General features: G+C 41.3%; 5 protein-coding genes and 1 non-coding gene across 9 annotated transcripts in view; 4 read left to right on the top strand and 2 right to left on the bottom strand.

The window, feature by feature from the left end:
• cbln18 (cerebellin 18) overlaps nt 1-5,363 on the top strand; it is a 9,952-nt gene extending 4,589 nt beyond the window's left edge. For both annotated transcript variants that reach the window (XM_067451538.1, XM_067451540.1), the window contains exons 2-5: nt 214-350; nt 433-612; nt 706-837; nt 4,788-5,363. In XM_067451538.1, the coding sequence (XP_067307639.1) occupies nt 254-350; nt 433-612; nt 706-837; nt 4,788-5,086 (708 nt within the window). In that variant the 5' untranslated portion in view covers nt 214-253 and the 3' untranslated portion in view covers nt 5,087-5,363. The remainder of the gene's footprint in view (nt 1-213; nt 351-432; nt 613-705; nt 838-4,787) is intronic.
• Nucleotides 5,364-30,400: 25,037 nt separating this feature from the next.
• On the top strand, nt 30,401-40,237 carry tagln (transgelin). 2 transcript variants are annotated; one of them, XM_067449947.1, is made up of 5 exons: nt 30,401-30,558; nt 32,511-32,702; nt 36,912-37,080; nt 39,779-39,881; nt 39,992-40,237. In XM_067449947.1, the coding sequence occupies exons 2-5, from the start codon at nt 32,523-32,525 to the stop codon at nt 40,137-40,139; spliced, it is 600 nt and encodes a 199-aa protein (XP_067306048.1). In that variant the 5' UTR covers nt 30,401-30,558; nt 32,511-32,522; the 3' UTR covers nt 40,140-40,237. The 2 variants fall into 2 exon arrangements, with proteins under 2 accessions (XP_067306048.1, XP_067306049.1); XM_067449948.1 differs by having other exon boundaries at nt 32,508-32,702.
• Nucleotides 40,238-45,312: 5,075 nt separating this feature from the next.
• Nucleotides 45,313-87,803, bottom strand: pcsk7 (proprotein convertase subtilisin/kexin type 7). The gene is made up of 16 exons (XM_067449946.1): nt 87,664-87,803; nt 82,569-83,034; nt 82,342-82,476; nt 80,905-81,070; nt 78,604-78,694; nt 74,005-74,059; nt 73,614-73,752; nt 73,320-73,420; nt 68,761-68,928; nt 62,490-62,594; nt 62,307-62,409; nt 56,899-57,055; nt 54,513-54,607; nt 48,461-48,554; nt 47,278-47,395; nt 45,313-46,082 (listed from the first exon to the last, which is right to left on the bottom strand). The coding sequence occupies exons 2-16, from the start codon at nt 82,986-82,988 to the stop codon at nt 45,855-45,857; spliced, it is 2,175 nt and encodes a 724-aa protein (XP_067306047.1). The 5' UTR covers nt 82,989-83,034; nt 87,664-87,803; the 3' UTR covers nt 45,313-45,854.
• Nucleotides 87,804-90,269: 2,466 nt separating this feature from the next.
• ftr86 (finTRIM family, member 86) lies at nt 90,270-117,915 on the bottom strand. The gene is made up of 10 exons (XM_067451926.1): nt 117,761-117,915; nt 112,322-112,866; nt 108,477-108,572; nt 108,167-108,400; nt 103,014-103,173; nt 98,198-98,290; nt 97,999-98,121; nt 94,067-94,132; nt 93,772-93,974; nt 90,270-90,808 (listed from the first exon to the last, which is right to left on the bottom strand). The coding sequence occupies exons 2-10, from the start codon at nt 112,823-112,825 to the stop codon at nt 90,473-90,475; spliced, it is 1,815 nt and encodes a 604-aa protein (XP_067308027.1). The 5' UTR covers nt 112,826-112,866; nt 117,761-117,915; the 3' UTR covers nt 90,270-90,472.
• Nucleotides 94,437-94,511, top strand: trnaa-agc (transfer RNA alanine (anticodon AGC)). The gene has a single exon. It is a non-coding gene; the product is annotated as a tRNA-Ala (tRNA).
• Nucleotides 117,916-119,013: 1,098 nt separating the features above from the next.
• nudt8 (nudix hydrolase 8) lies at nt 119,014-137,422 on the top strand. Of its 2 annotated transcripts, none has more exons than XM_067449944.1 (5): nt 119,014-119,124; nt 123,499-124,296; nt 131,747-131,879; nt 136,618-136,695; nt 136,808-137,422. In XM_067449944.1, the coding sequence occupies exons 2-5, from the start codon at nt 123,500-123,502 to the stop codon at nt 137,036-137,038; spliced, it is 1,239 nt and encodes a 412-aa protein (XP_067306045.1). In that variant the 5' UTR covers nt 119,014-119,124; nt 123,499; the 3' UTR covers nt 137,039-137,422. The 2 variants fall into 2 exon arrangements, with proteins under 2 accessions (XP_067306045.1, XP_067306046.1); XM_067449945.1 differs by having other exon boundaries at nt 136,618-136,690; nt 136,808-136,971.
• The last annotated feature ends 6,757 nt before the right edge of the window (nt 137,423-144,179 follow it).

Raw genomic sequence — 144,179 nt, 5'->3', positions numbered from 1 at the left:
ATAGCTTTGCAGGTCGGTTTCTTTATGGATTTTAGATTTTTAGATGTTGCTGCAGTTCTTCTGAATTTAATCTGTATTTAATTTAATTCATTTTTTCCTGATATAAATAAATGGTTTATATATATATATATATATATATATATATATATATATATATATATATATATATATATATATATATATATATATACATTTTTGTTATATGTGAAACAGTTCTACGTTAAAGGACAGCTGGATTCTGTGGACTCTGAGGATGAAGACACTAGCTGGTCCATGTATTTTGATGGTTCTTGGTCTCTGCTCAACTGCAGAGGCTGCCACTGCCTTTGACCTCCTGCGTGAAACTGCTGGTGAGTAATTTGAGCATGAATCTTTTTTTTCAGGTTCAAATAAATACAGGATTTGCAGGTCTTTGTTTTTTCTTATATTCAGTGAGTTGGACAGGGGCCCTGCCCTGTGGTGGATGGGACTGTGAATGTGCATTTGGGAAACAGCAGGGCTGTTGTTGTGTTGCGAAGCCACTGTTTGAGCTGGAGGAGGCCACCTTCACACGCTTGGTTGGCTTATGGGAGGGACTGACTCGCCTGAACAGCCAAATAGAGGAAGTCACAGGTAGTCATCAAAATAGTTCCATAATATTTACTTATCTAAGATAAAACAGTATGCAAATTTTGCAGAAATGTTTTTTCTTTTTATTTCCTCAAGCTGGATGCAAGATAGCGTTCACTGCATCAATGCTACCAATGAGTGGATGTCTTGGGCCTTTCACCAGCAACATGTCTATCTCTTACCAGTCTGTCTCACTCAATCAAGGAAATGGGTACAATGCTGCATTGGGTAAGCAGGCCAAAATACTGTTGATTGTTTCAAAGCAGCTTTACTATGATAACAGGAAAATAATCCAACTATGTTTATTTTGGCTGTACGGAAGCTCTAGAACAGTGTCATTGTCCATCTTAAGTCATTTTAATGTTGACTAATTTCCGTTTAAACGTTATATCATTATCCATCTCCAGTTATCATACAATGGTTTCAATGCAGGCAGATAGTGTGAATCATGGGAACAATGAAATGCTACAGATATGGGATAACTGGGCAGAGAGCCAAGACAGGCAACTTCTTTTTTAAATAATTCAACATATAATACATCTAAAATAGTGAAATATTAAATCCACTCTTTTTTTTCACATTACTCGTTTCAAATCATCATGTAGTAATGTCTGTGGAGTGGTGAGGTCTAGATCTTCTATTGGTCACAAGTCTTTGCATGATAAAAAATTCTTAAAAAAAGAATTATAGATAAAAAAAGTCTTTTTTTTAGGAACTTTGGCATTTTGAACTGGCGCATTTGCGCGTGTTTGAATGTGACTGCCCAATCAAACACCCAGTGCAATTCGGTACCAGATGCGACGCAAGTGTTTTTTACTAGTTTTAGCCTGATGCAGTTATGATTTTCAGCGCCACGTTATTCAAATAGCAAATGCACTCGCGCCAGCTGTTCGCCCATGGGTGTGCTGGTCTGAAAACCAGGTGTGTTCAGGCGGGTTGTTGGAGCGTTTATATTGTGAGGAACTGAAAATGACTGACCATTGACCAACACAAACCTGCTCTAAAGTCTCTAAAGTCTTTAGACTTTCTAAAGTCAATAGTGCAGTATTTTCTGTGTTATTTAAAGGGCGTGTTAATAATATATAGGCGTATATAGGCGGTGCACAACGTGCGTACACATGCCCAGTCAGCTCTCGAGGGGGCTGGCTGTGAGCATTGTGAGAAGCTCCCTATGAAAACGCTTCAATCCCGCCGAGCACTCTTCGAGGAGGTTTCGGCTTGCGCTTCTGCTTCGGCTTGCGGTCCTCAAGGCTCGGGTCCCGCTGTTGCCGAGGCACAGCGAAAGCTCACGTCCTAGGGATCGCAAATGGATCTAGCGGCGGGGCTAGAGACGGGTGATCCCCTATCTCTGCCCTTACCTGCTGGATCTCACGTTTCAGTTCATGAGTTAGAAGCACGCTCTGCGGTTTCTTCTGCTCGTGCTGAGACGCAGGCTCATCAGCACTCCAGTTCCGAGGAGTTCACATTTCGCCTGTACACACACACACACACACACTCAAGAGGAGCTTTTGGAGGTTGTGACTCGCACTGTAGCCAGATTAAGTCTTGACTGGCCAGCCGAGAAACAGGAAGCCCGTCAGTTCAGTAAATTAGACGAGCGCTTTCTACCATCTAGATCACAGCCTCCAAAGTAGGGCTTACCATTTTTCCCGGACCTCCACACCGAGGTCCTGGGCAAAACCGGCATCATTTAGAGTCTTCAACCCTGCCATCTGTGAATATTCAAATATTATGGGTTTGAAGAGCCACGGTTATGCAGCGATGCCTCGGGTGGAAGAGACGTTCAGCTGAAACAGATCGTGTGTCAGATCAGGTCCGAGGACTGGTGTGTCACAATAGACCTAAAAGATGCATACTTCCACATCTCCATCCTTCCCAGCTTTTGGTTTGGTTTCGGGGGGCGAAGCTTACCAGTATCGGGTGCTGCCATTCGGCCTAGCTTTAGCGCCCCGCACTTGCACGAAGTGCGTGGATGCAGCTCTGGCTCTTTTGCGACTCCAGGGCATTCGCGTACTCAATTACATAGACGATTGGCTCATATTGGCGCAGTCGGAACAACTGGCAATTCAGCATCGAGATGCTGTCCTCGCCCATATGAAAGTGTTGGGGCTAAGGTTAAATGCGAAGAAAAGTGTTATGGCACCTCAGCAGAGCACTACTTTTCTGGGGGTATTCTGGGGCACAAGACGAATGTCGGCTCAGCTATCTCCTCCCAGGATAAAAGCAATCCTGGATACCGTAAACCGAATAAAGCTAGGTCAGTCACTCACTGTGAAACAATTTCAAAGAATTTTGGGGCTAATGGCAGCAGCATCCAACGTGATACCTTTTGGCCTGCTGTACATGAGACCTTTACAGTGGTGGCTCAGGACCAAGGGCTTCTCCCCGGGGGAAATCCGTTTCGCTTGATCAAGGTCACGCGGTGATGCCTACGTGCCTTGGTGAAGTGGAAGGATCCTTGGTTCCTATCCCAAGGTCCAGTTCTGGGGGTTCCTTGTCGTCGCTTAGCGCTAACGGCGGATGCCTCCCTAACTGGCTGGGGGGCGGTCATGAGTGGCGGCTCAGCTCAGGGTCTGTGGAGCGCTGGAGCGGATGGCTGTGTACCTGTCACTCAGGCACTTTCTTTCCAGACCTCAGGGGCCACCATGTTTTAGTACGTTCGGACAACACATCGGTGGTCTCCTATATAAATCGGCGGAGTTATGGAAACTGTGGGCTTGGCCTCTGAGGGGGCCCAGCTCATAGAATCATGTCTATCTTCTGAGGAACACTGAGGCTGAGGCCTGCGGCACACACAAGGGTGCCTACCTGGGACTTGGCCATAGTACTAGAAGGCCTAATGTTAGCCCCATTTGAACCCATCGAGGAGGTACCAGAAAAGTTCCTCACGGTAAAAACTGTGTTTCTTCTGGCTATCTTGTCCCTGAAGAGAATAGGGGACTTGCAGGCTCTTTCTGTAGCTCCCTCTTGCCTTGAATTTGCACCTGGAATTGTGAAAGCATTCTTATTCCCGATGGAAGGTTATTCTCTCAGGCATTCTCTCCGCCTCCGTTCCTTGACCAAGACCAGGAGAGGTTAAATCTGCTTTGCCCGGTAAGAGCTTTGGATGTCTATGTCCACAGAGCTGCCCTGTGGCGAAAATCAGATCAATTGTTTGTGTGTTTTGGCTCCCCGATTAAGGGAAAACCAGCATCTAAGCAGACGTTGAGCAAATGCATAGTTGAGGCTATCTCGCTAGCATATGAGTCGGCTGGACAGCCTTCACCTTTGAAAGTTCGAGCCCACTCAACCAGGAGTATGGTGGCCTCTATGGCTCTAGTATCAGGAGTTTCTCTTCAAGAGGTGTGTGATGCGGCAGGGTGGTCCTCTCCGCACACTTTCGTGAGGTTTTACAACCTAGATGTAGCCTCTACCCCAGGATCCCGGGTGTTTGTGGGTTGATCACTTCACATAGACAGACACTTCGGACTATGGCGACGTGGGCATTTAGTTCCCGTAGCATTTCGACGCAACTCGAGTTCCCTCAGAAAGGGAACGTCTCAGGTTACATATGTAACCATGGTTCCCTGAGAGGGAACAAGACGCTGCATCGCTATGCCATACTCCCGGCATGCCTGTGACCGACTTGTTTGACATTTTCAGAAGCTGACGCTGTTTGGTCCGGGTTTGCTTTATAGCTTCCTGGTCGATGACGTCACCTGCCTATTACGTATCTCCACGCTATTGGACAGATTTCACTAGTGCTTCATGACGCAATCACGCAGAGGCATTCCCGTAGCATTTCAACGCAGCGTCTCGTTCCCTCTCAGGGAACCATGGTTACATACGTAACCTGAGACGTTCTGCAGATTTTAGCTTTAACTCTAATTAAACACACCTGATCCAGCGAATCAAGTCCTTCAGGATTACTTGAAAACTACATGTAGGTGTAATGGAGCAGGGTTAGGGTTCAAGTTAAGACTTAAATGCTGCAGCATTGTGTTCTCAGTATAATTAAGTGTGCAAATGACACTACACTACACCTCATTTAAATTATGCTTAGTATAGGTCAAACTAAGCTCATGTGATCATATGCAGTGTATCTTTTTCAATTCATCCTTGTAGAAACTGATTATCACAATAAGTCTGATTAAGCCAACAATACAAAGACATCAACCTCAAACTGATTTTTTTCACAGGTACATTTACGGCCCCCCATGCTGGTCTCTACTTCTTTTCATTCACGGCTTATTCCAAAGTTGGCGATGCAGAGCGTCTCTACCAAAAGGTGCAGTTGATGAAGAATGGTCAGCTGATTGCCTCATCCTGGGAAGATAACCGTGAGGATTCAGAGGATAGTAGTACTCAGACTGTTCTTCTCCAGCTTAGACGTGGCTGTCAAGTCTATGTTGAGTTGCTCTCAGGCAGACAGCTTTGTGGAGACACCCAGGGCTCTAACACTTTTAGTGGATACTTGATCTATCCATTCTCTGAGTAATGAGAAAAAACCTGTAAACAAATACATACACAACAACCTTCTTTGTAATGCTTTCCATCAGAGATTAAAACAATTTTAAAAATATGTTATTCTGATGAATCTGGATTTGGAATTCTTTACGTAAAATTGTCAAAGAAATTACAAAATCAACATGTACCGTTCCTTTTCAAGGGATTGTACTGCTTAATGAATAAAGGTTACTTTAATAGTTTTCTGTGGAACTCATAACTTACAGTTTGTCTACATTTTCTACATTTAAAAATCTATCTTTTTATATCGATTTACCTGAATGTATATACAGTTGCAAGAAAAGTACGGTATGTGAAGCGCTTGTAGAATCTGTGAAAATGGCTTGAGAAGAGCCAATTGACATTAAATAAATGAGTATTTTTATGAGTATTTATTTAGTATTTCATCTAATACAGAAGACCTGGGTGTTATATTTCGATAGCAACATGTCTTTCGAAAATCAAATTCTAAATGTTACAAAAACAGCCTTCTTCCACCTCAGAAATCATATTAGATCGGAATATTCAAAATTTCAGGATATCACAGAAGAGACGGGTTTATTTAGGATGGTGTGTCGATTAAACAAGAGTATGAATACATGAAGGATCGGAATTTTGCGCCTGAGACAGGTTTTTGAGTATGACGTGCCAGTGAGGCAAATTCAAAGGAGACACCAATTGACATGGCTCAGCAGACACTCCAGGATGCGTTGGTCATGTCCAGGCGCAGGTCCACCATCCGATCTGGACATGGCCCGGATCCGGGATAAACCTCGGGAAAAATAGAGAGACTAACATTTGCGTAGATGCCACTCTTTTTATGATGTAACGAGTACATCAGGTGTTATGGGAAGTGTTCCCGGTTCCGGCTGACCTAGTTAATGCAGCCTAACAATCAGTCAATTGAATTGAACAATAAAAGTTGAAAATGTTCTGTGTGTATGCCATAGTAAAGAAATGTGTTTTTAGTCTAGATTTAAACTGACAGAGTGTGTCTGCTTCCCGAAAAATGCTAGGAAGACTATTCCAGAGTTTAGGTGCTAAATAGGAAAAGGATCGACCGCCTGCAGTTGATTTAGATATTCTAGGTATTATCAACTGGCCAGAGTTTTGAGACCGCAATAGACGTGATGGAGTATAACGTGTTAAGAGCTCGCTTAAGTACTGGGGAGCTAAACCATTTAGTGCTTTGTAAGTAATAAGCAAGATTTAAAAATGTATGCGATGTTTAATAGGGAGCCAGTGCAATGTTGACAGAACTAAACTAATATGATCATACTTCCTGATTCTTGTAAGAACTCGAGCTGCTGCGTTTTGTACCAGCTGGAGTTTGTTTATTAAGCAAGCAGGGCAACCACCCAGTAGAGCGTTACAATAATCTAGCCTTGAGCTCATGAACGCATGTACTAACTGTTCAGCATTTTGCATTGAAAGCATGTGCCGTAATTTAGATATATTTTTAAGATGGTAGAATGCGGTTTTACAGATGCTAGAAACGTGGCTTTCAAATGAAAGATTGGTATCAAAGAGCACACCCAGGTTCCTCACTGACGACGAGGGCTTGACAGAGCAGTCATCAAGTGTTAGACAGTATTCTCGGTTAGTACTTGTGGAGCTTTTCTGTCCAATAATTAAAAATTCAGTTTTATCTGAATTAAGTTGCAGGAAATTACTATTCATCCAATTTTTTATATCAGCTATGCATTCCGTTAATCTTGTGAATTGGTAGGTTTCGTCAGGGCGTGAGGAAATATAGAGCTGAGTATCGTCAGCATAACAATGAAAACTAACGCCATGCTTCCTAATGATATCTCCCAGTGGGAGCATATACAGGGTGAAGAGCAACGGTCCTAACACTGTGTAACAAAGTTCGATATAATGAGGAAGGAAGAGGACACGGGGGTCGGCTGGACGGTTGATGCTTGTCTCTTTATTTTCTCTATAACTCATAAACACACACTCAGGTGTGGATTCACATAAACACGATCACACGATCACTTCCGGGTCGGCACTTCCGGCTTCCGGTTACTCAGTCTCTGTGGGGGTTTGGCATCAACCGTCCGATCTCTCTCTCTCCTCGATCTCCGGTTCCACCGATGTTTTATACCCTCTCCGCGCTCATTACTAGAACGAGAGACAGGTGTTATTAATCTGCTTCCAGCCCACTCACGTACCGCTTGTCCCGCGGCTCTCTCTCCCGCTGCAGACCTCGCTGAACCACGCCCCCCTTGCCACATACCCCCACCGCCCGACTCAGGCCGGGGAGCCGTCCGGCCTGCAGCCCCCCCCCCCCCCCCCCCCCCATTTCTGGAGAGGAAGTCGGCCACAGCCATCTGAACACCCGGCCTCCTGGAACTTAAAAGGCTGAAGAGCTAGATACCAACGGGTGATCCGTGCGTTGGTATCCTTCATGCGGTGGAGCCATTGGAGAGGAGCGTGGTCCGAACAGAGGGTGAACTCCCGCCCCAGAAGGTAGTAGCGGAGGGTGAGAACGGCCCACCTGATGGCAAGGCACTCCTTTTCGATGGTGCTGTACTTAGCCTCTCTCTTCGAGAGCTTACGGCTAATGTACAGCACCGGCCGCTCTCCCCCCTCCACCTCCTGGGCCAGGACTGCGCCCAGCCCCCTGTCCGACGCGTCAGTCTGCAACAGAAAAGGGAGAGAAAAGTCAGGGGAGTGTAAAAGCGGCCCGCCACATAGAGCAGCCTTAACTCGGGTGAAGGCCTGCTGGCACGGCTCCGTCCATTGGACCGTATCTGGTAGCCCCTTTTTAGTAAGGTCAGTCAGAGGGCTGGTGAGGTCCGAATAATTTGGTATAAACCGTCTATAATATCCCGCCAGCCCCAAGAACTGCCTTACCTCCTTTTTGGTCTTGGGTCTCGGACAGGTTGCAATTGCGGCGGTCTTATCAATTTGGGGACGCACCTGCCCATGACCCAAGTGGAAGCCCAGATACCTTACCTCCACCCGCCCAATTGCACACTTCTTCGGATTGGCCGTGAGCCCCGCTCCCCTCAACGACCTCAAGACCGCCCGGACATGCTGCATATGCCGCTGCCAATCGTGACTGTAAATCACGATATCGTCCAGGTAGGCAGCAGCATATGCGGCATGGGGACGCAAAATCCTGTCCATGAGGCGCTGAAAGGTAGCGGGTGCCCCGAACAAGCCGAAGGGAAGCGTGACGAATTGGTGCAATCCGAACGGCGTGGTGAAGGCTGTCTTTTCTTTGGACAATGGAGATAAGGGGATCTGCCAATAGCCCTTCGTTAAGTCCAATGTCGAATAAAATCGAGCCGTGCCCAGCCGATCAAGCAACTCGTCAACCCGCGGCATTGGATACGCGTCGAATTTCGACACTGCGTTCACCTTGCGGTAGTCCACACAGAACCTGACCGAGCCGTCGGTTTTAGGAACCAAAACGATCGGGCTCGCCCAGTCACTGTTGGACTCCTCTATTACTCCCATATCGAGCATTGCCCCTAATTCTTCCTGAACTACTTTTTTCTTGTGTTCAGGTAAGCGATACGGCCGGCTGCGAACTACCACGCCCGGCTCGGTCTCGATATGGTGCTGAATTAAGTTGGTACGTCCCGGTAGGGGCGAAAACACGTCGGCGAATTCCGCCTGTAGTTTAGAGAGATCAGTGAGTTGGGACGGTGAGAGGTGATCTCCCCCAGGGGCCAGCGCGACCGATTGTGCTTTGATGCTCGCCTCTGGCCCGAGATCATCCTCTCCCCCGATCACCGTCGCCAACAACACTGATTCCACCTCATTCCATTTCTTCAGGAGATTGAGGTGGTATATTTGACGTGCCCCGTTCCTATCGGACCGTATCACTTCATAATCGAGGTCTCCAACCTGTCGTGCGACCTCAAACGGCCCCTGCCACTTCGACATTCATTTAGAGCTCGATGTAGGGAGTAATACGAGCACTTTCTCTCCCGGTGTAAATTTGCATAGTCTCGTACCCCTGTTATACGACCGGCTTTGGCGGTCCTGGGCTTGCAACAAATTCTCCCTAGATAGCCGCCCCAAGGTGTGGAGTTTTGTTCGCAAGTCCAGCACATATTGAATTTCGTTCTTGGCCAAAGAAGGCCCCTCCTCCCAAGTTTCTCGTAGGACGTCCAGCACCCCCCGGGGCTGCCGTCCGTAGAGAAGCTCGAAGGGGGAAAACCCCGTGGAGGCTTGCGGGACCTCTCGCACAGCGAATAAGAGGGGTTCTAACCACCCATCCCAATTTTTGGCGTCTTCCTGTACGAATTTACGGATCATGGATTTAAGAGTGCGATTAAATCGTTCGACCAAGCCGTCTGTTTGTGGGTGATAGACGCTTGTCCGAATAGATTTGATGCCCAATAATCCGTATAATTCGCTTAACGTGCGTGACATAAACGCCGTGCCTTGATCAGTGAGGATTTCTTTCGGAATCCCCACTCGGGAGATTAAACGAAACAGTGCGTCCGCAACACTCTTCGCCGAGATGTTGCGGAGAGCCACTGCTTCCGGATATCGTGTTGCGTAGTCCACGATAACTAGCGCAAAACGATGTCCGCGTGCGGATCGCTCTAATGGCCCGATGAGGTCCATCGCAATTCTCTCGAAGGGGACCTGCATTAATGGAAGGGGGCGCAATGGCGCTTTTGGGGCGGCCAGTGGATTCACCAACTGACATTCAGGACAAGACGCGCACCACCTGCGCACATTGTCGTGAAAGCCTGGCCAATAAAATCGGGTCATTAAACGATTCAGCGTGGCCGCCTGTCCCAGGTGGCCCGCCATTGGGTTAGAGTGAGCCGCCTGGAAAAGCATTTCCCGGCGGCTCTTTGGTACTAACAACTGGGTTGTATCCACTTTTGTCTGAGCGTCTTGGGTCACTCGATACAACCTGTCCTTAACTATGGCAAAATAAGGATACGTGACGGGCAATGCGGGTTGAAGGGACTGACCGTCGATAGTGCGGACCTGCTGGAAAGCATGTTTTAGGGTCTCGTCTTGAGACTGCTCCAGAGGGAAGTCATCGCGGTCCGAGAGAATCAGTCTCTCGACCCCGCTCGGTTCCTCTGAAGCAGTTCCCGAGGGCCCCGTATCAGTCTCGCCAACCTGCACACGCACCGCCCCGTTCCTAGCCTTGTTCTCCCAAGCGGCATCCGCGCATAACGACCCCAATAACGCCGGAAAGGCGGGCCAATTCGTCCCCAGAATTAGCGGATGCCGGAGGTGGGGACTAACCGCCACCTCAACACTATGATTTTCTCCCCTAAACTGTATCGTGACTGGGACAACCGGATATTCCACCACATCCCCGTGCACACACCGCACCTTAACCATGCGGCTTGTATCCAATGCCCCAGGCTGCATCAGGCTTTGATGGATCGAGGTTTGGTTACATCCTGAATCCACCAAGGCCTGATATGTACCCCCCTTGATACTCACAGGAATTTGGTACTCTCCTGCTTGATCAGGGGTGGTCCGCTGGAAGTCCGGGACCCGGATCATTGTCCCGATGTCCATCATCGGACATCGGTCCACAAAATGGTCCGGGTCGCCGCACCGCCAGCAGGCCAGCCCAGGCCTGCCCGCCGCCCCTGCGGCGGGGAGTGGGTTGGAATATGAGCGCGGAGGGGGGGTGGAACCGGAACCGTTATCCCCGCCCGACCCCAGCAGCCCCGCCCCCCTGGGCGGGGCCCTCGAACTCCCGTACTGCCCTGGGCCCATTCCACCCCGGCCTCTGGGGGGAATGCGAGGGGGCCCTGGAGGGCGGGACCTAGGGAGAGGGACAGGGCGAGAAGGAGAGACAGAGGGGGGAGAGAGAGAGGGAGAGGTTAGTAGGGGCTCGCCGACCCCCGGGCACGCCACCAGATGGTCCTCCGCCAGGTTGATGGCCGTCGTCAGCGACGTGGGCCGGTGGCACTGGACCCACTCGGCGGTCTTCTTGGGTAGCCGAGCGATAAACTGCTCCAGTACCACCAGATCGACGATGTGGTCCACGTCGCTTCCACCGGCCAATAGCCATTTGCGGCACGCGTCCCGGAGCTGTTGGGCCATCGCGAAGGGTCGGCCGGCCTCACCCCACTCCAGCGAGCGGAACCGCTGACGATGCTGCTCGGGGGTCCGACCGACCCGCTGGATGATGGCCCTCTTCAGATCTTCATAATCCAGGAGGTTCGCCACCGGCAGTTGTTGGGCGGCCGCCTGGGCTTCTCCAGTGAGCAGTGGTATGAGGCGCACCGGCCACTGTGCCCGGGGCCACCCGCAGGCCTCCGCTGCTTTCTGGAAAAGATCGATGAAGGCCTCGGGATCGTCCTGTGGCCCCATCTTGTGTAGGGGCACGTGGACCGGTGCGCTGGCGAGCCTGGCGGCTTCGGTGCGAACCTCCCGGTCTATCCAGCTCCGGAACCTCTCGCGGTCCTCTTGCTGGCCGCGGACGATGGCCTCGAATCGGCGCTCCTGGTCCGCCCGCAGGTCCAGCATGGACTGGTGTTGTTCCTGGTGGAGGGCCGCGAGAGAGGTGATGATGTCCGCAAACGGCGAGGCGGAGGGCGTTGGTGTAGTCATGGCGGCGGCGCGGTCCTACTTCCTTCCCGGGTTTCGGCACCACTGTAACAAAGTTCGATATAATGAGGAAGGAAGAGGACACGGGGGTCGGCTGGACGGTTGATGCTTGTCTCTTTATTTTCTCTATAACTCATAAACACAAACTCAGGTGTGGATTCACATAAACACGATCACACGATCACTTCCGGGTCGGCACTTCCGGCTTCCGGTTACTCAGTCTCTGTGGGGGTTTGGCATCAACCGTCCGATCTCTCTCTCTCCTCGATCTCCGGTTCCACCGATGTTTTATACCCTCTCCGCGCTCATTACTAGAACGAGAGACAGGTGTCATTAATGTGCTTCCAACCCACTCACTTACCGCTTGTCCCGCGGCTCTCTCTCCCGCTGCAGACCTCTCTGAACCACGCCCCCCTTGCCACACACTGAGCCTTGAGGTACCCCATACTGAACTTGTGATCGGTGTGACATCTCTTCATTTACTGCTACAAACTGATAACGGTCAGATAAGTACGATTTAAACCATGCCAAAGCAGTTCCACTAATGCCAACATAATTTTCGATTCTATTCAGAAGAATATTGTGATCGATAGTATCAAATGCAGCGCTAAGATCGAGTAACACTAAAAAAAGAGATACAACCACGATCAGATGATAAGAGTAAATCATTTGTAACTCTAATTAGAGCAATCTCAGTACTATGATACGGTCTAAATCCTGACTGGAAATCCTCCCAAATACCATTTCTTTCTAAAAAGGAACATAATTGTGAAGACACAGCCTTTTCTAGTATTTTTGATAGAAACGGTAGATTCGAGATGTAATTGACTAATTCTTTAGGATCAAGTTGCGTTTTTTTAATAAGTGGTTTAATTATAGCCAACTTAAAAGTTTTCGGTACATATCCTAATGTCAAGGAGGAATTAATAATAATAAGCAGAGGATCGATGACCTCTGGAAGCATCTCTTTTAGTAGCCTAGTCGGTATAGGGTCAAGCATACATGTTGTTGATTTTGATGATTTAACAAGTTTAGCCAATTCTTCTCCTCCTATAGTAGTGAATGAGTGTAATTTTTCCTCAGTGACACTACAATGCTCTGTCTGAAGTGATACTGTAGTAGATGGCTGCATGGTTATAATTTTATTCCTAATATTATCAATCTTACTAGTAAAGAAGTTCATAAAGTCATTGCTGTGTTGTTTACAAACATCAGAAGCTGAAGCTTTATTTTTTGATAATTTAGCCACCGTATCGAATAAATACCTAGGGTTGTGTTTGTTTTCTTCTAAAAGAGTTCAGAAATAAGCAGATCTAGCAGTTTTTATGGCCTTTCTGTATGCAATAATGCTCTCTTTCCACAAATTGCGAAAAACCTCCAGTTTTGTTTTCTTCCAGCTGCGCTCCATTTTTCGGGCTGCTGTTTTAAGGGCCCGAGTGTGCTCGTTGTACCACGGCGTTGGATTATTTGCTTTAATCTTCTTTAAGCTTCGGGGAGCAACTATGTCTAAAGTGCTAGTAAAGAGAGAGTCAATAGTTTCTGTTGCAACATCAAGTTCCTCTTGGCTATCTGTAATGCTAAGGAGATGGAACTGTTGAGGAAAATTACAAAGCAATCTTTAGTCGCAGCAGTTATCGTCCTGCCATATTTGAAGCGAGGGGATTAGGTAAATTAAGTATACATTATATTAGGTAATGATCTGAGATGTCATCGCTCTGCTGCAGAATTTTAACAGTATCAACATTTATTCCATGTGACATTATTAGATCTAAAGTATGATTAAGGCGATGAGTGGGTCCCGATACGTGTTGTCTAACTCCAATAGAGTTTAGAATGTCTCAAAATGCCAATCCCAATGCGTCTTTTTCATTGTCTACATGGATATTAAAATCGCCTACTTAATACTGAAAATATTATAAATTACAGCAACACCTCCCCCTTTACCTTTCAGACGTGGCTCATGTTTATAACAATAATCTCAAGGGGTGCACTCATTTAAAGTAATGTAATCGTCAGGTTTTAGCCAGGTTTCTGTCAAACACAGCACATTTAAGTTATGATCTATAATCATATCATTAACAATAAGCGTTTTTGGAGAAAGGGATCGAATATTCAGCAACCCAAGCTTTATCAATTGTTCATCTGTATTATATCTGTTGTTTATTTGTTGGACATCAATTACATTTTTACTGTTGAATGATTTTGATGGTTTTTTGTATTTACTAATTCGGGGAACAGACACAGTCTCTATGTGATAATATCTAGGTGAAAGAGTCTCTATGTGCTGGGATTTAGCTGACTTTGGTGACGTGAGACAGCTAGCAGACGGTTGGTTAAGCCAGTTTGGGGATCAGGGATCAGGTGGTGAACCTGCAAGCACTGCCTTCGGGGGAGGCAGACCCAGCCCTAGCTTTTCTCTGTCCTGTCCGTGCCCTACAGACTTACGTGGACAGAACTCAAAGCTTTAGGACCTCAGAGCAGCTCTTCGTCTGTTACGGAGGACAGCAGAAGGGAAAGGCTGTCTCCAAGCAGAGGATGGCCCACTGGATAGTGGATGCCATTGTCTTGGCGTATGATTCCCAAGAAGTGCCCTGCCCGCTTGGGAATAGAGCCCACTCCACCAGGGGTGAGGCATCTTCATGGGCATTGGCTCATAGCGCCTCGCTGACAGATATTGTAGAGCTGCGGGCTAGGTGACACCTAACACGTTCACTAGATTCTATAGCCTACATGTAGAGCCGGTAAATTCCTGTGTGCTCGCTTCCCATAGCCAGTAACACCGAAGTGCCCGTTCTAATTGTCGGCTTGATGCGCCACTCCCTTCCCCATGGAACGGATACGTGCGCTTATATGCTCCCATCAAGTTCTCCTAGAGAAGGCAAACCCTGTCTAGTCCTCCGCAACTCGTGGCAGTCAGACATGGCGGAGTGTCCGACGCCAGGTCTAACACTCGTATGCATTGGTGGAACTTGTGTTAGACTAGGTTCCATATGCTGTGACCCCCAAGGCGGTCCCATATGTGTATTCTTCCACAGTACAGCTCCCTACGGCGAGCCTGTGTCTTTCCTTTGGAAGAGCCCGCTCTGCCGTCTGATGTTGCTCCCCTGCCTACAATGGCCGGGGCCACCCCCGGGACTTACGTAGTTATTACTGCCCATGGCCAGTCCATACGTTAATTCTCCACATGGTAACTCCCTCTAGGCATGATGTCGCTGCCGCAGTGGCTTCCGCAGTGGCCCCCCAGGGCACGCTTTCCCAGCGTTATCCAATAGTCTGCTGAGTGGGTCTTGCGGAACAGCAGTGCGACTCTCCCTGCGTGAGTTTTCGGGGTCTGAGGGGCTCTTCACTGGGCACTGGAAGTTGTAGTAACTGTGACGTTTTCCAAGGGATCCCAATTTGTCGGTGACGTCCGACGTACAATGAAAAACAATAGTGCGTGGCGATCGCTTCCGCTTTATGCCTGCGCCCCGGGGCGGAGTGCGATATGCAAAGCACGCACGCCAATATTCATTGGCCCGTTCTCTATATCTTGAAGCTGATAGGGGCTCCCAGAAGTTATCCCAATTTGTCGGTGACGTCCAACGTACTTCTCCGTTCCCTCCTTCAGGGAACGAGGGTTACATACATAACCGAGATGTTTTCCAGCATCTTTTGCTTACTTTAACCCTCTCCAGCAGTGACTGTATGATTTTGAGATCCATCTTTTCACACTGAGGACAATTGAGGGACTCAAACACAACTATTAAAAAGGGTTCAAACATTCACTGATGCTCCAGAAGGACATATGACACATCAAGAGCAGGGGGTGAAAACTTGTCGAATTTGATGATCAAGGTAAATTGTATTTAATTCGTTTTCTGGAAAACATATAAGTATCTTCTGTTGCTTCTGAAGGTACTAAATGAAAAAAAAAGGTTTTGAAAAGCCGGACTGTTGCGTGTTAAAGAGGGCTCAGCGGGGTATTTGCCTCTGGACGTGCTGTAGTCATCTCGCTGGACTAAAACTTTGAACGTAGTGTTGGTTAATGTCTCTTTCCTCACAGGTTGGAGGCTCAGAACGTTGTCGTATCTGTCACTGCCTCACCAGCTGTAGATTCAGATCCTCGGATCTTATCTCTCTGGTTAAACCCAAGGCTCAGAACTTGGTTGCTCTGTCACAGTCTAATCCTCGGCGGACAGACTCAGAACTTGGTGAACTGTTTGTCTCTCGGATGAGGAGACTCAGAACCTGGTTGCTCTGTCACAGTCTAATCCTCAGCGGACAGATTCAGAACCTGGTTGCTCTGTCTCAGTCTAATCCTCAGCGGACAGACTCAGAACATGGAGTGTCTATTGAAAGGGTACCTTTATCCTTTTCCGAATAGGAGGAGATTGCAATTTGGCGCTTCTCCATTGCAGTGTTGCTATTGGCTGCTGGCATCAGAGGGGGCACACAGAGTGGCCCACCCTTCTTTCCCCTGTAGAACTCATTTGCATACTGTACACAGTTAGAAGTCTTTAAAGTGTCTTTAAAATTCATCAATGCATTTCTCACTTTCCAAACCACCATCAGAATACCCTTGGCAATATACTAAACAAATAGACACCAAACATGATGGAAAAAGATTGAACTGTCATGTGTTCATTCATTTGTTCATTAACAGCTGAATTTGTGGAAGATGTTGCATTACAAATAGCTGTCACTGAGAATACTTATTTCTCTGAATAAGCATGAGATGGTTGAATGTAGTTTACATCAGTCTTAAGGTTTCCAAACATAGTTGTGAATGGATTTGGATGGATCATTTTGGTCTTTCTTTGTTTCACCCACTACTGCTGAGGTCCCGAGGAATGTTTATGGCCGTCACAAATCAGGACATTAGGGATCCGTCTCTAGACGGGTGAAGGGCAGAAACTGCATGTGGACCAATGAGAAGTCCTGTCCTTCCTGGGCTTGGTACTAGAGGTCTTCTTCTTGCCCTCAAAGAGGTGTCTGGCTGTTGTCCAAGCATCTTTTTCTGATGGCGTTGGACATTTTGTTTGTGCTAGTCCAACAGGATCCAATCAAGATGTAGCAAACCTTTGTCTACTGTTATGGGCAAAGAGGGGCCCGGCCATAAACTGGGCCCTGGAATGTGCTGTCCACTACACAAACAATAACATAATATATGATAACAGTAATTAGAAACAAACAAGACTACAAGACAAGAGACACCAGTTCTCGCGTGTGTTTCAGATGAAACGCAAATGAGAACGTTATGAAAACTTGAACCGTCTTATGCACACACTGGTAACAGCTGATCGGATACGAAAAGATTACTAAAATATGAGAACATTTCTTGGTGTACTGCTTTTTCTTTTAATAAATAATACTATAAAATTTCAAAAGATATGTGATTCCTCTTAAGATCCATCAATGGAAATAACCAAAAAGAAGTAGAGGAACAAGAAAAAAAAGAAATAGAAAGGGAAGAAAAGTGATCTCTCTGTCAGGATGTTACCTTTTGAAATTAAAAGTTTATTTTTTAAAAAAAAAAGAAGTGTCATAAATCTAGATGGTGATATCAGATGGTGTATGTGTTTTTATTGTACTTACCCTGTAACTAGATGAAACAAGAGGTGAACAAGAGCCACTTTAATTTGCAGCCACAGATTCACACTTACCTGTAACTACATGAAACAAGAGGGGAACAAACACCACTTTATTTTACAGCCTCAGATTCACACTTACCCTGTAACTACATAAAACAAGAAAGAAACTGATTCTAAATAAAAGATTTGTAAAAACCTTGAAGCTTCATGAGGCAGTGTTTGGAAACTGCCATCACCAGGAAGTGGATCTGCTTGTCCAATGACGCCTGCTTGCTCGTTATCACTGCAAATAAGTCATTCTGATACATTCAATGACTATCCATTATGACATGTAGGCATTTTTTCATCATAATTATGTACACAATAACAATTCTTTAATTTTTATTTAACCCTCTATGGCATGACTTGATGCTGAAAACATGCAGTGCTGGCATATTTCACCCCATTTTATGGGAGCTTGGGGGTCCCTGATAATATATCCATCATAAAAAGTGCTCCAAGGAAGGAACAGTGGTGAACCGGCGACAGGGTTATGGGCTGCCAAGGCTCATTGAGACCCGTCAGGTTGCCCATGCTGACCCCTGTCAACTGCCGAACGCACCAACAGTGGCACGTGAGCATCATAACTGGACCACGGAGCAATGGAAGAAGGTGGCCTGGTCTGAGGAATCACGTGTATTTTTACATCACGTGGATGGGTGGGTGTGTGTGTGTGTGGCTTACCTGGGGAACACATGGCCCCAGGATGCACTATGGGAAGAAGGCGAGCCGGCGGAGGCAGTGTGATGCTTTGGGCAATGTTCTGCTGGGAAACTGTATTTTGATTAATGTTATTTATTGTTGTTTGTTGTCATTGTCTGTAGTATGCACATGAAATTGAAATATTGTATTTCTTATTATTTCAGGTATTATTTCACGTCAAGCTAAGTCTGCCACCACTATTTAAGCATTGACCAGTGAAGGAGCACCAAGAGAAGAGGAATAGGCCGAATAGACCCCTCTGTGGAATAGCGCCTTGGCCAGTGCAAGAAAAGGAAAATGGATTTGGCAGAGTTAGTGGTCCGAAAAGGAAAGGAAAGTGCTCAACAGCACATAGCTCCTTCAGCAAGAGAGCCAAAAAGCTGTCCCTCACTGTTGACCTCCTTGAAAAAAGGGTGCTTATTGATGAGATCAGAATACTTGGTGTGGACTTTGGAAGGGTGCACAACACTGGTCTTGAATATATTGATGCTTTAGGATAAGTGGATAGCGAGGAAGAAAAAGCTGGAATAGAAGCGGCTAATGTGGAGGAAAAAATGGCGAAGTGCCTTGCCACCTATACAGAAATGCTCCGGCTCGCTAAAGAGACGTTATGGTCCAAATTTGCCTATGTTGACCTTAAATTGTACGCCGATGGGGCAGAGGAGAAATGTGCTGAAGTGGAGAACGCTGATGTGAAGGAGTTGCTGGAGGAAGACTTTCAAGTCCTGAGAGAGGGCCTTTTGGAGAGAATCAAAATGTTTCAGCAGAAAGTGCTTGAATAGGAAGGTCTTGTCACTGAAGCCAAAACAGCAGTATACAAGCAGCAATTATACAAGCTGGTCAACAGACTGCATGACTGGGTGCGGAACTGGCAAAAGTTGAAGCGGACCAAAGAGGTTGAGGTTGAGGAAGCGAGTGCTGATGAAGATAGTGATTCCAGCGAGGGACCCACTAGAGCTGACACGCAGCCCCAAATCCTCAGTAAAACACCTATACCCAGTACTGGTACATCTGTGTTTTTATATGCACCCCCACAAAACATTTCTGGCTTGCATCCTGGGGCGTACGGCTTCAGACCACAGATCAGTCTTGAAAGAACACGCCTGCCCACGTTCTCGGGAGACATGACCGACTACTATCGATGGAAGGCTGAGTGGGGAGAGCTGGAACAGCTGGGAAACCCGCAGAGGACAGCTGGTGTTACAAGGTTCCATCTACTGGCAAGTCTCGGTGATAGGGTAAAGAAAGACTTGGTTCTATCCAGCTGTGCTTCGGCAGATGAAATGTTCAGACGTCTCGACAACCTCTTCGGGAACAAAGCAAAAATCGTCCTGAAGATATCGGAGGAGGTTCAGGGCCTATCCCCCGTAAAGGGAGACAACCCTAGAAAAGCAATTGAGCTGATCCAAGCAGTAGAGCGAGCCCTTAGTAACCTTGTGATCCTGGGAGAAGAGGAGGTTATAAAGAACCGTTGGGTAGCACAGTCCCTTGAAAGCAAGCTACCAAGCTCTCTGAAGGAAAAATGGATTGCACACAAGACTGAGCCTGTGAATGGTTTCGCTCCAAATAACCCATTTGACTGCTTACTGCGCTTCCTGAAAAAGCAGGAGGTAATCCTGGAGGAGCTGGATCAGCTGGAGACAAGCACTAGAGAGGGAAGCTCCACAGTGAAAGGCCCGACAGACACGCCTGAAAGAGGAGTCAAGAAAGCATTCTCCAAAGCGACCTCAGGTCAAAGGGAGTCTCAGTCGACCCTTCGCTTGGGCCTGTGCACTGCCTGTGCTGATGAGACACACGCTGGCAGGCTGTTTGCCTGCAAAGCCTTCAGGAAGATGGATCTCCAGAGGAGAAAGGTCCATTTAAAGACCCATGGGATATGCAATCGGTGCCTGTTCCACTTAAAGAATGGCCGTTGCAACCCGAAGTTCCTCTGCAGTAAAATGGACTGCCGCAAAGAAGAGCCTCACCACTATTTGCTCTGCCCCAAGTCCATCGCTCAAGAGAAAGATGCTGGAAGCGAGGTGCAAGGTACCAAAAGAGTGGAGAGGAAAGGCCTTGGGCTGACTGGCAAGCAAGAAGAGCTCCTGGCGAAAGTCACTCCGGAACTAAGAGCAGAATTCAGGAAGGCATTCTCCAACAAAGCCTCAGCCACGTTCTGCACAGTTGGAGGTGGACTGAAAGAGTACCCAGTTATAATGATGTTACTGGAAGTGACAACTAACTCAGGCCAGCTGATAGGCACTCTTATTGCCCATACGGAAATGTAATATATGTCTATATATGAAATATCAATATATGCGATATATGTGATATATAAAGTAAAAACATATATGAAACATATTAGAAATTGGAACAATTCCATATATTGACATATATATGTATCCCATATATTATATATGTTATTGTATGTATAAAACATATTTTGACATATAGGTCTTATATATGAAATATCCTAATATGCTCATATAGAGTACAAACATAAATGCACATATATGCACAGCATCAGAAATTCCATATATTGACATATATCTTTAGTCCACATATTATATATGTTTAAATTATATATGTGACAAATCATTATCACTGTCAAATGCTGTAGAGTCTTAAAATCTATACAATGTATAAAACAAATGACATTTAAAATATAAAATATTTATAATGTTACTTATTGTCAGGTGAGGCAAGAGATGAAGGACTCAAGGGTGCAGAGGTTAATGGGCTTTTTATTAGACTTCAAAAATAAACAGTCGAAACACAAACAAACCCCTTCATGCTTGTAACTGGCTCGTCTTAGTTTTTTATACAATAAGAAATACTCAAAAAAACGGGAATTCACTTTTGCCAATAGTTTGTGTTCAAACTAACTGTAAGATTCTCAATGAGGGAGTGAAAATAAATTGTATCTATTTAACCACTGAATGAGATAACATAGTAACAATTAGCACATGGACAGAAATCCAAGACAGCATTGTGAATATCAAAGCTCAACACTATAAGTAAACAAATAAACAGTAAATCAATTCTAAACCCAAAATACTAGTGATACACAAACAAAAAACAGTACCAAACAATTCAAAATGCCCTAGAGGGAAAAGGATATACAGTCTGCAATGCAAGTCTCTTGAGTGTTGTAGAAGTCCTAGCAGGCAATGAAGATATACAATCCTAAATCCTAGATTAGGCACTGGCACAATCCAACACAGGTCAGAAGTAGGTATCAGTGCATTTAAGCCCCATAACAGAGTCCTCTGCAAGCTTCTCTGCAAACTTCCAAACACTATGAATTAACATTTTTATGGGTACATAAAAATGTGTATTTGAACAAGATTGTAAAGCATTAGAATGTACAATTCACTTAACTCTCAAACACAATGTGATTCCAGGCATTTTCACCCATGCTCCACTGCCATGCCTCTCCTCTATGCTACTCGTAACCTTAAAACCACTTCCTCCCTCTGTTGCCCTCTAGAGGACAGGATGAAAAATGTCACCCATGTACCAGAGTAACCGTTACATGCTACACAGAACAAAACATGAAAGTACACGCAATGGCTATGATGAGCACAAGCCGCATGCTAAGCAAACAACCCTAAACACATGGACAAAAGAGTGTATAATGCCCAAGCAAAACTAGATGCTCACACGAGACCAAGCGAATGCTCAAACTGTACACTTACAACGGGGAGGAAAACATACATGGAGCTTTTAATGTCCGAAGCCTGAACCAAAACCAAATTATGAAATGCCAGGATTCAAACACCACTATATAAATCCATATAAAATCCAACACAAGCATACTGAATGTTTGCATATATTATGTTTAAATAAACTTACATATATAAATTCGACATATATTGTTTACATATATGGCATTAACATACAGTACCATATAAAAAATCATCATATAAATAATTTTAATATATGTATATATAATAATTATTCTATGGGTATTTCATACATGGTATAAACCTATATCTTCATATATCATGAGAATGTATATATGCGCTAATAATGTATTGCCTTATATGAAACATATATGACATCACTACTCGGATATAGGGACATATATGTACATATATTACATTTCCGTATGGGTGATCTTGCCTCTGACACCAACTATATAACAAACAATGCTGCCCAGCGCCTTGGATTGATTGGTGAGAGCATTAAGTTAATTATCCATGGGATCGGAGGGATGACAACAACAGTCACAACCAAGAGGTACTCCCTGCGATTTAAGAGTGAAGACCACCTAGGGGACGGTAGTGGAACACAAAACGGCTCTGCTACGGCCTAGAGAGTATCGCTGAGATAAATCAGCCTGTCACTCCACGGACAACTGCTAAAGATCTTTCCCGATGTTGCTGCAGAAGAGCTGGTTCGCCCTGAGAAAATTGATCTTTTGATCAGCCACAGGGAAGGTCGTCTAGTTCCACAGCTGTTCAAGTCGGAGGGAGATCTAGTCCTATGGGATGGCCCATTGGGCAAAACCGTTGGTGGTACTCACCCTGATCTCTTTGAGGTGGTCGACCTAATGCTACACCAGTCTGAAACTCACTTTGCGAGGTCTATGAGAACATGCTCAAGGGTGTACAAGGAGGTCCTTATGGATACCAAAGACCTGAGTGAGGACCAAATAAGGATGCAAGGAGTGACCCTCAGCAGCACCACTGCTACAAATAAGGAGGTGTTTGAATGGTTTAAGTGGGATAGTATTGGAGCAGCGTGTGACCCGAAATGTGGGAGCTGCAAGTGCAGCAAGTGCCCTCCAGGAGGCAAAGAGATGACCCTTGGTGAAGAGAGGGACTTAGAAAAGATAAAGGACTGTCTCTCTTATGTGCTAGCGGACAAGCACAGTGACTCCCCACACTGGGATGCGGCCTACCCATGGAAAATAAGCCCAGCGATTCTGCCAGATAATCACAGAGCAGTGGAAGCAACCTTCAAGAACACAGAGGCTCGGCTGGCAAGAGAACCTGTGTGGAAAGCGGCATATGGAGAGCAGATCCACGAGATGGTATCAAGAGGAGCAGCCATTGAGCTCACAAAGGAAGAGATTAAGAGATGGAATGGCCCAATCTGGTACATCAGCCATCTGGTTGCTCCGAATCCTCATTCTAGCTCAACGCCAGTGAGGATAGTCTGGAACAGTAGCCAAGAGTTTAAAGGGTTGAGTCTAAACAACCTCCTGCATAAAGGCCCTGATGTCCTCAACCCAATCCGGGGTGTCCTGCTGAGATTCAGGAGCAGATTGTATGCTGCTCTTGGCAATGTTAAGAAAATGTATAATTCTGTGTGGCTGAAGGATGAGGAAGTCCACCTCCATCGATTCCTCTGGAGGGATAACCCTGAAGATGAAATCAGTGTGTTTGCAGTCGTTAGAGTCAACATTGGCGACAAGCCCGCCGGATGCATCGCTCAGGTTGCCATGAGAGAGAGACAGCAAACCTGCCCCAGTTCACATCGATGGTTGAAGAGCAACGGATCCTGACAGAAGACTGCTATGTGGACGACATCTTGACGTCGCATGATGACCTCCAAACTCTGATTAGGTTGACTGAAGGAGTGGAAAAGATTTTAAAGGCAGGAGACTTCTCCATCAAGCCCTGGGTCTTGACAGGCCAAAGTGGGAGGAGTGAAAAACTAACTGACCCCAGCAACTTCACTGCAACAGAGCCTAAGACCCTGATACTCCCCAACCAGATGCGGCATGAGGATAATAAGGCATTAGGATTGGGATATGAACCCAAATCTGACAAACTCCGAGTGTTGACGTTGGTGAACTTCTCAAGGAGGCGAGGAAAGATGAGGACTGGCCTGGATCTACAAGAGGATGAAATCAGAGGCAGCACCCCCTACCCTCTCACCCGACGCATGCTGCTGAGTCAGATTGCAGGGTTCTATGACCCCATCGGCCTGGCCTCACCTGCCAAGCAACGAGGAGTGATGCTCATAAGAGAGTCATTTCAGGAAGCAGGAAGAAACTATCCATCTAGGGACACCACGTCTTTCGCCACGTCTTCGAGAGGCTGCAATAAAACTCTTTGAGCAATATGTGAGGCTTGGCCAACTTCGATTCGACAGGAGTCTCACACCCTATGGAGCCATAGGCCGGCCAATGGGCATCACATTTTCCGATGGTAGTGAAGCTTCCTACGGAGCAGTTCTTTACCTACGGTGGGAGACAGAAGATGGAGTCGTAGTGAAGCTGGTTGAATCAAAGGCCAAACTCACCCCTTTAGACCAGAAAGGTGATGTCATTAAAGCAGAGCTGTGTGGGGCGGTCTTTGCATCCCGCTTGAAGACATATTTCGATAAGCATTGCTACATCAAGGTGGATCGGTGGATCCATTTTGTCGATAGTCAGACAATCCTTGGAGCCATCCAGAAGGATAGCTATGGCTATCAGACATTTTTTGCCAACCGGATCGGAGAGATCCAGACGGCCGGATCAGTAGACAGCTGGAGGTGGGTCGAAGGAAAACAGAACATCGCTGACCTCATCACTAGAGGGGCATCCCCTGAGGAGCTTGCTGAAGGATCAGTCTGGCAAGAAGGCCCAGAATTTTTGAAGTTGCCTGAATCAGAGTGGCCTGTGAAAACTTCTAGAGAAATCAACCCATCTGTTGTTGAAGAAATCGGGGGACTTTGGAGGAAGGCGTTCTCGGCACTGGTCGCAGCAGGAGCCCATCGCAGGAAATGCTCAGCCCTAACCAGTGTTGCGCTTGTGCACCTTGTAGAACCCCGAAGGTTTAGTTCACTGGCACGGTTATGCGTTACCATTCTCTTTCTCCAAGACGTTTATATTTTTAATATTTTATAAGACATGCACCAAGTGTATGCCAACTAAACTAATGTTGAGTTTTTTTTAAAAACTGAAACATACTTTCAAAGTATGGCTATGGGTGCACACACTTGTGCCTAAGAACCGTCTTCTTCCATTTTGCTATGAACAGATCAGTGTTAAAAAAAAGTTGGGGAAATGTATAAGACTATAAGAGTAATTCCTGACAGACTGTCTGAAACAAAAACAAAAAAAAACCTTTTAAAGAAGGAAAAAATCATCCTCTGACTTTCAGAGCTGCAACAGAAACGACTTTCGACCTTGATAGAAAAGTAGAGGAGTAAAAAGTACGATATTTGTCTTTCAAATGTAGTAAAGTAAAAGTCATAAGTTTCCAGAAAAAATAATACTCCAGTAAAGTACAGATACTCAAAAAGTGTACTTAAGTACAGTACTCAAGTAAATGTACTTAGTTACTGTCCACCTCTGCTCACTTCACTGCTACTTACTCCATGCCGGCGGAAGAGTCTCTTTTTGTCTTCTCATCAATTTTGGAGTGTTCTGCCATACTTTCTCCACTTGTTGATGACTGTCTTCGCTTTGAGCCATGGTATGTCTAATGCCTTGGAAATGTTTTTGTAACCCTTACGTAAGTGATACCTTTTAATAATGAGATTCCATTGATGCTTCGTAAGGTCTTTGTGGCCCATGGCTCTTGTAGTAGCATGCATCCAAGAAGATGTCAGAAAAATCGTACAACAACAACTGAGATTTATATGAAGTTAACCAGAAACATATCAGGTGAAGACAGCTGTGTTTATTACACATGAGCTTGATGAATAGTTCATTCCGAATACATTCATTCCAATTATAGAATTATTTTAAGTTAATTTTTTTCTGTCTGAAATGAGTGACTGGTTTTCAATGGCATTGCCTAGTTTGTAATTTTACAGTAAAGGTGAAAAAAATCTGATATGACTAATCTTTGTTTAATTTTTTACATCACAACATTCTGTCTTTACAGGGGTGTGTAGACCTTCTACAGGGGTGTGTAGACCTTTTACAGGGGTGTGTAGACCTCAGAGTGTCTATTTACACCAAGTGCAAACAGCATGCCTTGTTGGCAACTCTGCCTAGCAATGCCTGGTTGGGCCAAAAAAGATTAAAACAAAGACACACAAGTTTCAAAGTCTTCAATGGTGTAGTCAGTAAAGTGTAAAATTAACTTTCCCTTGATCCTTTGATATATAAAAGGAATATCCTATAAGTTTCAGAGCTGAACTAAAAGCCAGACCCAGCAAACAAGCAATCTCTCCAGCTCATGTGGGGAAGACTGTGCTTTTGTTCCTTCATTTCACCACAGATTTGTTTGTAAACTGCATACAGGATGAGATTACTTAAATGAATGAAGCAACACTAATGTGAGTAAAAATGTTTTTTTTTTATATGTGATATTATTGCCTTGTTACACATCGTTTGACATCTATTGTGTGTATGTGTCTAACAGAACATACCTTAGCCCAGCCTTTCTCAAAGTGGGTGCCGCGGCACACTGGCCAAAAAATTATGTAGGCTAAAAATTGTAAAAAAATAAATTAAAAAAAATCTGAAATTTCATATATAAAATATATTTGAATTTACATAAATACATTCTTCTTCTTTTTACCCCGTTCGCACGTACGATCACACATTCACGGGTGTGATTAGAACGGTCAGTGCATCACGTTCATTCAAATGTGCTTTCGCGTTGGCTTGCACTGAGCCAGAGACAGGCGCGCTCAGAGCTGTCATATATCACAACTTTTCAGTGTTTTCAGCCACATAATGTTTATTTTAGGTTTTATACATATACGTACTAAACAATACATTTAGAGTTTGTAAAATACACAATGATGAAAAATGAAGAGGCAATAATAATCCTTTCCATTATAATTAGTTTTATTCATATCAGATACACATTGTGTCAGTAACTTTAAAGTTTACTCTATTCTTCTCCCAGTTCACCTGCCACTTACTTTTATGTATTTTGGGAGAAGTGGATGAATTCACATCTTGTAAATCTAACAGATCCGATTTTCTGAACTGCGCCAGCGGCGGCGATGGTGGCGCCCATCGTGCATACAGCTCAACTAACACGATCATTATAAAGGTGTTTAAACAACAAAACACTTCCACTTGTATATATTTGACAATCGGAATATCAGATATTTCAGGCCATATCTAACAAATTTGTGAATATTTTGAATAAAAAAGGAAAAATTACATAAAAGCAGATCATCCTCATTCAGCGCTGTTGTTGCTGCAGTGTGTCATGTGACAAGCCAGCCTGGTCTCATCGTTAATACGTAGGTATTAATACGTTACTTTCAAAGAGACTAAACGTACGTCTTAGTACGTTTGGAGAAGTGCTAAAATGTAAAATATAGACGTATTTGCAACATTTAAACGTAGTATTATTACATTTTTACAGCTAAAAAACGTAAAATATTTACAAATCCATCATGAAATCTTTTTTTTTTTGAGAATACAAAACTTTATTCTGGTAAAAACATTTTTTTTGTTGTTGTTATATCATAAAGATATCTATATAATTTCCCTTTGACCATTTTATTGATTAATCTACGATCCCTTAACACTACCCAAAACCTAAACCTACCAATTTAATACAGAATATAAAGAAAATAAAAGGTAAAACGTTGGAAAATGACGATTTTGGTAACAATATAGCATTAAAAAAAATATTTTGAACGGCTAATCCTACACTTACCCCTAAACCTACCCATTAGCATTTATTAAAACAACGTACTGTTATAAATCAAAGCATAACACACAGACCAGTGTACTCACAATAATTTATTTATTGCAAAAATGTCAAAAGCGGTACCAAAAGTAGTTCAAATGAAGATGTGTTGCAGTCGCAGTCCTCTCTGGTGGTATATAACGTTAATAGTTTTGTATGAGGTACAGAGCAGAATGTTAGCTATTAATCAATGAAAATATTAATCCGGCTTCTCTCCGTGAAGTTGCGCGTTTCCCATTTCAAATACATATCGACTGAAACACGACATGTCAAAATCTGTGACGAAGCAGGCGAGAGCCAATGAGCGTTCGATGCCACTGCCGTAAATCATGTCGTAACGCTTCATGAGGGCGCGTTTTTTAAATTTGAATTTACGAGCGCGAGATTTGATGTTTGCCGTCGCGCTACTGAGAGGAGATGAAGACTAATGGAGATGAAGATCACCGGGCTCAATTTTAGATTTGTTTCTCGCAAACATATGGATTCTAACGATTTGGATTACAGCAAACGAATAAAGTGTTGCGTTTTGTGAATTGATGTTGTGTTTTGGTGTATATTTTGATCGCCAGTTGCTGAATAGGAGAAAATGCCTTTTTCATGTCTCACAGCAAACAACAAGCTAAATATTACAAAATGGTTGGCAAGAATGTTATTCATCTGACGGTTTTAAAATTCAGTCTTCTTTTAACATTATCTAGTCACCCGAAATGAGTTTGTAGTGATGTCACGAGAGCAAAATGTTATTTTATATTTCTGTTATTTTATATTAGGTTGATTAACTTAGTAAAATGCATTTAATAAATGTGACTGAAAACATGTATTGATGTGACTATTGGATATAAAATAAACAATATTAATGCCACGATTTATGGGAGCCGGTGGCTGGCTGCTTACACGTTAACGTCGATAATTTACATTTTAGTGCTGTCAATACGTCAATATTGTACATTTTAGTGCTAGTAATAAGTCAGTATTGTACGTTTTATTGTGTGTGAAAACGTTAGTAAATGTAGTAGAATCACACTTTACGTAAAAATACTCACGTATTTTCATGAGATCACGTTGGACAAGCAATGACGCGTCACCATGGAAACCATAAAGTGACACATTAATAACGGTCACTTTGAAAAACTCACGCTGGGGGTCAGCCAGAATGTTTTACATTTACATGAGAAAGGGTTAAACATATGAGCGGCTTAATAAAGTTGCAAATAAATTTTAGATAAATATATAAAATTAACCATAAAAATCCGTCTCACATCAGTAACTGTCATGACGTCCTCACCGGGGTCGTGTGACTGTGCAGTTGGCTACGTTGTTTTATAATTTAACCGCGAAAATACATTTGATTTTACAAAGAGCAAGAAACAAGCAGCAGCAGCATGGATCATTTTTCAAAAAGAAAAGCCCCACAGAACCGGACAGTTTTTACTGTGAAATGGGGTATTATGCTCTGTTCATTACTGTCCAGTCTAAATAAACAGGACATTTGCATTCAAATTTGGGTTATGCAGTGTTTTTAAAATATATTTTAAACTGGGGTGCCTTGAAATTTTATGCACTTTTGAAAGGTGCCCTGACTGAGAAAAGTTTGAGAAAGGCTTCCTTAGCCCACTGTCACAGGCTGAAGAATCCTTTATTTGTGGCGTTGTTGGCTCATTGCGATTTGTGATCAGACTCGCGTATGAATGGGCCAGGGCTCGCAAAGCCCAATGTCCTGGGGCTGTGTTTTTTCCAGACGGGCTACCAAAATATATTACCGGCCAGCTGACGAGCTATCTTAAATACTGAAATAACATTCTTTTCTTGATGTGCGTTGTTCACTCTCTCGACTTGATATTTGAAGGAAAAATACAATCGCAGTAGTTTTGATCACCTACATGGTGGCGCGTGTGTGTGTGTGCGTGCGTGTGTGTGTGTGTGTGATGCACAGTTTGTGCTTATATCCACCGATCGGGTGGGCCAAGTAATAAAAAATATCCATGGGTCTGTTGAAGCGCTCTATAAATGCAGTCCATTTACCATAGGGTTAGGGTAATATACAGTTTGTACAGTATAAAAATCATTATATCTATGAAAAGTCCTCATAAAACATGGAAACCCAAATACCAGCTAATACACCATCTCATACAAGTTCAATTCAGTTTTTCTTCATTGAAAAAATCACAAACATTTGTGGTAAATTTAAGAAGAAATAGTTAGAAAAAACTATTTATAAGAAATAAAGGTAAATGAAACAAATCCCCTGAAGGCTCAGTAAATAATCTCAGTATAGCGCTGCATGTTTCCAACATCAGCTATAGCATACTCATTGGATAATGTAATATTGAATGCACACTATTTTGTACATAGAAGGCCTTGTTGATGGTTTCTTCCAAAGTGTCAGTAAATCATTTAGCTTAATCTCAGCTTAAGCACTCATTACTGCTCTTATTTCCTCACTGCCAGAGCTTCTACATCGACACCCCAGAACAAACTGCTGACAGATTTCTCTGACGTGTGAAACTATACGGTACATCTGTCAAACTATTCCATTTATGTCCCTGTCTGAACTTGAAGCCCTCTCCGTATTTCCCCAGCTCCACCATACCTTCCAGCAGGCATTAGTACAGCCTCTCTTTTTCTCTCTGCTGATGCAGTGATGTGGTATTTGGAGAATTCTGGTCTCTGACCAAACGTAAGACTCTTGGCTTGGATCCTGTCCTCATCCAGGCCTCTTCCCAAATAAGGCTTTGCCTTCAACAAAGGGCCGAACTATAAACCTTAAGTGCAGGGAGAGGAGGGTGGGCTTGAGAAAAAGACCATGTCCTTTTAAGGTGTCAATTTCCTTTTCTCTGCCCTCCTCACCGAATGTCTTGTTTATTATTTCTCTAATGGTAAAGACATCTTCTCCTGAAACAGCAACAGGGACGGCTCTGCTGAACTCTTGAATCTAGACACACTCGCACACAAACCATTGCTCCAGGGTGACGAGTGACTGCACGAAGGACAAAGTCATCTTCATTTTTACTACAGTAAGTATGGTTTTTATATGTTATCAATTCCAAAGACCTTTCGGTCAGTTATTTAGCTGATTATTGTGCCTTGTGAACGACTTGAAACCAATCTCAAGCACAATCTACATACTACAGTTAAAAAAGACAAAGAAAAATCAGACGTGATAAAATAGCTTATTTTATAGTCCATTTCAGTATTATTTGAACTTTCAACCTATGAGTTTGTAACAATAATCAACCACATTGCTTTCTTCAAGAACAGCTAATGCAGACTCGATCTATTTAACATATGATAGCATTACCTTTTATCCAGACCAGTTCTAGGACACTCAAACTGGAGTGAAAAAAGGGTATAAAATGAAGCTTACCTAAATATCATCATTATAATACCAGAACAAAACAAAACATCTATAATGCTCAGAGAGGGTGTACAGTTTAGAAATACCCAAAAGTATAAGGACACCTACAAATGTGTGAATGTGCGCATTTTAAAATATTGTTGATAGAGATTTTCTCAGATCTAACTTCATTTTTCTGACTCATTTTATAAATTAAATGTGGTCTAGAAAGTGGTTACACTTTATTTCAATGTTCAACTTTAGACATTTTGCTACCTATATTAACTTTGCAACTGCATGTCAACTAACTATCATTAGAGTATCAGACTGTTAATAGACTGTAAGGTTAGGGTTTGATTAAGGGGAAAAAAAGTTGTAATTGCAAAGTTACTTATAGTCAGCAGAATGCCTGTTGGGAGCATCGAAATACAGTGTTAGCAGATATAAAGCAGACAGTTACCTAAACACTCTAATAAATGCTGGCTTACATTTTTTTTTATTACATTTTTAACTCAATGGTTGGGTTTGTCCATATTTGACCCAAAATTATTTTATTTGAAAAAGTTAATAATTTAATTATGTTGACAAAATATTTTAGTTTGTTTTAAATATTTCCTGGATTATATCAGATAACATTTTAATTGTCATATGCTTATGTAAGAATGTTCCCCACCTTTGGGGCATGTTGTCACATTTCACGACCATTCTTTCAGGGTAAATCAGGAAAAAAAATACACTGTTTACAATGAATGGCCTCAAAAAACTAAGAAAAAAAGAAAGTGCACCTTTTTGCTGTAATGCTCATAAGGTAAATGCCTTGAAACTCATTATTTAAGGTTGGAACTTCAGAGGTGGTGCCCTAAAGCGCAGAATGGCAGCACAGGTGACTGCTGCCATGTGTGTGTGTGTGCTTTGCTGAGACAATCTGCTGAAATGTCTGAATGTAATTGATGGTGTTTCTACACAAACGCTCTAGAGGAACATGTTCATCTAATCCTGTCAACCGTATGGCTGCTGCTCCGACTCCATTGATGATTCTTTCCATCCACTCAAGGACTACATGAACATGTGAATCTTTAAACCATTGCCTTTATGGTTGCTTTTTGTATAACAGTTTAGCTCAATATAATAATTGAGCTGGACTGTTTACCGTTGGAAACGTGTTGGACTGTTTACACTGCACAACATCTATAGGCTACGCATGATGTGGAAGTTCATTTTATGGCTTTGTGGCTGCTTCAGCTGCATCATTGCAGTTGCACCTTTTTTCACTTTATTCTGATAATGTTAAAGCTGATTCTTTTTTATGAAATGCAATGAAAGTTTTAGGAGAAGAGGATTTTCTGTAAAGGTAAATGGCACACATTTTACAAATATGTTCCTGTTTTATCTATTATCCATAAAAACGAAACAAGCTTTATACAGAAAATGTCTAATAAAATAAAATGGAAGAACACACTTCAGCTGCAACACTACGCTAGAGCAAAAAGCTTTACAAAATTATAATATAATATAAAATAAAAATGACATGGAAACATTAAATGTTGCTTAATTTGATAGTTTTTCCAAAGATGAACAATGATACGTCAGGTCCTCCACTATCGACAGTCTCCTCTCTTCTCATCTAAGCAGGGTGTGGCAACTATGGCAAACAAGGGTCCGTCCTATGGGATGAGCCGCCAAGTGCAGGATAAGATTGAGCAGAAGTACGACACCGAACTAGAGGCACGTTTGGTGGAGTGGATTGTGGCCCAGTGTGGGCCTGCGGTGGGAAAGCCAGAGGCAGGAAAACTGGGCTTCCAGACCTGGCTCAAAGATGGATGTGTAAGTAATGCATGCCTGTTATTCTCAGGTCATTTTGGCAATCAATTTTCTACACATTTTTCATAGAAGTAATACCTCATTATGACAGGAAACCCCTTATATGGACAAAAGCATCCAGCTATCTGCAGCTGAATGAACGGGAGAAACGTTTTAACTGATACAACATGAAGACAATAAACACATGAATGCGACAATATCAGGTTTATGTGTTTTTCAAGCCATCTCTGTGATTTGTATTATAACAATAGCGTATATAATGAATAATGCAGTGCTAATTAACATAGCCTTTATTACAGTATAGAAACTACAAATATAACCTATTTTCTGCCTTATTCTGTGATCTTTTTTTAACATAAATTATATATGATGACACTGCATAAGTGTTTGTAGTACATAAAACAATCCTAAAATTATCATTAGGAAAATAAGGGAAATAATATCAGAGATTACAAAATCGTGGTTATTGTTCAGCAGTATATTTAATTTCTTAGCAAAAAAAAGGTCTAAAAACTGTTATTAGATGTTTCTGTCCGCCTCACTTATGAATATATTATGACTCTATTCCTCTTATCGTTGATTGGCTAAATGCTCTCCACTCGTGTTAATTATCTGAACGTGCTCCTCCCGAACTTTGTTAATAGAACATGTAGTGTTAATACTATACCATGCTTAATCGCTTTTTTAATAAATAGGTCGCATTGTTAATAAAAGTTGTATGTTTAATATAAGCGAGTTTCTCATTGTACTGTTTTTTTGTTGTGTTTTTCATTAAAGGTGCCCTAGAATGATTTGAAACAATATGTTAAATTGTTCTCTGATATCTAAATATGTGGCTTATTTAAGAAAATTGTCCAGATACAGTTTTTTTACAGGTCCATTTACAACCCTATAAATTGTCCCTAGGATGTAATGCTCTGTTTTTGCCTTATTTGGAAGGGTCATGAATATTAATGCAGAGCTCTGCTCTGATTCGCTGTTTCCCTGCTGCTCAATGACAGCTAACACATCTATACCATCCATCATGACAATGATTTTACAATGATAGCTTCTTAACTTTGAATCACAAACTGGGTAGCATGTAAATATGTTTTTTTGTACAGTAACGTTAAAGTTTGACAGTAGAGTACTGATTTAAAAGGCGATTTATTTAGCCAAACAAAGTAATGTAGAAGCCACAATTGTCAGTGTCATGTTTACTACTCATCCGCTGCAAAATAATCATACTTCAGTTCTCAAAAATGTATATTTATTTAACAAATTAACTAGAGGCCTTGTCAAATGACTATCGTTTCAACTTAGATGGTGAAGAAAGTGGCGTTAGCTACAAGAATCGAGTGAGCGATCTGTAAGCAACTAAACAGTAGTAGTAAACGTAGTTAGTTTCTGAGTTATGTTTTAATGATGAAATATAGGCTAATTTAGATTTCAATCCGTCAAAAGAGATTGACATATATATCTACTGTTGTATTTTATGCCCCGCCCACTGACTCTATACACAATGTGATTGGCCTGACCAGAGTTTGGCTTTTACAGCTCAGAAGGGTATTGAGAGTTGCTAGACGACACTCGCGGCAGATTAGATTTGCTGCCGCTAGGGTGTGTCTAGATTTCTAGGCTATCCAATACTAGCATCTTGCATTAGATCTAGAAAACACAGGGGATATTATCATAATGTTGTCTTACTAAGAAACTTTCAATTTAATCCGAAATGGGTTCGACAGTCAATAAGTGGATAAAATCACTACTTACTGCTTGCAGGAATACGGTTGAAATCGGCCCTTTCTTCAGTATCAGACGCTGAGCGAATCTTGCTATATTGCCCCAGGTTAGAAAAACTCTCTGTGAAGAACTTTGAATTAGTTTGTTGCGGTATCCATTTGTAAATAAACATCAACCGGGACTGTTGACATTGTTTATCTGTGGGAAGGCTATGAAAAGTCCTCACTTCCCCTGCACAGCCTGGCACATGACATTTGTGTAAATAGCCTGTTTTTCCGTGGTGTGCCTCCCTTTACATACAGTCTTGTTCAAAATAATAGCAGTACAATGTGACTAACCAGAATAATCAAGGTTTTTAGTATATTTTTTTTTGCTACGTGGCAAACAAGTTACCAGTAGGTTCAGTAGATTGTCAGAAAACAAATGAGACCCAGCATTCATGATATGCACGCTCTTAAGGCTGTGCAATTGGGCAATTAGTTGAATTAGTTGAAAGGGGTGTGTTCAAAAAAATAGCAGTGTGGCATTCAATCACTGAGGTCATCAATTTTGTGAAGAAACAGGTGTGAATCAGGTGGCCCCTATTTAAGGATGAAGCCAACACTTGTTGAACATGCATTTGAAAGCTGAGGAAAATGGGTCGTTCAAGACATTGTTCAGAAGAACAGCGTACTTTGATTAAAAAGTTGATTAGAGAGGGGAAAACCTATAAAGAGGTGCAAAAAATGATAGGCTGTTCAGCTAAAATGATCTCCAATGCCTTAAAATGGAGAGCAAAACCAGAGAGACGTGGAAGAAAACGGAAGACAACCATCAAAATGGATAGAAGAATAACCAGAATGGCAAAGGCTCAGCCAATGATCACCTCCAGGATGATCAAAGACAGTCTGGAGTTACCTGTAAGTACTGTGACAGTTAGAAGACGTCTGTGTGAAGCTAATCTATTTTCAAGAATCCCCCGCAAAGTCCCTCTGTTAAAAAAAAGGCATGTGCAGAAGAGGTTACAATTTGCCAAAGAACACATCAACTGGCCTAAAGAGAAATGGAGAAACATTTTGTGGACTGATGAGAGTAAAATTGTTCTTTTTGGGTCCAAAGGCCACAGGCAGTTTGTGAGACGACCCCCAAACTCTGAATTCAAGCCACAGTACACAGTGAAGACAGTGAAGCATGGAGGTGCAAGCATCATGATATGGGCATGTTTCTCCTACTATGGTGTTGGGCCTATTTATCGCATACCAGGGATCATGGATCAGTTTGCATATGTTAAAATACTTGAAGAGGTCATGTTGCCCTATGCTGAAGAGGACATGCCCTTGAAATGGTTGTTTCAACAAGACAATGACCCAAAACACACTAGTAAACGGGCAAAGTCTTGGTTCCAAACCAACAAAATTAATGTTATGGAGTGGCCAGCCCAATCTCCAGACCTTAATCCAATTGAGAACTTGTGGGGTGATATCAAAAATGCTGTTTCTGAAGCAAAACCAAGAAATGTGAATGAATTGTGGAATGTTGTTAAAGAATCATGGAGTGGAATAACAGCTGAGAGGTTCCACAAGTTGGTTGACTCCATGCCACACAGATGTCAAGCAGTTTTAAAAAACTGTGGTCCTACAACTAAATATTAGTTTAGTGATTCACAGGATTGCTAAATCCCAGAAAAAAAAAATGTTTGTACAAAATAGTTTTGAGTTTGTACAGTCAAAGGTAGACACTGCTATTTTTTTGAACACACCCCTTTCAACTAATTGCCCAATTTCACAGCCTTAAGAGCGTGCATATCATGAATGCTGGGTCTTGTTTGTTTTCTGAGAATCTACTGAACCTACTGGTAACTTGTTTGCCACGTAGCAATAAAAAATATACTAAAAACCTTGATTATTCTGGTTAGTCACATTGTACTGCTATTATTTTGAACAAGTCTGTATGAAGGAGGAGGCAATGGTGTTTGAGACTCACTGGATGTGATGTCCATGTACTGAACTCTTATTATTTAACTATGGCAAAGTTCATTCAAATTTTCATTCTAGGGCACCTTTAAAAATAATAATGAACCCACCATTTTTTTCCCAAGGTGGAATAGAGGGAAAAACTCCAATGTCAGCAGTTTCTCGAATTCATGATAAATGAGCCAAAAAGGCTTGATGACATGTACGTACAACGGGGGGTCGGGTGCCCTCTTTCAGCTGCTCCGCTTATGGCATCAGCCAATGAAAGTGGAGTGTGTTTACTCATGCTTCAGACTCTGGTCACGCTGTTAGCGTTGATTCTAGACGCAGGGTTTAGTTCTCTTCAAAAGGGAACAATCTAGGTTATTCAGAAGCCAAAATGAATAGGGATTGAAACAGAGACTCCAAAGTTGGCACGAGAAATGATGGGACCAACCAAATGTCATAACATTCATGTTGAGTGATCAAACCACACTGGTTATCTGGATGAGTAACCTGGTCACAGTGTTTACTGACATTCGTAATTACCCGTTCTCAGGTTTTGTGTGAGCTCATCAATAGTCTGTGTCAGGACAAGCCTGTAAAGAAGATCCAGAGCTCCAGTATGGCTTTCAAACAGATGGAGCAGGTGTCACAGTTCCTCAATGCTGCGGAGCGATATGGGGTCGTCAAAACCGACATGTTTCAGACCGTAGATCTGTGGGAGGGTGAGTATGCCAACATATCACAGCCCTTTCTCAAACAAACATATTCTTCATGGACATCTGCAGATCCCACATCACAATTCAGTGTATCTGTTTAAAAATAGTTTACAGGTTGTTAAATAAATGAATTATTATTAAAGGTCCTGTTCTTCACGTGTTTTCGAAGCTTTGATTATGTTTACAGTGTGCAATATAACATGAGTTCATGTTTCGCGTGTAAAAAAACAGTATTTTTCACACAATTTACTTATCTGTACAGCGCTGTTTCCTCTGTCCTAAAAACAGCCTGATGATTTCCTTGTTCTATGAAGTCCCTCCTTCAAAAACACGTAACGAGTTCTGATTGGGCCAGCGCTTCCCGTGTTGTGATTGGACAGCAGCTTAGCACACATTGGCCGGAAAGGTCACTGTAACCCCTACTGCTCGGACCGGGACTCGAACCCGGGTCCGCCGGCATGAGAGTCGGATGCTCTATCAAGGAGGCTAAAGGCTGCAACCCCTAGCGTCAGTCGCTAGAGCATCTCTTGAGGTCAGAGGAGTGAGGTTTACTCGCACAGCAACTACTACTAGCTGGCCTCTGTTACACTCACCCCCCTAAACCTCACTCCCATCCGGGTCACGGCACCAATGTGACCCCTACTGCTCGGACCGGGACTCGAACCCTGGTCCGCCGGCATGAGAGTCGGACGCTCTATCAAGGAGGCTAAAGGCTGCAACCCCTAGCGTCAGTCGCTAGAGCATCTCTTGAGGTCAGAGGAGTGAGGTTTACTCGCACAGCAACTACTACTAGCTGGCCTCTGTTACACTCACCCCCTAAACCTCACTCCCATCCGGGTCACGGCACCAATGTGACCCCTACTGCTCGGACCGGGACTCGAACCCTGGTCCGCCGGCATGAGAGTCGGACGCTCTATCAAGGAGGCTAAAGGCTGCAACCCCTAGCGTCAGTCGCTAGAGCATCTCTTGAGGTCAGAGGAGTGAGGTTTACTCGCACAGCAACTACTACTAGCTGGCCTCTGTTACACTCACCCCCCTAAACCTCACTCCCATCCGGGTCACGGCACCAATGTGACCCCTACTGCTCGGACCGGGACTCAAACCCGGGTCCGCCGGCATGAGAGTCGGACGCTCTATAAAGGAGGCTAAAGGCTGCAACCCCTAGCGTCAGTCGCTAGAGCATCTCTTGAGGTCAGAGGAGTGAGGTTTACTCGCACAGCAACTACTACTAGCTGGCCTCTGTTACATAACAGCAACATTACACACTAACTAAAGTTTGAAAGATGGAATCACGAAGAACGGGACCTTTAATGTATCACATGAGACAAAGAGCTGACTCATTAACAGGATATTGAATGCAGTCGTATTATTTAACATGACTGATTTAAATGTGATATGATTTAATATAATATGTTATTAAGGAATTAATACATGATGACACATTTAATTAATAGCAAATCATATATTATTTAATCTATTAATCATGAGGAATCTTCATTAGTTGCTGATACAGTAATCATAGCTCACCATTAGTAATACATTACCTCATGATCATCTGTGCATTAGTTAAACATGAATAAATGCATATTAGTGCACCCATAATGTAAAGTTTTACCGGAAAGTGTGCCCAAACTTTTGACTGGCAGTGTATATTTTTTATTTATTAAACTATTTACCAAGTAATATCCATCCATCCATCCATCCATCCATCCATCCATCCATCCATCCATCCATCCATCCATCCATCCATCCATCCATCCATCCATCCATCCATCCATCCATCCATCCATCCATTCATCCATCCATCCATCCATCCATCATTGTCCTTGTAATGAGTGTAATGAAAGTGTCTAGAGGAGAAATTTTTCAAAGTTTCCTGGAAAAGACAAAATATATTGATATACAACACAGGCGCATGTCCAAAGATCTCTCCTGCTACAGTAACAATGGCTTTTAAAGGGTGTTTTTAACTATTCAGGGTGTAATGTTACATTCAGACCATAGGCAATCCTTGACCCATACCCGTAACTCCAAATACCAAACAACACACTGCAAAAAATACTCTTCTTACTTAGTAATTTTGTCTAGTTTCTAATTTAAATATCTAATAATTTTGAAATCAAGATACATTTACTATATAAGTAAAACAACATATGATCTTTTAATTTTTTCAAATCTAAATGAAGTGTTTTTTCTTAAAACAGGCAAAATGATCTGCCAATGGGGTGAGAAAAATAATCTTGTTTCTGATTGAAATCTTGTTTCTTGTTTCCGTCCCAAACAGAAATAAGGTTATTTTTCTCACCCCATTGGCAGATCATTTTGCCTGTTTTAAGCAAAAACTCACTTCATTTAGATATTTTTCCCCAGAAAACAAGCAAAAATATTTTATGTCATTTTACTTATCTAGAAAATGCATCTTGATTTAAGAATATTTAGATATTTGGACTGGAAACGAGAAAAAAATACTAAATAAAAAGAGCATTTTTGCAGTGCAGGTTTCTGTGGGATATTTACCACTGCTAATCTATTGCAATAGCCAATGGTTAGCGTTGAAAACTAACAAAAGCGTTCAACATGTAATCAACTCAATCAGAACTAACAGTATTAATGGACGAATCACTGTGGACGTCTCCCTGCTAAAGCTCAACATTCAAGCAAGTCCCGAACAGTTACGGTATATTTGTATGCTCTGTAATGGCAGGAAAGGACTTGGCCGCAGTGCAGAGGACACTCATGGCTCTGGGCAGCCTCGCGGTGACAAAAGATGACGGCGCTTTCCGTGGAGATCCCAACTGGTTCTTCAAGTGAGTTACTGCTGGTTACATCGGCTGTTTCTTCCGGGGTTACAAATAAAGAGCATGGTTTTGTTTACTGTATCGATGGCGATTGATTAAACATATCGGCCTATTTACAGGAAAGCTCAGGAGAACCGGAGAGATTTCTCTGACAACCAGATGAAAGAGGGGAAAAACGTTATCGGTCTGCAGATGGGATCCAACAGAGGGGCGTCCCAGGCTGGCATGACAGGCTATGGTCGACCTCGACAGATCATGAACCCATGAGCCAAACTCCCTGACCATCACCACATTCTCTTTATTATACGACCAGAATGACAGTGTCATAAATATAAATAAAAAAATAACACCAGTTGCTACTAAAATACGGTTCCTTGTCTGTAGTCAATCCCTATTTTCAGGTAATATATTTGGTCAAATTGCAAAGGTCTTTTAATCACAAAAAATTACGGAGAATTACGCAAAATTATGGCGCTCCGCACGACATGCAGTAAAATACTACGCTAAATTGTGCACGATTTATAATTTGAGGGAATGAATTAGTAAAACGTGTGCACGATTTATAAATCGAGGGAATGAAATACCTTATTTTTCTTGCATGTCATGTGCGGGGCTCCATACAAAATGAGCAATTGTGCCATCTTACATTTCATTTATAATACTGTAAATGCAAGTTGACATGAAATCAAAACAAACCCCATTTACTTTCCATCTGTGATTCCGAAAGGGTGTGGAGTCTTAGGGCCCTGTTTAATGATATAAACGATCATTAAAACACATGGTCTTAAGCGCACCTGTGTCCACCAAAGGGTTTTTAGCCAGCTGAAAACATCTCGCTGTGAGCGCTAGAGAGCGTTTATTTATTTTTTTAGTTGAGACTTTTCTTGTTATGATAATGAATGTCCGTGGAAGTGTTACTAGTATCTCAAATCACAGATAGTTTCTTTCTGTATTAATTCTATATAAAAATGCAGATACAATGTAAAATATTTGCTCTGGGTCTATTATTTTGTTCCGTTATTATGCTCGCACTGCAAAAAAGGCTTTTCTTACTTAGTATAATTTTCTTGTTTCTAGTCAAAATTTCTGAAATTTCTTACATTAAAGCTACACTGTGTAACTTGTTTAGTTTATTCTTAGCTAAAAACACTTAGTTCTTTCAAAAATACATATATGTGCTCATTAATGTATATTTACTTCTTTCACGTTATAAAGTATTCTCGTAAGTTTATAATATGCCATTGAAAACACATACGGGTGAGGGGTTTGAATGCCGGTCGCCATGTTGCTCCTCCATCTTGAAAGTACAGTAGCCAAAGAGGGACATACCCGTAAATTCAAGCTTCGCCTTTCACGTTTTAACCCTCGATGGCACCGTGTCGAATGTGAAGAGGGGGATTGCCATGTTAATCTTGGACTATTTACTAGACAAATAAAAATTATTGTCTTGTTTTGGGAAAAAATAACTCAAAGTTAAGAGTTTTTGTTTAAAAATAAGCCAAACAACCTGCCAGTGGGGTAAGAAAAATAAAGTTGTTTTAAGATTATATTGCTTAACACATTGGCAGATTATTTTGCTTATTTTAAGCAAAAACTCTCTTAATTTTCAGTATTTTTTCTCCAAAACAAGACAATAATTTTTGTCTATTAAATATTTCTTAATGTAAGAATTTTTAGAAATTTTGACTAGAAATAAGACAAAAATAATAAGTAAGAAAAGCATTTTTTGCAGTGCGTTGTTTTCATCTGTTGACGTTGTACACGCGGAATGCAGTGGTTGGTCGGTGTTGTACTTGTCCCGCCCCTCCTTCACTGTGATTGGTCAGCTGGGTAAAACGTGACTGATGAGCGCTGCGTTTTACTAAGTTGAACACTTCGACTCTAAGCGACCGGTAAAATACAGCGAGCGCTCAGTGCTTCAGCGTGAAATAGATGCCCAAAATTATACTTTCCTGTAGCTCAAACTATAAGAGTAGTGTGGTGTTAGCAACACAAAGGCCATGGGTTCGCTTGCCAGGGAGCAAGAACTGACAACATTTTTTAACTGTGTTCCGTAATGGAACTGTATGTAAGAAATGTTTTTCAATGAATCATAAAATGGCCCTGATATGTCACTTGACATAAAGAAATCATGTTAATTTCAAATACTTATATCACTGACAACAGTAGTCCGGCCAGGATATTGTCATTTAAAAGTTGTTGTTGCAGAACTAAACTGATGCTGATGTTATGCTGTCTTTTGGCGTGACGCTCCGCCCTCCAGCGTTCGACCAATCACAAAGTCAGTAGGGGTGACCCCTAATAGTCGAAGATTCGATGCATTGATATGCAGGACCGGATTCGAGCACTGATCTCATGGTCGAATCGTCGCGGGTGTTATGAAACGAGGATCATACCATTTTGGCAATATGGGGGTGCTCAATATTAGTGTTATAAAGACGTGTCGCGGCGCTGAGCGATCGCCCCTTTAAGGGCACTGAGCTTCGCACCGGACGCGCCGCGCCACATATATGCACCAACGGCGGCATTCGACGCCTGTCCGCGGCGATTAAATGTATATTTCCCTCAAATCGTGAATGTACTGATTTCACCCTGTGCTACAAGATACACTCACCGTGCAGCTCTTCTGTCAGAAGTCGATTCAAAATTGAGCTTGCGTGGCGCGTAATGTTCACGTCTGCCTGGTGTGAGATCCCTGAGACACGGCGCTGAGCTTCAGTCCGGTGTGAGACCCCCTTCAGGTACAATCGGCTTAAGAAAGTGCATATAAACGCACTCAAAGTGTTCTTTTCCTCTCTAGGCAGGTATTTTTTTTAGGTTTATTTATCAAAATGTTCTTTTATATATTTGTGTGATGTTCTGTGTTTCGATCGCGGCTTTTAAATGTTATGAGAGAACGGTTAATTTACGAATGTGTAGTGTAACGTTAGCCTAGTTTTGATCACTTTATTAAAAGTGGTGGCTGTGTGCCGTGTGTAAAGTAAAATAAAATAGTCTTAGCCTCCTGCTGACTAGTGTCCTGCCCTTCCCAACCCGTTTATACCGTTTATTTTTTTCCAGTCTATGGTTTACACACACACAGATGATTCGACTATCGGTCGACCATAGAGAGATTCGACAATTGTGATTCGAATGTGTAAATCCTTAGTTGGGGACACCCCTAAAAGTCAGTAGTGTTTGGGCATCCGGGTCGCCAGATCTGCTCACGTTACCACAGCTGCAGATCTACAAACGTTCCTGCAGCCAATCTGGCAACCTCGAGTCAGGGGGATACACCTGCAGTACCGGTTTTGGCCACAATCTTACAAACACTTCCCTCCTAAAAATGTGGGACTCCTATTAAAAACAATTGAATACGCCAGTCAGCCACGTGAAAAAAATGCTTTAGGTGAGAAACGTATGGAGTGATTTTTGTGCCATAATTAAACAAACAAATCCAGCATTTTGCAAACAAACACGATCTGCTTTGCAAAGGAAAACTTAACTCGCAAACAAACAGAAAGCGATGTGCAAATACAAAGAACAGTTTGAGCGAAAATGCAGAGTAACAAATATATGTATTGTGTTTTGCAAATAAATGAGTGAGCATGCATATTTCACAAATAAATACAAACCATCCTACAAATTGCATGTAACCTTTGAACAAATACCAAATCTAGTCCACATAAATGCATGTTTGTTACTATCTCTCAGCTTAATTTTCTCACAAATGCATTTCGCGCTGAATTTCTCACAAATGCTGTTCAGGCAGATTTTCTCACAAATGTAGTTGAGCAACTTCCTCTACCAGAACAGCAGATGGCGCTTTGGGTCAATTTACGATTTTCAAACACGTTTTCAGACGATAATGAGCGAGGAACCGGATGCAGTATTTCTGTCTTACTGTATCTATTATTAATCATTTTGAGATTTTCATTTTGTCAACCCTATTTCATAAAAACAAAACAAAAAAACATAAAAATATATAGATATTATTGTGACCAACAAGTGCAACATCAGTAGTGACATTATGGCTGAAAACATTTTTGCTAGGGCTAGTTTTTTCTCATTAAAGCAATGTTAATCATGTTTAGTACATTAGCATACTAGCTTTAAGTAGCTAGAAATGCTACTCAGCGATGATTTATTTACTGTATACTGTCAATGTAGGTCAAAACTAACCTTTAACATCCTACATTTATGGGTTAGCCAGCTTTATCTTAAATTAGCTCATCTTTTTTTAGTGTTAAGGTCCTATACAAACTATTCAAGATGATTGTAAACAAAATACCTTCGAAATTGTACAATACAATTTCATATATTGAATATATTGCACTCGAAACACAAAGACTTAAAAATTTAATTACCTGCTCAGGGTCCGACATAATGGTTCCTTAAAACGTGCCTTGTCCTAGTCCTGCTACATGTTTAAACAAGAGTGAAACTGATTAAACAAATGACCAATCACAGGTGGGAAGACAAAAGTCATTGCCCCGCCCTCAAAGTGTCAAAAGTCAACTCGAGGAGCGAGCGAGTGTTGAGTAGTCACGCGAGCGCTCATTTGCAGTTGTGCGCGCTAGGCAGCAGGGGCTTGCGCTAGTATTCATTTCCGCCCCTAAATACTGTTTCGCGCGCCCGCGGTGTACAAATGCGCTCGCGGCTGCACAGATGCGCTCTCGCGTTGTTATTTTCCTCTCGTGGGTCTGTTTTGCGTGCTTGGGTTTATTCGCGTGCTCGTGGTTTTCGTGCGCGCGACTTTTGACTTTATTTAAACGCCATACAATGGTCAGTGGTTTTCAGTTCCTCCCAATAGCAATGCTCCTGAACACTCCTGCTTTAGACCAGCACACCCATTGGGGAACAGATGAGCCAGTGCATTTGATATTTAAACAACGCGGAGCTGGACGAGAACATGAGAACTGCGTCGGTCTGAAACTAGCAGAACACACTTGGGTTGTGTCTGGCGTGGCGTGGCGTTGCATTGTGTCGGGTGTATGATCGGGCCCTAGTTTCCAGTTTCACAGACAGGGCTTAGATTACACCAGGATAGTTCAATAAGGAAATTTGAGTCTCTTTTATAAACGTTGTCAAATATATTTTATTGTGCCTTAGCAAAAAAAAAAAAACATTACTGATGTGCATCTTGAGACGAAACAATGGCACCGATATATTTTAAGATAAAGTCATTGTAAGTTATTAGTTAAAACAGCTCAAACATGCATTTAAGTCTGGGACTATATAGGCTAAAGACTGTCTGTGAAAGCGGGCACTAGTCTTTCACCTTAATTTAACCATTTGCGATATTTATGAAATGTCTTTGTTTTTTTGTTTTTGTTTGCCGATGCAACTGATCTCTCATTTATTTTTTTATAGAAAGGCTTCCCCATCCAACAAAATCAAGTAGGCTTCACTGAGAGCGCATAATATTGTGACCCATGGTAACAGAGATGCTGAAACAATCTGAAAAATGATTTAGTTTTTATTTAAACCACATCTGAATTGTTCACAAAAATACCATACTTCAGTAAAAAAAAAAGCAAACCAAAAAATAAACAGGCTAAAATCAGTAAAACGACAGCAGTTAAGCAGACCTTGGGTTTAAACGATCTCTTCTTTCAGAATTCAAGCTTTGGAGGTATTTATACTCTGGAATCATCCAATCCTGACACATTCAATGCGCCGCAACCAAGAAAAAGAAAAAAATAACCTTTTGTAAAAATGTCATTATATTAAACTCCACATTATATTCACACAGTAGTCACCAAACACACACACATCCAATCTTACAAATACTGCAAAGACTCACTCGCTTTATCAGGCACTCTTATGAGGAAATGTTGTCATGAACATATCTGCAAATAAATCAAAGAAAACGAAATAAGGACACTCAATATAGAGCGTACGCTCACATGCTCAAACAAAAGCAAAGTGCAACCTGAAACTCCAAACTAAAGAAATGGAGACAAAGAGAGAAGAGGTCCAGTTTCTAGTTTTTCCTGAGTGCTACGTGTTCTCATCGGCAGCGATGAGGGGCACTTTGGACTCATTGTCCATCTCGGGCTGGATTTCAACCACTTGACTGTCGTGTAGACCGATGGATCCAGCCTGCAGTCCACGGTCTCGGCCCCTCATGGCCACACTGCACCCACGCCAGTCCCAGTGAGTGAGGGTCACTTCAAGAGTGTAATACAGCGACCAGAAGAGGGCGAAACAGCCCAGCAGCAGAAGAGACTACAAATCACAAAACAACATATTAGTACTGCTCAGTTTCATAATACCGATAATATAACAGCATTTGAACATGTAGAAACGCTGTGGTCACTCAAAATGGAAGAAATGCTCATAATGTAATAAGTATTACATTATTAAAATAAAATGTAATATTTTTTTTCAAAACGTAGTAAAATATATGTATTCCCTTATGCTGCGTTCACACCGCACCCCGAAGTTGAACACGCGAACATTTTGAATCCATTCACTTCGTTCGCGTGTGACATTCACTAAACAACAGAAGCGAATTCGCGTCATGGGAGGGGCTTCTGCCAGGCAGCGGCAGTCGGCAGAAGGACTGGCCGAGTTAAGGCTGCTCTCACCGGGGTTGATGAGTGCTGAGCTCCGGTGATCGCCTGGGTCTCACACCTCCGAAAATACATATCAAATTTTCAAATAGGAGCTTTCTTAATAAATAAATCACATATTTGAGCTTTAAACAACTACATTGTCGCCTGAAAAACTATTAAAACTACATTTTGTGACAATACAGTAGTATTTTTAAATTACTCTGGCCTCGGGGTTTCCCCTGTGGGTTTCCCATCCGTCGCTTCAACACGTGACAGCAGTAAGCAGGCTACTCATTGGTTAACGCGGCGCGAATATCCGCCAAAGTTCACATTTTTCAACTTGCCGCGTCATTCGCGCGAATGAGGCGGCGCGAATAGCGCGAATGAATCATAATCACACATTACCCAAATCGTGATTTGGATTAATCATGCAGCCCTACTACCAACTACTACTTATACTACTACTATTACTACTACTGCTACTAACAACAATAACTACCATTACTACTACTATACCAACAACAACAACAACTACAAATGTTACTAACTACCACTGTTTACTGATACTACCAACACCACCACCAACTACTACTACCATACTACCGCAATCTGGTGGATTTTGTAGGCAGGTAATGGACTTAGATTTAAAAAAAAGTACTATAAGGAAATACTAATATTATTTATATTTTAAAAGCTATTACAATTAAAATATGACGTGCTTTTGATGTGCAAATTATCACATTATTAGCTGAAGATTTTATTACGATTTGAGAAAATTCTTACATTATGAGTTGCTACAAACGGTTTAAAGTGTAAGCCATACAGACGTTACAGTGTATGTGATTTTGTGTAACTACACGACACACCTTCAGGCTGCTCGAGGTGAACGGGTTCACAATTTCAGGAGGAACATCTATTCCAGGAGGGCAGGGGAGAGCAAAACTGCTGTTGAGATACTGGCCACCCATTGCGTCTTCAACAACTCTGCCAAGTTCACACAAAAACATTGATTACACACAAATGTTTTAATACTAAAATGATAAAATGTCAAATCTGAAAATCATCTTATACTAGGGGTGTAACAATACCCTCATGTATCAATTCGATACATATTGCGATACGATATTACTGCGATAATCCAATGCATATGGTGAAAGGTTAACAACAAACGTACTGTTGATTAAAATGTTTAATTTGGCATTACATTGGGGGAGAAAATGAATAGGCTGGGACTTAATACTTTTTTAAGTATTTTAATTCCAAAGTCCAATAATAATAATACTTAATTTAAAAATTATAAATGGATCATTAATAAAGTATGAAAATACAATTGTTAAAAGACATTATGGATATGCTCATAAATCAAGAACAAACCATTTACAGCTGTATTTATGAACTGCTTAATGTCTATTAATGCTTTATAAATGATGATCCTAATGCTTAACGAGTGATTCATAGCGTGCAGTTATTATAAAGTGTTACCCATTTTTGTATTGTGATATATTGTTACACCCCTATCATATATGGTTTAAAAATAAACCGCATGGACTGATTATCTGGAAAGATAAAACAAGAAACAATCTGTTTAACAGTGTTTAAATGTTTTGGTGTTCATTTCATTAAGATTTAACATGTCTTCACGTAAATGCGATGATTAAATATACATTCATGTTATAACAACACATTTTAATTTAATCTTTATGTGAGTAACGATTTTTTTAACATTTAAGTATAGTATTGAACTTTTAGGTACAACACATTTGAATTGAATCATCAAGTTTTTTATTTACCTGTATGTAAGCACAATGCAGTGTTAATGTTCAAACTGTATTTACAATGTTAATTAAAGTGGCTGACAACAATAACAATTCTTATTAGGAATAAAATGCCTCGTTTTTGACCTGTACTGAGTTGTAGATGAATAATTACGACGCTACTGTATTTTAATGTTGGTCATTATGGTGGGAAAGCCACATATTTTCTGAGGTGGTAAAGGGTATAAAGAGTTTGAGAACCACAGGTTTTGAGTATTAGTCCTCTGCAGCTCACCTTTGCCTCTCTTTCACCTGCTTTTGAGACAGAGACGAGCCATACAGAGTAAGTTTCCAGTATTTCAGAACGCCCAATGGCAGAGTCGGCTCTCCTGAAAGACAGACACAGTTGTGAAGCATCGATGTATGCTGCTATAGAGGCAAATATGGACAAACCAACAACACAAATGTATTAAACATCACCAAGCATCTGTCCTGTACGGCTCTTCTCCCGGTAGGGCGCGCGCGCGCGCGCGTGACTAGAGCGAGAGAGGAAATGCACGCCCATAAACACTCGCTCAGCTGCAGATCCACTCGTCCATGAACGCTTATGTCGTTATAGTCCGCGCCGCGCTCCACTTTATTCCTATGGGTGACGTCGAGCGACTTCAACGCTTCAGCACAGCATTCCGGGAAGGCAGCGCTGCATTTGAACCGATTTGAACGCAGAAATGACGGGAAGCTTCACAACATCGCAGATCTCCAGCGATAAAGGTTCACGGTCGATGAATAAAACTGCTTCAAATGTCTGTGCTGTCGGCTATCGTCGCGTGAGTAAACATCAGTAAACGACACGATCGCGTGCTTCGTCATTCAAATGCGCTAACGGTTACTCCATTGCTGTTCTCTGTATAACGTTACACTAGTCTGACGTGCAAAACCGTTTTGCTTGCTACTGCTAAGGTTTAGTCGCATACAATAGTCCATAAACCGAATCATGTCCTCATAAACTGCGAGTAAAGACACACAAATGTTGACAGGCCACTAAATACAGTCCATACCACAGAGACGGACGTCCTGCTGCTGCTGCTTCTCCTGTTCAATTTATTTCAGCCTCCGAATGATTCTGGATCATATATCTATTAGCTGAGATAGATGGGCTTCTCCACACTTGAGGACGTCACCGCTTTGTTTGCGCTCATCATTCTTTAGCTCCGCCCACACAATACGCCTCCAGGCGCTCGTTTTTTTCCGGAAAGACTCGGTACAGCCCATATTTCTTTTATAAATATAATAAAACTAAAGACTTTTCGGAGATATGAAGGATGCAATACTACTCTATAGGTACTCAAGATTGACATGAGATTGACTGAAACTGAGTGTTTCACCCCCCCCCCTCCCCCTTTAATAAAGTCATGCACAATTATCCATGAACATTTTATTATCCACAAACAAATGCCTTTTAACTTGTATGTGCAAAACACAGAATTGCATGAATGTGCTGCAGTTTGTATAAATAAAGACATTTTTGTGAATGCAAATGTTTTATTTTGCATTAGTGTGTAATAATTTGTGCGTGCAACTAAGAAGATGTGCATTTGTGGATCATGTGGCACGCGTGCATTAATTGCAACTACCAGTGAATATGCCTGGTGCTGATTATTAATGTATGCAAATGTACATTTCTACATTTAAACGAATACTTTACCACTCTTGTGTGCAAAATCCAGATATACATGAATTTGCAGCATTTTGTACAAATAGAGACATGACTGAATACAAAAATTAGATTTTGTATTAATGTTGGTCTCTCGCAGTTCAAAGCACTTACACTACATCCAACGTCATGTCGCAAGTTACACTTTTTTTGTAAGTTGAATACGGAAGGCAGTCTGCCGGAAGCTAGAAATGGCTTCACTTCCCTTCTTTATTCTCCACAGAGCAGTGTGGACCACTTTTAAGATGGATGGATGTGCTTTTTGGGAATCAAATTTTGGGCTGCCTTTCACTTCCATTAAATATAGCCAGGAAATTATTATTATTTTAATATATAACTGATTGTATTTGTCTGAAAGCAGATATTCATATATACCTAGGATGACTTGACTTGAGGGTGAGTAAATCATGGGATAATTAAAATGTTTTGGTGAACGAACCCTTTAAAACATGAATAAAATCGAACCTTTAAACCTAGCACTACGTTTTACTTTTATCAATATTTTTCGTAGTATATGCAGCTTTTCTCTCTCTTAATGTGTGTCTGTGAGAGAGAGAGAGAGAGAGAGAGAGAGAGAGAGAGAGAGAGAGAGGGAGGGAGAGAGGGAGGGAGGGAGGGAGAGAGGGAGGGAGGGAGGGAGAGAGGGAGGGAGGGAGGGATGGAGGGAGGGAGGGAGGGATGGATGGATGGATGGATGGATGGATGGATGGATGGATGGATGGATGGATGGATGGATGGATGGATGGATCTCAATTTTTTATGTGGTTCAGAAACAATAATATTTTGAGTTTCTATATATTAAACAAATTTCCTTCATTGTATAATCTCAAATTTTCAATTTCATTAAACTCAAAATTAAGGCAACCAGGTTACTTAAGTTAAACCAACAAAACATGTTTACAGTGTTTACATCTTAGGACCTTTATTACAAACAAAACAGATGATAGAAAGGTCATATATTTAAAAAAAATAAAAAATAAGACAGAAATGAAAAGACTCCAGACTTGACTCTGACTCCAGATGAAAGACTTGTGAACATCTCTGGTTAGTATTGCTCTAAAGTTGGTGAGATTATAGACTGATTGTTATAGTTGGGCCGCTGTGACATCAACGTAAACGCGACACACACAAATGCACGACACAGGAGCAATGGAGCCTATAGACTCATTCTGGGTCACCCCATCCAGCGACGAGAGGAACGTCTGCACTGCCTCTACTGAACACGAATCAGCCATTTCTTTTTTTAAGCTAGTTGTTTAACAAATGATACTGTGTTGGCTCTCTTTGGGAGTGATGAGGATGGATAGGATCAGGAATGAGTACATCAGAGGGACAGCACATGTGAGATGTTTTGGAGACAAAGTTAGAGAAGCCAGGTTGAGATGGTTTGGACATGTTCAGAGGAGGGAGAATGAATACATCGGTAAAAGGATGCTGAGGTTAGAGCTGCCAGACAGGAGGTCAAGAGGAAGACCAAAGAGGAGGTTTATGGATGTAGTGAAGGAGGACATGAAGGTAGTCGGTCTGAGAGAAGAGGATACAGAGGATAGGAATAGATGGAGGCAGATGATTCGCTGTGGCGACCCCTGAAGGGAACAGCCGAAAGAAGAAGAAGACTGTGTTGGCTGTTGCTGCTAGCTGGTTTGGTGTTTCTTGTCACAAAACCAATGCCCCTGGTAGTGACGCTTCTCTCTGACCAATCAGTGATCTGCACTGTTTACACGTCACATATTAATATCGGTACGGCACGTTTGGAAGCTCAACCGCGGTGGTGCCACTTAAGCGAGCCGGTATATGCAGTGGAAAAGCACCATAGCATTCCTAAGACCTTGATTAGCTGCTTCAAAATGTGTTTAACTGGGCTTGGAGCTGAACTTTGCAGAACAGTGACCCTCCAGGAGAAGAACTGGACAGTAATGTTTTAGTGTAACTGCATTAGACTATATAAGTGTGCGGGAAAAAGTAGCTTTTTTCAGTTGAGGACTATTGTAAAAATGAAATCTCTGTCTGGTATCATTTGCAGAGAAGGAAAGCTGTTTCTTTGCCATTGCATGTTTTCATATACATCCTTTATGCTTACTTGCTAGCTATGGAAATCGCAAAGTGTTTCATGAGCAAAAAACTGTAGCAAAGACCAACCGTATTTTCAGGACTAAAAGTCGCTCCGGAGTATAAGTCGCATCAGTCAAAAAATGTGTCATGAAGAGGAAAAAAACATATATAAGTCGCACTGGACTATAAGTCGCATTAGGGCAGAGCGGGAGACGCGCGCGCATGCATGGAGCCGCTCGCGTACACTCGCTCGCGCCCGCTCACTGCATAACCGAGCAGAAGAAAGAAAGTTTGAAGTGAGTGAGAAACTTGTAAGGGACTGGCGAAAAGCAGAGGTTACTTTAAGTGTAATGAAGAAAACAAAGAAAGCTAATCGCGGACTGTAAGCAAGATGGCCAGAGCTGAAGGAACGAGTCCACAGAAGGCCAGAGCTGAAGGATCGAGTCCACAGATGGCCAGAGCTGAAGGAACGAGTCCACAGAAGGCCAGAGCTGAAGGAACGAGTCCACAGATGGCCAGAGCTGAAGGAACGAGTCCACAGAAGGCCAGAGCTGAAGGAACGAGTCCACAGATGACCAGAGCTGAAGGAACGAGTCCACAGATGGCCAGAGCTGAAGGAACGAGTCCACAGATGGCCAGAGCTGAAGGAACGAGTCCACAGATGGCCAGAGCTGAAGGAACGAGTCCACAGATGGCCAGAGCTGAAGGAACGAGTCCACAGATGGCCAGAGCTGAAGGAACGAGTCCACAGATGACCAGAGCTGAAGGAACGAGTCCACAGATGGCCAGAGCTGAAGGATCGAGTCCACAGAAGGCCAGAGCTGAAGGAACGAGTCCACAGATGGCCAGAGCTGAAGGAACGAGTCCACAGAAGGCCAGAGCTGAAGGAACGAGTCCACAGATGGCCTGAGCTGAAGGAACGAGTCCACAGAAGGCCAGAGCTGAAGGAACGAGTCCACAGATGGCCAGAGCTGAAGGAACGAGTCCACAGAAGGCCAGAGCTGAAGGAACGAGTCCACAGATGGCCAGAGCTGAAGGAACGAGTCCACAGATGGCCAGAGCTGAAGGAACGAGTCCACAGATGGCCAGAGCTGAAGGAACGAGTCCACAGAAGGCCAGAGCTGAAGGAACGAGTCCACAGAAGGCCAGAGCTGAAGGAACGAGTCCACAGAAGGCCAGAGCTGAAGGAACGAGTCCACAGATGGCCAGAGCTGAAGGAACGAGTCCACAGAAGGCCAGAGCTGAAGGAACGAGTCCACAGATGGCCAGAGCTGAAGGAACGAGTCCACAGATGGCCAGAGCTGAAGGAACAAGTCCACAGATGGCCAGAGCTGAAGGAACGAGTCCACAGATGGCCAGAGCTGAAGGAACGAGTCCACAGATGGCCAGAGCTGAAGGAACGAGTCCACAGAAGGCCAGAGCTGAAGGAACGAGTCCACAGATGGCCAGAGCTGAAGGAACGAGTCCACAGATGACCAGAGCTGAAGGAACGAGTCCACAGATGGCCAGAGCTGAAGGAACGAGTCCACAGAAGGCCAGAGCTGAAGGAACGAGTCCACAGATGGCCAGAGCTGAAGGAACAAGTCCACAGATGGCCAGAGCTGAAGGAACGAGTCCACAGATGGCCAGAGCTGAAGGAACGAGTCCACAGATGGCCAGAGCTGAAGGAACGAGTCCACAGAAGGCCAGAGCTGAAGGAACGAGTCCACAGATGGCCAGAGCTGAAGGAACGAGTCCACAGATGACCAGAGCTGAAGGAACGAGTCCACAGATGGCCAGAGCTGAAGGAACGAGTCCACAGAAGGCCAGAGCTGAAGGAACGAGTCCACAGATGGCCAGAGCTGAAGGAACGAGTCCACAGATGGCCAGAGCTGAAGGAACGAGTCCACAGATGGCCAGAGCTGAAGGAACGAGTCCACAGATGGCCAGAGCTGAAGGAACGAGTCCACAGATGCCTGAACTTTCTGCCGGGAGAGGCTCAGCCGCGCGAGACGAACGCTGTGTGAATTGTTCTCCGCTGCATATTTTACTACATGCTGTCTGTAATTTGCAGAATAAGATTTTCTTTATGGGGGCATTTTGTTTGTGTTCAGTCTTTCTAAGTTGTTGTCTTTAAGTTAATATTTCAGTTAAGAGTTTTTTTCTGTTTTCTGTTTTTTTTTCAGGGGTCGGCTACAGGAGCAGCATAGAGCGTCCTCTCGCGGCTATATGTTTATTCTTGTCAGTCAGTATGAATTAAATTTGATATATAAGTCGCACCTGACTATAAGTCGCAGGACCAGCCAAACTATGAAAAAAAGTGTGACTTATAGAACGGAAAATACGGTAAGTATTTTTTATTTTACCAAAGGGTCAGGGTTTGGCAGGGCTCCTTTTTTTGCTTAGCCCTTACTGGTAAATGCCAAAAAGCATTTTTATTTAAAATTGTACAGTTGTAGCTATACATTAGACTTAATATTGTTGTTTTTTTGCAAGGAGAGTTGGATAGCTAAAGGACTGTGTAAGTTCTTGTGGTGCCATCTAAATTGCAACTTACACACTTCTAAAGATGAGTAGTGACGTGTAGATTGTATTGTCTTACTGTAGTCAGTGACCAACAGACTGTATTGTCCCTCTGCTCTTTCTCCCCAACATCGCACAGTGGAAAACGTCCAGTCTGTTAATCCAGTCGTATCTCTATTCAAACAACAAAGCTGGTTCACATCACAGACTCACACTGCAGGGTTCTTGCAGGTTTCAGTAAGTTAAATTTAAGACCTTTTAAGACCATTATGAGTGAAATTTAAGACCAACACGACGCATTACTAAAAGCATTATAAATGATCTCAGAAACTCTCAAACATTCTATTTTTATTGATTCAGTTATAGAAACATTAAATAAACTCAGAAACTGATATCAAAATACTGAGTCCGATATTTTCGCATGCGGTTTTTCGTATTCCGAAAAATTCGTTGCGCACAGAGATCTTGCACACTGAGTCCGATGCGTATTAATGAATGCTACGGGGATAAAAACGCAAAACAAGACAAAGTGACGTCTAGTGAGGATGATTTGTTTGTCCTGAGGAGATGTGGAGAGACTCCTGTGATCGCGTAGAGTTTCCCCTCCTTATCAAGCGGGATCAAGACCGACCGATTAAAAGTGTCAGTTTGATGCTTTGCTGGCAATACTGGAGACACATATTAAAAAGAAGACCACTAATTTCTGTGAATCAATTGATCCCGAACACCTGGCAGTATGTCTATGGATCCGATCACACACACACACACACACACACACACACACACACACACACACACACACACACACACACACACACACACACACACACACACACACACACACACACACACACACACACACACACACACACACACACACACAGAGAGAGAGAGCTTTACAGAGACTTGATGTGCTATAATTATAGCTGTGATATAATAATATTATTTGTGGTATTTTTGCTAGAATAATAATTTACGCACTTCCAAAAATAAATTCAACCTCACGTTATGTCAATCACGCTTGCACACTGCCTCCGAGACTTTCGTCCGTCAAAAAAAAAATTTGGAACAGGTTCGATTTTCTGCGTTTTCGCATCCGTAAAAACGCATTTTGAGACGTTTTGACAACTCAGAGCCACCATACATATTATTCTAGCAAAAATGCTACAATTATTATATCACAGCTATAATTATAGCACATCAAGTCTCCCCTCACGAAAGGAAAATATATTTACCAATATATTTTCTTGAAATATATTTTAATATATGGAATAATATATTAATGGCATTATAAAATATATTATATATTCATGCAATATATTGGAAAATATACAAATGATTGCCGCTTTCAATATATTGCACTATATTGGAAAATATAAATATTAAATCCCATATATGTGAATATATTGCATGATTTTTTCAAATATATTGCAATATATTTTTGTTTCGTAAGGGTCTTTAAAGGTCTGTCTGTCTGTGTGCGTGTGTGATCGGATCCATAGACATACTGCCAGGTGTTCGGGATCAATTGATTCACAGAAATTAGTGGTCTTCTTTTAAATATGCCTCCAGTATCGCTAGCAAAGCATCAAACTGAGCCACTGAAACTGCAACTTTGAATCGGTCGATCTGGATAATCCCGCTTGATAGGGAAACTCTCCTCTCTACGCGATCACAGGAGTAGATGAACCCAATTTCTCCTCAGGACAAACAAATCATCCTCACTAGACGTCACTTTGTCTTGTTTTGCGTTTTTTTCCGTAACACATTCATTAATAAGCATCGGACTCAGTGTGCAAGATCTCTGTGCGTGACGAGTTTTTCGGATCACGAATACGAAAAACGCATGCGAAAATATCGGACTCCGTGTGCAAAGACTCATGTTCTTTGAAAACGCACGTAGCCACAAGTGCAGACCAGACAAAACAACCAACCTATGATAGGGGCGGATCTACGGCTGGGCCTGAGATTGACAGCTGCCCACCCAGTCAGATCAAATACATCAGAATACATTACGCTTAACCCTATTAGAATGCGAGTGTTGGCGCCAGCATATTAAAGCGCTATTTGACCGTAAATCCTCAACATTTGGCGCGCTTAAAAAAAATCCTTAAAGACAAATAGCGCTTTTTGCCAAAATATGGTTTATTACGGTAATTTCTTGCTTTCCGTTTGCCAATCGCAGCTTTCTGAAAAGCTGAAGGAAAAGTGTAAGGAGTAAAAATGCATGAAGCAGTCGGGTAAAGAAAACTAAAAGGTTTTGTTTCTGAACGGAAGTAAAAGTTTTAAGACTTTGGTAAATAAAATTTAAGACCTAGGATGAAAATCTGGGCGTTTTTAAGACTTTTTAAGGCCTTAAATGTAACTTTCTGAATTTAAGACTTTTTAAGACTTTTTAAGACCCCGCGGGAACCCTGCACTGGCAGCATACAAAAGGCATGAGTGTGTAATATCTGGACACTTACACATCCAGCGCTCGTTTGGCTCCGATCAGCGAAGTCATCCCACTGGGACACACGAGCGTGATTTCGACATTCCCCCGCCGAGGATGGAGAATCGTCACAGTCACAGACACATGCTCCAGCGTTTGCATGCCTGACTGCCTCAAGTCAGACATCGTGACTGTGAATAAAAAAAGATTTAAATGCAAGAGGCAGGTCATTTTTTTCTAGCTTTATTGTTTTGCATTATAGACAATCAAAGCATATTCAAAGCCTTAACTGATTTTCATTTCCCCATTGATATGAGCCAACTACAAAGAAAGAGATGCGTATGTCTGGTTATAGCAATCACATGGCGCAAGCAAGCAGGATGGTTTACATACAAGTAGTACTTGATCTACATGCAAACTCTAAAGTGTAGCATTGAATTGCTTAAAGGTTTTTAGTAAAAAATACCATGTTTGTTTGTGCCAGTCACTTGCATCCATCCACTGGTGAGCAGTTCTGTTCAATTATTTTGTGTTGCTTTGTAATGTCAAAACCAGGAAGACTAATTCGCCACTGGCTCCCTCAAGAGTTTCTCATGGTTTTTAGAATAGGTTTTCTTCAACTTATAAAGTAACATATGGTCCGTGTTAAACATAACTTGACGATACTTGTCCGTTTTGCTCTTCACACACCCATACCACGAATGTTCGCATGTAGTAACTTATTAGAAACCTACTTTGACACCACTTTAGAATAATGCTTATAAATCATTTGTATGTTATTAGTCAATGATAAACTAATCATTTACAAAACATGACCTATTATAACATTAATAAGTGGTATGCTAACTATTCAGAAATGTGCTCTAAGTTATCTTGAACAAATTGTAAATAAAGAAACAAATCAAAACAGATGTTTATGAATGTTTTGATTAGCTACCGTATTTTCCGGACTATAAGTCGCTCCGGAGTATAAGTCGCATCAGTCAAAAAATGTGTCATGAAGAGGAAAAAAACATATATAAGTCGCACTAGACTATAAGTCGCATTAGGGCAGAGCGGGAGCCGCGCGCGCATGCATGGACACGCTCGCGTACACTCGCTCGCCCCCGCTCACTGCATAACCGAGCAGAAGAAAGAAAGTTTGAAGTGAGTGAGAAACTTGTAAGGGACTGGCGAAAAGCAGAGGTTACTTTAAGTGTAATGAAGAAAACAAAGAAAGCTAATCGCGGACTGTAAGCAAGATGGCCAGAGCTGAAGGAACGAGTCCACAGAAGGCCAGAGCTGAAGGATCGAGTCCACAGATGACCAGAGCTGAAGGAACGAGTCCACAGATGGCCAGAGCTGAAGGAACGAGTCCACAGATGGCCAGAGCTGAAGGAACGAGTCCACAGAAGGCCAGAGCTGAAGGAACGAGTCCACAGATGACCAGAGCTGAAGGAACGAGTCCACAGATGGCCAGAGCTGAAGGAACGAGTCCACAGATGGCCAGAGCTGAAGGAACGAGTCCACAGATGGCCAGAGCTGAAGGAACGAGTCCACAGATGGCCAGAGCTGAAGGAACGAGTCCACAGATGGCCAGAGCTGAAGGAACGAGTCCACAGATGGCCAGAGCTGAAGGAACGAGTCCACAGATGGCCAGAGCTGAAGGAACGAGTCCACAGATGGCCAGAGCTGAAGGAACGAGTCCACAGATGGCCAGAGCTGAAGGATCGAGTCCACAGATGGCCAGAGCTGAAGGAACGAGTCCACAGATGGCCAGAGCTGAAGGAACGAGTCCACAGATAACCAGAGCTGAAGGAACGAGTCCACAGATAACCAGAGCTGAAGGAACGAGTCCACAGATGGCCAGAGCTGAAGGATCGAGTCCACAGATGGCCAGAGCTGAAGGAACGAGTCCACAGATGGCCAGAGCTGAAGGAACGAGTCCACAGATGGCCAGAGCTGAAGGAACGAGTCCACAGATGGCCAGAGCTGAAGGAACGAGTCCACAGAAGGCCAGAGCTGAAGGAACGAGTCCACAGATGGCCAGAGCTGAAGGAACGAGTCCACAGATGGCCAGAGCTGAAGGAACGAGTCCACAGAAGGCCAGAGCTGAAGGAACGAGTCCACAGATGGCCAGAGCTGAAGGAACGAGTCCACAGATGGCCAGAGCTGAAGGAACGAGTCCACAGAAGGCCAGAGCTGAAGGAACGAGTCCACAGATGACCAGAGCTGAAGGAACGAGTCCACAGATGGCCAGAGCTGAAGGAACGAGTCCACAGATGGCCAGAGCTGAAGGAACGAGTCCACAGATGGCCAGAGCTGAAGGAACGAGTCCACAGATGGCCAGAGCTGAAGGAACGAGTCCACAGATGGCCAGAGCTGAAGGAACGAGTCCACAGATGGCCAGAGCTGAAGGAACGAGTCCACAGATGCCTGAACTCTCTGCCGGGAGAGGCTCAGCCGCGCGAGACGAACGCTGTGTGAATCGTTTTCCGCTGCATATTTTACTACATGCAGTTTGTAATTTGGAGAATAAGATTTTCTTTATGGGGGCGTTTTGTTTGTGTTCAGTCTTTCTAAGTTGTTGTCTTTAAGTTAATATTTCAGTTAAGAGTTTTTTTCTGTTTTCAGTTTTTTTTTCAGGGGTAGGCTACAGGAGCAGCATAGAGCGTCCTCTCGCGGCTATATGTTTATTCTTGTCAGTCAGTATGAATTAAATTTGATATATAAGTCGCACCTGACTATAAGTCGCAGGACCAGCCAAACTATGAAAAAAAGTGCGACTTATAGTCCGGAAAATACGGTAATAATTTATAAATTACTTATAACTGAATTAACAAAAAAATGCTAGCATATCACTTAATAATAGTCATGGTTCTTAATGATTAGTTCATCATTATCATAATAAGGTTCAATTATAAGTCACTTGTACATTTAGTTAAAGTGTTACCCCTACTGTTAATCATACTCTTTAAGAAAAAAAGAGAAAAAAACAGCAGCTTTAAATTTTGAGTTTGTGTAATTTGCGCTGTAGAGCAAAAGTTAATTCACCACAGACCTTATTTAAAAAAATCTTTATAAAAAAAAGCTAGGAAAATCTAGAAGAAAAAAAACTCTTGAGGGAACTACTGACGAATGAATCTCTGTGCACTCTACAGCCTATATTGAAAATTGTTGCTTCTCATGTAAATTTGATTTCATAATGATAAAGTTTGTAATAAATCTCAACGGCAGCCACTTTATTCTTTACAGCCATAAAGTATAACCCATAAATCACTTTCTTCACAGAGCTGCAACTGTCACAAGTGTGTGAGCTTGATATGTGTCTGCGGATACACTGCTGCTACCCTCGTGCTGCAGATGACACTTATAGATAACACAACATCATTAATAACTTAACTTAAGGACTGCTGAAAGAGAACTGTGCAGTTTACTAGTCCTTTTGAACTCTTACATAAGGCCACACTAACTCCATGGCATTTCCTCAGAGAGAGTTTGCTGAAAACAATTAGAGTAAGGTATAAATAAACGGTATTACTTTATTTTAAGGTTCAGTTATTAACTATTAACTAGTTGCTTATTATTGGTGACTTTAAAGGTTTGTGCACAAACAGTGGCAGTGGTGAGAAGTAAATGTAACTGAAGCTGCATGCAGCGAAGAAAGGGCCCTCGCACCCGTGGCTTCAGGAAAACAGAGCACAGGGGGGAATATGCATTTAGGTATCAAACTAACTACGTCAGTCATTTGTATTTGCCCCACTTCCTGCTACCAGCTAGTGGCGCTATGACTATAACAACATTTTGGCATGTAGATGTCTTTAGGCCAGGACTCGTATCAAACATGAAGTTTGGGGCTTATACTTATACTTGACTTATAAGAGCTTCCTGTGTCATGGTGAAACATCAAACTTTTGTCAGGCCGCCACAGACATGCCCTTCAGGTAAAACTTAAGATCTTCACAATTTAATATCACCAAGGCCTTAAGATTAGACTGACCAAATATCATGTTCATCTGATTCAATTTCTAGGAGGAATTCGTTAAAGTATGACATCTGGAAATGTCAAAAACGGCAACAATTTTGAAGAGAAAATTCAAAATATCTCACTTCGTATTGGTTTTCAAATTTTGCTCCCATTGTTTTTTTTTTTATAGGTATCGGGCTGTTCAGTGTGTCTACTAAATTTCATACTCGTATGTGAAACACAGCTTTAAACAACGCTTAATTGAAATTTTGTATGCGGTGCAATTGAGCCATTTTGCCATACCTTAATTCTGAAACTCATATCTGAAGTAAATGTTCACCACTTCTGACGCATGTGCAAAGTTTTATGAGTTTGAACATGTTTAGGCCCTCAGTAATGTGATTCATCTCGGAGAAGAAAAATAGACTGAGCAATTTCAATAGGGTCCTCATAGCACCGGTGCTGAGCTGGCTACTTTGTGCTTTGTGTATTAAAGATATGAATAACTTTTACTCTCTAATTGACTAAATTTTAAATAATGAATAAAGCAGTATTGATGTCATGAATCACAAGCATGACACTTGTAAACAAAATTATTTTATATGCAGTTTATTCATCTGTAATAAAAGTGTTATTTGAAGCTAAGTTATTTAGGCAGTTATTTGACAGCATCAACTGAAGTCATGGTGCTTCATGTGTTGTTGATTCCATTGCTCTAGATCATCTACAAATGTTAAATCCCCCCAAAAATGATATTTACATTACAAATGCATCTGTTTGGGAGGGGGGAAACATGAACATATTTGGTGTCGTGTGTTCGGGAAGCTGCAGTGACGGACACAGTGACAATTCAAGATCGTGTTTAGGCCTGCAATCCCACATCAGCTTTCTACACGTTGCTCTAGGAGCGCGCTCGTTTCAAAATTCACTTGTAAATATGTATTAGTGGACACGCATCTTCCATGACAACTATTGCTTAAACTGTGTCAGAAGATTCAGAAGAACAAACAGTTTCTCAGAGAGGGAACAACTGTCAAACAGAGGAAGAAATGCACCGTCTTTAGTCAGTTGGTTGAGAAGCAGAGAGAGACAAAAGGACAACCGTGAGAAAGATGGGAGCGAAATTGTGAAAGGAAGCAACATTTCACTTTCCCTGTATACTTCAACACATAAACGCAGACAAACATTTCCAAGTAAGGGCAGACAACGCGGTCTGTGGCAAGGATCCATTTAACAGAGCCTCGCTCATCACACACTGCTGGCGTAGCTCTTTCTATGGCCTGCTCTGAATTACTGATAGGAAAAACAGTAAATAATTACATTAAGGTAAAGTAAAACTAATTGAATGAATGTGTTTTCATTATTTCAGTATCTCATTTCTTTATTTTTCCTTCTGATTTCAGGGTAAAATGTTTCATGTTTTCAGAAGCTCTACCCACACGTCATACTTCGTTCTGTTGTTTATCCTAAAAATATCCTACATGTAAATCACTTACCATTCCAAGTGTGAGTGAGAGTTTTCTTATTGGCTGGGATGAGCTCATTGACCTTCAAAACTGGGCTCTGGTAGGACACCAGAAAGGGGACAGACTCCCAAACCTGCCGGACATATAGACACAAACTCAGCTTCTTTATGTAAGCTGTATTCCTTTATGTGAGCAGCTTTGCTGTGACTGTACCTTGGCAGCGTTAACGAGCCTCCAGGCGTTGAGCAGCCCAAAGCCGTACATGTGGCTGTGATGGAAACCTGCTCCATTCGTCCTCCAGTCAGCCTGTGCGTCGTGCTGAAGACATGCAGAGAAAACATCATCATTAAAACACTAAAGATCAAGACACTATAAATAACAAATAAATAATTAGGGATGCAGCGGTAGGAACATTTTCCGATAACGATAATTCTTTATATTAAGCAGATAACCAATTGCTTAGAAATCTAGACCAGTGTTGGGTGTAATTTGGTACTAAGTAATAAGTTACTGTAATTTAATTACTTTTCCCTTGAAACCGTAAAGTAAGGGATTACTCTTATTTTTTCTGTAATTTAATTACAGTTACTTCTGATGTAATTGAACTAAATACTAAATATAATTATACATAATTCAATAGTGGACATAACATCAACATTTAAAGTCTAACTTTAAAATGCATGTTTTTATGTATCCTTCTCACATTTGTAATACTTTGGTCAGTTAATAAGAGTAATTTATGTAGTTTTATAATGTGTATTTGAATGAATTAAAAGAGCAGTTTTTATGTCTAACCTTGAATCGCTTAACTCGAGGTTGATATAGGATTTAGAAAGTAATTAAAAAGTAATTAGTAATAAGTAATTAAATACTTTTTGGCGGGAGTAATTTGTACAGTAATCTAATTACACTATTGAAGATGTAATTAGTAACTAGTAATTAATTACTTTTTTAGAGTAACTTACCCAACACTGATCTAGACGCACCCTAGCGGCAGCAAATCTAATCTGCCCGTGAGTGTCGTCTTGCAACTCTCAATACCCTTCTGAGCTGTAATCGCCTAACTCTTGCCGGGCCAATCACATCGTGTATAGAGTCGGTGGGCGGGGCCATAATGATGACGGCCGAGTTGCGTTTGCGTGCTTCTAGTAAACACAGAAACTGGCGAACGGCGGCGGTCTTTCGAATCAGCTTTGACCGCGACTCTGGAAGACTTGGAGTTAAGCTTTCCTCTGAGAAAAGAACAAAGAGCGGCACTGAAGTCATTCTTAAAAAGGGAAGATGTGTTCTGAGTTTAGCCGACCGGATACGGCGAATGTTTAATCTGTCAGCGAGCTCCGCTTCACCTTCGTTGCTCTGGTTGGTGTAGCGCTATCCTATCGCGTGCAGAGGGAGTTTGAAAGACAACCGTTTATCCGCCTCTCGGATTGAGCCGTCAATGGTGAGTTTCCAGACCAAACATCTTGATGTGGGTCTGGCTTGTCAGGCTAGAGAACCGTTATATTGGCTGATAAATCTAAATCCATATTTTTATATACTTTAAGAGCCTAAATACAAAAACAAAAGTCTCACCATTAAAACCCATGACACTTCAACATGAATCAAACATACACAATATAGTAGCCTAGTTTGAACCAGTTTAAAATTCTTTACATTTTTTAAAGGTCCCGTTCTTTGCGTGTTTTCGAAGCTTTGATTATGTTAACAGTGTGCAATATAACATGAGTTCATGTTTCGTGTGTTAAAAAACACAGTATTTTTCACACAATTTACTTATCTGTACAGCGCTGTTTCCTCTGTCCTAAAAACAGCCTGATGATTTCCTTGTTCTCTGAAGTCCCTCCTTCAGAAACACGTAACGAGTTCTGATTGGGCCAGCGCTTCCCGTGTTGTGATTGGACAGCAGCTTAGCGCACTTTGACCGGAAAGGTCCCGCCTCTTACCATAACCATTAACTAACATTAACAACGGTTATTGATCTCTGTTAGTTCACATTAGTAAATGCATTAACAAATGAGACCTTATTGTAATTCGATACCAAAAAATCCACTGCCTAACAAAAATAAATAAATAAATAAATAAACAAACAAACAAATACAATTCTTAACTTCACGGTGCAAGCTGATTGGTTCCTGTCGCATCTGTAGCCAATGAGTTTGCTGCTCCACATTTAAAGCGGTGTTTGGTTATGATTAGACTTGTTTAACTTTAGTGAGTGTGTAGTGTCGCTGTTTGACCATAATCAACATCTGCAAAGTTACGACACTCACAGTTCAACACAAAGGGAGATATTTTCTTTTACAGAAATCCCTTTTTAAGAACTACAACAAACGGCTGGTAGAGACTACAACGAGCTTCTTCATGGGTCAGTGACATCACTAACCCTAACATTTGCATAACCCCACCCACCGAAACACTCAGAGATCAAAGGGACAAAAGGAGTGAGATTATCAAGAGCACAGAATATGCTAATCGATGACTTGAAGATCGTTAACTCATAAATTTGTCAACTATCCCTTCAGAAACGTCCCGTCTCATTCTACATGTTGTCTCTTCTTCTGGAGTCTCTCCATCATTGTCTGACTCCGGTTTGATCATAAAAGGCTGAGCAGTTTCATTCCCTGTCTGCGTGAGGTAATCTGAGCTGCTAACTGCAGTTCTTGAAGCTCCGCCCCATGAGCAGCTCATTTGCATTTAAAGGGATACACAAAAAGGGTGCATTTTTGCTCACCCTAAAAAAAATGCTATAGGGCATTTAAGAATGTTTCAAGATACTTCCGGGTAGCAGAGCGCGAGCGGCTTCTACTGACAAACTGAAGAGATCAGCCGGCTACTGTAAACAGATACGGAGTTAAGAACATTGTTGTTGATTAAAGTTGAAACTAGGACGAAAACGTGTTGTGTCTGGGGTTGCGCCGTCCGATATACAGCAAAAGGTGTAGGATTGTATAGATTTCATTCAGAAAGAGGTCAATATATCCAGCAAAACCTGTGGGTGAGGAGGCTAAAGCGAGTGGACGTCATCAAAAGTAGCGCTACAGAGAAGTATTCTCAAAACGGTCCATCATAGCAGAGCATAATTATCTTCAGCTGGGGAAATTCAAGACTAATACTAGTAAACTTTAGATCTCTTTTAACCCCTTACGATTCAAAGATCATACAGCCTCATTACTATTGTTCAACATTCACTGCTTATCACACTATTACTTTATCTGGACAAACTCAGTATCATCAGAAAGATTAAAGACTCCAGCTTCGATATTTGAACACTGTTTATGATAAAACTGGGTTGCAGTGACATTCATTTCTTAATTTATGTCAGGAGTGCATTATTATCGATCCGTTATGAACGATATTTTGAATAGATTATCAGACGCACGTTCATTCTCTCGTCTGAACTGGCTCATTTGTGTTCACAGAGATCGCAAAGAACAGCTTTCAGTTTAGCTCTTAGTTTAAAAGTGCTCATATTTGGAGAAATATCGACATATCACGTTTGCACAATATTTCGTAATACAGAATACCATTTCTATTCATTTCTTACAGAATTATTCAATATAAAAGAGTTAAAACATGCGCAGACCTGTCTCTGTGTCTCTTCTTAATGATATGCATCGGATATCAGTCATCAGGCGTTCATTCGCTCTCTGATCTATCAGCCTTTTGACGCGCTCCTCCCGTGTGGACACTTCCTCATTCTGGCTCTGTGAAGAACGGGCCTATTCTTCATTTCTACACGTGAACTAAGAAGCTAATAAACACACGATAACTACGGAATAAGGTTTTTGTGTGATTGTTCATGTGATTTCAGCTATTTTATATCAATAATGGATGTTTACATTATGACTGCTAACAGGTGTAGTGATTAGCTCCATATTAAATTATAAATATAATTATATTTTAACATCGGGAATTCGTGAGATATTGCAGATGCTACGAGTCATTTAAGTTGATCATCGCATCAAATCAGCTGGTACACGGCACGACTGTTTGCACCGCGAGCCGGCTGCGATCACACAAGCTTTCATGTTAAACACAGACACCGGAGCTGCTATAGCTTCAGATACAAAAAATAAAGAAAAAATGTGTGCAAATGATTTGTTGAAAAGCAGAGAACAGGTAAATAGTTAGATAACAGGGAAATAGACCATCTACGATAGCCTAACATATTGTAATTCAAACAGCAACAGTCACTAAAATAACTACTCAATGGTTGGCTGAGGCTCATTTAAAAATGATGGTAGTAGACTAGCGCTACATCTACTGGAGCAAGGTTAGGCATTTCACGTATTGCTATCTCCTGAATTAGTTAATCAGTCCCTCAATAATCATGTTAACTATGTCTGAATCCCAAGCAATTTACTAGCGTTGCCATAGGAACGCTTCGGCTTTTGCCACCCGGAAGAACGTTTATTTACTGTTGTGACGTCATGGTGAATTGTCCTATAAAAAAAATGATCTGTGGGGCATTTTGATCTAAAACTTCACATACACACCCTGGGGACATCAAAGACTTATTTTACATCTTTTAGAGAGGAGAGGAGAGGAGAGGAGAGGAGAGGAGAGGAGAGGAGAGGAGAGGAGAGGAGAGGAGAGGAGAGGAGAGGAGAGGAGAGGAGAGGAGAGGAGAGGAGAGGAGAGGAGAGGAGAGGAGAGGAGAGGAGAGGAGAGGAGAGGAGAGGAGAGGAGAGGAGAGGAGAGGAGAGGAGAGGAGAGGAGAGGAGAGGAGCAGCAGGACGTCCGTCTCTGTGGTATGGACTGTATTTAGTGGCCTGTCAACATTTGTGTGTTTACTCGCAGTTTATGAGGACATGATTCGGTTTATGGACTATTGTATGCGACTAAACCTTAGCAGTAGCAAGCAAAACGGTTTTGCACGTCAGACTAGTGTAACGTTATACAGAGAACAGCAATGGAGTAACTGTTAGCGCATTTGAATGACGAAGCACGCGATCGTGTCGTTTACTGATGTTTACTCACGCGACGATAGCCGACAGCACAGACATTTGAAGCAGTTTAACTCACCGGCTGCTTCCAAAGCAGGACCGAACCTTTATCGCTGGGACCGCTCCGTCAAAAACACACTTCTTTGGTATGATTTGGTGAAGTCCTGACAGCAGTGACCGGTGGAGATCCACTTTGAGACGCGACTGAAGCGATGTTGTGAAGCTTCTCGTCATTTCTGCGTTCAAATCGGTTCAAATGCAGCGCTGCCTTCCCGGAATGCTGTGCTGAAGCGCTGAAGTCGCTCGACGTCACCCAAAGGAATAAAGTGGAGCGCGACGCCTGGATCGACTGGATCTGCAGCTGAGTGTTTATGGGCGTGCATTTCCTCTCTCGCTCTAGTCCCGCGCGGGCGCACCCTACCGGGAGAAGAGCCCGTACGGCCCATACAAGGACCTTCCGCTCTAGTAACGTCAAGTCGACCCATACTCGAAAAAAACTCTCCGAAACTTGTGAGAAACCGGAAGGAGTATTTTTGACACAGAAATACTCCATCAAACGTCCAACATTAGTTTTTGAAACGTTGTCTATGTTTAGGATGGGAATCCAAGTCTTTAACAGTGTAAAAAGCTCAGTATGCAGGAAACAGCATTTCACCCCCCCTTTAAAATCAGATGTTTAACCGGCAAGGCTTTAAAATGCATGCAAATAATGAACTTTTGTGATTGTAAATAATTATTGTCCCATGAGTATAACTCTCTGACATCAGCATTTCAAGTGTGGCTAAACCCCCTAACTTTAGTGCATATAAGAAAAATATTTAAAATTAAAAAAATAAAAATAACAAATTCAATAAACAAAACGTAATTCACAAGCACGTATTGAACCGTGAATGCCTGAGAATTTATCAATTTATATTTTTTATATTTATTTTAGCCTGACAAGCCAGAGCCACATCAAGATGTTTGGTCTGGAAACTCACCATTGACAGCTCAATCTGAGGGGCGGATAAACGGTTGTCTTTCGTCCCTCTGCACGCGATAGGATAGCGCTACACCAACCAGAGCAACGAAGGTGAAGCGGAGCTTGTTGATAGATTAAACATTCGCCGTATCCGGTCGGCTAAACTCTGAAGTCATTCTTAAAAAGGGAAGATGTGTTCTGTGCCGTTCTTTGTTCTTTTCTCAGAGAAAAGCTTAACTCCAAGTCTTCCAGAGTCGCAGTCAAAGCTGATTCGAAAGACTGCCGGTCGCCAGTTTCTGTGTTTACTAGAAGCACGCAAACGCAACTCGGCCGTCGACATTATGGCCCCGCCCACCGACTCTATACACGATGTGATTGGCCCGTCCAGATTGTGAGGAATACAGCTCAGAAGGGTATTAAGAGTTCCTAGACGACACTTGCGGGCAGATTAAATTTGCTGCTGCTAGGGTGCGTCTAGATTTCTAGGTTATATTTATGCCCTAGTATTTATCAAAAATCCATAATAGGGGCACTTTAAGAGTAGATTAGTTGTGTTAAAGCATGAGTAGTGTGATACCTGTGTAGCTGTGTAAGTGATGATGTGCTGAACGTCCCGCCAGCTGAGACAGGGCCGCACCTGCAGCATGAGGGCCACCATTCCCGCCGCCAGCGGAGCCGCCGCAGACGTGCCCGTGTGCCCATCGGTGCAGCCCGTGCCACTCTGCAGGCTCCAGTCCGACGTCACCTGAAAGCACAACACAAACCTGGAACAACACTACATCTAGACAAAGATCGGCATCGAAGATCACGCTATTTACATTTTTTGATTGGGAAGAAATGAAAACTCACGTCTGACTAAGATCTTTGGTGCAAGTGTGAATTAAAATTGTGCTTGAATTAACACACTTGAATTAAAAGAAGCTCAAACTGATATCATAGTATTGAGGTTTTCCATTTTTCCGTTTTATTAGTGTATAAACTTTTGTGAAAACTTGCATTGAATTATAAATCAATGGTATTTTCTAAATGTATGTTACAGATATGATTCATCAATCTATATCAGAGCTGCATGATTTAATCGAATTTTAACCGAGATCACGATTCTTCCATGATTCTGAATAGACAACTAAACAACGAAATGTAATTTACTAGCGTTTTTTTTTTTTTACGATACTGTCGCCAAAACCGGTACTTTTAAAACAATACTGGTGCCTGAACTGATACTTTTAATTTAAAAAAAAAGAGCCACAAAATGACATTGGCTTTTTATTGAATTTGATTGAATAATTGAATTCTTGAAAGTGAACAATGTATTAAAAGTTTAAAGCATACTTAAATAAATAGATACAAGACACACAAATTGCTTAACACATTCACAGTAAAAGCTAAAGCCACCTTATCTTAACTACAATAGGCCTAATTTAACACTAAACAACAGCTACAGCACTAATAACAGCAAAGTAGTCTGTATTCATGATATCCTATAGCCTGGATGCCAGCCGAACTCAGCCCCGCCCACAACATTTTTAGGTCGGGCGGTTCAGTCTGGCCTCGATCTATAGAGTAATTAGGTGTTTCTCAATGTCAAGGATGCTTCCTTGGAAGGACGAATCCTTCCAAGTCACTTCCTTCAGAGGCTCGGCGAGGCTCCTCTTTAGCATTCGGAGAACACGTAAATGGAACAGGCTAGCAAGTGCACGTCATTGCGTCATTACGTCAGTGAAAAGGTCCGTTGGCCATCAATAACATTATGTGTAACGTTATTTGTATATATTTTGATATCAAAACAGTAGTAATTTGTACCGATATTTAAACGTTAAACTTTACGTATATTAACTACGGTTATAACAAATGTTTGTTAACGTAAATAAAAGCATTGTGGCAAGCAGCGAGGTGAGGGACCGTGAGAGCGGGCCGGTGGAGTGATAATGAGCGGCAGCTGATCGCCGCCACACCGGTCTCGGCTCACGGCAAAGTGATTGGAGTATAAATGGTGGAGCGTGGAAGACGAGAGAGGACTAGGCCTGGAGTTTATGTTATGGTCGCCCGTGAGGGTTTTCCCCGTGTTACTTTCGTTTTGTTTATTATAAAGTTGTTGAACGTTCACCGGTTCCCGCCTCCTTCCTTCCCATCTCCAAACTCCGATACAAGCATATTTGCCCCGTTCACGCTCCGACTCCGGGAACGTCAGAAGATAGCGAAGCTGCGCACATAGGATTGTGGGTGATTTGAAAACGCGAAGTGCGCGAAGGCTACTCATATGCATCCTTTCCTGTATATGACATATTTTTCGAACGAAGGACTCAGTCCTTGGTTGAAATTCGAGGATCCTCAACATTGGAACAGTCCTTCATCGGATGTCGATGACGTAGCATCCTTGGAATTCTGGCTTCCGAGGATCCTTCCTTGGCATTGAGAAACGCCTAATATCTCCGAACAGAAACTGTTCTGACCAATGAGATCATCAGACAACAGTCCATGGCTCTGCACATTTTGCATTGAGTAAATATACACGATATGTCGTCGTCATGGCAAATATTATGCTGTGTATGCTATTTTGGTTGTTCTTTGACAGAAGTTCTTTAAAAATGTCAACTAAAGACAGTAATGTTTTAGGCATGCTTTTTTTTCCACTAAAACCTTTACACAAATCAGAAAAGTGATGTTAATGATCCAGGTATTTATGGCCAAACTAAATCTGAACATCGAACCGCAAGCTATCTTTACTGCAGTCGCTATAAAGCACTTTAAAAAGCTCACACACTGGTGCATTGTGGTTTGGGAAACTTACAGAAATGGAGATGTGGTGTTTCATTTGAATGTTTTGGGCCGTTTTTGTAGATTTGCTGTCTGCGCGTGACTGTCGGTTAAAGCTGACAATCAGATGATGAACTTGCGTCTCGCTTTAACACGCGAGTCGTGAGTGACAGATGTGAAAAGGCTCTACAATAATTTGGATCTCGGCACCGTTTACATTTACAGTATTTTCCGCACTATAAGACGCACTTAAAAGCCTTTAATTTTCTCAAAATCCGACAGTGCGCCTTATAATCCGGAGCGCCTTATATATGGATCAAGGCGCTCAGTCAAAATGTTTCAGTATGAAAAACCAATAAAAACGCGCGTCCGCGTCTCTACAGTGTCACTATTTGAATGAAGGCAACAGCACTACTACGGAGCATGAACATCAATGAATATCAAGGAGGTCCTTCTTGGTGCTTTCGTTTTATGAAAAGACGTAATCTCTCCATACGCAAACGTACTACTGTCTCGCAGCAACTGCCAAAAGATTACCAAGGCTGGGAGATATTGTTAATATGCACATCAACGTTTGAACAACGTTACCATGGGAGTGAATGGAGTTGTCAGAACGCTTAATAAAGTTTGACTTAAGCAATGTTCGCAGGGGATTAGTATCTGGGATTTCTGGGATTTAGAAATTTCTCCCCCACATCTGAGTTTTGCGTGGCAGTGGCACATTCGCACGTGATAAGCAAACCCTGTAATTTTACTCGATTTTACTGACTTCTCCCGGATATGATGTCAGGACTTGTAAATGTTTTTTCGTTATAGCTGTATGAAATCATAAACAGTCGTATCGATATCGTTTTGATAGTTTTATAGTAATACAAATTATTTCGTTCAGTTAGAGAACAGACGCTACAATTAAAAACTGAACTGAGCACAGACCAGCGGCAGGAGTCAGATTTCATTCATATACGGCGGAAGATTGAGTTTCAAAGCTAAATGTAAAAGCGCCCATTTAAGCGAGCTTGTCATTGTACTGTTCTATTGTTATGTTTTTCATTAAGAATAGTATTGATGTTAATATTAAACACACCATTCAAGCAATTTGCACCCAAATTGGTACTCATTCAAAAGTGAAAGTATAATCTGTGCGGGAATTCATAACGGTGCGCATTATGAATGCAGCCTCCATTCTTCGTGAAAGATAATTGATAGAAATGCGCACAGGAAAAAAAACCTTGCAAAAATGATATACGATCCGCCCAATCCTGGCCAAATCACAGAGATGCCAATTCGCACGGGACTAATATTATCACAGGACTCAGTGTTCGGCAAAATATGGTAGGTAATTTGCGGAGGAATTTTTGCTTTACAAATTACAGACATGGCCGATTCGACGCTCAGCTGCAGATCCAAGCGTCCGTGAACATTTATGACGCGCCGCGCTCCACTTTATTCCTGTGGGTGACGTCGAGCGACTTCAACGCTTCAGCACAGCATTTCGGGAAGGCAGCGCTGCATTTGAACCGATTTGAACGCAGAAATGACGGGAAGCTTCACAGCATCACTTCGCATTGCAAAGTGGATCTCCACCGTTCACTGCTGTCAGGACTTCACCAAATCATACCAAAGAAGTGTGTTTTTGACGGAGCGGTCCCAGCGATAAAGGTTCGGTCCTGCTTTGGAAGCAGCCGCTGAGTAAAACTGCTTCAAATGTCTGCTGTTGGCTATCGTCGCGTGAGTAAACATCAGTAAACGACACGATCGCGTGCTTCGTCATTCAAATGCGCTAACGGACTCCATTGCTGTTCTCTGTATAACGTTACACCAGTCTGACGTGCAAAACCGTTTTGCTTGCTACTGCTAAGGTCTAGTCGCATACAATAGTCCATAAACCGAATCATGTCCTCATAAACTGCGAGTAAACACACACAAATGTTGACAGGCCACTAAATACAGTCCATACCACAGAGACGGACGTCCTGCTGCTGCTGCTTCTCCTGTTCAATTTATTTCAGCCTCCGAATGATTCTGGATCATATATCTATTAGCTGAGATAGCGATGGGTTTCTCCACGCTTGAGGACGTCACCGCTTTGTGTGCTCGTCATTCTTTAGCTCCGCCCACACGATACGCCTCCAGGTGCTCGGTTTTTTCCGGAAAGACTCGGTACAGCCCATATTTCTTTTATAAATATAATTAAACTAAAGACTTTTCGGAGATATGAAGGATGCAATACTACTCTATAGGTACTCAAGATTGACATGAGATTGACTGATACTCAGTATTTCACCCCCCCTTTAATAATCAAAGAGATGGAGGCAAAAAAGGCTCATTTGACTCCACAATACATAATAAAGTGTACTTTAACAGGCTAGTGATGCTTACGATACTGCGCAGCTGTCTGCTTCCGCTGCTGAACGTCACAGCCAGCATGGAGGCACATTCTTCAGCATAAAACGGTTTTCTGCCATTCTCATCCACTGCTCCTGCAAACACACACACACACTCTTACATGAGCTCTTTTACATTACTGACACCGATACAAATATTACAGCACACAGAATTAAGCAATGCAGTTTTCTTTTGATTGTGGGGTGATATCGGAATCATAGACATATCCCGGACAGCGTTCATCAGACACGGTTTGACACTCATAGCTAAAAGACGATGGTTTAGTACCAATGGTGATGGTGTAGATGGAGTTAGCATAGCCATCATAGTTGCAGTTGTCGTCATACTGTCCTCCATTGCCACTGGCCACAACAAAGATGCTCCCAAAACCTTTCCTGCCTGCAATAACGCCATGCTGTAGCGCCGCCTGTGGGAAACCAAAGATATCATTCTGTGTCAAAATCAGACTAAAACATTGACTACTGACTGCTGATTTAAAATGTATTTGTAAGCCATCTGTGGGTGCAAAAAGCTAATATTTGTAATGGGAGGAAAAGCTCCTTAAATGTAGCGGTTTGAAGCTGATACAAGTGCTTTATTGACATGTTCAAGCTACGGCTGAAGTACAAGTGTTCTGAATTATCGTAACAAATGCATATTCAGAGTCAGACTGCCTAACCTTGCCTAAAGGATGAGGTCCATCGACTGTACGACCGTCATCATCTGGTCCCCAGCTACAAGATAAAGTATAAAAGTCAGGTTAACCATTTTAACATGAAAAGTTGCATATGTTAATGGATTATGAACTAACATATTCATAAATCAATATTAACCAGGATTAATAAACGCTGTGAAAAAAGTATTGTTAATTATTAGTTGATCCCCAATGCATTAAACGCCTGTGTCATGGAAATAAAGGTGAAACCCTATAAAAAAATACATTTCTTCATGAAAGCAGAAGAACAATGTAAATTAATAAATACATTTTTTTTAAATACATTACAACTATTTTACATTATCATTGTTACGCATGTTGTACTTACGATAATAATAACTGTAAACTATGCATAATTACATGCAAATAACCCTCAGCCAATCCCCAATCCTACCCTATAGTAAGTACATGTTGGTAATTAATATTACTATTAATATTATATAATTACACTGTAACAATGACACCTTAAAATAAAGTGCATCTGGAAAATTACTAATACAAAAATTCCCAATAGCCTAATCTCTGGAAACAGAAAAATAATACCAAGTTTGAATGACAAAAAAAACTTGGGATAATTATTTTGTGAGAATCAAGAGATTAAAACAATTAAAATAAAATAAATAATATTTTAAAAATCACATTTTATTGTATACTTTTAAGATAAACATGCACAAGTTTTTTTTTTTATTCATAAAAATAACATTTACTGATTTATTCACAACAAAAACATTCTGAATATGTTTTGATGATATGAATGTGTAATTAAAACATGCTGTTTATCCACCTTATTCCTACGCCCCATGACCATGAGCTGTAAATAATCACCGAAATGCTCACTCTATGAACACAATACCATTTTTTATACTGGGTACAATGAGATGACATTATTCTACTCACCCTTCAACCATTAAACATTAATAGGACATTCAAAAGTGTAAACTCATCAACAAGGCAATTCCAACAGACCATGAATAAAAGCTTCAAAAGTGATTTCTGCCATTTTGATAGATAATAAATTGTATTTACTTGTGAAAACAAACCTGGAAAGATCTAGACGTGAGGATTTGAGGAGAAAAACGAGAGATTCTTTGTGCATTTCAGTGAATTATCAATGGGATATATCGTAAATGAAATCGGGAGAACAGGTTTGCACTATATGTTGTCCTTTTACTACAGGGAGTGCAGAATTATTAGGCAAATGAGTATTTTGACCACATCATCCTCGTTATGCATGTTGTCTTCCTCCAAGCTGTATAGGCTGGAAAGCCTACTACCAATTAGGCATATTAGGTGATGTGCATCTCTGTAATGAGAAGGGGTGTGGTCTAATGACATCAACACCCTATATCAGGTGTGCATAATTATTAGGCAACTTCCTTTCCTTTGGCAAAATGGGTCAAAAGAAGGACTTGACAGGCTCAGAAAAGTCAAAAATAGTGAGATATGTTGCAGAGGGATGCAGCAGTCTTAAAATAGCCAAGCTTCTGAAGCGTGATCATCGAACAATCAAGCGTTTCATTCAAAATAGTCAACAGGGTCGCAAGAAGCGTGTGGAAAAACCAAGGCGCAAGATAACTGCCCGTGAACTGAGAAAAGTCAAGCGTGCAGCTGCCAAGATGCCACTTGCCACCAGTTTGGCCATATTTCAGAGCTGCAACATCACTGGAGTGCCCAAAAGCACAAGGTGTGCAATACTCAGAGACATGGCCAAGGTAAGAAAGGCAGAAAGTCGACCACCACTGAACAAGACACACAAGCTGAAACGTCAAGACTGGGCCAAGAAATATCTCAAGACTGATTTTTCTAAGGTTTTATGGACTGATGAAATGAGAGTGAGTCTTGATGGGCCAGATGGATGGGCCCGTGGCTGGATTGGTAAAGGGCAGAGAGCTCCAGTCCGACTCAGACGCCAGCAAGGTGGAGGTGGAGTACTGGTTTGGGCTGGTATCATCAAAGATGAGCTTGTGGGGCCTTTTCGGGTTGAGGATGGAGTCAAGCTCAACTCCCAGTCCTACTGCCAGTTTCTGGAAGACACCTTCTTCAAGCAGTGGTACAGGAAGAAGTCTGCATCCTTCAAGAAAAACATGATTTTCATGCAGGACAATGCTCCATCACACGCGTCCAAGTACTCCACAGCGTGGCTGGCAAGAAAGGGTATAAAAGAAGAAAATCTAATGATATGGCCTCCTTGTTCACCTGATCTGAACCCCATTGAGAACCTGTGGTCCATCATCAAATGTGCGATTTACAAGGAGGGAAAACAGTACACCTCTCTGAACAGTGTCTGGGAGGCTGTGGTTGCTGCTGCACGCAATGTTGATGGTGAACAGATCAAAACACTGACAGAATCCATGGATGGCAGGCTTTTGAGTGTCCTAGCTTATTTTAATCTATCATATAGTGTCAACGTGGGCAGATCAGTGTTATAGTTGATACAGTTAATTTACATGTGGGAGATATGTGTATAAGCTGCTGGATCTTCATATATGTAAAATAAAATGTCCATTTATATAAAGAATAAAGTACAATTTTATTACACATGGATGATGTCTTTCACAACTTGACAACTGGTCAGAACATCAGAAAGAAATAAGTAATTCAAAAACATTGATAGGCACACTGGTCTAGGTTTGTAAAGGTAACTATGTACATTTATTGGTATGGAGGAATACAAATGGCCTGCTTGTATATTGTAAGTATGGAAAAACGTACCAGAAAAGGGCAGAACATTAGAAATTACATTAGGAGGAAAATTAAAAAACATTAAAGCCGCACTTGGCTACTTTTGCTCTCGGGGTCCCCCTACAGTTTGGAAAAAATAATGTCCTCAACTACTGTCGTAAGCTCTGTCCTCCTACAACAGGGGATGCCATCGCGCGTGCATTTGTTGACATGACAGCCCTGATAGCCCTGAGCTAGTGATGCTGGTCGTCTCATAACCCGCGGACCCCGTATGTCTATTTAATGGTCGCGGGTGCGCGGCGGGTTGTAAAAATATATACAGTGGTGCGGGGCGGGCCAAATAACTTCATAAAAGTGGCGCCGCGGGTCGGTGCAGCACTAACAGTTCCCCTGAACACTGCAGGAGGAGTTCGAGTTCTTCTGGCGTCGCGTGTGAAATGTCTTCATCCCAGGTAACGTTACAGTCAGTGGCTTATGCTTCAGCATGTCATATGAATATAATTTCATGGGTTTTATTTTTTTCAAACGCCAAATAATCACGATGCTCACGTTTACAAGCCAGCGTCATTATAGTAGTCTATTGGTTACTGTTTTACAGAATCTATATGATACTTCAGTTCAATGTTTGAGTGGTAGGTAATCACCGTAACAAGCAGGACAGCATCGGTCGGGCACGCCTCCTTCAGCTCACGCCGACGAGCAAACGCTGGTCACATGTTGATCCTCGTCCTGCCTTTAATCACATCACTTTTTCGTTTCCTCTTATTGCTTTCCTCTAACAAAACCTTTTCTTTCTTATGTGTCTGTGCTGCTTCGGACATGACTATATTATCCGACGAACAAAGTTGGGCTCGCACGTCCGAATGTAAGGAAGTGTGTGTGTGTTGGTGGAAGTGACGTATATGCCGTAAAGCAGTCGAATTTTGTAGTTCTTTTTTTTTTCTCGGGTTACTACCCGAAACCCGAAGTTTAAAAGTACGATTAAAAACGATACAGACCCCATCAGGCTATGGCAGACGTGTCATTCAACCTATTGTAAGTCGATTTATCATCACAAGAGTCTTAAAAAATATATTATGAAGGTTGAAAAGTTACCTAGTGCTGATTTAACAAATGAAAACTATATACATAAACATATTATCAGTGATGCATTACATGATTGTGTTACACACAGCAGGCAGAAAGTGAGTGACACAGAATGCTGCTATTGATTAGTACTGTATCGGAGTCCAACTTCCGGGTTTGTGTACCCCACAACGGCGTTAGAGTTTTCAAAATGGCCGCCAGTTGAATAAGGCGAATTAGGCAGACTATGAGGCAAACTGCTTTATTTATTTTTACTCACATTAATGTGATATTTGAGACTGCCGCTCTGAAGCGATGATATCCAGACGGGGTGGAATTGGGGAAAGGGCCACTCGCAGTGTAGCACTCAAACTAGCTGCTGTCAAGTCTATTTCAGCTTTTTGTTTTCATTGCAGTCACTGTTGAAAATCCCGACTCACAAAGATAGGTGGTGCTGAATGGCAAGAGAAACTTCATTGCGCGATCTGCGAGTTCTGGATATTTGTGTCTGGTTTGAATCCAGAAGGAACTCTGTCATCTCGAGCGCGCTGTCGTTACAACGGGGTAAAACGCTTGCGTAAACAGAGTAGGACCTTGTCCAATAAGAGCCGTCGCGGCATTGATACAGTATTGCGATAGGACAGTTTAGAATTAGCGTTAGAAAGTTACGGCAATAATGATTCAACATACGAAATTCAAAAATAGGAGAATGCATAGAAAGTCTCGCGACCCCCTAGAGAATGATCCGCGACCCACTGGTTGAGAAACCCTGATATAATGAATTCTTGATTGGGATCGCTACAGTAAAGCACGTACCTGCAGCTGTAGATGTCATTAACTTGGTAGTGCTTATTAAAAGCCACGGCCTCCATGCTGTCTGTGAGCGGTCCGTCCAAAACCCGGATGCCTGAGGGTACAAGCACACACACATTTGCAATCAATTCGTTTTTGTGACTTCTGGAGAAAACAAAGGCTACGGTGGAGGAAGGGTTGAGTACTGCTGAATCCATCGCAATCACCACCGATGGATGGACGTCCCGTGCCACAGACAGCTATATGAACATAACCGCACACTATATCACGGCCGATTGGCAAATAGCAAACCCCGTCCTCCAAACACGCGCTAGAGAGCCACAGACAGTAAGCCTCAGTTACCTCAGTGCGAAAAAACATAAACCAGTTTTCTTTGTAAATGTAAGATTGATTGAAGAAGAATTTTCAAAATGCTCGAATCATCTCCACTATGGACTTTAGTTCTGTTCGTTTTTCAACAGTATTTTATTACAAAGAAAACAGAAGTGTTATAGCTTTGGTAGTAGGGATGGTGGTATTGGTATTGACGTTATACATTTATCTGTCATATCTCCTTTGCTTAGTCTAAATAAATAACATTTCAGAAAACATATATAAATATTTACTATTTGTAAACCCTTTGTAAAATGGTCTGGGTAAGGCCTGTCCTAGATACTGTCAGTGGGTACAGCTAGCACATCCTGTAGGCATGGTCATCACAGACTTGGCGATTGGGTTGGCTGGCCCCTCCCTCTTAGTGTCTTTGCCCCAATCCCTCCTCTCATGTAAAATTACATTTGATTGCTATCTGGGTTGGATATGGTGGCTCTAGCTGGGGAGCTAACTAGTGCACACTGCGTTCCAAAGCCACAGATAATAATAATCATAATAATAATTTAAAAATAATAATAATAAAAAGCTGCTGAGGGTTACCCAAACATATCTTCTGTTCTGACAGGTCACAACCAGACTAAGAGAGCTTGGCTTGGCGGTGCCTGTTGTGGTGCCCCAGCATACTTGGTGGAGGAAAACACAGCAATACATGAGAGGGTTAACTGCTGGGTTTGGGAGTCACTGACGAGGAGGAAAGGGGCTGGGGGATGAGGAATGGAGAGAAGGGACCATGTCTATCTTAGGGATGTCTGTTGGTTGTGCTCACTGGCAATTATGGAGTCGTTCCCAGATCTATAAAATAAAATTAAATAGTGTATATCTACAATAACGTTACTGGCTATTCTGTTATTATTCTTATCATTATTCTTCTTATTATTATTATTAATAATATCACTGTTATTATATATTACTAGTACTAGAATACTACTATACTTATACTTGTCATCACTACCTCTATCACAACAACTACAACAACTAATACAACAACTATTATTATTATTTCTAATACTATTATCGTTATTATAATTCACAGATGATACAGCTACTATTACGATTGTTAACATGAATACTATTGCTATTACTACCACCTCTGCTACTATTATTTTTGTTGTTATATTTATTATTATGATGACTACTGCTACTAAAACTCTATTATTACTATTTTCTCCCCCCCCTTTTTTTTTTTTTTCTTTTTTTCCTCCTCTCTTTCTCCTCTTCTGTAAGTGTATGTATATCATTGATCCCCTACCTTGTAAAAGTTATTATTTTGTAAATTTGCAATTTTGCTCAATAAAAAAAAAAAAAAAAAAAAAAAAAAGAAGTGTTATAGCTTTGGTTATATAGTTTAATTTACTTAGGGATTTTGTTAATAATTTGCATAGTTAATATTGTTATTTGGTGTTCAGTTTATACAGGTTTTTCAAATGTTATTTAATTCATTTATTTTTTCCCCCTCAAAATATCTTTTGAAATGTTTTGACTTCACAGTCCTGCAGATTTTAGTTTGCATTTGCTGACCTGTGGTAAAACACGAGTGGAGTTGCGTTTTAGACCAAACATAATAATGGTTGACCGAGAGCACCATGACACATCAGTCAATGAAGAGATATTTAGCTACATAAAATATTCCTGCCAGAAGAAGTGTGTGATAAGTTTATGATGTCTGCATCATCTCAGTGAGCTTTTATAAGGTTTTACGCAGTAATCGTTTCTGCTTATATATATATATATATATATATATATATATATATATATATATATATATATATATATATATATATATATATCTCAAGCGTAAATCATTGACAACATTTATATTTCATTCATTTCTTTACCAGACACTTTTATACAAAGTGACTTACAAATGAGGAATACGACAAAGCGATTCATCTTAAAGCAATCCACCCTAAAGATGACTCTTCATTCACAAACCTGCCACTTTGCCACCATAGGCCACCCCGACGGCACAGTAGCTGTTATTGGACACGGCGGCGATCTCTCCAGCACAGCGAGTGCCGTGATGGTTGTCATTGTGTCCATCAGGATGAGGCATGGGGTCAGGGTCGTTAGAGTTTAAATCATAGCTACCCTCAGGACTCTAGGACAACAACAAAGACATGCATGAAATAAACAGGGGTCGACTTTTTGACGGCCGGTCGCTATACATATGAAGCTGATATACTTTATATTCATTTGAGCTAAATTTATCAAATAAAATGAATCATTTGAAAACAAGAAATAAGTTATATCAGTTATCGGACACACGAACATGCAAAATAATTGGTATCGTATCGGTTATAATTAAATCAATATCAATATCGGTCAATCTCTAATGAATATATATAAAATATACGGAGTACTGAGTTTGAAAATCGTGCCGTCTGAACTAGGCTTTACTGAACTGATCTCAGCATTTTAGAGGAACAAATTCTCAGGTAACTGCACAAACGCTGCTTATAGAGCTTAGGGGTTCGTTCACCCAAAAATGTAAATTCATTAATTCCTCACCCTATTGTCGTTGGACACACGCAGCTATTAATGATTCGGATCGCCAAAGTTTCAGTAGTTTGACACGCGATCCGAATCATGAATCGATTCACTGATTCATAACGTTTTGAAACTTTGTTTTGAATCGGCCTATCACTATCCACAACTTTCCCGAACTCTGACCTTTCCCATGATCGCTATGGCAACGTAGAACACGCCGGTAACGAACTTCCGTTTTACGTTAGTCTGTACTGTTCTCAGCTGAACGCTTGGTTGTGTTATCAGGACTCAGGAGTAGACTTTTACAACAACGCTTCAGGCAAAATGATCACATGTCCCAGATGGTCGCATGGATCTGACTATCTTACAAGAACTTACTAATATCTGTAGCACTAAGCAGTTCACCTGAAATAGCGCTATTTATTCGCGTGGTGTGAACGCAGCATAACTGTTATGTGTGCTAAACTGGAACTGAGATACCGTCAACCGGAAGCATCGAGTGTCATGGCGACGCCCACTAAGACTGGCAGGAAAGTTGTGGAGATAAGTCGTTATTTCGGGGGGTTTTGCGCACAAAAACTATTCTGGTCTCTTCATAAATGATTGTAGAGCCGCTGTAGTGAGATGGGCTTTGTAGCGACGTCTTTAGTGCCTTTATGGGTCTTGAGAGAGGAAATGACATTGGTGTCAATGAAGGCCTTTCTGAGCCATCGGATTTCAACACTAATATCTTCATCTGTGTGTGAAGATGAGCGGAGGTCTGACGGCTGTCCAACCACATGAGGGAGAGGAATTAATGACCGAATTTAAATTTTGGGGTGAACTAAGCCTTTAGCGCATATTGAACGGTTCAACCTGGAAGTCAGATGGTGAATCACTCACATAATTGGGCTGAATATCCACCAAGTTGTGCTGAACCCCGTCATCCACTACAACCACTGTGACCCCGACGCCCGTGATGTTACGCTCCCAGATGCCGGTCACATTGATGTCCATTCCGGGCTTATCATCGTTGTGCTGTAAAAGCCAAAGTCAGATGGTAGAAATCTAAGCACTTGGAGCCAATCGTGGCGTTTTTTAATCTGGCTTAAATGCAACATTACACTCACCAAGTGCCACTGACTTGGATATTTCGGGTCATTGAAGGTCACGCTTCTCTTGGACCGTCTGAGGATGTGTTCCTGTGAGTGCCAAACCACATGAGGGTTCTCGTCCAGAGCAGATTTTGTTGAGCGGTGGTCCACGTTCGCTGTGTTTTCCAGCCCTTGGCAAAGCAGGTAGTGTCCCTCGAGCTGCCCAATCTGCCCATGGTTCTCCAGGCCAACTTCCTCGGCCACATTCTGCGCCAGCGTGTCAAGGGAACGTCCCGCTTTCACAGAGGCCGTGTCGAGCCGCACCGCCCAGGACCGGCCGGGTCCGCAGGAAGAAGGCGCTTGAGAAGGGAAGAACGAGCAGCGGCTGTGCAGCGGTGAAACCGTGAGGAGGAGCAGAGGATACAGGCCGAGACACATCTGGGCGGATGAGGCCATGTCAGCCAGGTGGAGTCAGCCAAACACACGCTCCACATCAGATTAGCTTCATGGGAAACAAGACCAGACAGAAGCACATCATTGAAAATCATGCCATTTCAATCAATAGACTCGATGAAAAATGTCAGTTCTTCATATTTCAAAGCCTGAAGGTGGCGCTGCTGTGTGTTCAACAGGCTCAACCAATCAATGAACCAATAAACGGTTGGCATAAATGTGTGTGTTTAGTAAATGTTGTTTGTAAAAATTAATATTTTATCTCTCTCGTCTGAATTTGAATGAGCATCCTGCAACAATAAATCATAAATGTAGCTTCTGTCTGGGACGCCCCGTCACAAGAAGACTAAGAACATTATTTGACGCATATAAATATATTGTTTTTACTAGTATCAGCGTTATTATAGTTAAAAGCTAAAACCATAAAAAAAAATCATTACTTTAAATTAATAAATGTTAACTTGTAGGGCTGGGCAAAAAAAAAATCGATTTTTCGATTAATCGGTTTTTAAAATCTGGTCAATTCAGAATCGATTCTCAAAGGCCACGAATCGATAACTTTGAACATAAGATTAACGTAAATCTAATTACTAGTCTTCTCCACTAGATGTCCCCCATTTGGCTTGCGTGATCTTACAAAGGAGCAAGAGGCGCACATCATTTATCCATTCAGTGTTTAAATGGAGGCTTCCGGTGCGTTGTCGCCTTTATAAGGCTGTGGTGAAATGCTGTAGTAATACTAAAAATCTTCGGAAGACAGATGCTGATGAGACAACACACACACAGCCGAGCACACACACACACAAACGAGCACACAACCGCTAAAAATAGATCACACAAACGCGAATGCTTGCCTTGCATTAGGATTAAACTTGAGCAGTCTCTTAAGCACGTACGTTAGCCATTATAGACATATTCAAATTATAGTCCATATACAGCGCAGGAGCTATAACTCAAACCCTAACAGCTTATATTATAAACAGATTTGCTCAAATAATATTAGTCCACAGTCATCTTAGGTCAGCACGCTAAGGTATTGTTGTCCGTTACCGCACACATGACGAGCAGCAAGAAAAGCTTGTTGTGTACTGAAAATTGCTAAAAAAAATCATCCAATAGCCTTATGTTTTAGAATAAATATATCAAAACATCCATAAAATACATCTCGTTTTCTTTTTTTGAATAAAGTTGCATCAAAATTGTATTTAACAATTGTATGGATTTGAAATATAGAGATGCGTTCTGTTTTAATGTACTCAGGTGTACCTAAAATAAAAAGTTTAACATACAGGTTTGTGGCTCTTCATTTCTTTTTAATTACCCATTTATGTTCACTGTTCTTTTTAATAAATACCTTTAGTATTTGTATTAAATCTATATTCATTTGAGTTGAATCGAGAATCGAATTGAGGGCTTGTGAATCGAGTTGGAACATCTGAATCGATACCCAGCCCTGTTAACTGGTATAAAATAAACCTAAACTTTTCCTATTTTCATTAATTATTAAGTCAAACTGAAATAAGCCTTTATTTTAAAAAAACCGATACAGACATTTTTTAAAACAACAAAAACAGATTTACTAAAACGTTCAACTCAAATTAAAATGAAAGCAGAAAATAAATGTTTTTACTGAATTCAAAATATTAATCAAAAACTATAATAGTATGTCAATAATGCTAAATGAACAATATATATATATATATAAAATCTCTTTATTACAGAGTGCCCTATATATAAAGGCAGAAATAGTTAGTTTTCTAAATGCACTCCTACATTTATCAACTTACGCCCATTTCACACACACTCTGTCTGCAGTGTGTGTGCGGTGCGCCCTGTAGTGCTTCCACATATGCTGCGTTTGCAGTCCGCAACTGATCCGCTGTTGCACACCACAAACACAGCATTGATTCATTATTTTTTATTTAAAATCCAAAAGTTTTTACTGAACATGGCTCGTCAGAATTGCAATTCTCTTTGTTTACTCTTTAATAGAAGTCAGGTTAACGTATTACATTTAAAACAACATGTATTCAATTCATGCATTCATATTTATATACTTTAGATTTAGCTCACACAAGAGACAACACATCTAAACACAGGTTATAGCCTAAAATCACAAACATTTTAAATTAGAAACTTACAATAGTCTATTCAAAAACAGCCGACTCTCATCTTTTCTTTCGTTTTTACACCCTTTTAAAAGAAATCCTGCAGGTCATCAAGAACTTTGCTTTCCACCTCCAAGAAAGGACGAGTGCTATCCGTTATGGCCCTTTATTTTTTAACCTGAATGCCAGTAAAGTGTCGTTTCCTTACAGACGGTCACGACCACCCGCCGTTTGAGCATAGACTCGAAAATGCAATCTGAAATAGTTGTAATTCATGAATGAGTTGAAATGCTGCGTGTTTTTGGTTAATCTATTCTTAGGAACAGGAACAGCCAGAGGTTATTGAGAGAAAAAAATATATACATATTTCTTTTACTTAAAAGAAAAATAAACCTTGTACACATTCCTAGTGTATTGTACAATATAAAACATCTAAAGATTAACACTGGCAGCTCAGAGCTGTACAGCAGCTTTCAATATGAAATGTAAAAATAAAACATTACATAGACGTCACTATAAAATATGCATTGGTTCTTAAAGATATTAAAGTTTTCAGTCAAGAGCAGAGAATGATTTTCTGTTGGTTTTTTGTTGTTTTATTAAAATTGAAGGGATAGTTCAATGTTCATTTTTGAGTGGTTACTCACGCTCAAGTTGTTTTAAACCGGAATAAAGTTTGTTCTTCTGTTGAAGATATTTTGATGAGTGTTGGTAACCCAACAGTTGCTGGTCCCCATTGGTTTCCAATGGAAGATAAAACACAATGGGAGTCAATGGCTACCATCAACTCTCAGGTTACCAACACTCATCAAAATATCTTTCAACAGAAGACATGAATACAGGTTTGGAACAACATTAGTAAATATTGACTTAGTTATTATTATTTATTAGTAGGGCTGCCAAAATTAACGCAAATTCATTTTAACGGCACTAATTTTATCCTTTATCTATATTTATCCACATAGATATGCTTGACCATACCTCAGCAAAAGAGCTCAGCGCTCGCTGCAGGTCAAGCTGACTGTTTGCCGTTCCTGATGAACAATATGAAGATGTTTAATAAATGGGAATGGATCGTTTCTGAATGTCAGTTGGCCATTTTGTGCGCACAATACGTTGTCTGTTGAAGCGTGTGTTCTCAGGTTGCTGTTGTACTTGAAGTTTTATGCACTTTTGTTACATAATAATACTCATTATTTAATAACAATTGTTTGAAAAGTTATTCCACTTTAAAAAGTGAATGTCATTTCATTTCAATAAAAGATGCGATGCTTGATTTGGTTAACATTTGCTCGTTGTCATACACCTAGGATGACTTGATAGAGAGTTAACCATGGGATCATTTTCATCTTTAGGTGAACTCTCCTTTAATATTTACCATGCAGGTGTTGTATAAGTGTATAGTTGGTTTCATAAGCTATCAAAAAACCTTTTGACTTACATTTTAAAGAATAGTAACATTTAATGAAGTGATCTAGTGATAGCATATTTTCCTTACACACAGATCGAACACGTCACTTTATCCACCTCCATTTAAAAACTACGATCCAGTTCTTTGAAATAATGTTAAAGCGGACATTCATAAATATCATTATTATTGGGGACTCAACACCACATGGTATTACCTGATAGTTTAAGAGATTTATCTGCACAAATAAACAATTACGCTAAGGAAAGGAATAAATAAATGCTTGCGGTATCTATAAGCCTAATTTATTTTCCTATTTTTACTTATATTTGTGTATATGCGTGTTATTTTTAGATGTTGTGGGAATCGTCCTGTGAGTTTATATATGGGAGATTTGATTTGTCCAAACAAATAAAGTTGAAAAAAGAAAGTTTAATATTTGATACAGTTTCATTAATATATTTATTTTGTTTAATTTTTGTAACATGGTTGTGTTACAATAGCCTACATTTGTAATGGTTACTATACACACTGTTTATAGTGTTTTTAGTGAATTGTGTTAAAACTCAGCTTGACTCACAAACATCATCATACTTATTAATTATAACAATAGTATTTGGAGCGCACAACAACTTAAAAAAACATGTAAAAAATAATAATAGTTTGTCCATTTTTTAATTACTAGACAATAACAAGTGAGATTTGAATGATATTTTGACCACTGGACTATGAAATAAGTTATCCCAGTTTCCATTTCAGAAATCATCCATCTGATACCTGTCATGTTTATCTTATGAGTATGCAGTGGAAAGATTTGACAATATAAATGAATAAATATGTGTCATGTCCATTAAGTACACACAGAGAGAGAGAGAGAGAGAGAGAGAGAGAGAGAGAGAGAGAGAGAGAGAGAGAGAGAGAGAGAGAGAGAGAGAGAGAGAGAGAGAGAGAGAGAGAGAGAACCCGGAAGACTTTAAAACATGCCGCTCTGTTTATTATTAATAATAATAATAATATAATAATGAGCTCGTTTTATAAAGTGCTAACTGATTAATTCTCTTAACACATAAAATAATGGCCTAATTAAACACAACTGAGCTCAGAAAGTGCCACCAGAGACCGTCAGGACAGAAACGAACACACGATTAGCTGCTCTTCTTACCTTTTAGTACCGATGATTTATTTCGCTAAGGTTTGTGTGTTTTATTCCCGAGATGTTTCGAGTCGTTCTCCAGCAACTCAATCAGCGACATAACTCGAGCTGCCAAACATCCGCGATCGTCATCTGTGTCGCCATATCCGGTGTCAACGGCTCTTATATTATTATTATTTTATGTATTGTAAACCCATTTCCTTTTAGTTGTGTTTTCTTTTTGGATGTCCTGTTTTAGTTGTAAATGTGTTATGTGTGTCTTGAATGTCTAATAAAAAATACAATTAAAAAAAAATCGTAAAACATGGAAATCTGCCCCATCAATAAATATAAAATAGTTACATTTAAATGCCTGTAATTAAATCTTCTGTGACTGGATTAGAAACGATGAGAAAAGTGACATATATCACGTGACAGTAGCGAAATGAGTTAAAATAGGCTAGCAGACAACTTATTTCAGATTTTAAAATAGCCTTTTCTATGACAAAAACATCAGGTAAAAATTAATTAAAACAATCTAATTTATTTATTTTAAATATCATTATATGGTAATTTAACATTTAATCACTTATTTTAATAATTGTTTTATTTATGTACAATTTAATGTGTGTGTGTGTGTGTGTGTGTGTGTGTGTGTGTGTGTGTGTGTGTGTGTGTGTGTGCGCGCGTGTGTGCTTGTGTGTGTGCGTGTGTGTGTGTGTGCGTGTGTGTGTTTTCCCTAAACTTTAACATGTTTATTTAAGCTAATTTATTAAAAATTGTTATTATTATATTTATAGTTTTACACTTTTACTCAAGGCTTTTCCACATATATTTATTTATTTTTATTATTTTTATCATGTTAATTTACCATTCAATCATGTATTTATTTATTTGAATCTAATTCATTTATTTACTTAATTTTATACGTACTATTCTCTACACTTTTAAGCACATTTATAAATAAGAAAGAAATTACATTTATAAATAAAAAAATAAACAAATGTCTTTATTTATTTTTGTTCATGTTTATATGGCAACAAAAAATATATACATTCAATAAGGGGTGCAGTTTTTAGAGACTGGTTCATCTCTGGTATTGACCCACTGGAGTTCATGATAAAAATCAAATATGTTTGAGATTGACAGCTGTTTGGGGGATTATTTTATTATATCTAATATTTTACTTTAATAGTTATACACCAATCAGGCATTACAAAACCTAATATTGTGTTGGTCCTCCTTTTTGCTGCCATAACAGCCCTGACCCGTCGAGGCATGGCCTCCTCTAGACCTCTGAAGGTGTGCTGTGGAATCTGGCAGCAATATGTTAGCAGCAGATCCTTTAAGTCATGTACGTTTCGAGGTGGGGCCTCCATGGATCGGACTTGTTTGTTCAGCACATCCCACAGATGCTCGATTGTATTGAGATCTGGGGAATTTGGAAAACTGTTTTTTGTGCTCCTCAAACCATTCCTGAAGCATTTGTGCTTTGTGTCAGGAGCATTATCCTGCTGAAAGAGCCACAGCCACCAGAATACCGTTTCCATGAAAGGCTGAACATGGTCTCAGCAATGCTTAGGTAGGTGGAGCGTGTCAAAGTAACATCCACATGGATGGAGGACCCAAGGTTTCCCAGCAGAACATTGCCCAAAGCATCACACTGCCTCCGCCGGCTCGCCTTCTTCCCATAGTGCATCCTGGGGCCATGTGTTCCCCAGGTAAGCCACACACACACACACACACACCCGGCCATCCACGTGATGTAAAAATACACGTGATTCCTCAGACCAGGCCACCTTCTTCCATTGCTCCGTGGTCCAGTTCTGATGCTCACGTGCCACTGTTGGTGCTTTTGGCGGGGTCAGAGGTCACCCTGACTGGTCAGCGGCTATGCCGCCCCATACACAACAACCTGAGCTGCTCTGTGTATTCTGACAGCTTTCTATCAGAACCAGCATTAACTTCTGGAGCAGTTTGAGCTACAGTAGCTCGTCTGTTTGATTGGACCACACGGGCCAGCCAAAAGCTACTTAAATGTCCAAATCCTGGTGTAATCTAAAAATATATCCAAGCCCAAACATCTTGATCAACACAAACTAATGATTTGATCCAGATCCAAACCAAGACTGGACCCATTTTCGAGATTTGATCAAGTCTGATCAGATTCATTTTGAACTGGCCCAGTTTTTCAAAAAATTTAATCTGGATCGAATTGACCCGGATTTACTAATCCCATATTTTGATATCCAGGATCACCTGATCCATTTTACTTTTATACCAGATCCAAATACCAAATTTCAGGATTACCAAATCCTGTTTACCAGGGTTTGAAAAACCACAACTGAATCCATCCTTCTGATGGGATCAGGATAATCCCGTTTTTTGGAACGGACAGATCCCAAACAGAGTTCAACGTTTTTGAAAAACCCAAAGGGCAGGTTTGATCCGGATCAAATGTAAATTTGGATTACAAGCTCTGATCTGAGTTTGATTTTGAAAAACCCATTTCCAAGATTTGATCCAATCCGTGATCTGAAATCCCACTGGAATACTTTTGAAAACACTGCTGGCAAAAAACAATTATAACTAGTTTAAAGCATTAAGATAACTAAAGTACAGATGATTGTGCTTAATGTTCACATGCTTTTATTCAAATTGACAAGTTACAGAAAATACACATCCCACAAAACCTTATGATGCATTAGTATTAGCGTTTTATTTTCATAGTCAAGTTGTGAAGAGAAACATGCTATAAAGGCATGTTTAACAGCTGAGATTCTTCATCTTCACTTGGGCTTTTTCAGTCATTTCCCCCCTAGCTCTCGTCGTTTTATCTCTAGTTGAGCTCGCAGATGGTGATGCTGGAGCCGACTCCAGACCAGAAGCGGAAGCTGGCGAAGAGGGGACCGTCAAAATGCGTGTGAACGCTACATATCTCTTGGGCCTGATTGTGCGAGACTCGATAGAAAGCCAGCACACCGGCCTGCTGGTCCAGATAGACCCCGATACGCCTGGCTTTGGGACCAACCAGTGCGGTTTCTTTCCCAGCATGCCACATAGAGAAGGCCTTGCCGGACCAGTAAAGGCTCCAGGACTGCGTGTTGTGGCCCAGTCTGGCACTGTCGTCGGCTGCAGAGCGCTCCATGTCTTTATGTGCCACGCCAATAGTCACCTGAGGACAGAGCAAATAAAAAAAAAACGTTACGGTTACAAACTACTTCATAAAAAAAGTAATCCAAGCACCACAATATGAAAGTAATGTAATCTGATTACTTTCAGATTCCTTCAAGGTTCGCATATATGTATGGGATGCAACAATACAGTTAGTCCACGGTTCAATACATACCTCGGTTTTTCGGTTCGGTTCGTTTTTTTGCTATTCTATCTTTGGCGACAGGAACAGAAAGAGGTTAAGGAGAAAATGTTTTTATTGCAATACTCATTCTGTATTTTACTTAAAGCTACTCTGTGTGATATTTTCCCACATATGGTATATGAAATGAATATCATCCAGTGAATATTAGTTTCTGTTCCTCTCAATTCTGACTTTGTTTTAACTCCAACGGTGGCCGATTTAGTCCAAGATTAACATGGCTTCCAGTTCGACCTCGTCAATGAGTGCCATCGAGTGTTAAAACGTGAAAGGCGAAGCTTGAATTTACGGGTATGTCCCTCTTTGGCTACTGTACTTTCAAGAGGGAGGAGCAACATGGCGACCGGCATTCGAACCCCTCACCCGTATGTATTTTCAATGGCATATTATAAACTTACGAGAATACTTTATAACGTGAAAGAAGTAAATATACATTAATGAACACATATATGTATTTTTGAAAGAACTAAGTGTTTTTAGCTAAGAATAAACTAAATAAGTTACACAGTGTAGCTTTAAAAGACTTGAAAGCACTTACTTAAACTTAAAACTACTCTAAAAAAAACCCTTGTACACATTCCCAGTGTATTGTATAATATAAAATAAATATATAAAGATTTACAGTGGCAGCTCAGAGATGTACAGTAGCATTTAAGTATGAAATTGAATAAATAAATGTAGGCTAAAATTAAAACTACATAGTCTTCAATATACAACAATGATTAAAAGCTACTGTATTAAAGTTGTTGTTTTTATTTATTTACATCATTTTAGAGGTGTACTGTCCCTTTAAGGACTGGGCTGCGCTCCTGTCACTTTAAGACCTGCTCACTTCTCATATACACGCGATTTTACTTTCACTTTAGACATACCCGACTGTGTTTATATGTTAACCTTGTGTGTATTAGCGCAGTAAGACTGTCCAGTAATCACGCGTTTGACAGACGTTTAGTGCGCGCGCTCAATGCAAAACAGTGCATACGCGAATGAAAAAGGTTTAACCAGCAAGGCTTTAAAACGCAGGTAAACACCCCCTAACTTTACTGCATATGATTGGACATTTGCTCATATCAGCGTATAGACTCACAGGCACACTCAAAAAGAGCCGAAATAAACTGAGAGAGAAATATTTCAAATGGAGAGAAATTGAAATAATTAATTAAATGCAAAACCGGAAAAAACACCGCATTTCACCAGCGCGTATTGAACCGCGAAGGCCGTACCGAACTGTTCAATATTATATTGAGTATTGTGGCATCCCTAAAATATATATCAAATCAGGTAAAAAGCAATATTTAGAAGAAATAGTGTTATGTGATCATGACTTGCACCATGGTTTCGCTGTCATATAAACCCGCAATCCACTCACACTTATGATTTTCTCTGATCGAATATGTAAATGTGTTACATAGGTTTGTGAGAGGGAGTGAGACGGGAATTTCTTGTTTCCGCAGTTTAGAATTGAATATTTCTTTTAGGAGACAATTTGTTGATCTTTACAATTTTGCAGACCTTTTACATTCACAAACAACTATAATACACATTGCATTAAAGAAAATAACCCCAAAAGCATAATAGGTCCCCTTCGGAAATACAACTTTATGCAATGTACACACATGATAAAGTAAAATAACACTTTGAGATTTTTAAAAAACTTTGTGTAAAAAGTGTATAACATTTTTCCCAATACAAACAACATCACTTATGAAGCTTGACCAGAGGTGGACAGGAACTAAGCACATTTACTTGAGTACTGTACTTAAGTCCACTGTTTGAGTATCTGTGCTTTACTGGAGTATAATTTTTTCTGTAAACTTCTGACTTTAACTTCACTACATTTGAGACAAATATCGTCCTTTTTACTCCACTACATTTCTATCAAGCTCCTCGAAGTCGTAAGTCGTTTCTGTCGCAGCTTTGAAAGTCAGTGGATGATTTTTTCTTCTTTTAAAGGTGTTTGGGTTTTTGCAGAAAGCTGGACATTAGTCATGCAGCTTCAGAGCTGGTGACGGCTTCAGTATACCTATATGCAAATGATATGCAAACTACGCTCTACTTACCCCTCCCCTCAGACCCCGCCCCTCTCCACGCCAAAACAGTGACAGAAAGTTGAAACTGAAAATCAGTGACATTGAAAAAAAACTGACATTGTAAAAAAAACTGTCACTGAAAAAGAGTGACATGAAGAAAAAATCTGAAGATTGTCATTGAAAAATACAAATAAATCCCAATTCAATAAAAGAATACGATTGTAATATTTTAATAATTTTATTTTTTCAGTGCCAATACTTGTTTCAATGCCAATACAACTGTTTTCAATGCAAATGTTTCAATGCCAATGTTTCCTTTTTCAGTTCTGCTTTTGTTTTCAATGACAATTTTAATTTGTGATGCCAAATTTTAAAGTCACCATTCTGGCTCCATAAAGAGGGGGATTGCCATGTTAATCTTCGACTAAATCGGCCACCGTAGGAGATGAAACGGAATTGGAAATTGAGAGGAACAGAAACTAATAATCACCGGACGGTCATATTTTCACTGCTAGATGGGGGAAATATCACACAGTGTAGCTTTAAGTAAAAATCAGTTTATACAACTTTCTCTTGTAACGGAATAATATTTGACCAATAGTACTTTCACTTTTACTCAAGTAATGAAGTTGTGTACTTTGTCCACCTCTGACCTTGACCGTAGGATTCTGTGTCAAAAACTTAACATTAATGTTATGGATATAAATCCAAATATTATAAGCATGTTGTTACCCTCTGTCCCGTCCACTCCAGCTCCCAGTAGTGCGGGCTCCCGGCCAGCGGCTCCACACACATGACCTGCCTCCAGTACAGGAAGCGGTCCGGATGATCCGGGTAATTCTGGTTCTCCGTGCAGAGAGACGCCTTGCGAAATCCATCAGACAAACGAATCTGACGGAAAGCAGTGTTGCGATCTAGTGTGAGCCCGATGCGGACTGAAAGAAAGTACACACCGTTAAATATTTTTTTTAAAAGGAAAGAGGGACGTATTTGTTCAAAATCACTAACATTCGACTGACAGTCTCACATTTAAGCATTTCCTCTCTGGTTTTAGGTGCTGGTTCAGACGGACAACAGGATGCAGATCCTTCCACTGTACAGACACAGTAAAGATGAAAAAACATCACATTTCACCTCTCCAAAAATTATGCGCACTGTACATAAAATATGCATATTTTAGGCAGTGATGGGAGAAACAAAGCTTTTCAAAACTTTGAATCAATTGAACCAGCAAAACGATTCAGTGAAGAGAACAGAGAACCTGCTGGTCAAAACAGTAAATGCAGCAAAAACTCAACCAAACATGCATCAAAACCTTTTTACAAATGTTTTATTGAAGGTCTCATTTATTAAATTTTATTAAATTAGGCTTTTAAATTAGGCATTTATTAAATTAGGCTTTCCTGTAGCTCAACCAGTAGAGCGTGGTGCTAGCAACGCCAAGGTCATGGGTTCGATTCCCAGGGAAAGCAAGAACTGACAATAATGTAAAAATGTGTACATTGAATGCAATGTAAGTCGCTTTGGATAAAAGCGTCTGCCAAATGCATAAATGTAAATGTATTAAATGCAATTAACAAATCATCTAACAACATTAAATATATTAAATGAACACCATTAAGTGTCTTAACAATATGTGCTATTTTATGAAATTGTAGGCTTGTTTTGTTTATAGAGAGCTTGGGTAATCAGACCAATAAGAGACTTTGAACTGCACAACGCGTCCTTTTTATAATACAAATGTGTACAAATAAATAAGATGAGGTAAAAATCATATGTAGACACAGGTTAATTTATCCCGCACATGGTGAACCATTGGCATTTTGAAATGCTGATAGATTTATGACATAACGATGCCTCGTTTACTGAAATCACGTGACTTTGGCAGACTGACACGCGCTCCGAATCACTGGCTCCAAACAAATGATTAGCAAAGGCACATCACTAATTTTAATACCATAAAGATTTTTGCATAGTAAAATGTGACCCTGGACCACAAAAAAAAATGTTTATACGGTACATTTATATTTTTTTAGATGTATAAATATATCTGAAAGCTGAATAAATAAGTTTTCCATTGATGCACGGTTTGTTAGGATAGGAGCTGAGATACGAACCTGGAATCTGAGGATGCGAAAAAAATCGAAATATTGAGAAGATCTTCTTTAAAGTTGTCCAAATGAAGTCCTTAGCAATGCATATTACTAGTAATAATACATGTTTGATATATTCACAGTAGGGGTGTCCCCGACTAAGGATTTACACATTCGAATCAGAATTTCGAATCTCTCTATGGTCGACCGATAGTCGAATCATCTGTGTGTGTGTAAACCATAGACTGGAAAAAAATAAACGGTATAAACGGGTTGGGAAGGGCAGGACACTAGTCAGCAGGAGGCTAACCGTGCGTTCAGACCACCGCCGGCGAAAGCGTCAAAATTCGCTCTTGCCGCCCTGACAACGACGCTGTAGAAAGCTCCGTGGACGCGCTGCCGCTCTGACGTAGATCGAATGTTTTTTTCTTTTTTTAAACTGTATTTAAAGAGGCCGCAAATCAAACAAGCAAGTTGATGGATAGACTAACCACAAGTAGGGTATAAATTAACTTCATGAAATCGTTTAAATGTGAAAGTAAGAATTAATTGCACACCCGCTGAACAACGAGCGTTCTAGCGCCTGTAAAATAGTGTTGCGCGACTTCTTAACAAATTACACATCACTATGAATGATCTTGTCATAAATGATCGGGAAACCCGCACAGCAATGATCAACCTCTCCTACAATTTGCTTGGGAACTAATGTGGTCGGAACCAACGTTTACAGGCCTGCGTTATCTGGATTTCTCTTAAGCGGAGCACTTCTACATTCTGACTGGTTGCCGCCGAACCGCGTCATAGCACATTACCATAAAGTTGAGCTGAATTCAACCCTGCGTCCCAATTCGCATACTATCCATCCTAAATAGTATTCGAAAATAGAATTAGTATGTCCCAAATCGTAGTATGTTGAAAAGAGTATGCCAAAGATTCCCGGATGGTTTACTATTTCCGGTCCGAATTCACAGTATGGATCGATGGGCACTCTAACGGCTGATATTGCCCACAACCCATTGCGAGTTGGACGAGGATTCGATTAGAACTACAAACGCGGATAAAAAGCGTTAATAAACTACAAACATGACGGATGTGCGAGTTCGACGGTTAAGTAGAGAAGTTTAGATAAAGGGGTTTGAGTGACCAACTATCAATATTTAACTTGACAAAAATATATTTATTCATTGTTGTCCACATTATATTTCACCTGCAGCAGCATTGTGAACTTTTGTAATGACACGTTTGGCCATTAACTTTTAAATGCATCGTTAAATTTAAACTGCAAACACATGAGGAGAGTCTCTGCAAAGACACACCCAGATCAACGAGCGGCTACATTTCTCTCAGATACGGTAGGAGATTAATCTGAATGTGGAGGATTTGAACTGTGACGAATCTGACGATGATTGACAGGGCAGATAAACGGTGACGGGATGCACGTAACTAAGCGACAGAGTCCGTTAAAGATGGCGAAGTAGTATGTCCCGAAGCTTGCATACTTTTCTGCTACACCCTCAAAAGTATATACTTTTTCTTCACAAAAAGAGTACATACTTTTAGGACGTAGTATAAGTAGGCGAATTGGGACGCAGCACAACTCTCCTCGACGCCCAAATCGTCCAAGACGCGCCGCGCCGCTCTCGCCGGAGCTCGCCGCCCGGCTCCCATTGAAAATGAATGACTTCCGGCCAGCTTGCCGCTCTCGCCGCCGGCGGTGTGAACGCACAGTAAGACTATTTTTATTTTACTTTACACACGGCACACAGCCACCACTTTTAATAAAGTGATCAAAACTAGGCTAACGTTACACTACACATTCGTAAATGAACCGTTCTCTCATAACATTTAAAAGCCGCGATCGAAACACAGAACATCACACAAATATATAAAAGAACATTTTGATATATAAACCTAAAAAAAAAGGGGGTCTCACACCGGACTGAAGCTCAGCGCCGTGTCTCAGGGATCTCACACCAGGCAGACGTGAACATTACTCGCCACGCAAGCTCAATTTTGAATCGACTTCTGACAGAAGAGCTGCACGGTGAGTGTATCTTGTAGCACAGGGTGAAATCAGTCCATTCACGATTTGAGGGAAATATACATTTAATCGCCGCGGACAGGCGTCGAATGCCGCCGTTGGTGCATATATGTGGCGCGGCGCGTCCGGTGCGAAGCTCAGTGCCCTTAAAGGGGCGATCGCTCAGCGCCGCGACACGTCTTTATAACACTAATATTGAGCACCCCCATATTGCCAAAATGGTATGATCCTCGTTTCATAACACCCGCGACGATTCGACCATGAGATCAGTGCTCGAATCCGGTCCTGCATATCGATGCATCGAATCTTCGACTATTAGGGGTCACCCCTAATTCACAGTATGCACACTGAACCTCACACATTTACAAAATATCTTCATGGAACATGATCTTTATTATCCTGATGATTTCTGGCATGAAAGAATAATGGATCATTTTGACCCATACAATGTATTGTTGGCAATTGGCACAAATGTGAAACGCAGGACTGCTTTTGTGCTCCAGGATCAAAAATATATTTGCAAAACCCCCTGTCCCCATTATGTAAATGCTTTACTTTTTGAGTTTTTGTATATCTCATTACTAGTAAAAAATAGATTTATTATTGTGCCAAGTAGTAATAACTGTGTGCTTAACAAGATCTAATAATCTTCATTTTCTGCTATGCTAAATGTATTTTATATGCATTTATTAATTTTGTGGTGAAATAGGACCTGGCCATGTTCTTGAGAGGTTCTGTGAGATTGACCCAATACTAGTAAAACATTTGTATTTTTTTGCAAGACACAAAATGAACTGATTAATGTATGAGTTGAAATGCCCTTACCAGGATTGGCAGAGAGACAGCCTTGATGCTTGTGATGTTCTTGTGTTGCCGGAGAGGAAGCTTTGACTTTGGGTTTAACATCCGGTTTTGCGGAGTCAGACTGTCCTTCTGTACTCTGAAAAGCTGAGATGAAGCCAATTTCAAAATTTACAATCTGGCAAATTGAGTTTATTGCACACTGACAGTAACGTGTGCGTACCTGTGCTTTGTGAGGGCGGCTGTGAATGGCTGGGCATGACGCCTCCGTTATGCGACTGACAGGATGCTTGTGCCGCTGCGGCCGCTTCATTGACTGTGATAGGAATTGGAAAAATAATAATTCAGACACGATATTCTGCTATAGTAAAATGCAAATAAATATACACCGGGTTCGTACAGATACTGTAAAATGAAATTCAAGGACTCTTCAAGCACTACTTTTGGGGTTTTCAAGGACTACTATCAGAGATCTCACTTATCAAACAATATCTTTATTATCTTTCAAAATCTATAAAATAAACAAATAAAACAAAATGGTACAAATGAAGCGCAGCACATGCAGTGAGTGTGGTAACTTTAACCATTGAAATATGAGACAAAGATTTGCTTTCCTTATTCAAATATTTCCCTTTTTTCATGGATATATGATTGCTCTAATGAAAGAAAGCTGTATCATACACTTGGATATTTATGAGCAATATCACGCTCATAATCATGCAAAATGGCTATATATCTACAGGGAGTGCAGAATTATTAGGCAAGTTGTATTTTTGAGGATTAATTTTATTATTGAACAACAACCATGTTCTCAATGAACACAAAAAACTCATTAATATCAAAGCTGAATATTTTTGGAAGTTTTAGTTTTTAGTTTGAGCTATTTTAGGGGGATATCTGTGTGTGCAGGTGACTATTACTGTGCATAATTATTAGGCAACTTAACAAAAAACAAATTTATACCCATTTCAATTATTTATTTTTACCAGTGAAACCAATATAACATCTCAACATTCACAAATATACATTTCTGACATTCAAAAACCAAACAAAAACATTCAGTGACCAATATAGCCACCTTTCTTTGCTAGGACACTCAAAAGCCTGCCATCCGTGGATTCTGTCAGTGTTTGGATCTGTTCACCATCAACATTGCGTGCAGCAGCAACCACAGCCTCCCAGACACTGTTCAGAGAGGTGTACTGTTTTCCCTCCTTGTAAATCGCACATTTGATGATGGACCACAGGTTCTCAATGGGGTTCAGATCAGGTGAACAAGGAGGCCATATCATTAGATTTTCTTCTTTTATACCCTTTCTTGCCAGCCACGCTGTGGAGTACTTGGACACGTGTGATGGAGCATTGTCCTGCATGAAAATCATGTTTTTCTTGAAGGATGCAGACTTCTTCCTGTCCCACTGCTTGAAGAAGGTGTCTTCCAGAAACTGGCAGTAGGACTGAGAGTTGAGCTTGACTCCATCCTCAACCCGAAAAGGCCCCACAAGCTCATCTTTGATGATACCAGCCCAAACCAGTACTCCACCTCCACCTTACTGGCGTCTGAGTCGGACTGGAGCTCTCTGCCCTTTACCAATCCAGCCACGGGCCCATCCATCTGGCCCATCAAGACTCACTCTCATTACATCAGTCCATAAAACCTTAGAAAAATCAGTCTTGAGATATTTCTTGGCCCAGTCTTGACGTTTCAGCTTGTGTGTCTTGTTCAGTGGTGGTCGACTTTCTGCCTTTCTTACCTTGGCCATGTCTCTGAGTATTGCACACCTTGTGCTTTTGGGCACTCCAGTGATGTTGCAGCTCTGAAATATGGCCAAACTGGTGGCAAGTGGCATCTTGGCAGCTGCACGCTTGACTTTTCTCAGTTCACGGGCAGTTATTTTGCGCCTTGGTTTTTCCACACGCTTCTTGCGACCCTGTTGACTATTTTGAATGAAACGCTTGATTGTTCGATGATCACGCTTCAGAAGCTTGGCTATTTTAAGACTGCTGCATCCCTCTGCAATATATCTCACTATTTTTGACTTTTCTGGGCCTGTCAAGTCCTTCTTTTGACCCATTTTGCCAAAGGAAAGGAAGTTGCCTAATAATTATGCACACCTGATATAGGGTGTTGATGTCATTAGACCACACCCCTTCTCATTACAGAGATGCACATCACCTAATATGCTTAATTGGTAGTCGGCTTTCCAGCCGATACAGCTTGGAGGAAGACAACATGCATAACGAGGATGATGATGTGGTCAAAATACTCATTGGCCTAATAATTCTGCACTCCCTGTATATCAGATGGGCTGCACCATTAATTTTACGTGAAAAGATTGTTTTATCAATAAAATGAAGCACTAATTTTACATATATTGTCTTTTAATAATTAGCAGGGCAAATTAGTGCAAGTTAAAAATAATAGTGCCGATGGGAGTGGAAAGTTCAGCCAATGATCTCCTGACGACACACACAGTAATGAACAGACACACAGCCGATCATCTCCATAATGACTAACACAATCCACCAGTTAACGATGTGCTTTTTGGAGGATGGTAAATAATGGTGCAAACATCAGTAAAATGACGAGCGCAAACCTTAGTAAATCACTTTGTGTGATTAATTTAAACACTCTCCTCTCATAAATACTGCATCTGAAAGGGAAACTCCTACAAATGTGTATAACAGCCATTAATAAATAACTGTACCCACGCCTTTTCAGCACTAATTTATCACCGCATGTCTTAAGTAAACCCTGACTGTAGTTTTTTAACGCCAGAAGAGGGTTTACGCTGACGTGGGTTGTTAGTAAATCTGGCCCTATATTGCTATGTTGCTTGACAACCATAAACTTTATCCTAGTTATTATTAAACTGTATGCATACTTTATTCTATATATATATATTCACCAAATCGTGCAGCCCTAGTTAAATAGACCCACTGTAGCTGAAAATAAAGCACTGTTTTTGTCATATTGTTTGTAATTTGCATGTTTTGCTTATTTAAAAAAAAAAGATAAAATTACAAATCTATATTGTAATTATAAATATACATGAATAAAATAGTCATATCTTACTCGTATCATGATTTAAGATTTTGGTCATCCCAACCTGTTCAGTAAACGTAAACATTTAGTATTTCATTTGGTTCTATCTGAATAGTTGTTGTTGTTTTTAATGGGGGCAAAAGAAAATATATAAAAATGTTTTATTTAAAAGTGATTGCAAACATATCGAGATGTATATCAAATATCGTAAACATTTTGACAATATCAAGATATTATTTTTTTTTTAGATATCACCCAACTTCTTGGCTTGTAACACCAGCACACACAGCTTTAGACAGGTTTTCCCCTGCGCTGGAAATAGAAATGAGATATTTCATATTTCAAGTCCTTCCTCTTCTCTAACGGTCAGATAAACCTCCAACACTTCCAGATGTTAACCAGTGGCATAGGCAGGGCTTTTTAGTCGGGCCTGGGCAAAAGTGAGCGGGCCTGTGCACTTTCACACGAGGGGGGGTGGGGGCAGGGCCGTACCCACCATTGAGGTCCCCGAGGTCCGGACCTCGGTAATTCTCCGAGGTGTACATAATAGAAGTTGCAAAATAATAGCTTATTAAGGCGGCGTGTACAAACAGGTGGTCTCGCCTCGCCTGGCGTATGTTTTCAATGGATGCGCCGCACTTTTCAATAGCGCCAACAGCTGGCAGGTTTTGTCCATTTTTACGCGTTGAGCGTCCACAGTTCAACTTTGGGTGAACATCAGTGTCCAATCACAGTGGAGGAGAGGCGGGACAAATGCCACAACCACCAACCGGCGCTTCGAACAACGACTGATGTTTGACATCACAACACCGCGAGAGCGCTTAATAATCAGGGATGCAAACTAATAACGTTTTCTTGACCTGGTTTTCTTGGAAGCCTTCAGTAAATTTACATTTACAACTGTTTTTACCGATACAGACGAAAATGAAAAGACTGCTTCAAACAAAGCTCAGCATTGAAAAGAGAAAAGATACAGGGCAAGAGAAGGAGACTGGGGGAAAAAGAAAGAGAGAAGATGATGACGATGAGACAGAAAGAGCTGGTAGCCCACTGTGCTCAGAATAGAAAAAGCATTAGCCTACAGTATATTCCTAATTGCTACACATAATGTGATTCTTGTCTGTGAAATCCAGTCTCATAATCTAATATTGAGATTAGGAGCATCACATTTTGATTTCACTCATTGGTTATATTTTCACATTGATTTCTATCTTTGACATGATCGTACTCATTCAACATTAAATATATCAAGGTTATATGTTCAAATAATGTTCTTTACATAATTTAAATCACTTTAGCTAAGTTTTCAAAGACGGAGTCACACATATGTCGTCTTTGGCTCAATTTAACAACAAAACTAAATTTTCTAATTTGGAGTCTAATTTTTTTGCAACATTTAACCAGATTCTCATTTATAAAAATCTCTTGTCTTCTTAAAATAATTTATACTGCACACTGACATGGTTTTAAAGCTACAGCTGATTCTTTGATTTTCTTATGTCTTAAAATGCATATGTAAAGGAGGGAAATGTTTTTTTTTTTCAAACCCTCCAAAATTCATATTTAGACCTCGGTATTTAGAAAATCCTGGGTACGGCCCTGGCTGGGGGGGTAGCTACAAAATAGTATCTGTCCACATACAAAACATGAACAGTGATTACAACAAACGTTATGCCTGGCTCACACTACAGGAGTTTTAAAATCCTCTCTGATTGTAAAATCTGGTTGCAGCACACACTTCAGGAGAATCTTTGCAGATTTTTTTATTAATTTCTCAAAAAATGTACGGGTTATGAAGGGCCATGCATTACAGGGGTTTACCATGGTTATGTGAATTATTTTTTCAGATTATTAATGTCTAAACCACTGATCTATACAAATCAGTGGTCTAAACAGACATTATTTAAAAAATGGGTAATGCTGACGGCTTGGCAGGAATATTTTTTCACTAGAAAATTGTAGCCCAGTCAAAACATGCTGTTCCACAACTCACCGACTCTGAAGATACTGGCCAGGCTGGCTTTGGTAAGATTTCCTGCCGCCTCTTTGAAAGCGTCCAGAGACGATCTGACCCCTGATATCACCGTCTCTGGAGTCCGGATGTCCATTGCTACATCTCCAGCCACATCTGCACAATCCACAGCCATGAACGTCTGCAGAAGATATAAGGAATTACAGGAATAACTTCATACTTTTGACCTTTCCATATCCTCCTAGGACCCAGTAATAGACTTTTGTCCACTCTAGTGGACATTATATTTTAGTGAGTTTCTGTGACATCACACACACATTCAGGGCTTTGCACAGATACCAAATGTTTGGAGGTTTCCCCAGGACAACAACAACTTCTTGGTCTTTAAAAATGGCTGACATTAATGTTTAGCACTCTTATGGAAATATGATAATATTTTGTAATTATAATTTAAATCTGATTAATTTTCTAATTGTTTGTTATAAATCAACATCTCAGGAAAATGCTATGGGGTTTCTAATCAAAATATGCCTTTTTGTTACAAAACAGGGCATTGATTTCATAAATGTCCACTGTAGAGGACACCAGGACATAAATCATGTCACAAACAGTAAATAGGGAAATAAATTACAATATTCCTATGAAATATTACATATTATTATGAAAATGTTGCCAATTATTACTCCCCTTATTACACTTCCTTTTTTTTCATTACATGTTGCACCAAGAACACAATAATATGCAAATTAGACGCAATACATTGTATGTTTGTACATTGTATTGAATGGGAAAATCCAAGTATGGCCATTTTACCCACATATTGCATAAAGTAAGATGGTATGTCAAAGCATTCAGTTATATCTTTTATAACATAGCTCAGAATCATCTTTAAAAAAAGTTTGTTTTAAAAAAATCCTGAAACTTAAAAATGTATTCGTGAATTAAAAATAAATCCCATTGTTTTTGCCTATACATGCAATTTCATTTCATACATTTTTTTAACAACTGAGTCCTGGTGTCAACTACAGAGGACATATCATAACATATGAATAGAATATAATTTTACAAAAAAATAATGTGTCCATTTGTTTCTTATGCTCTAAACAATCTAATGACATAAAAAAATACAAAATTCGAAAAACTTTTTTTTCTGGGTCCCAGGAGGGTATTATTGATTATGTCTCCTTTTTCTCCTTTAAACAAATGCACATACCCAAGGTGACATTACCCCAATTATTCATGAAAAATATTAAATCATTCCAATATGTAACACTGTCAAGTGAAAACGAGATTTACTACAGGATTTGCAGAAGGTTAAGAGTCACCTCAGATATTATGCCATGCTATGAAGAACCTGGTAAAGTGAGAACAGATCAACATCGTTACCCAGAGATATTCAAGACATCCTTTGACCTGTACACATTTAAAATACTGTCTCACACAAGCCTGATATCAGTACAAATTAAATAACCAGTAAACAATTCAAGTGTCTTTCCTCTATTTCAATAATAAAAGTGTAGGCTAGATCTTTAAAATGCATCCAAATTACAGTGAGACGAACACGTACGGTGCTCCGCAGTGGTCAAAAAGGATATAAACAGTGAATTTTTAGGTGATATATTTTTGAAAACTCAGAGATGTGGATTCAGAAAGCAATTAAACTACCACATGACCTTGGTGTTTGTCAAACGGTAGGTAATTCAGCAGGGTTTTTTACGCAGGTGGTGGACAGAAATAAAGATCACAGATTAACAATTACCGTCCGAATAGGGCTAATGTCGGTAAAGATTAGGCGACTTTTTACCCTCTGCAAACTACCGCAGGTAATGCTAATCCAGTCCAAACAGACCCACTGTAAATATGTACATAAACACTCATTTTCTGTTTAAATGTAGATTTCAACCTTTTTGGTGGTTGAAGAAACATTAATTTGTGTCTGTGGCAAACCTCAAGAGTTTTCTTCTTATCAGTCAGATTTAAAAAAAAGGTTGAAAGAAAGCACTTGCCAGAGGCACAAAACTTCTTTTAGCTTTAGGTAAGTGCCTATTACCAATTACCAAAATTGTTTGACCGGACCTAACTGTTATATGTTATATACAGGTTATATAATAATGTGTTCGATTTATATAGCGCTTTTCAAGGCACTCAAGGGCCCTTTACATAGAAGGGGGGAATCTCCTCAACCACCAATGTGCAGCACCACCTGGATGATGCGACGGCAGCCATATTGCGCCAGAACGCTCACCACACACCAGCTGATTGGTGGAGAGGAGACCGAGTGATGAAGCCAATCAGGATATGGGGATTATTAGGAGGCCATGATGGACAGGGGCCAATGGGATTTTTAACGACCACAGAGAGTCGGGACCTCGTTTTAACGTCTCATCCGAAAGACGGTGCTCTTTGTCAGTATAGTGTCCCCATCACTATACTGGGGTGTTAGGACCCACACAGACCCCAGGGTGAGCGCCCCCTGCTGGCCTCACTAACACCTCTACCAGCAGCTCCTGGTTTTCCCAGTTGGTCTCCCATCCAGGTACTGACCAGGCTCAGCCCTGATGTGTATGTGTTTGTACACGTAATATCAGGAAGCAACTTAATATACACATGACGACAGGGAGTACATAGAGTTACTCCTCCCACTTCTGCTAGCTTTACTGCGATTTCTTATCCCGTGCGAACTGGCCATTAATATTACAGACGTCCTGTGGTAAAATTACATTACTCCATCTACCCTTGTAAAACTAACCCCTTCCGAATAGGGCTTTACTTGTATGTTTTAAACAATGAGGTGTCTAAAATTTCCTCTGTGGACCCAAGAAGTGACCAAGGAACTTTTTATATTGAATAATGGTCACTACACTGTAGGAAAAAATAGTTTTGGAAGAGTTTCAGATATTTCAGTATCAATATGTATGGAAAAAATTCAATACCTCATAGCGCTTAGTTTATTATTTCAGATATCTTTTTAAAAGACTACTATTTAAAAATGTATTATATATAAAGTTCAATCCACCAAAGTGTTCAAATATTTGGTGTTGGTAAGATCAAGCAGCAACTGTTTTCAACATTGATAATAATCAGAAATCAAATCATTATATTATAATGATTTCTGAAGACTGGAGTAACGATGCTGAAAATTCGCTTTGATCACAGAAATGAATGACACTTTACAATATCGATTTACATGGAAAACAGCTATTTTAAATTGTAATAATTTTAGACAATATTATAATTTTGACAATTTTTTTAATCAAATAAATACAGCCCTGTGAGCAGAAGGGACTCGTACTGAACCTAAACTTTTAAACAGAAGTGTATACATACATATTTTTTGCTTCATACCCCTTTTCCACCAAGGCAGTGCTGGTGCTAAATCGGAGCCAGAGCCTAGTTTCAAATCGGTTCTTTGTGTTTCCACAGCCAAAGCACCAGCTCCGAGCCAGGAAAAGTGGTTCTTAAGTAACACCAAAACATTGCTGGGCTAGAAGTAAGAACCGCTTGCGTCACCGGCTGGGGGCGGCGTTACCGTGATCAACAAGATGAACACAAACCTGTGACCGCCATTTTTTCAATAGCAGCTAATCAAGCTAACAGCTGCTGGATTGTAATCTCCGTCTATAAAAATCATGGAAAGCTGCACAAATGCGTTGGATTTGCGGCATTTTAATGCTGATGTAGGATCATAAAGCCATGAGCCACTGAGGGAAGGCTTGTTCGAGATGCATCGGCGCGCGCTGTGCAGACTGATTGCGTATGACATCAAAGTAGAGCGAGCGCCAACGACCCCTTATGCTTTTGAATCGCTCGCGCAGTATTTGGATATCATATGTGGGTTGGTCTGCGCAGCGTCAATGCATTAGATAGAACATGCCTGGAAATTGTGTGTGTGTGTGTGTGTTTCCCGCTGCCTCGCTAGCAGTAGAGTCCTGCAACGGGTCGGGTACCCGCGGGCATAAAAGTGGCTAAAACAGGTGGATTAATTTGTGACATAAATTATAAAATACACGGGCGGGGTGCGGGCGGATAATTAATTCCGTGCGAGCGGTAAATGGACTGCATTTATATAGCGCTTTTATCCAAAGCGCTTTACATTTTGCCTCACATTCACCCATTCACACACCGACGGCGATGTCAGCCATGTAAGGCGCCATCCAGCTTGTCGGGAGCAGCTGGGGTTAGGTGTCTTGCTCATGGACACTTCGACACTTGGTCAGGTGGAACCGGGGATTGAACCACCAACCTTCTGGTTTGCAGACAACCTACATGAACCACTGAGCCACTGCCGCCACACCGGTCTCAAATCCTCTCACGAGGGAGCTCGGCGGCATATAAGGACGAGAGATCACCAGACCTGGATTTTACGTTGAGTTGTGTTTGTTTTATTATGTGTGTGCGTGGCAGATGTCCGTGAGGGGGCGCGTTACTTTCGCTTTGTTTGGTTAAGTCTTTTAAATGTTCGCCGGTTCTCGAAAAACGATCAAAACGATCCGGTCGTCCTTCTTCCCCCCCAAACATACTGTATTACAATTTCTATGTCCAATTTACCATTACACATACACGCAACAACTATTTGCCATTTGATCCACCACGTCACCACCACTGTGACTTTTGTTGATGCCACTCGTAGCCCAGATGGAGCGAGCGTTGCAGGATAAGCAATGGATGAAGTAAAAGTAAAGTTGGTGAGTGAAGTATATAAAATTGTTGACAACGAGTCTATAAAGGCACTTTAGCCTGTTTCTTTAGCCCATTCATGATGCTGTTGATGTTGAGAGAAGTGCAATATTAAAAAAAATAAAGCATTTTAATTGGAATGATTTTAGCGTGTGTGATTTATTGCGGGCAGGGATCGGGTAACGGGCAAATATTAACGGGTCAGGGATGGACCCGTGCAGGACTCTGGTATGACGTAAGACCTGGCTCTGTTGTGGCTCTTAGCATGTGGAAAAGAAAACGGTTCTTAGAAGGCTCTCAAGTCGAACCAACTTAGAACTGACACTTGCACTGGCTCCGAACTAGCACCCCGTTCATTCTGGTGGAAAAGGGGTATCAGAGGAAGCAATTTTAAACAACACAAAAACAGAGCAATGTTTTCATACACTAACATCTGTTTGCATAGACCGCTGCTCTATTAATATCTGCCATGAATAAAAGTGAACTCTCGCACTTACATTCAAGAATGCAATGGGATCCTGAATGCTGTCTAGTCTCTTGAGTTCTTCTTGTTTCTTGTGTAGATATACGATCTCCTGCTGTAGCTGGTAGGTTTGGGCCTGGATGTGGACAGAGGTTGAACTCTCATGTGCCTGAAGCAGCTCGAGGACCTGAGAGCGGCTGAGCTCAACGCTCCTCAACACATCCATAAAGACGGCCTGACTGTCCGTGATCAGCTTCTGCATTGAGCTCTGCAAGTCAGAAACTCAGGTCTTAAAAGTCCATTACATTATTAACACAAAGTTGGTTATTCAGAAATATTTTTACCTTGTGTGCTTGAGAAGCTTGGGGAAGGCTCTGAATAACCCTCTCTCTGTCTGCAATGCTCCCTTGTATCCGGGCATTCAATTCTATCAGCTCTTGCTGTATAATCACCAACATATATAATGTCAAAATGCCAAGACACACACAATAAAAACACAAAATACCCATTGTCCAGTCTTATTATAAAAGTCAAGCAGCAGTAAATGATTTTAAAATTGAAGTTTCAGGAAAACTTGAAGCATTTCCACCTGGTTGTAACAACAAGTCATGTGCAACTTTTATTAAAACAAGCAATATTGCTACTGCACACTAGTGGATGTATATAAGAAAAGAGGGAAAGTTTAGGAAAATTTCCCAAAAAACAAAAACAAAAAAAGAGACAAGTGTATGCTAAGAGTTATAGAAATCACACTCATCAACTGACATTTCAAGATGCGTGAAAGTGACAGTATTTGATAGTTTGCGAGGCTACTAAATATCAGAGGTGGACAATAAGTAAATTTACTTGAGTACTGTACTGAAGTACACTTTTGGGTATCTGTGCTTTACTTGAGTATTATTTGAGTACTTGAAGCTTATGACTTCACTACATTTGAAAGATACATATCATACTTTTTACTCCACTACATTTCTATCAAGGTCAAAAGTAATTTTTGTAGCAGTTTTGAAAGTCAGTGGATGATTTTTTTTACATTTATTTTGGTAGACAGCCAATCAGATATCTCTTTTGTAGGGTCATAATATAGGGTATAGGGTCACAATAATTTCCGTCTACAATTTTTTTTATAATATGACTTTCTTCTTTCTGATGAACAGAGGGGGGTGAAACACTCAGTTTCTACTAAAGAATGACGAGCGCGAACAAAGCAGTGACGTCCTCAAGCATGGAGAAGCCCATGGCTATCGATCTCAGCTAATAGATATATGATCCAGAATTATTCGGAGGCCGAAATAAATTGAACAGGAGAAACAGCAGCAGCAGGACGTCCGTCTCTGTGGTATGGACCTGTGGTATGGACTGTATTTAGTGGCCTGTCAACATTTGTGTGTCTTTACTCGCAGTTTATGAGGACATGATTCGGTTTATGGACTTCTGTATGCGACTAGACCTTAGCAGTAGCAAGCAAAACGGTTTTGCACGTCAGACTAGTGTAACGTTATACAGAGAACAACAATGGAGTCCGTTAGCACATTTGAATGACGAAGCACGCGATCGTGTCGTTTACTGATGTTTACTCACGCGGCGATAGCCGACAGCACAGACATTTGAAGCAGTTTAACTCACCGGCTGCTCCCAAAGCAGGACCGAACCTTTATCGCTGGGACCGCTCCATCAAAAACACACTTCTTTGGTATGATTTGGTGAAGTCCTGACAGCAGTGAACGGTGGAGATCCACTTTGCGATGCGACTGAAGCGATGCTGTGAAGCTTCCCGTCATTTCTGCATTTAAATCGGTTCAAATGCAGCGCTGCCTTCCCGGAATGCTGTGCTGAAGCGTTGAAGTCGCTCGACGTCACCCATAGGAATAAACTGGAGCGCGGCGCGCGACTATAACGACGACTGGATCTGCAGCTGAGCGAGTGTTTACGGGCGTGCATTTCCTCTCTCGCTCTAGTCGCGCGCGCACCCTACCGGGAGAAGAGCCCGTACGGCCCATACAAGGACCTTCCGCTCTATTAACGTCAAGTCGACCCATACTCGAAAAAAACTCTCCGAAACTTGTGAGAAACCGGAAGGAGTATTTTTGACACAGAAATACTCCATCAAACGGCCAACATTAGTTTTTGAAACTTTGTCTATGTTTAGGATGGGAATCCAAGTCTTTAACAGTGTAAAAAGCTCAGTATGCATGAAACAGCATTTCACCCCCCCTTTAATAAATACTCTGATGATTCCAAGCGTATCCATGGGAGTTTTGTAGGAAAAACATTCATATTTCAAACATCCTATGTGTATATGATTTTCTTCTTTCTGATGAACATCCATTGACTTTAAAGCTCAAAAAAGTTAATACAGCCGTGATAAACGTATAAATAAAGGCCTTCGAAGCGTGAAGCATTTGTGTAAGAAAATATCTTCATATTTAAAACTATATAAAATAAAATATCTAGCTTCCGGTGGGACGGTCTTCTGTACTAAACTTACGAAGAAAGCATAACTGGCGTGATCAACGTATCAATAGGACGTTGTGTAAGCGTTTTGAACTGTGAGAGGCGCTTCACTTTCTGCATAAGTTGAATACAGAAGGCGGACTGGCGGAAGCAAGATATTTTTACTTTAGAAAGTTTTAAATGTGAAATTTTTTCTAAGAAAACCCCCATTGATTCGCTTGGAACGGTCAGAATATTTAACTATATATAACTCTGATTGTGTTCATCAGAAAGAAGAAAGTCATATACACATATGATGGATTAATGGGGAGTAAATCATGGGGTCATTTTCATTTGAAAGTGAACTCATGCTTAAAGTCATGTGGCCGTTTGAATAAACTGCTTGGACTAGTCTTACATTTAGTCATTAGTTTGTTAGTCATTTCTTTTTTTAACCTTTTCAAGTCAGAAACGTAGACTGATCCAAATTGAAAAGTCAGTCTGATTAGCTCTTGGCTAACTGCTAGCTGGTCAAACTAGTTCTTAAGACAAGTGGCTGTATTTATGTGACTGGCCAGCCTGTCTAATGAGAATCAACCCCTGTTTTTAAAGTTTGGGTTTTGTTTTTGACAGGTTTTGTAAGATACACTCAAATGTCAGACTGATCTCATGAAATGGCGTATGTATGACACGCCAATTCGTATGCCATTTTGGCGTGCTATCAAGATGCATAATCGCTTTTTAGCGTGTTTATCGACGCCATTTCATTCTATCTCCCTACAGTGCCCCTACCCCTAAACCTACCCATCACACACACACACACGTCGTGTTTCATGTTTTACGGGGACTTTCCATAGGCGTAATGGATTTCATACTGTACAAACTGTACATCCTATCCCCCTACACTGGCCCTGCCCCTAAACCTACACACACACACACACACACACACACCCTAAACGTACCCATCACAGGAAACATTCTGCATTTTTACTTTCTAAAAAAAACTCCTTCTTTGTGATTTATAAGATGTTTTCCTCATGGGGACCTAAAAATGTCCTAACAAGGACAAGGATTTCGGATATTGTCATCTTTGTGGGGACATTTTGTCCCCATAACGTAGGGATTACCAGGCCACACACACACACACACACACACAGCCCCTAAACCTACCCATCAAAAGAAACATTCTGCATTTTTACATTTTCAAAAAAAACATAATTTAGTATGTTTATAAATCCATTTACCTTGTGGACACACGCGTCATTCTAAACTTGTCGTGACGTGTATATCATTTGAATGAGAAATATGAACGAGTGTGTGTGTTCTGTTCACAAAGGAGCGCGATCATCATTTCAACGACTAAAACATTAAGATCAACTCTGCTCTTCACATGGAGATATCGTCTGACTTCAGAAGACTTGGAATGCAACATGAGTTAATAATTTTATACTGTTTTTTGGTCCGTTTTTGTACACGTGATTGTACATTTATTTGCCTGTTATGTGTTTTATTTTGTTGAGAGTGGGTAGGTTAGGGTAGGAGTGCAGTGGAGTTAGTTGCTCCAAAATATAAAATTAGGCTATAAATATTCATTCTGTGAGGTCAGGTTGGCGGAATCACACAGCGTAGACATACACGCGGATAGCTCAAAATGCGTATAGATATCACACCACTTGGCTTTAGAAAGTGGCGTGTATGTTTACGCAAAGTCATGATGTCATGTTGCAAATGTATTAAAAAGCTCACAGTCACACACCTGAATCTTGTGTTGTTCTTCATCTGGACGGACCACCTGATGACCTTTGTGTCCCATAAGGCTGCATTCATCACAAATGCACTGTTTATCATCGCAGCAGTACAGCTCCAGTACCTGCTGATGTAGAGGGCAGAGATGCGGTGAGCTCGAGGGCAGAGCGGGATACAGGCCGGCCTGGGACGCAGGGGCTACTGGAGATCCTAATGCTTCAGTTGAGGGGGGCACTTCTGGATACGAAGGGGAATCTGGCACATCCTGCTCACTCAGTCTCAGTTTCTCCATCGCTTCCATAAGCACGTTGCTTCTGGCCAGAACGGGCCTTGGTTTGAAGCGCTGTCTGCATTGAGGACATTCACAGGAGCCCTTAGTCGCCGGCTGGTCCCAGTGCTTCTGGATGCAGAGGAGGCAGTATGTGTGCCCACAGGGAAGAGTCGCAGGGTCTTTCAGTATTTCCAAGCATATAGGGCAAGCAAACGTATCTGGAGCCCATGCAGTTGTAGCCATGACACTGGAGATACTGTAGCTAGATGGACAATCCAAGGTTTCTGCAAAAGTACAGACGATGAGTTTGCTAAGTACATTTCCTTTTAAACCTCAACGGGTGTGGTTGAAACCAGTAATACACGTTCTTTGGATGTTTCTAGCTAAGCACCACACACATTTTCCATCGCCAAAATGACATAGTGGGAAAAAAATGAAAGGAAGGCTGACAAACCTGTCTATCTAGTCAGGGACTAAGGGTTTGAAATGTACAGCTAGCAAAAGGATGTTGTAATAAATGTGTGTGAAGTCATGAAAAAGTTATGATAATGCGTCACAATAGGGGCTTTCGCACCCGGTCACTCTAAGAATTTGGTTATAGAAACTAATCACCAAAGTTCCCCTAGGAACATTTTCTTGGTTGTATTCGCACCTCCGGTAGGAACCGTGAAGGGAAGTAAACCGAGAGCTTGTTGTTGTGGCTGATATTGACGGCTCTGAAAACGGCAGCACACATCTCTCACATTCTCCGTCTTTATTAGTTTATGATCTCTTTAGCAAATGTCTAATACATCAATCAATCAATCAATCAACTTTATTTATATAGCGCTTTAACAATCACGATTGTGTCAAAGCAGCTTCAGTGTCAAACAGGATAATATTGTGACAAAATTAGATTTGGCTGTACAGTCGTACTGGAGAAAACAGTGATGTTATCAGCTTAATTTAATTTATCTTATAGCGACATTATTAGATAAACCTGTTACACAAAGAAGTAGACAGTTTATGAAAAAGTATTAGCGTTTGCCGTGTGGTTGAGATGTAAATGAGAAGCTCATGAACGAGTGAAGGAGACACGCTCAGATGTAGATGAGAAGCTCATGAACGAGTGAAGGAGACGCGCTCAGATGTAAATGAGAAGCTCATGAACGAGTGAAGGAGACGTGCTCAGATGTAGATGAGAAGCACATGAACGAGTGAAGGAGACGCGCTCAGATGTAAATGAGAAGCTCATGAACGAGTGAAGGAGACGTGCTCAGATGTAGATGAGAAGCAGATGAACGAGTGAAGGAGACGCGCTCAGATGTAGATGAGAAGCACATGAACGAGTGAAGGAGACGCGCTCAGATGTAAATGAGAAGCTCATGAACGAGTGAAGGAGACGCGCTCAGATGTAGATGAGAAGCTCATGAACGAGTGAAGGAGAAACGCTCAGATGTAGATGAGAAGCACATGAACGAGTGTAGGAGACGCGCTCAGATGTAAATGAGAAGCTCATGAACGAGTGAAGGAGACACGCTCAGATGTAAATGAGAAGCTCATGAACGAGTGAAGGAGACGCGCTCAGATGTAGATGAGAAGCTCATGAACGAGTGAAGGAGACGCGCTCAGATGTAGATGAGAAGCTCATGAACGAGTGAAGGAGACGCGCTCAGATGTAGATGAGAAGCACATGAACGAGTGAAGGACACTCGCTCAGATGTAGATGAGAAGCACATGAACGAGACGCGCTCAGATGTAAATGAGAAGCTCATGAACGAGTGAAGGAGACACGCTCAGATGTAGATGAGAAGCTCATGAACGAGTGAAGGAGACGCGCTCAGATGTAGATGAGAAGCACATGAACGAGTGTAGGAGACGAGCTCAGATGTAAATGAGAAGCACATGAACGAGTGAAGGAGACGCGCTCAGATGTAAATGAGAAGCTCATGAACGAGTGAAGGAGACGCGCTCAGATGTAGATGAGAAGCACATGAACGAGTGTAGGAGACACGCTCAGATGTAGATGAGAAGCTCATGAACGAGTGTAGGAGACGCGCTCAGATGTAGATGAGAAGCTCATGAACGAGTGAAGGAGACGCGCTCAGATGTAGATGAGAAGCACATGAACGAGTGAAGGACACTCGCTCAGATGTAGATGAGAAGCACATGAACGAGTGAAGGAGACGCGCTCAGATGTAAATGAGAAGCTCATGAACGAGTGAAGGAGACACGCTCAGATGTAGATGAGAAGCTCATGAACGAGTGAAGGAGACGCGCTCAGATGTAGATGAGAAGCTCATGAACGAGTGTAGGAGACGCGCTCAGATGTAGATGAGAAGCTCATGAACGAGTGAAGGAGACGCGCTCAGATGTAGATGAGAAGCACATGAACGAGTGAAGGACACTCGCTCAGATGTAGATGAGAAGCACATGAACGAGTGAAGGAGACGCGCTCAGATGTAAATGAGAAGCTCATGAACGAGTGAAGGAGACACGCTCAGATGTAGATGAGAAGCTCATGAACGAGTGAAGGAGACGCGCTCAGATGTAGATGAGAAGCACATGAACGAGTGAAGGAGACACGCTCAGATGTAGATGAGAAGCACATGAACGAGCGAAGGAGACACGCTCAGATGTAGATGAGAAGCACATGAACGAGTGAAGGAGACGAGCTCAGATGTAGATGAGAAGCACATGAACGAGCGAAGGAGACACGCTCAGATGTAGATGAGAAGCACATGAACGAGTGAAGGAGACGAGCTCAGATGTAGATGAGAAGCACATGAACGAGTGAAGGAGACACGCTCAGATGTAGATGAGAAGCACATGAACGAGTGTAGGAGACACGCTCAGATATAGATGAGAAGCTCATGAACGAGTGTAGGAGACACGCTCAGATGTAGATGAGAAGCACATGAACGAGTGAAGGAGACGCACTCAGATGTAGATGAGAAGCTCATGAACGAGTGAAGGAGACGCGCTCAGATGTAGATGAGAAGCACATGAACGAGTGAAGGAGACGTGCTCAGATGTAGATGAGAAGCACATGAACGAGTGAAGGAGACACGCTGAGATGTAGATGAGAAGCACATGAACGAGTGAAGGAGACGCGCTCAGATGTAGATGAGAAGCTCATGAACGAGTGAAGGAGACGCGCTCAGATGTAGATGAGAAGCTCATGAACGAGTGAAGGAGACGCGCTCAGATGTAGATGAGAAGCTCATGAACGAGTGAAGGAGACGCGCTCAGATGTAGATGAGAAGCACATGAACGAGTGAAGGAGACACGCTCAGATGTAGATGAGAAGCTCATGAACGAGTGAAGGAGACGCGCTCAGATGTAGATGAGAAGCACATGAACGAGTGAAGGAGACGAGCTCAGATGTAGATGAGAAGCATATGAACGAGTGAAGGAGACGCGCTCAGATGTAGATGAGAAGCACATGAACGAGCGAAGGAGACGCGCTCAGATGTAGATGAGAAGCTCATGAACGAGTGTAGGAGACGCGCTCAGATGTAGATGAGAAGCTCATGAACGAGTGAAGGAGACGCGCTCAGATGTAGATGAGAAGCACATGAACGAGTGAAGGAGACGCGCTCAGATGTAGATGACAAGCACATGAACGAGTGAAGGAGACGCGCTCAGATGTAAATGAGAAGCACATGAACGAGTGAAGGAGACGTGCTCAGATGTAGATGAGAAGCTCATGAACGAGTGAAGGAGACGCGCTCAGATGTAGATGAGAAGCACATGAACGAGTGAAGGAGACGCGCTCAGATGTAGATGAGAAGCACATGAACGAGTGAAGGACACGTGCTCAGATGTAGATGAGAAGCTCATGAACGAGTGAAGGACACTCGCTCAGATGTAGATGAGAAGCTCATGAACGAGTGAAGGAGACACGCTCAGATGTAGATGAGAAGCTCATGAACGAGTGAAGGAGACACGCTCAGATGTAGATGAGAAGCTCATGAACGAGTGAAGGAGACGCGCTCAGATGTAGATGAGAAGCACATGAACGAGTGAAGGACACGTGCTCAGATGTAGATGAGAAGCTCATGAACGAGTGAAGGAGACGTGCTCAGATGTAGATGAGAAGCTCATGAACGAGTGAAGGAGACGCGCTCAGATGTAAATGAGAAGCACATGAACGAGTGAAGGAGACGCGCTCAGATGTAGGTGAGAAGCTCATGAACGAGTGAAGGAGACGCGCTCAGATGTAAATGAGAAGCTCATGAACGAGTGAAGGAGACGCGCTCAGATGTAGATGAGAAGCTCATGAACGAGTGAAGGAGACGCGCTCAGATGTAAATGAGAAGCTCATGAACGAGTGAAGGAGACACGCTCAGATGTAAATGAGAAGCTCATGAACGAGTGAAGGAGACACGCATATTCTGGACAAAAGTCCCCGGGTCATTTCAATACTTAAAACAACAACAACAACAACAACAAGAACAACAACAAATAGTAAGACGTTTTAAAAAGACACCCAACACTTATTTGAAAAAAATAATAATAATAATTATATATATATATATATATATATATATATATATATATATATATATATATATATATATATATATTTTTTTTTTTTTTTTTTTTTTTATTGGTGTAAGATTTATGAATGGTGACGAGTCTTTGACCCGTTTGCAAAAGAGGCTGGATGGCCCAAACTTATAATAAATTCATTTGGTCTAAACAGGTCTTAAATTTAACTTACTGAAACCAGAAGAATCACTGACTGGCATGTATAGTTAAGCCCTCGCTAAAACGTATAAGAATAGAGATGATAAACGTCTAACATTGGCATGAAGTGAATTTTATAAAATTAGCAAATGGCTATTGTAAATATTATAGCTGTGATATCAAGTTCTATGCAGTCTTTTTCATGACCAAATTAAAGAATATAACAACAACAGTAGCCCATTGCAATTTGCCCCTCATATTTGAAGATGGGCCTGATTTCACAAAACTTATTTTCGTAAGTCATATTTAAATCATATTTACAGTCCATGCACATTTTCAAATTTCGCTAGCACACTGAACAGATAGACAATATTGACCCCAATAGCATACTGTTCAGTTTTGACCATCTGTGATAGTTCTGCTATGTTTCCACTTGTAGTGTAGCTGTTAGCCTAACTATTACACTATCAACAGTTGAACTGATGTACAACCCCTGAATGTACTTACTTAGCAGTCACGAGGCAGAATTCAGTTGTGTCTGAGTGTGAATTCAGGATATGCAGCGATCAAAACAACGCATTTCTGAAGGCACTGGGGTGTTTGATTAGGGCATTGAATCGTTCTGTGAAATCGGTTCTTTTTGATGAGTCGATCGAACCGAATGAAGATTCGAGAATCAACGCAGAGACTCCTTGAAATGAGACAAAAGTCAAAGACACTGCTAAAAGAGACCAACCATAAATTATTAAAAATAAAAACATAAAATGTGTATGAATACATGTTTGAAAAAAGTTTATTTTTTTAAAATACAAAACAATAGAACACATAGGACTTGTATCGTTATTATTTAGGATGCATTACAATACACTGTGTCATGTTTTTTGCAAGATATCAAGGGTAAAATATTTAGTGGTAATACAAATATTTTATAAGCTGGTCTCAAATAACTATCCTACATTAGAAATATATTTCATAATATTTTTTTATCCTCCAGCTAGCCTTTTCTGGTCTTCTGTGTTTGGAGATGTGAATTGGTGAAAAGCTTGGTGAACAGTGGATGAATTCAATTTAAAAATAAAAAATAAAATAAAAACTATATATATATATATATATATATATATATATATATATATATATATATATATATATATATATATATATATATATTACATTAGATATTGATTACTCTTATTTCTGGGAATGCTGAAAATGAAACTATTTATTTTTAAATGAGGAATGATCAATGATTATGGTATAGAGAAAGGCATACTCCATACAATTATTAATATTAATGGGAAAATTTTACATTCATAAAATGGTAAGACTCCAAACCTAGCTTACTTAATTATTATTAATAATTTTTTCAGGCTTTATTGTTCTGTTTTGTGCAATGTTCTGCACGAGAAAAAAAGTCAATTAGAGCTAATAAAATTGAAAGCAGTATGAATGGATGTTATATAAAATAGCAAAATTGTCCTTTTGTTTGTTATAATTTTGTTCTTGTCCTCTGGAACTGTTTTAATTTATTTTACTTTATAGCTACATTGTATTATTTTATTTATTTATTTTGCTTTGAATTGTCTTGACTTTTGTGCAGCATGTAAACAGTTGTTGAGAGTAGGATTAGACTGCAGTAAACACTACAAACATGCTCTTTTAGATAATTTACCGTAAAAGGTTAAAATAATAATGAATGTGTTTGTTTAGTCACTTTGTGTACTAAGCAGTGGTGTGTGTGTAAATGTGTGTCCAATAGGTGGCGAAATGCGCCTCTTCAACCTATGTCTTCAACATTCAAACACACACCGAAGAAGAAGTTTCTGTCACAACATCCGTTCACCGTCAAAGTGCTGATTTTGGGTTATTTTAAGGTGAGTTTTAAAATGTTTTATATAATTTATTCAAAATTTAAACAGATGTTTGGGGTGTATTATAGTGATTACGTTTCCACGTAACGATATATTTAAATAAATATAAATGACTGATCAGGATGAGTTAGTTGTGATACATGTTTTTTCAACAATTATGTTAATATGTGATAACGACTCGTTAAATTACTCTATGTTGTTTCCGCTCCCTTTATGGTCTTTTCGCGTGCCTTATATTTCAAACTAAACCTTATTATAAATGTTAATCCTTACAATAAATACATCATTTTGAAGTATTTGGATCCCATGCGAGCTGCCATAAGGTCTCAGTTAATGTAAGATTTTGAGTTCAATGTATGTTTATAATGATGCAGTAAAGTGATGAATAACTTTTATATTTATCGAGGCACAGTATAATATTTAATTTGAACGGTTTCTCCCCATAGCATCAGTAAAAAGGGGTTAACTTTTATATAGTTAGTTTTCTGTTTCTGGATCTAAACAGCTTGATCAAGCTGAACTGGCTCATATAGGGTCCTAAGGTACAGCTCATCCATCATTTCGATCAGTTCAGAGTCTGAACTTCAGACCAACTACAAATTACTATAAATGACTAGTAGATCGGTGTGAAACCAGCTACTGTCCGACGGATAACGCCTTCTCACATCAGCTACAGTCAGAATATATCATTGTATTCAGAAAGACCCATACTGTGCCATTTATTATTTCACTTCACATACAGCCAGTCTTGTTTTCTGCTTTTGCTGAACTCAAAATAACTATTTTGTCTTTATAAAATAAACCCAAAGACCCGAAACATACTTTGTTTCTATACCTAGCTTTTGCAGATGATTATTTAATATGCAGTATATTATAAATATGAACTATAAAAAAATAGCTAGTTTCCTTAGACAGACAGATGTGTTCTTTTAAATACCTTGAGGACAAAAAAAATATTTTTGCTGTGTAAATGTGTTTTATAATTAGCCTATTTAAAGCTAATATGTAATTTTTCCCCACTACACTAAAAATATTTTTGGTTTAACTTAAAAAAGGAAGTAACCTGGTTGTCTTAAAATGTTGAGTTTATTGAAATAAATAAAAAATAGTTGATATAATGAAGGAAATAGGTTTAATAAACAGAAACTCTTATTTATTATTGTATCTCTTTAAATATTATTGTATCTGAACCACACAACAAAAAGTGATAAATCATGAAAAAAGCACAATTTGGCATGTCTCGCTGCGTCATCACAAATAAAACATCACAAATTACCCAATATGCTTACAAAATATTTTAATAATTTTTGAATAAAGGTTGTCGAGTCTCAAAAATGTTCATTGTATTAACTCAATTATTTTTTATTTCAATGAACTGAAAATTTTAAGGCAACCAGGTAACTTATTTTTTAAATATTGTTTTAAAGTGTAGAGGTTGCTTATTCAAAACAAAGGTGTGTCTTGATTTCTTAAATTTGGCAGAGCTTTTATTCTGCCGCAGACGAGCTCTTCTCGGAAAAAAACAAAACTTTCTGAATCTTATTTAAGTGTATTTGACACAAAATACTTACTAGAGTTTAGATTCTCTACCCGAGCCCGAATCTGACCTGAACCGACCCGCGGGCCGGGTCGGGCTGAGATTTCCCTGCACTATCCTCGGGTCGGGTAGGGCCGGGCCCGTGATCAAGCGTTTGTTTTTTTTAATCATTAGCCTACTTTACTAGTCTAATTGGGTGGGCAGAAAGCTATGCTATAATCAGAAATTATATATATATATATATATAGCAAAGTAAGAACTAATACAACAACTAAGAAACAAATGTGTAGGCTACAAAGTTGCACAAGTCAGGATTAGTGTAAAAATGCGCGTTAAACTCACAGCTGGAGCAGTGATGGAGCGCAGCATTATAAACAGAAACGCTCTGAGTCAAGAGCTGCTCGCGGGAACACTGCACTCTGCTTAATTAAATATCTTCGAATCGTTTAGTTTAAAAGTGGACATTTCAAGCTTTCTATACGCATATTTCTCATGTCTGTGAGGCGAGTAGCTGCTGACCTTCGGTTTATTTATGAGACGCGCGCTCCAGTTCATGAGCAATGAAAGCAATCACTCCCACGACTTCACCTCACGATTATAGTCTGCTATTTGCTTTTTATTTATTAAATCCAGGCAATTGGCCTAAGAAACCTTTTTTAAAATTAAGATACAATTTAAACAAAACAAAATAAATGCTTTCTACAAAACAAAACTTAATATTAAACTAAATATAACCACCGAAATCATTTCTGACCCACTCGCATCTTTTCACTCATCGTAATCAGATGAAATGTAAATATAATATTATAATATTTAAACATAAATATGAAGGAAAAAACACATTGTTTAATGGCAACAACAAAGTAATCTACAGATAAATGTCTGAGCTGGATCTGAGCAAACATCAGTTTACCGGTGAGCGGATCATGAGCGCGCGCTGCGGATTATTGAGCGGAGTCAAGTCAGCTTTATTTATAGCCTATAGCGCTTTTATAATGACGATTGTTTCAAAGCAGCTTCAAAGTGTTAAACATGAAAATATTGCAACTAAATGTTATTCGGCTGTACAGTCGCTGTGGAGAAAACTGAAAACTAAATGTAGTTTTATCATGAGCCTCACCAGTCCGCTCCGCTTTGCTCATTACAGGCTCGTTCTTGTCAGAACACCCACGTATTGAACAATGGTCGGGTTTAAATCGGGCTCGGGCTCATAATTACAGTAAATGTGTCGGGCCGGGCCGGGCTCGGACACAACGTGCGCGGGCTCGGGTAGGGTCGGGCTTCATTTTTTGAGCCCGATCTAACCTCTAATACTTACTATGTCATACATCCAACTTGTTTTATAAAACTTTTGTCCATGTTTATCATAAGAATCAACTCCCAAACAGTGTAAATAAGGCAGAATGCATGAAAGAACTTTAGACTTTAATTAAAAAAAATTGTTTGACCAAAGAAAGAAAGACATGAACATCTTGGATGACGTGGGGGTGAGTTAATTAACAGTAAATGTTCATTCTTAAGTGAAGTAGGCTATTGTTTCATGGTACTGGCCCCGGGTCTCCCCCATTTAGGCTTTACAGATCAAACCAGAGGAATCCACTTCGGTGTTAAAGGGGGGGGTGAAATGCTGTTTCATGCATACTGAGCTCTTTACACTGTTAAAGACTTGGATTCCCATCCTAAACATAGACAAAGTTTCAAAAACTAATGTTGGCCGTTTGATGGAGTATTTCTGTGTCAAAAATACTCCTTCCGGTTTCTCACAAGTTTCGGCGAGTTTTTTTCGAGTATGGGTCGACTTGACGTTAATAGAGCGGAAGGTCCTTGTATGGGCCGTACGGGCTCTTCTCCCGGTAGGGTGCGCGCACGTGACTAGAGCGAGAGAGGAAATGCACGCACATAAACACTCTCAGCTGCAGATCCAAGCGTCCGTGAACACTTCTGTCGCGCCGCGCTCCACTTTATTCCTATGGGTGACGTCGAGCGACTTCAGCGCTTCAGCACAGCATTCCGGGAAGGCAGCGCTGCATTTGAACCGATTTGAACGCAGAAATGACGAGAAGCTTCACAGCATCGCTTCAGTCGCGTCTAAAAGTGGATCTCCACCGTTCACTGCTGTCAGGACTTTACCAAATCATACCAAAGAAGTGTGTTTTTGACGGAGCGGTCGCAGCGATAAAGGTTCGGTCCTGCTTTGGAAGCAGCCGGTGAGTTAAACTGCTTCAAATGTCTCTGCTGTCGGCTATCGTCGCGTGAGTAAACATCAGTAAACGACACGATCGCGTGCTTCGTCATTCAAATGCGCTAACGGACTCCATTGCTGTTCTCTGTATAACGTTACACTAGTCTGACGTGCAAAACCGTTTTGCTTGCTACTTCTAAGGTTTAGTCGCATACAATAGTCCATAAACCGAATCATGTCCTCATAAACTGCGATTAAACACACACATGTTGACAGGCCCCTAAATACAGTCCATACCACAGAGACGGACGTCCTGCTGCTGCTGTTTCTCCTGTTCAATTTATTTCTGCCTCAGATTTGATTCTGGATCATATATCTATTAGCTGAGATAGCGATGGGCTTCTCCACGCTTGAGGACGTCACCGCTTTGTGCGCATTCGTCATTCTTTAGCTCCGCCCACACGATACGCCTCTAGGGGCTCGGTTTTTCCGTAAAGACTCGGTACAGCCCATATTTCTTTTATAAATATAATAAAACTAAAGACTTTTCGGAGATATGAAGGATGCAATACTACTCTATAGGTACTCAAGATTGACATGAGATTGACTGAAACTGAGTGTTTCACCCCCCCTTTAATGTTAGCCTGTGTTTTTCCAGGATGTTTAGGACTCCACACATGAAGACTTGTGTACATCAGCTCAGGTTTCACAGATTGGAAGTGATGCTCCGAGACACTCGAATCCACCATGAACGGGCCGCCTGCAGCCGCTCTTCAAGTGTCCTGCGAGGAGATGAGCAACTACACGGGTACTGCTGCTCCAATTCTGCTCCAACGTCCCCTCGCACCCTTTGCTCCATCTCAAGTTCTGTCGTTTTGGACACTTCTGAACACATACCTCCGAGACGGATATGCATTAGCACTCCTTTGCTATTGACGCACATGAATTTCAGTAGTGTTAGCTGGATACATACACCAAAGACTTCCTTCCTGTTTTTACACGCTCCATCACAATGCCCCACTGCGGCTTACCAGAGCAGGTGCCTTCCGCCCGAAAGCAAAATGGAGAAATGCCAAAATTCACCTGAAAGCAATATTACAAGACAAACATGCATCTTAAAACGCAGCACAAATAGCACAGGCCGCTTTCAGTGGTTGGCTAGCATAGGCCTGTGGTCGAGGCGTGTTAAAGCCGCGAGTCGATCTGCAGAGCTCACGCTTCAGACTCGCGGGCTGCACAGAGACGGCCATCAACGGGCTGTCGCAGACGAGTGTTTGTCTGCAGGAAATGAGGCTCGCTGCAGACGCTCGCTGCAAGCCAACGCTGCGCTGTACGAGCGGGAGCGGAAGAGCTGGGCGGCGGTGCTGGTGTGTCTGTGTGCCGAGAGCGGGGATCCTGCGCTCCTGTTCACTCTCAGATCAGCCCAGCTGAAGGGGCGGCACAAAGGGGATGTCAGGTTGGTATGCGCAGCACTAAAGGTGCTTTCTAAAGCACTATTCGCACGGGATTAGTATTATCTAGGGACCTCTGTGATTTAGAAATGACTTCCCCACATCTGAATTTTGTGTGGCACATTCGCACGGGATAAGCAAAGCCTGTGACTTTACTCGAATTTACTGACTTATCTTCCGGATATGATGTCAAGTAGGAGTCTGCCATATATCGTCCACGATAATACCGGCACACATTTTTACATGATAAAAAAAGTGTCATATCACATATCAATGATATAGCGACGCGATTTGGCGCATCTACTTTCCCTAACGAGCACAACAACACCTGTCTGAGTGAGAAGAGCAGCATGCCAGCCTCCGATGATGATGATGATTTAGTACCTAAAAGGAGCTACTAGGTTACAAGAAGTCAGCTCTCTTGACATCTGACATAACAATGACAACTTAAAGCTGTTATTGATGTTTGCAGCGCAATATTTGACCGGAAGGGTAACATTGACGGTTATTTTCGTCAGTTACGGTTAGTTAGATCTAGCATTGTGCACGCTTCGAATGAGACACAGAGATCAAGTAAGTAGTGAATAAAGTAATATGTTTATTTGAATGAATGGATTATAGCATTTATTTGAATTATAGAGAGAGAGAGAGAGAGAGAGAGAGAGAGACATACATGCGTGACTGCGTCTGTTCAGACCATAGACCGTAAAAAAAAAGACTCGACATCATCCGTTTCCACTTGCCATATTTGAAGCTTTCAGGCGGGGGTACACAGCGCTGACATCTTGGGACCGACATCTTGGGACCGAGTTTGCGCAGTAGCGATTTCGGGACCGGAGTTGCAAAGTAGAGCGCAGGAAGTAGAGCAGGAAGGACAGCTGCGATATCAAAAGCCCGCCCACTAGGGCTGGGACAACGCGTCGACGTCATCGATGACGTCGACGCAAAAAATACGTCGACGCAAAATATGCGCGTCGATTCGTCAGACTCAAAATAAAGATGGCGGCGCCGGAGAGTAGTAGCAACCATAGATGTACATAATAAAGTATATTATGTAATTAAGTATATTATTTATTATGTATATCTATGGTAGCAACACGAGTGGCTCCTCAGACTTTCAGAAGTGCAAGGCTTGCGGGTTGGCCACAGTCTATGGGGTTGGCGCGCGGTGCGCACGGAGCATCACAGGCATGCGCGCACGCGTTTTGTTGTCACGGCTACATAAACAAATTTCTGCACACAGGAAGACAGATGTTTTGGTAATATTTGATGTATTTTAATCACAAAAACAAACGTTTGCATCAAGAAAGCATCGGACATTGGCTACGTTACCTACATAATAAGCTGTTTTAAATTTAAAATGTTCAATGTCTAATCGCGCTGATGTGACCGAGGGTATCCATCCTCTAAGTGAGCAGTTTCATCCCAGGACTATTCCGGTTTTAAACGGAATATTGGCGCCCGTAATGCACTCTACATGTAACTTTTTTCACTGTCATGCCGCGGATGCGCGTGGCGTTTCTGTTGCGGGTCAGCCACGGGGCTGCGTGGCGTTTTCTCTGCCTCTGCACACTAGAAGCGTGTCTGACGCGGCGCTGCTGCTGCTATTGATGCGGAGGGAAGCCCTATTCCTAATGTTAAACATAAATAGCCTACTGATACAGCAAAGAAAACGTCGGGAGTAGCCACATATCTATGGTATTGACGGCAAAATAGGCTACAGAATATTTCGTTTTGTATTGATAGTTGCAATATTTCAAAATCGATAATTGACGTTTTTTATTATTACAATTAGGCCTATATCTGCATTTATGTAAACCTACAGACTTTCAAACATGAAAATGTAATTTAATAATATGTATTCGTGTCAAAATGATATATAAACATCTTTTCCTATTCTATTTTGCCTGGAGACGCTCCCAACATGCGTGAAAAATAGGCGCTCTTCTATTTCCAGCATGCACGCGTTTTCCGCGCGTCACAGGCAGTGTGCAAACTCCAACCTGTTAACATATGAGCCGAAACAAAAACGGACACGCCACGCAGCTGAGACGCTCACGCTTGCAGTGTGTCCCCGGATTTGATTAACCAACTTGTTGATATTTAATCGATGGGCATAGCCTGTAGGCTGAGTTGCATACATAGAACAATCGTATAATATGTTTCTTTGTTGTAGGTTAATACTTATTTATTTGTGTGTGTGTGTGTGTGTGTGTGTGTGTGTGTGTGTGTGTGTGTGTGTGTGTAGCCTACTTTATGTTTTCAAGGTTTTATTGAATGCATTGCTCTTGTATAGTCTTAATTTGGAATTTTGTTGCCCCTGGAGCGCCATTAACTTCATACTGGCGATTAACTCCTGGATGAAGTGGTTGTGCCAGTGCGCGCCAGCAGCTGTGCGATCCCCAAACCCAGTGCAAGGCTATGCGGACGATGTAGAAATCTCCTCAAGAGATGAAAGCGTAATTTCCAAAATGCTCCTCCGCACAGATGAGTTCATAAGGTGGTCAGGTTTAGACATCAAACATACTAAATGTGCTGCATTTTATGAGAGACGCAGTGGAGGAAACAGATGGTACCGAGCTAAGTCTGACAAACCCCCTGCTTTCACATTAATGCAGAAACCCATCCGTCTGTATGAACGTCACGAAACGTATCCTTATCTGGGTCATAAATTTAACATTAGTGGTGATTGGGAGGAACAGATCACAGAGCTGAGTCAAGAGTACATCCAAAGACTTGGGCTGATCGATGCTGCCCCACTCCCCATAATGATGAAAATTGAGGCCGTCAGGCTGATTGCAACGGCTAAAATTCAACATCTTTTCCCGAATGTACATATTCCTCAACATACATTGTCAGCAATGAACAACGAAACGGTGAAGCTGGTGAGGAAGTGGTTTTGTCTTAATAATCGTACAACTCGCGACATTATCTTCCAGCCGCGCAGGAGCGGAGGTCTCGGCGCTCCAAACATCGAATGGCTCTACACCGCTTCCAGAACAGGACATCTCATTAATATGCTTAACAACGACGATACAACCGTTAGAGAACTAGCACGTGAATCGCTCTTTTTACATCTACAGCGTCGCTAAATACCTGCTGCATCCACAAACGAGTCTCAGTTTCTTGGCTTTAAATTAAAGCAGAACGGAAAGCTGGACATCAGAGCAGCCGGATTTGGAGTGCGCTCCGATTGGCTGGATTTAAATGATCTCTGCCACCGTACAGGAATACAGCTGTCCTGGCTGGGCTCTGACGGGGAAGTAGCTGCTCTTAATGACAATATAATCACCGATCCGCTGGTTTCCACTCTGGTGATCTTAAATAAAGACAATACATCTCACCAGCTTCAGATTAAACACATAAGAGCCTTAATTCTTAATCTTAGACAGACCCAAAGTGGACAGCACTGGACGGGCCTCAGATTACAAGGAAAACTTGCATTACTTCAATTTGCTGACCATTCAGTGTCTCATTCTGTCCTGACAAACTCCTCAATCTCAGAGGACATCTTAATATTCATGATTAAAGCAAGATTACAATGCCTCCCAACTAAGTACAATCTGGCAACATGGTATCCATCAAAGCATGAGCCTCACTGTATATTACACCCGACTCAGCAGGAGAACGAAACTGTTGCTCATATTCTAAATGGATGCCACAATTATAAAGGACTTTATGTGGCCAGACACGACCGTCTGGTTGATCTGGTCGCAAAGGACTTGCAAAAGAGAAATTATGGACATGAGAGTAAGATTTACAAGCATAGCACCGTACAGGTGAACTGGTTTCATCAGAATACATCTGACAGTGACTATTTTAAAGACATTCCCAATACTCCTGACATCGTAATTGTAAAAGAGGTCATGAAGTGTGTATGCATTTTTGAAGTGGGTTGCTGTTTTGATTTGTATATGGACACTTGTTACTATTCAAAACTATTGAAATATCAACCACTGGTAGATCTCATTCAAAGATTGGGCTATAGATGTACATTAATAACTCTGGTGTTTGGGAGTTTAGGCCATGTCCATAAGAATGTGGTTAGAGGGATGCAGTTGGGGGGACTGCAAAAAAAGGAGGCAAAAAGGCTTGCTAGATTTTGCTCCGTTTCAGCCACCATAGGGAGCATGCAGATATGGAGACGGAGATGTTTTGTTTATCCTTAACGTGTAAAGCATTATAAATGAAAGGCCTTGTAGAAGTGTGTGAGCTGTGAACTGTAGACCTGTCACCTTGTCATTGACTCTTTCCAGAGTATTTGGATCTTGTTATCTTGTGCAATGTCTATCAGATCCAAATAAAAGCATTCATGTGTGTGTGTGTAGCCTACTTTATGTTTTCAAGGTTTTATTGAATGCATTGCTCTTGTATAGTCTTACTTTGGAATTTTAAGAGCAATAAACATATATTGCAATGTTAAGGAATTCGTTTTTTCATTCAGATAATTAAATCAACATGTATAAATTGCTATTAGGCAATTAATGGGGAGATAATCGGTAATCGAATCGGACAGGAAAAATTAATCGTTAGATTAATCGATGCATCGAAAAAATAATCGCTAGATTAATCGTTTAAAAAAGAATCGTTTATGCCAGCCCTACCGCCCACACTCTCACAGATGCAGAACAATTAATTATGGTGTGAAATAAACAGTTATGGAAATGTAGAAATTAAAGCTAAAGCTCTAATCTGCTCCCAAAAATTCCGAAAAAAGTCCGTTAGTGCCTCAGTGACAACTTCACTCAGAGAAGCCGTCAGTCTCAGCTGTCAATCATGACGTCACACCTCCTGTTTTTATAGCATCAAATAACTAACTCAAACTAAACTTATTTTAAAAACGAACACTTGAAATGAAATCATCGTGATGATAACTGCCTTCAGTGACATAAACTAACTTTGGGGGGGAAATATTTGAAGTGTAATTTTATTGTTTAGTTTGCCTCGCGTCCGTTAGAAACACAGAGAGGCGGCTACACTGGGACCGGTCACCGGGGGGCGATCGAGGCGCGAAAGCTTCAGTATCTGAGAGGGAGACTGCAGGCTTGGTTCAGACAATGCAGATGTGCGTTTATTGCTTTAAAATAGCGAGTAGCCCCATCATTGCTGAGAAATATAATGTAGTGATCCAGTAGCTTAGCTATTTTGTTGCTAAGTCACAAGGCGGTGTTGATAACTAGTTTCCGTGCTCCTGAATCTGCAGCGCAATCTCTGTATGCGAGTGACATGTGTGCGATTCAGAATGAAGCCAATCAGAATTGAATATTCAGACAGACCATGGCATAAATGACTTTAGTTATTGCTATAAATCTTGTTTTTTTTTTTTTGTGAAAAGTGAAAACACTAATACCTTTTACCTTATGATAGTAGATTTACACTTTCAATTAAATATTCTCTCATCAGTGACATTAGCTTATTAAAAAAGGAGAAACAATGCTGTTAATTTTGTTTGCACTAATAAATGCTGCTGCCTACCAGCTGCAATAACCAATAAAACTTTGTTCCATATATTTTTTTCTATATCGTCATAAATTTTGTTAACGCAAATATTCTTGAAATACTTTGATATAATATTGAGGCTATATCACCCACCCCTAATGTCAATGTTTTTTCGTTATAGACATAGCTGTATGAAATCATAAACAGTCATATGTATCGATATCGTTTTGATTGTTTTATTGTAATAAAAGTTTTTTCGTGCAGTTAGAGAACAGACGCTACAATTACAAACTGAAGTGAACACAGACCAGCGGCAGGAGTCAGATTTCATTCATCACGAGTGAGAAGCTGACAATATACAGCGGTAGATTCAGTTTCAAAGCTCAGTGTAAAAGTGACCATTTAAGTGAGCTTGTCATTGTACTGTTCATTAAGAATAGTATTGATATTAATATTAAACACACCATTCAAGCAATTTGCTCCCAAATTGGTAATCATTCTAAAGGGAAAGTAGCCTGACAAGCCAGAGCCACATCAAGATGTTTGGTCTGGAAACTCACCATTGACAGCTCAATCCGAGGGGCGGATAAACGGTTGTCTTTCAAACTCCCTCTGCACGCGATAGGATAGCGCTACACCAACCAGAGCAACGAAGGTGAAGCGGAGCTCGCTGACAGATTAAACATTCGCGGTATCCGGTCGGCTAAACTCTGAACACATCTTCCCTTTTTAAGAATGACTTCAGTGCCGTTCTTTGTTCTTTTCTCAGAGAAAAGCTTAACTCAAGTCTTCCAGAGTCACGGTCAGAGCTGACTCGAAAGACCGCCGCCGTTCGCCAGTTTCTGTGTTTACTAGAAGCACGCAAACGCAACTCGGTCGTCGTCATTATGGCCCCGCCCACCGACTCTATACACGATGTGATTGGCCCGGCAAGAGTTAGGAGAACACAGCTCAGAAGGGTATTGAGAGTTGCTAGACGACACTCGCGGGCAGATTAAATTTGCTGCCGCTAGGGTGCGTCTAGATTTCTAGGCTAAAGGGAAAGTATAATCCGGGAATTCATAACGGTGCGCATTACGGCTGTTTCACACCGCAAGTGTGAGCAGCGCTTCAGCTTAACGACACCGTCACTGCAGCTGCGCGAGTGTATTCACACTGGAAGCGTTTGTACAGCGTCACAGCAGCGGCTCCCACAATGCTAGAGCCCTATTACATACTAAACTAAAAGAAAGTTTATTATATTTTCTGGCTCGTTTACTTTACTTTTTATAATCATAACCATACTTTCACCCAGACTGAATAATTAAAACAAGTTTAAAGGTAGGCTAAATCTTCTACAGATATTTTTTGTTCTCTGTTTTCTTTAATGACATACTCCAGTTATTATTAAAACACACCACACGTGCTTTTTGTGTGCATTTTGAGCGCTTTTTGTGTGATATTATATTTATTTTGTCCATCAAAAGTGTGCTTTCACTTTACACCATGACTGCAGCTGCTAAAACCTATGTAAAAGAAAGTTTATCATTTTTTCTTGCTCGGGCGTTATGAAACGGCCGTTATGAATGCAGCCTCCATTCTTCGTGAAAGATAAAGACCTAGATATAATAGAAATGCGCACGGGAAACAAAAACCTTGCAAAAATTATACGATCCGCCTTATCCTGGCCAAATCACAGAGATGCCGATTCACACGGGACTATTATCACAGGACCTCGGAGTTCGGCAAAATATGGTAGGTAATTTGCGGGGGAATTTTTACTTTGAAAATTACAGACATGGCCGATTCGCACGGGATTAAGATCCCAGACATGCTCTGCAATTATTATTATAACAAATCACCTAGCCTGGCTCCGCCCTCCTACGTACTTCCGCTCAATTTAAATTTTCCTTCAGTACTCTGTCTGGGACTGCGGTGTATTCTGAGCCCAAATCTGGACATGGTTTTTGGATATTTTAATTCATAAATCTTACATATTGTGCCTTTAAACGCCATTCTCATCCCTGTTTGTGTTAGTTTTGCAGGGGGAAAGAAAGACCCGTCTGACAGATCTGTTGTAGATACGGCTCTCAGAGAAGCTCGTGAGGAGCTGGGAATCCACATCTCAGAAGATAAAGTGTGGGGTGTGATGAAACCGCTGCGTGATGCGGTGAGTTAGCACAGCAAATGTGCTATTGATTATAGACCTTATGTAGCCCCGCCCGTTTTCAGCGCTGTGCTCGTTGTGTTCTCTCTTCCGGTTTTGTGTTTCCACAGCATGAAGGTAAGATCTTACAGATTTATGAATGAACGACTCGTTTTTATAATCTGCTTTTCCTGGGTCAGAAATGGTTGTTGGTGGTGGCTGACAGACATGAGCCCCGTTTCCACCAAAATTACCCGGAACTATTTGTACCAGGAACTTTTTTACAGGAACTTTTCTCCCCCCCAGACCTGCAGCTGTCTGCGTTTCGACCGCGATAAAGTTCCGAGAAGATTAGGCAAATTAGTCCGGTGATGTAGGACTGCGCGCGACTGTTCCTCCAAATCAGTGAAGGACAGTAATCATTTGTGTGTGTACCGATTGAAAGATTTAGTGATCTGTTTACATGAGACGTTATCTAAACCGATCTGGTGTTTACATGTGATGACTTTCAATCGCAATCATTTTGTCACATGCAGTTTGTCTGCCGCACCAAAAATGTCAACGCTGTTTTCTCCAGCAGCTGGAGTGTGTTGACTGTAGCCATAGCAACTCTTAACGGCCACCAGGACTAATACAGTATTATTTATAGCTATTTGTTGTAAAGTGTAATAATCATCTCAGAAAAAAAAATCTTCTGTCAGGCGCAGTTAAAGTAAAAACTGCCCGGGGCAATATACGCTGTGTCATTACTCCAACATTATCTTCATAACTTACGAAATAAAAAGTTTAGCCCTCAGAAAAATGAGCTTTCCTCTCTTGTCAACATGAGCGCGGCGCGCGCCGTCACGTCATGTAAGGACGCACACTTAAAAGTAATCGGTCAGGTCGTTTACATGGTGAAAAAAAATTAATAACGAGTATGGAAGAGATTCAAGCTTTGCTGCTTTTGCTGGTTATGTATAGGTTTACTAAAGAGGTAATTAACAATGACAGAAAAGAGCACTAATATGCAGATTCAGCAGCATGCAGCATATTCAGAAAGCTTGTAAAGCTAGATTTAAAATGACAATGTATATTATTATCAGCTATTACGGACATTGAACGTGAGATGGCTGAGACGACCGCGCGCCACCAGACAGAGAGCAAAGACTGATATTTACTGAACGCAGAACGAACCTCGCAAAAGACTTAAAAATGCCGGTTGAACTGCGTGAGCTCAACCAATCAGCATGTTCAGCGCCCAAGTCCCGCCCTCGAAAGTTCCTGAACTTTGAAAAAGTACTACCTCGCGAGCAGGGCCGTTTGGAGGGGGAAATATTTACCCGGAACTCCAATTTTACCCTGGTTCCTGCGGTCTAAACACACGAAGTACCACCCAAAGTTCCTAGTTCCTGGGTAAAGTTCCTGTGGTGGAAACGGGGCTATGGTCATCCCCACACACACACACGCGTGCACACACCCTTTAATTATCAAGTCAAGAGAGTGAACAACATAGATGAAGGCCTAGTCCACACGTACACGGGTATTTTTATTACCAGAGTTTTTCCTCCTCCGTTTTAAAAAACAATCGTGTCCACATAAGCACGGTTTAAAAAAAAATTCTGTCCGCATGAGAACGCAAAACTACGCTATGATTGGCTGCCTGATTTCCATATGGGTCCCATTCACTGCACCGATGCACATTGCACTGACTGAGGGATGCCATGGACTCAAGTGAAACCCTTCTACAAGTTCCTTTACTTTGGACTCAGTGACAGGTAACTGTATACACAGGTGCAGGGCCGAAGTGGACTGTAATAGCTTCACACACTTGCTTTACTATTTTGTATTATTGCATTCTGGCGCCTTTGTTCAATACAATGAAATAACTGAACATGTATCTGTAGGATATACATGTGATAAGCGCTGTTAGTGGAGTCCACCGCATAGAATCGACTCACGTAAATCAAAAGGAGATGTGGAAAATCTGACGTCAAACAAAGGAAAGAACGGCGTGCACTTCAATTTAAAAAGCCAAAATCTTCGGTTTCACCATCTACACGACAACGCTGTAACCGGAGTTTCTAAATATCTTCACCCTGGCCGGAGTTTTCAAAAAAGTCCGGTTTTAGTAACCGGATACAGCGTTTGCGTGTGGACGAACAGCCAAACCGCGTAGAAAAAGCTGCGGTTTTGAAAATACCCGTGTTCGTGTGGACAGGGCCGAAGAAAGTAATATTATTTCACTATTTGAAATTCACCGGCCTGCCGACGGGCTTATGTTTTGTTAAGTTAGCCCGTCTGGAAAACACACAGCCCCTGGACGTTGGGCTTTACAAGCCCTGGCCCATAACATTACATGTCCAAGTCTGGTCCTGAATCACAATGAACCAACAAATAAAGGATTCTCCAGCCTGTGACAGAGTGCTAAGGTATGTTCTGTTAGACACGTACACATAATCAAAACGAACAATGCAATACTGTCAACAGATAAAAAGACATGTTTTACTCACATAAGTGTGTTGCACCATTCCTGTCGGATCCAATATAGAAGGCATAGCATTGTGTTTTAATCTCACAGGGTATCCGCGGGGTCTTGAAAAGTCTTAAAAGGTGATAAATCAATTTTGGGAAAATTAAGACCCTTATAAAGTATTAAAAAGTCTTATCAGGGCTTTATAAAGTCTTAAATTTTGAAATTATTTTGTTCAAGCTTTGTCAAAAGAGTTTGACTCCAAAAAGTATTTATGAATATATTTATTTTCATCCCCATAAGTGTTAAAAAACAACGGGGCGCTCAGTCTGAGATCGGCTCGGAGCGCGTGCGCCAGGGATGGAAATTAGCACCGCCACAAGCCAAGTGCGGCTGATTTTGAGTTGTGGCGGGTAAACTCGCTTCACCTACCGAGCTGTTTCACCTCTTTGCAAACTTTGTTCAATGCATGCGAGTGCTGCCGTATGTGCGCATATGACCAGTCTTTTTCTCCGTCATCACTCACTTGAAGACGCGCTGTGAGACTCACGCGCGCTGAGAGAAGATCTGACGCTGTGCATCATCCGAGAGCGCGCGCTCGTCTCACAGCGAGCAAATACTGAGTTCTCTTTCAAGTCTTGCGCTTACACGGACAAACTCACACAAGAAGTATGTCCATCTTGATGAGTATCCTAGCAGACATAGTCTGAATATGCCTTTAGTGAACTGTATAGTATGCACAGTCGAGAAAGACGAGCATATCCCTGCATCAGGTCTTAAAGGTGCAGTAGCCTTTACTGCTGCCTGAGTGATGTCCTTATGTTTAGTTTGACATTAAACAATGCTCTTGATTGATTAGCTTTTGTAAGTTTAATAAGGATTAATCTTTCATTTAAACAGTTAAATATGCAGTTATTTTACATTTGATTACTTTATTCAATTTCTGTACCTTTCTGCAGGCCAGTAGGCCTGTACATTATTATTTAATGAACATGAGTGAGGTCGAGCTAAACATTCTAGTTTGAATTTTATTTTTTCGGTTTTCTGCTTTGGTTTCTTCTTTTTTTGTTTCGGCCAAGAATTGTGATTTCGGTGAGTCCCTACTGACAATGTTCTGCTCGGTGTGTTGTCAACACGCTTCAAAGATGCCAGAACAAATAGTTTCATTCTTGGGACTAAAAACCATAAAACTGGAAGCCATAAAAGACCACAAATCATCGTGAAAATGTCAGTATTTCATTGAGACTTGAGATTAAATAAACTGCTTAAGTATTGTAGAGCTTGTAGTATTAATTTGTTAAAAACAAAAAAGTGGCTGGTAAAAACATTGAGTGGTAGAATTTGAAAAAAGTTAATTTCCATCCCTGGCGAGCGCTGTCTACGGGTGACATCATGTATTTTGCGAAATGCGCAGTTAGGTAATGTCGCCCTCCATACGTTGTAAAACAGATATGCAATATAAACAATACAAAATTGGCCTACGATAGAGATTTTAAGTCTGCATTCGATTACAACTGTTTATTAAAGGTTTGTTGCAGATTAGAACTTGAAGTGCGATGAGGTCTTAAAATATTTTGAGAAGGTCTTTAAAAAGTCTTAAAAAGGTATTGAAATGAACTTCAGGATTCCTGCATATACCCTGTCTCAATATGTCTGCAAATCTAGTGTCGACCTGAGACTTGTTTACAAACGATTCCGCAGTGAACATGTCTTCCCCACGTGAGCTGGAACTTCATTAAAAATAAAGTTCAACCACACATTCCTAATATTAGGATCCGTAGGAAGCTTATTCAGGGACTGTGTTCTTCCACAACCAGGAATAGTGTAATATCTTGCTATCTTCTGCATGTTTATTGCTCGTAGCACAATCTGTTTAGCTCCACGAGTCGGTGGGCGGGGCTACAGAATCAGGCGTACACATTTATCTGTTGAGGCGGCATTTCTGCATTCTATGACCTCAATCCACATATTCTGAGATCTTGTTTTCTGGTGTCAATAAAAGCTTTACTTTGACTAACAAGGAAGTTTTCAGCTCTGAAACTTACAGGATTGTCTTATATCACAATGAACCTTTATATATCAAAGGCTCTTAGTTCATCACCTCTTAAAAAATGATCCTGGCTCTTCAAGCTTTATAATGACAGTTAATTATGAGATGTTGCAGCTGTAATTCCTCATCATCAGCATTAACAAGTGTGTGTCCATCAACAAACCCATGTGTGTGCATTTCTAGTTTAGAGCTTTAAACTATTTCTGAAGTAAAGATCAGTGCAATTCTTCATCTATTTGTTTGTGTTTCCTAATTTGCAGTCTGGAATGATGATTGCGCCTGTAATAGCCAATCTTGGACCATTGGAGATGCTCTCTTTTCGACCTAATCCAAGTGAGGTACAGTGCAGCAGTGGCACACCAGACAATTTACATCCCATCTCAATCTTTTCACTTCTAGTATTTGTCCTCAGATAAGTGTTGAGTAACACTTCACTTCTTTGTTTGACAGGTGGAGGAGATTTTTACCCTGACACTTGAACATTTATGTCAAGCCCAAAACAGAGGTTACACACACTTTCGCACTGGTGATCGTTACGGGTACACACTCCCTGTGTTTCACAGTCCTAAGTATCGAGTCTGGGGTCTCACGGCCGTGGCCTTAGATCACGCACTCAAACTTATTGTGCCACCAAAGCAACTGTTGGACCACAGCACCTTCACCACAGAAGCTGCTTGTTAATCTTAGCGAGCTCTGTCATATCAGAGCTCTGTCATATCAGTTTTTGGAAGAATCTCATGGAAAACTGCCAAGAAATGTCTGGGCCTTTAAAACTGGTTTTATGTCCTGTATTCATAAGATCTTTGAGGTGCAATATATCCCGGCCATTTCTCTGAGATTCCCTTTGCTGTGTTTAGGCTTTAAAAGTGTCAGGTTGTTTGACGTCATGCTTCCAGTGAAATGAAGAGTGTTCTTTTACACAACATACTTTGAATGTATTTTTGGGTTTTAGCATTTTGAGTTTTGTTTTAATCATCTTACCATAGATGGTTGTTTTAAATGTGAGTCTGTCAATTCATTTAACATCAATGCTTATAATAAAAGTGTTAAAATGCTTTAAAGGTTCATGGTAACTGTTCTAAATGTTTATTTCTCAATCCAGCACATGAATATCCATTTTCCTGCAGTTTAATTCTACCTTTAATCAAATTTACCCACCTCTACATGTCTTTGCTCCTGTGGCGTTCAACTAGAGTTTAGATACTCTGCCCGAGCCCGAGCCCAAACCTGACCTGAACCGAACCGCGGGCCGGGTCGGGCTGAGATTTCCCTGCACTATCCTCGGGTCGGGTAGGGTTGGGCCCGTAAACACGCGTTTGTTTTTTTAATCATTAGCCTACTTTACTAGTCTAATTGGGTGGGCAGAAAGCTATGCTATAATCAGAAATTATATATATATATATACAGTCTTGTTCAAAATAATAGCAGTACAATGTGACTAACCAGAATAATCAAGGTTTTTAGTATATTTTTTATTGCTACGTGGCAAACAAGTTACCAGTAGGTTCAGTAGATTCTCAGAAAACAAATGAGACCCAGCATTCATGATATGCACGCTCTTAAGGCTGTGCAATTGGGCAATTAGTTGAAAGGGGTGTGTTCAAAAAAATAGCAGTGTCTACCTTTGACTGTACAAACTCAAAACTATTTTGTACAAACATTTTTTTTTTTTCTGGGATTTAGCAATCCTGTGAATCACTAAACTAATATTTAGTTGTATGACCACAGTTTTTTAAAACTGCTTGACATCTGTGTGGCATGGAGTCAACCAACTTGTGGCACCTCTCAGCTGTTATTCCACTCCATGATTCTTTAACAACATTCCACAATTCATTCACATTTCTTGGTTTTGCTTCAGAAACAGCATTTTTGATATCACCCCACAAGTTCTCAATTGGATTAAGGTCTGGAGATTGGGCTGGCCACTCCATAACATTAATTTTGTTGGTTTGGAACCAAGACTTTGCCCGTTTACTAGTGTGTTTTGGGTCATTGTCTTGTTGAAACAACCGTTTCAAGGGCATGTCCTCTTCAGCATAGGGCAACATGACCTCTTCAAGTATTTTAACATATGCAAACTGATCCATGATCCCTGGTATGCGATAAATAGGCCCAACACCATAGTAGGAGAAACATGCCCATATCATGATGCTTGCACCTCCATGCTTCACTGTCTTCACTGTGTACTGTGGCTTGAATTCAGAGTTTGGGGGTCGTCTCACAAACTGCCTGTGGCCCTTGGACCCAAAAAGAACAATTTTACTCTCATCAGTCCACAAAATGTTCCTCCATTTCTCTTTAGGCCAGTTGATGTGTTCTTTGGCAAATTGTAACCTCTTCTGCACATGCCTTTTTTTTAACAGAGGGACTTTGCGGGGGATTCTTGAAAATAGATTAGCTTCACACAGACGTCTTCTAACTGTCACAGTACTTACAGGTAACTCCAGACTGTCTTTGATCATCCTGGAGGTGATCATTGGCTGAGCCTTTGCCATTCTGGTTATTCTTCTATCCATTTTGATGGTTGTCTTCCGTTTTCTTCCACGTCTCTCTGGTTTTGCTCTCCATTTTAAGGCATTGGAGATCATTTTAGCTGAACAGCCTATCATTTTTTGCACCTCTTTATAGGTTTTCCCCTCTCTAATCAACTTTTTAATCAAAGTACGCTGTTCTTCTGAACAATGTCTTGAACGACCCATTTTCCTCAGCTTTCAAATGCATGTTCAACAAGTGTTGGCTTCATCCTTAAATCGGGGCCACCTGATTCACACCTGTTTCTTCACAAAATTGATGACCTCAGTGATTGAATGCCACACTGCTATTTTTTTGAACACACCCCTTTCAACTAATTCAACTAATTGCCCAATTGCACAGCCTTAAGAGCGTGCATATCATGAATGCTGGGTCTCATTTGTTTTCTGAGAATCTACTGAACCTACTGGTAACTTGTTTGCCACGTAGCAATAAAAAATATACTAAAAACCTTGATTATTCTGGTTAGTCACATTGTACTGCTATTATTTTGAACAAGACTGTATATATATATACATATATATATATATATATATATATATATATATATATATATATATATATATATATATATATATATATATATATATAAATATTTAGCAAAGTAAGAACTAATACAACAACTAAGAAACAAATGTGTAGGCTACAAAGTTGCACAAGTCAGGATTAGTGTAAATGCGCGTTAAACTCACAGCTGGAGCAGTGATGGAGCGCAGCATTATAAACAGAAACGCTCTGAGTCAAGAGCTGCTCGCGTCAACACTGCACTCTGCTTAATTAAATATCTTCGAATCGTTTCGTTTAAAAGTGGACATTTCAAGCTTTCTATTTCTCATGTCTGTGAGGCGAGTAGCTGCTGACCTTCGGTTTATTTATGAGACGCGCGCTCCAGTTCATGAGCAATGAAAGCAATCACTCCCACGACTTCACCTCGCGATTATAGTCTGCTATTTGCTTTTTATTTATTAAATCCAGGCAATTGGCCTAAGAAACCTTTTTTAAAATTAAGATACAATTTAAACAAAACGAAATAAATGCTTTCTACAAAACAAAACTTAATATTAAACTAAATATAACCACCAAAATCATTTCTGACCCACTCGCATCTTTTCACTCATCATAATCAGATGAAATGTAAAAATAATATTATAATATTTAAACATAAATATGAAGGAAAAAACACATTGTTTAATGGCAACAACAAAGTAAGCTACAGATAAATGTCTGAGCTGGATTTGAGCAAACATCAGTTTACCGGTGAGCAGTTCATGAGCGCGCGCTGCGGATTATTGAGCGGAGTCACGTCAGCTTTATTTATAGCCTATAGCGCTTTTATAATGACGATTGTTTCAAAGCAGCTTCAAAGTGTTAAACATGAAAATATTGCAACTAAATGTTATTCGGCTGTACAGTCGCTGAGGAGAAAACTGAAAACTAAATGTAGTTTTATCATGAGCCTCACCAGTCCGCTGCGCTTTGCTCATTACAGGCTCGTTCTTGTCAGAACACCCACGTATTGAACAATGGTCGGGTTTAAATCGGGCTCGGGCTCATAATTACAGTTAATGTGTCGGGCCAGGCCGGGCTCGGACACAACGTGCACGGGCTCGGTTAGGGTCGGGCTAGATTTTTTGAGCCCGATCTAACCTCTATGTTCAACATCTGTGGCTGTTGATGACCACAGAAAATTCTCAACAACAACAAATATCATTGCAATAGATGTCTGAGGTAATATGGGGACATTACCCTATACACGGTTTCTCAAGCGAGCACTCAGTATTGATTGTCTATCATCTCCTGGAAAGAATTTTTTTTTGTGGCCCCAGATAAATAATTTTCTTAGCGTGTAGCTAAAGGACTTTGCATGGTTAAAAGGTAAGCAGTGACTACATTCAAAACTTAAATGTCCACAAAAGTTTTATTTAACTAAATCACAAACACATAACTAATCTAAACAAACACATAAACAAAATTACGCATACAGTGGAAAGTTGAAAGCGAATGAAACCGAAAACTAGGGTGTAACGGTACACATATTCGCACCGTTTTGGTACAGGGCTTCCGGTACGGTGCAAACATGACTGAACATCAGAAGGTATGTTGAGGATACATTACAACTAATTACAAGTTCAGACTGCACAATTTTCATAGTAGACCAGGGTATCCGCCGGGTCTTGAAAAGTCTTAAAAGGTGATAAATCAATTTTGGGAAAATTAAGACCCTTATAAAGTATTAAAAAACAACGGGGCGCTGAGTCTGAGATCGGCTCGGAGCGCGCGCACCAGGGATGGAAATTAGCACCGCCACAAGCCAAATGCGGCTGATTTAGAGTTGTGGCGGGTAAACTCGCTTCACCTACCGAGCTGTTTCACCTCTTTGTAAACTTTGTTCAATGCATGCGAGTGCTGCCGTATGTGCGCATATGACCAGTCGTTTTCTCCGTCATCACTCGCGTGAAGACGCGCTGTGAGACTCACGCACACTGAGAGAAGATCTGACGCTGTGCATTATCCGAGAGCGCGCAAATATTGAGTTCTCTTTCACGTCTTGCGCTTAAAAGGACAAACTCACACAAAAAGTATGTCAACATGTCCATCTTGATGAGTATCCTAGCAGGATCCTAACGTCTTCGGTAATTCACACTGCGTGATTAACTTTCATGCACAAGCACCGATTTGTCTGAACTACATTACTGAAGCGTATTATGTCATGTAACAACATGACATCATGACTTTGCGTAAACATACACGCCACTTTCTAAAGGCAAGTGGCGTGTTATCTATACACATTTTGAGCTATCCGCGTGTATGTCTACGCCGTGTGATTCCGCGTGTATGTCTACGCCTAAACGAACCATCATCTCCGCGTGTATGTCTACGCCTAAACAAACCATCATCTCCGCGTGTATGTCTACGCCTAAACGAACCATCATCTCCGCGTGTATGTCTACGCCTAAACGAACCATCATCTCCGCGTGTATGTCTACGCCTAAACGAACCATCATCTCCGCGTGTATGTCTACGCCTAAACGAACCATCATCTCCGCGTGTATGTCTACGCCTAAACGAACCATCATCTCCGCGTGTATGTCTACGCCTAAACGAACCATCATCTCCGCGTGTATGTCTACGCCTAAACGAACCATCATCTCCGCGTGTATGTCTACGCCTAAACGAACCATCATCTCCGCGTGTATGTCTACGCCTAAACGAACCATCATCTCCGCGTGTATGTCTACGCCTAAACGAACCATCATCTCCGCGTGTATGTCTACGCCTAGACGAACCATCATCTCCGCGTGTATGTCTACGCCTAAACGAACCATCATCTCCGCGTGTATGTCTACGCCTAAACGAACCATCATCTCCGCGTGTATGTCTACGCCTAAACGAACCATCATCTCCGCGTGTATGTCTACGCCTAAACGAACCATCATCTCCGCGTGTATGTCTACGCCTAAACGAACCATCATCTCCGCGTGTATGTCTACGCCTAAACGAACCATCATCTCCACGTGTATGTCTACGCCGTGTGATTCTGCGTGTATGTCTACGCTGTGTGATTCTGCCAACCTGATCTGACAGAATGAATATTTATAGCCTAATTTTATATTTTGGAGCAACTAACTCCACTCCTACCCTAAACCTACCCACTCTCAACAATATAAAACACGTAACAGGCAAATATGGGGATTTGGGGATTTTCTTCACACAAATCAATCGTTTGGCCTCAGAACACTTGGAGTATTTGTACTTTCTGAATACATTTTGCCTGCAGTCGTATCTGCCTGTTATCCTGTTTTTTATAATACACAAATGGATAGGTTTAGGGGCTCTGTGTGTGTGTGATGGGTAGGTTTAGGGGCTGTGTGTGTGATGGGTAGGTTTAGGGGCTCTGTGTGTGTGTGATGGGTAGGTTTAGGGGCTGTGTGTGTGATGGGTAGGTTTAGGGGCTGTGTGTGTGATGGGTAGGTTTAGGGGCTGTGTGTGTGATGGGTAGGTTTAGGGGCTCTGTGTGTGTGTGATGGGTAGGTTTAGGGGCTGTGTGTGTGATGGGTAGGTTTAGGGGCTGTGTGTGTGATGGGTAGGTTTAGGGTCTGTGTGTGTGATGGGTAGGGGTAGGGGCTGTGTGTGTGATGGGTAGGTTTAGGGGCTGTGTGTGTGATGGGTAGGTTTAGGGGCTGTGTGTGTGATGGGTAGGGGTAGGGGCTGTGTGTGTGATGGGTAGGTTTAGGGGCTGTGTGTGTGATGGGTAGGTTTAGGGGCTGTGTGTGTGATGGGTAGGTTTAGGGGCTGTGTGTGTGATGGGTAGGTTTAGGGGCTGTGTGTGTGATGGGTAGGTTTAGGGGCTCTGTGTGTGTGTGATGGGTAGGTTTAGGGGCTGTGTGTGTGATGGGTAGGTTTAGGGGCTGTGTGTGTGATGGGTAGGTTTAGGGTCTGTGTGTGTGATGGGTAGGGGTAGGGGCTGTGTGTGTGATGGGTAGGTTTAGGGGCTGTGTGTGTGATGGGTAGGTTTAGGGGCTGTGTGTGTGATGGGTAGGGGTAGGGGCTGTGTGTGTGATGGGTAGGTTTAGGGGCTGTGTGTGTGATGGGTAGGTTTAGGGGCTGTGTGTGTGTGATGGGTAGGTTTAGGGGCTGTGTGTGTGTGATGGGTAGGGGTAGGGGCTGTGTGTGTGATGGGTAGGTTTAGGGGCTGTGTGTGTGTGATGGGTAGGTTTAGGGTCTGTGTGTGTGATGGGTAGGTTTAGGGGCTGTGTGTGTGATGGGTAGGTTTAGGGGCTGTGTGTGTGTGATGGGTAGGGGTAGGGGCTGTGTGTGTGATGGGTAGGGGTAGGGGCTGTGTGTGTGATGGGTAGGTTTAGGGGCTGTGTGTGTGATGGGTAGCTTTAGGGGCTGTGTGTGTGTGATGGGTAGGTTTAGGGGCTGTGTGTGTGATGGGTAGGTTTAGGGTCTGTGTGTGTGATGGGTAGGTTTAGGGGCTGTGTGTGTGATGGGTAGGTTTAGGGGCTCTGTGTGTGTGTGATGGGTAGGTTTAGGGGCTCTGTGTGTGTGTGATGGGTAGGTTTAGGGGCTGTGTGTGTGATGGGTAGGTTTAGGGTCTGTGTGTGTGATGGGTAGGTTTAGGGTCTGTGTGTGTGATGGGTAGGGGTAGGGTCTGTGTGTGTGATGGGTAGGGGTAGGGGCTGTGTGTGTGATGGGTAGGTTTAGGGGCTGTGTGTGTGTGATGGGTAGGGGTAGGGGCTGTGTGTGTGTGATGGGTAGGTTTAGGGGCTGTGTGTGTGATGGGTAG

Source organism: Pseudorasbora parva, chromosome 8 (assembly GCF_024679245.1).
Source record: "Pseudorasbora parva isolate DD20220531a chromosome 8, ASM2467924v1, whole genome shotgun sequence".
Classification (NCBI taxonomy): Eukaryota; Metazoa; Chordata; class Actinopteri; order Cypriniformes; family Gobionidae; genus Pseudorasbora; species Pseudorasbora parva.
This window is presented reverse-complemented; position numbering and strand designations above follow the sequence as displayed.

What these genes read in the sequence shown, in the direction of transcription:
- tagln (XM_067449947.1), top strand. Translation starts at nt 32,523, where the DNA reads ATGGCAAACAAGGGTCCGTCCTATGGGATGAGCCGCCAAGTGCAGGAT. An exon ending in CCTGGCTCAAAGATGGATGT is followed by an intron (nt 32,703 to 36,911) that starts GTAAGTAATGCA and finishes ACCCGTTCTCAG; the next exon opens with GTTTTGTGTGAGCTCATCAA. An exon ending in GATCCCAACTGGTTCTTCAA is followed by an intron (nt 39,882 to 39,991) that starts GTGAGTTACTGC and finishes GCCTATTTACAG; the next exon opens with GAAAGCTCAGGAGAACCGGA.
- pcsk7 (XM_067449946.1), bottom strand. Translation starts at nt 82,988, where the DNA reads ATGGCCTCATCCGCCCAGATGTGTCTCGGCCTGTATCCTCTGCTCCTC. An exon ending in GGCTCGTTAACGCTGCCAAG is followed by an intron (nt 62,410 to 62,489) that starts GTACAGTCACAG and finishes TATGTCCGGCAG; the next exon opens with GTTTGGGAGTCTGTCCCCTT. An exon ending in TCTCACTCACACTTGGAATG is followed by an intron (nt 57,056 to 62,306) that starts GTAAGTGATTTA and finishes TTTTATTCACAG; the next exon opens with TCACGATGTCTGACTTGAGG.
- ftr86 (XM_067451926.1), bottom strand. Translation starts at nt 112,825, where the DNA reads ATGGCTACAACTGCATGGGCTCCAGATACGTTTGCTTGCCCTATATGC. An exon ending in AAGCTTCTCAAGCACACAAG is followed by an intron (nt 108,401 to 108,476) that starts GTAAAAATATTT and finishes TCTGACTTGCAG; the next exon opens with AGCTCAATGCAGAAGCTGAT. An exon ending in GGCCAGTATCTTCAGAGTCG is followed by an intron (nt 98,291 to 103,013) that starts GTGAGTTGTGGA and finishes TTCCTATCACAG; the next exon opens with TCAATGAAGCGGCCGCAGCG.
- nudt8 (XM_067449944.1), top strand. Translation starts at nt 123,500, where the DNA reads ATGTTTAGGACTCCACACATGAAGACTTGTGTACATCAGCTCAGGTTT. An exon ending in TGAAACCGCTGCGTGATGCG is followed by an intron (nt 131,880 to 136,617) that starts GTGAGTTAGCAC and finishes CCTAATTTGCAG; the next exon opens with TCTGGAATGATGATTGCGCC. An exon ending in TTCGACCTAATCCAAGTGAG is followed by an intron (nt 136,696 to 136,807) that starts GTACAGTGCAGC and finishes TTTGTTTGACAG; the next exon opens with GTGGAGGAGATTTTTACCCT.